This window comes from Hemiscyllium ocellatum, unplaced genomic scaffold (assembly GCF_020745735.1).
Source record: "Hemiscyllium ocellatum isolate sHemOce1 unplaced genomic scaffold, sHemOce1.pat.X.cur. scaffold_255_pat_ctg1, whole genome shotgun sequence".
NCBI lineage: Eukaryota > Metazoa > Chordata > Chondrichthyes > Orectolobiformes > Hemiscylliidae > Hemiscyllium > Hemiscyllium ocellatum.
This window is the reverse complement of record NW_026868131.1, coordinates 537,105-665,328: the sequence shown is the minus strand read 5'-3', so window position 1 is coordinate 665,328 and position 128,224 is coordinate 537,105. Positions and strand designations below refer to the sequence as shown.

General features: G+C 46.3%; 2 long non-coding RNA genes and 1 other non-coding gene across 5 annotated transcripts; 2 read left to right on the top strand and 1 right to left on the bottom strand.

Annotated features, from left to right (window-relative positions):
• The first annotated feature begins 6,870 nt into the window (after positions 1–6,870).
• On the top strand, positions 6,871–122,328 carry LOC132812049 (uncharacterized). Of its 3 annotated transcripts, XR_009643456.1 has the most exons (4): positions 6,871–6,972; positions 9,636–9,718; positions 12,803–12,889; positions 26,118–26,274. It is a non-coding gene; the product is annotated as an uncharacterized LOC132812049 (long non-coding RNA). The 3 variants fall into 3 exon arrangements; XR_009643455.1 differs by lacking the exons at positions 9,636–9,718; positions 12,803–12,889; positions 26,118–26,274 and adding an exon at positions 121,748–122,328; XR_009643457.1 differs by lacking the exons at positions 6,871–6,972; positions 9,636–9,718; positions 12,803–12,889; positions 26,118–26,274 and adding exons at positions 101,590–101,657; positions 121,748–122,328.
• LOC132812050 (uncharacterized) lies at positions 104,072–120,176 on the top strand. Its single transcript, XR_009643458.1, has 2 exons — positions 104,072–104,118; positions 119,750–120,176. It is a non-coding gene; the product is annotated as an uncharacterized LOC132812050 (long non-coding RNA).
• A 661-nt stretch (positions 122,329–122,989) lies between the features above and the next one.
• On the bottom strand, positions 122,990–123,153 carry LOC132812054 (U1 spliceosomal RNA). Its single transcript, XR_009643463.1, has one exon. It is a non-coding gene; the product is annotated as a U1 spliceosomal RNA (small nuclear RNA).
• Positions 123,154–128,224: the final 5,071 nt, after the last annotated feature.

The window sequence follows — 128,224 nt, the reverse complement described above, 5'->3', positions numbered from 1 at the left end:
GGGGGGCGCTAGAGGGTGGGGTGGGGGCGGGAGGGGAGGAGAGAGGGGGAGAGAGTGGGGGAGAGACGGAAGGAGAGTGCTGGCTATGTCATTTCATCGTCTGTGAAACACATTAAGACCGGCGAAGTCCCTCATCCTGATAACGTTCTGGTCAGGACTCCAGTCACTAACTTGCTGCCAGGTTCTGATAAATAACCAAAAACACAACAGGAGTTGCACTTGCAGAGAATAAGGGAGCCACGGTTACATCAACATCAGAACACGAGGAGGCTATTTAGCTTCGTGAGCCTATTCCACCATTCACCCAAATCATGGTCATCTTCATCATCATGACAAATCCCTGTCTTTGTCCCATAATCCTTCAGCATTTTCATTCCAAATCTACCAATCTCAAATTTAAAATTTGCAAATAATTTCCAATCAATCGCTGTTTGTGGAACTTTATCAAACTATCCATTTCTGTGTATAAAAGTGTTCCCCGTTATCACACCTCAATGTTCTGACTCGAACACTTTATCTGTTTAATCTTTCTTCTTAAGTTAAGCCTTGGAATCCAAGTATCACTTCAGTAAATCTACACTGCACTTCCCCTCAGAGGGATACTCTCCTTCAGCCATGGTGCCCAGCCCTGACAGCTTGGTCTAACTAGGTTCGGATTTGCTGAGGCATGACTTCTAATCCTTTGGTATCTCGTCTTCTGTCGAGATCAATGTCAACATTCCACCAGCCCCTTGGTCACTTTGCTGAACCTGTTTGAGACATTTTCGTGAACTATACAGCTGGATCAATCCCACGTAGTTTCTTTGGAGTCCACTCTCTCTCTATTTTCACAATCACAAAATATCCTATTTTGATCCAACCTCTCACTTGTCGACATAAACTCATCTGTCGTTTTTTTTCATTTACTGAATCTATCAAGATTGCTTTCTAATGCTGTGCTTCCATCTCCCTACACTTGGAATCGCTGTCATCTGCAGAGTGGCCCCAAATGTTGAATGTGGCTTTCCTTTCATTATGAATAGCGAATAATTAGATCTCCAACATCGATCCGTGCAGGATATCACTAAACATATCCTTCCAATTAGAATACCTCTTACTATCTGCACAAATGTCTCTTGTTCAAATCAAATTCCTCTGCAAAAATATCTTTTGCATCTTATTACCTTCAATGAACAGTAGAAAGGTGTAAATTCAGGGACATTCTTCACAGTCAAATTTGCCTTGTGTTTATCTGATTGGGGGAGCAAGGAATCCCAATAAATATTAATCGTTGTCTTCACTATATGGGAACTCGATCACAAAGATTAACAATGTCAAGTATTTATTCTCCTTCATGATTTATAAACTCTGGGCACATTGTGACCGAGTGGTACTCACTTTTTTTTTCAGAAACACAGGCCCTGCCCACCTGTTGGCTCACACTTGTTACACCATATGGTCCTCGTCCTCTCCATCTGAATCTCATGGCAAGGTACCTCGAACATAGAGAGGAGCAACTATTCCAAGCACTGAGATCCCACTAATTGGTAACACCACTCACCCTAATCCATAAGAGAAGCCGACTGGTCCCGCACTATGTCCTCATCTGAACCATCCTGCTGGCTGCGTTCCTTCCCCATATGAAAGTGGTGTTGGCTCTCTGGTGGCAGAAGGGAACGGAAGGATTTCTCTTCAATCTCATCTTTAGTCATTGGCTCGTCAAACTTATGGGAGTATTCAGTGGCAACAGAAGCAGAGGCTGGAGAGACAATAAATGATTGACATTGTTCTTTTTTTTCCATTGCTCACTGAAAGGTTTAGAACTTGAACTTGAAGTTAAGGGCTGAGCTAGAATCCTTGGATTAACTATCTGCTCAAGGAGCAGAGTGGGGTTACAATTATTGATTCAACACAACTTTGATATTGAATCATACATTGTTTAAGTTTCCTTGTGCACAACCACAGATCCAAGGGAAACACAAGGAACTTGGATTGAATAGGTTAAGCTCATGACTGAATAAAGGAATCTTGAATTAAAGCAGTGCAAGACATGTGCCTATTTGACCCACATATCCTTTGGGTAGGGAAGGAGTGCTAACGTAGCAAAAGATTTGATTGATTCAAATCATCTAACTGAAGAGACACATTTCCCTGCTTAAGTCATGAGATCATTGGAAGGACAAAACAACATTTCTGGTTAAAGAATTCACCTTTCTCACCAGGTAATGAAGGCACACTGTCTCTGCAGATTGAGTCGTTGGCCACTGTTTGAACCACCTCCTCAGTAGAGCTATTTCCCTTTTGTTCTGCTTTTCTCCAAGAATGGTAAGGGTGAGCTGTCTTGTTTACTGCTGCCGCTGCTGCTCCTATAGAAATGTCACAGAACAACACAGATGCATAGTTTCAGGACACAAAACAGGTTCTCAGTATCTGTGATTTACACAGGCTTCCTTCTCAACCTAAACCCATCAACATAGTTTTCTTTGATTTCTTGTATTCCAAGCTCCTCCTTGAATTCATCTGTTATTTGCTTCAATTATTCCTGATGAAGTAAGTTCTACATTCAAACCCCTTTTTGGTAAAGACTTTGTCGCCCTCTGCAAATTCCCCGTTAGATTTAATAGTGATTACAATTATATCCACAGATCCAGTGGATTCTGTCATTCACAAGCAGAAACATCTTTTCCATGTCTACCCGATCAAACGTAACTGGACCATGTCACTCTTTTACAATGAGACAAGACTGTCCAATCTTACTTGATGAATTCAAATTCAGTTTGAATATAATTCCAGTAACTATTCTTTATCTTCCCTACTGCCTCTACATCCATATTACAATATGAAGATCGGAACTGCTTGCAGTGCTCCAAGGGTGATCTGTCCAAGGTTCTACACATATCGAACACATTTCCATTCTGTCGTCCCAGAAATAAACCCATGATCTACTTTTCTATTTAACCTCACAAACTGGTGCCATTTGCTGCCAGTGACTCATTGCTATCTCCAGATCCCTCTGCCTTATTTAAGGACATATTTCCAAAGAGGAAGTGGTCTCTTTATTCTTTTGACCACAGTGTACTACCTCACACATGGGTGGAGGTTAATCTTCCACAGCTTTGACTGCAATATTCCCTTAACCAAATCTTCCCAACAGTAAGTCTTCCTAACAACAAAATGCCAACATATTAATGTACTTAATCTCGTCAACTATTTCTTATTTGAAAAGCACTAACTGTCGAGCTCAGTTTTGAACAAACATCCTCTGCCACAGTTATCAAAATGCCACAAGCTGAACGACAACCACTATTTACATTCATATTCATTGCAGCCTAAGAATGAGAGGTGGTATCATTGAGGGTCTATAAAATGGTCAAGGGATTGACCAAGTAGAGGCAGAGAAGATGATTCAATCTACAATGAGTCGTCCTAAGTTTACAATGAAGGGAAAGTTGGAGGAATTACTTCTCTCAGAGGATGGTGAACCTGGGGAATTCCCTATCTCAGAACACTGTGGATTCTGGGACATGAAGTAAATTTAAATAAGAGACACACAGACTTTTAATCAGTAATGGGTTGAAGAGTTAAGGAGGGCTGGCAGGAAAGTGGTGTTCAGGCCAAGAGGAGATTCACAATCAAGCTGCCTAAACTTTAAACATGAACACTTCTTAATAGTTCACTCGATCCTAACGAAATATTTTGTGCAAAACAAATCACATGATACATAGTTATTCAGAGAACAAAACAAGTTTGTTCATTGAAGAACCCAGAGGAAAAGGTGATGAAACAATGTGAGTTTGATATACCTCAATCATCATTTCAAGTGCATTCTCGGCATAAATTCTCCTTTTCCTCCTCGAAGTATTCAACTTCTTGAATAATTGAGAGAATGAAGTCACAGTTGTACAATACATAAATCAGACCCTTCAGTCCAACTTGCCCATGCTGACCAGATATCCTAAATTAATCTAGTCCCATTTGCCAGCATTTGTTCCATATCCATCTTAGACCATAAGACATAGGAGTGGAAGTAAGGCCATTCGGCCCATCGAGTCCACTCCGCCATTCAATCATGGCTGATGGGCATTTCAACTCCACTTACCAGCGTTCTCCCCGTAGCCCTTAATTCCTCGAGGCAACAAGAATCTATCAATCTTAAACCCTTTCTACTGATTATCAGTTTATTTTACTTTATCAGCACTTGAAATACTGACTTTTTTTCTCCAAACATTGGTGAAAGAAATCATAACTTCATTCATCCAAATTAATTTTGTAATCTTTCACAAGAAACAAGTGAGAACAACATATAGCTGAGTGCAAACCAAAATACTGCAGCTGCACGATATCTGGGAACACTCTAAAGGTGAGGCACTGATACTTTGGTGTAACTTGCAGTCTGGCCAAATTGCAGCAAAATGCTGTTCAATTTTATCTGCAAACTATTGAATAAAATCCTCCTTGCACAATAATGAGGCAGCATTTTGGGATGTCATTTTTAAAATATATTATTATCAAAGTTACTCACAATTAAGAGTGATCACTTGGTGCTGTCTGCATAACACAGTACGAAAAGGAATTAACAGTAAAAAACACAATAACCCAAATTCAGAGTCACAAATTCATTGATGTTGCATGGGTCCAGCATTTATAAGTAATTGATTTTCAAAAATAACTACAGATACATTTACTAACTATATTGGAGTACACTCAAGTTTCTTACTGAACAGTGACAGGATTGGACAGAGTCCGCATGGATTTAAGAGAGGGGAATCATACTTAGCAAATCTACTGAAAGAATCCACAGAGTCAAATATTAAAGTAAGAAATTGCAGGACAGTTAGAAAAGCTTATCATTAAACATGGTCGACTGGGTTTTGTGAAAGAGAAACTATATTTGACAAATTTGCGACAGTTCATTGAGGAGATAACAAGCAGGGCTGATAAAGGGCAATCCAATGATGTTCTGTATTTGGATTTTAAAAATGCATGTGATAATGTGCTACATAAAAGTTAATTGCACAATTTAGGAGCTCATGGTATCAGTGTAATGTATTAGCATGGATTGAGGATTGGTTAACCACGCTGGCTGTTGCTGAGTCCACACTTGCAGTGCTGTATACAATGTTAGCTCCCATATTTAATAAAGGATAAACCAACATTGGAGACCATTCAAAAAAGATTCACTTAGCTGCTTCGAGCATGAAAGGGTTGACCTATCAAGAATAGATAAGCAGGGGTGATCTTATGGAAACAAGATTCTGAGGAGCTTGACAGGGTGGATGTTGACTAGATCTTCTAGTGCCAGTGAAGTCTTAAACCAGGGGACATTACAGAGGGGAACATTCATTTTAGAAAAATTAAAGATTTTTTTCTCTCAGTGAATGGCAAGAATTTTCTCACACAAACAATTGTGAAAGTTAAATGTGGGAGGGGAATGGTTGGGTTACTCTTTGGAGGGTTGTTCTGGCTTGTTGGGCTGAAGGGCCTGTTTCCACACAGTAGGGAATCTATGATTCTATCTCAAATTATTTTAAAAGAGGGCAGATAGATTTTTGAAATATTGAGCAGTTGAGGGCTATGCGGATCAAGCATAAAAGAGGTGTTGAGGTCTGGGTTGGCCAGCCATGATCTGACAGAATGGGGGAACAAGCTGAAAGGGATGAATTGCCTACTCCTGCTCCGATTCCTTGAGGCTCCGTTTCATGATTTTTTGTCTCCAAAGAAGAGTGTGATACAATGTGCTAAAGATCTCAGATGTTGTGAAAATGGGGTGTTTATGTACTGATTCAGATGGCATTGATTCATCAATCACAGCTATACAGTCATGAGTAGGAAGGCAATGCCCTCCATGAATAAAGGAAATCTACTGCAGAGCTCATTCTTATCCGCAGGAACATGACCCAACATCTCAGCAAAAGCAGGACACACTGCGCATGCTCCAGCCAACAAAGGGACCCCGGGTGATTGATGTCAGCACCGGACCAATGAAAGGACAGTGGGCAGAGCTGGAGGTCGGTCCTCCAACCAATCAAAGTGAATGAAGGGCGGAGCTATTGTGAACCATGTGATCACCCTCGCGCGCGGCGCAGAGTCGCTGTAATAAATGCTCGGGAAGTTATGGAGAGGAAGAATAGGGTAAGGAAAGAAATAAACAGGGAAACTGGAGAAAAAACTGTGTTGTTATGAGCGGAGAGGTTTTACAAACAAGCTGTGCACGTCGGAAAACACAAGTTTGAACGTCCCAGTCCCGTGTTTGCTGAAAATGAGGAATGGCCTCAGCGTCAGGCCTGAGTGAGCGCCGCCATCTTTATTCGGGACGATTCACTGGACACGTGCGCGGCCGCCATCTTTGTAGGGGGCAAGGTGCAGCCAGGCGCATGTGCAGCCTGTCTCTGGTACAGAGTCATTGTGATGACAGCAGCCAATCCTGCTCTGATTCACCTCTGGGCTCCCTCAGGACCACTTTGTCAATGTCTAGCTTCCTCTGTCTCCAAATGTGTTGCTGGTCAAAGCACAGCAGGCCAGGCAGCATCTCAGGATTCCTGAGATGCTGCCTGGCCTGCTGTGCTTTGACCAGCAACACATTTGCAGCAATGTCTAGCTTCCTCAGTCTCCAACCATGGGTGTATATTTGGTCTGTTTAATACTGTATTATTACTTTTATAGACCATTTGTAAATGAGTTTTTCACTGTGGCCCAGCCCCTGACCATGTGTTGCTCTATCATTAGATTACTTTTTTCTTGAATATTTTTGACAGTCAAGAATTCCTTTTTCCAATAAGCAAGTGTATTTTCCTTCCATTTCTGACTATCAAATTCTGCACCATTTTCATTCCCTGTAACCCGTTTTGCATTCCCTGAAACATCATGTGTATTTCTCCTTCCACAGATCCCAGTGATTAATGCCAAAGCCCTGTTGCCTGTGGAGAGGGTGATGTTTGACTTTCTTGTACAGCTGCAGTTTGTGTGGTGAAGGTGCTCCCACAATGTGGTTGGGTAAGAGACATTACAGATTATTCATTACAGCAACAGTGATGATTTGAAGATAATGTCCAAATCAAGAATAGTTTGTAGTTTTATCATCATGCTTATAATTTCACAAAAATACGATTGAGAACTTTAGATATAAGGCCAGATATAGAGATATTTGGTCAGGTGTCCAAAACAATTGCCAAAAAGCAGATTTTGAGGGATGTCTTAACGGTGGGAAGCAGACCTGTGAGGTTTTGTCTGCAAATTCCAGATCATGGTGCTTTGGCAACTGTAGAATCAGCCACACAGTTGAAGTAATGAATTAACAAGTTGTTGGGAGTCTCAAAGAAAATGAGTTGTCGAGGTCTCAAAGGATGTGTGGTGCAGGGAGCTAGGGATAATCACAGCCAGGAATCAAATCAAGAATGAGAATTTTAAATTGTTGCTGCTTATGAATAGGATCCTTTTGACAGATGAACATGTTTGGGAAGAAGTGAGCACATGGGCAATAGAGTTTGCAATTTTTCCTTGAGATTACAGGAAGGTTGAATTTGGGAGGCTGGCCAGGAGTGTGTTTGGATAATTAAGTCTGGAGATAACACACAATGGATGAGAGTTTGAGTATATGAGCTGAGGTGAGGGTGGAATCAGCTAGAAATAGTGGTGTTGGAGTGGAACTGAGCTGTCACTCTCACCTCGCCTCTGGGATTCAGCTGGTTGTCAGGTTGTGAATCAGGCGGTAACATATCGGGAACTGAGTTTCCCTGGTGGAGCCTAAAATGAGAGTCACTCAGCTGGCTGTTGCTGAGCAGCTGCTGCTTGGTAGCCCTGTTGATAACATCTTCCATCACTTTACTGCTGATCGAGTGTGGACTGACAGAGGGAAATTTCCTGAGTTGGATTTGCCCTGTGTTTTTGTGTTGTACATGCCTGGGCAATGTTCCACATTGTCAGTAGATGCCAGTACTGGAGCGGTACGTGGTTTGGTGGGTGGCAAGTTCTGGAGCACAAGCTATCAGTATTATTGCCAGAATATTGGCAGGACCCACAGCCTTTACACTACTTAACCATTTCTCGGTATTATTCAAACTAAATTGAACTGGCTTAAAGCTCACATCTGTGATGTTAGGAAACACTGGAGAAGGCCGAGATGGATCATCCCACTTTGCATCTGGCTGAAAATTGCTGCAAATGCTGTCATCTTATCTTTTGCATGGATGTGTGAGACCTTTCTATCAGTAAGGGTGGGGATATCTGTGGTGCTTCCTGCAATGAGTTGTTTAATTGTCCATTACCATTCACAACTGGGTGTGGCAGAACTGCAGAGCTCTGATCTGATCCATTAGTTGTGGGATCATTTAGCTCTGTTGCTTGCTGCTGATGCTGTTTGAAATGCAGATGGTCCTGTTTGGTAGCTTCACCAGTTTGGCCCTTCATTTTTAGGTATGCCTGGTGTTGCTCATGGCATGCCCTCCTTTACTGTCTATTGTGATGGGTGATAGCCGGACTTACAAACCCATGAGATTACAAATTGTGCTGGAGTACAGTTTTGCTGCTGTTGATATCCCACAGTGCCTCAGAGAGATCCAGTTTGAGATCCTACATCTCTTCAAAGTCTGTCCCATTTAGAACGGTGATAGTGCCACTCAACACAATGGAGGTTTTTCTCAACTTTAAGGCAAGACTTTGTCTGCAAAAGGAATGTGTGATGGTCGCTCTCGCAGATACTGTCATGGACAGATGTATCTGCAGTTGATCAATTCATAACAATGAGATCTAGTATGTTTTTCCCTCTTGTTGGTTCCCTCACCACCCACTGCAGACTCAGTTGAGCAGCTATATCCTTTAGGACCTGACCAGCTCAGTCAGTAATTCTGTTGCAGAGCTAGTCTCGATTGTGGACATTGAAATCCTGTACCCAGAGTACGTTTGACACCATTTCATTGCCTCAGTGCTTCCTCCAAATGTTGTTCAACATGAAGGAGAAGTGATTCATCAGCCAAGGGAGGACGGTACGTGGTAATCAGCAGGAGCCATGAGATTTCCTGGTGTCCGGAGTCAATGCTGAGCACTCCCAGGGCAAATCCTCCCTGTCTGTGCCACCACCTCTGCCTGGTCTGTCCTGCTGGTGGGACAGGACATGTCCAGAGATTTCAGGAGAAAGTGAAGACTGCAGATGCTGGAGATCAGAGTCGAGAGTGTGGTGCTGGAAAAGCACAGCAGGTCAGGCTGATGAAGGGCTTAGGCTCGAAACATCGATTCTCCTTCTCCTCGGATGCTGCCTGACTGTTGTGCTTTTCCAGCAACACACTCTCGATATCTAGGGATGGTGATGGTGGTATCTGGTCATTGTCTGTAAGATTTGATTCCGTGAGTATGAGTATGTCAGGCTGTTCCTTGATTGGTCTGTGAGACAGCTCTGCATATTTTGGCACCAAATTCCAGATGTTAGTCTGGAGGACATTGCACCATCGAGCGGGCTGATTCTGTGGTTGTATTTTCTGGTGCCTTGTTAGATACCGAGTGGGCCACCCAGTTCCATTCCTTTGTTGAGACTTTGCAGTGATTAATACAGTGAGTAGCTGGCTGGGCAACTGTCAGGTTGGCAGGAGTTTTTTTTCACCATTGACAATGGTTCCATGGAGATCAGGAGATTCCTAATTCCAGTTATTTTTTCTTGAATTCAGATTCCAACATCTGCCAAGATGGGATTCGAACCAGGACTTCAGTCGTTTGTTTTAATATTTTGGATAAAAGTTAAATACATTAGGTTTGTTCACTCATTTTAAATATCACTAACCCTGGTTTTGTTACTTTGTAAAACACTGTCCATCATCCTGTCTCCTCCATCCTTCTCTCCAACAACAAGAGCAAGGAGCACATGGAGTTTCTCTGTCACTAAGACTGAGATAATCCGATCAGCTGCCTCTGCTGCTTCCCTCCCTCCCACTAGCCCGCCGAGCCAAACTGCCTCACATGGTGTTCCTGATTTTTGTCCTAAACTTACTTCTTTCTCCAGTCTCGGGTCAAGCCTTATCAGAGCTCAACTTGACCCTTTATCCTCATCTCGCTAAACTCACTTGCCAACTCTCTTTCCTCCGCTGCCTCCTCATCACTCCCCCTCGCCAATTCATAGATACTGTTCCTTGTTCTGTTTGTTGGACATTTTTCGTTATGTCCTTCTCTCCCATTCTGTGAAAAACTAATATTTGACCTCACCGTTATTGGAAAGTCCTGCTCCATCTCCACTCTCTCTTTCCTTTCTGAATTCCTTGCATTTGGTGTCCCTCAACGATTTATCCTTGGTCTTTCCTGTATCTCACCTACATAGTACCAGGAGGTGATTTCATCCAAAAACACTGTGTTAGGTTTGACATGGACACTGACAATGCCCAGCTCTCCCTCCCCATCATCCCTCTCCATTGCTCCACTGTTACTCAGTTATCAAACTGCTTACCACCCTCCCACTACTCGATTAGGTGCAATTTCCTCCAATGAAACATTGTCACGGTTAAACCCATTGCCTTACCTTTACCTTTCTGCTGAGCCCCTCCCTCCTACTGGGAACTCTGAGGCAGGATGACTCTCTTCACAATATTGCTGTTATATCTGACCCCAAGGTGACCTTCTGGTCAGACATCCACACAATCACAAACACCAGGAATTCCAATCTCTTAAACGTTGCTTTTCTCCACCTCACCCCAGCTCCATTGCTACTGAAACCCCTTACCCGTGTCTGTGTCGCCTTAAACTTGAATCCAAAACAGAACCCTTGATTCCGTGACTCAGAATCTGGTTTCAGACTCCCCTCCCAGTATTTACCCTCAGACACATCCTCTTAGTATTTATCCTGTCAAACCCCTTAAGAATCCCATCTGTCTCAGTGAGATCACCTCTCTTTCTCCAAAATCCAGTGAGTAGAGTCCCAACCTTTTCAGCCTTTATTTAAAAGATAATCCCTCCAAACCAGGGATCGTCTCATTGATTCTTCCCTGAAATGCCTCCAATAAAGTGACACATTTCCTTATCTAAACGGACCAAAACTGCTCTCCATACTGCAGATATGGTGGTCTCACCAGCACTTCCACACGTTACTCTCAGGAATATACTGAAAACCTTTGAAACAAAACATTCCATTCCCCTTCCTGATTCCCTGTTGTAACTGTGGTAGCTTTCTGTGTTTCCTGAACAATTACCCCTGGTCCCTTTGTGGTGCAGCGTTCTACCATTTAAATAGTACTTTGTTCTTTTATTATCTCTTACAAAATGAGCAACTTCCCATTTTCACAAGTTAATCCCCATCTGGCAACTTGTTGCCCCCTTCTCCTGTGCATCTCTCTCTTTTCATAATCCTCTTCGACCTTAACAGTTATGCCTTTTCTAGGAGATATCCCCCCTTCCCATTCTTCCAAATATTTACTGGGAGCACTGCGCAGTGGGAAGCAGACAGAGTTTCTATCTTTTTCGGGATACACTTTGGAGTGATTGAGAGGATCTTGCCCATCGTTGCCTTTCACACCCATGTCATTGATGAGGCAGAGCGGCAGCACGGAATGAAAGAAAAGAAAGTAATTCCTGTTTCCCAAATCTCACTGACGCTTGGATCATTTTCCCCAATGTGCCAAAGAACTGCTGTGTTCAGTCACATGAGATCCCAGGGCGGAATCTCCTAGAAACCCACAGATTTCCCCTTGAATTGACTGCTGATGTCCTCAAGGGGTAATATGTACAGTAATCCTGGGCCACGAGGAGGGGATGGTGTGAGTTTCTCACTTGAACTGATAGTGACAGATTTTATAAACTTGTATTGCAGGGTATTACAGGTGGACATTCAGATGGTAATCTCAGTAAATATTCTGCCAAACTCTGAATTACTCAATACGTCAGGATCTGGATATTTGCATTGTGTGTGTGTGTGAGTATTGTGTTCCAGATCAATCCCATTTGCTGCTTAGAAATTCTCCTTTGAATCATCGCATTCTCTCAAAAGGTCTCCCCAAACCTTCAATGTGTCATGTAATCCTTTTATGACGACCTGATGAGTGTAAGGTTTATTATTCGAATGTGTAATTTTTGTATAAGGATGTCTCAGAGAGGGAGCAGAATATTCTTAAAGGGGAGAATAACCATTTTGAGGGGAGGCTGTTGTTTATTGGTATCAATGACATAGGAATAGAAGAGTTCACATTGTTGGTTCATTGGAATCTCTTGTGGGGTAGAATTGACCTCCATCAGAAGGATGGATTGTACTGGCACTGGAAGGGAACAGTTGCTAGTGCTATTCAGGAGGCATTAAACCAGTGAAGGAATGTGGGTAAACCCAGAGAGAGAGAGTGAGGGAAGAGCTAAGTCTGACGTCAAACAGTCAAGGTAGACCAGGGCGAGGCACAGAATGAGCAGTTACACTGTATTTATTTCAATGCAGGAGGCCCGATAGGCCGGGCAGAGGAGCTCAGGGTATGGTTTTGAACATGGCACTGGGATATTACAGCAAATACAGAGGCATCACTTAATGATAGATAGGACCAGCAGCTTAATGTTCCAGTGTATAGATGCTATAGCAAAGATAGAAAGGGGGCAACAGAGCAGGGGGAGAGGTTTTTTTGATTAGGGATAGCTTTACAGCTGGGCTTCAAGAGAGTATTCCTGGGAATACATCCAGGCAGGTTATACAGGTGGAACTGAGGAATAAGAAAGGGATGATCTCCTTATTGGGATGGTACTATTGACCCCCCCCCCCCACTTCCCCAATAGTCAGCAGGGAGTTGAGAAGTAAATTTGCTAAGAGATCACTTATCTGTAAGAATAGTATGGTTGTGTACAAGACTTGACCTTCTTTGTTATTCATTCACAGGATGAGGGTGTCACTGACTGGGCCCAAAGGGCAGTAAAGAGTCAACCACATTGCTGTGGGTCTGGAGTCACATGTAGGCCAGACCAGGTAAGGATGGAAGATTCCTTCCCTGAAGGATATTAGCAAATCTGACGAGGTTTTTTTTACAATAATCAACAATGGATTCATGGTCTTTAATAGAATCTTAATTCCAAATTTTTATTGAATTCACATTCAACTGCCTGCTGTGACTGGATCCAAACCCTGGACCCCAGAACGTTATCTGGATTATCCATCTAGTGATAATCTCACTAGGCCATTTGGCAGGGGTGAGTGACTGAGGTATCTGTGGGGCATCACATCAGCACCAAAGATCCCATGGTCTCTGTGGCATATAAAAAGCGCTGGGGAGGGCAATACATCCCTGGTGGTGGGGTCTGACTGTAGGTAGCAGACATAGCAGAGGTTAATGGAGATTATTGGCCGGTATATTGGGTCCTAAAGACAATTCCTCCGGGGAATTCCTAGAGGCATGGCACTCATCCACTGATTCTATCAACAAACACATCGACCTGGACCCAATATACCGGCCATTGCAGCAGACAGCAACTGACATCCAGAAGCAGCAGAGACACGCCATTATAAATGCCGAAGGAAACATGACAGAAGCGCTTCACAGGAGGCTCCCAAGCACTGAGGATGTCACCTAGAAAGGGGACGAAACGTTTGCAACAAAAACTCCCAGCTCGGCGAACAGAATCACAACAACATTATATTCTTATTGTGGTTGGAGGGATGGGGGGAGGGCAGAGGTACAGGAAGTGGAGGATATACGTTGGAGTGCATTGTTGATCAAGTGGGAGGGAAATGTGGTCCTTGAAAGAGTAAACCTTTCTGGGATGTCCTGGAGTGGAATTGCTTCTCCTGGGAGCAGCTATGGCAGAGGCGGAGGAATTGGGAGTACAGGATCACGTTTTTACAGAAATGTACTCGAGGGTAATCAGGAGAGCAAAGAGAGGACTTGAAATATCTCGAGGAAATAGTTGAAGGAGAATCCAAAGAGGTTCTACAAATACATTAAGGATAAAATAAAAACCAGACAGAGAATAGGACCCCTTAAAGATCAACAAGGCCATCTATGGAACAACAGGAGGTGGGAGAAATACCATGCTATTCTATTCTAGAGAGTTTGGAGAAATAAATAGTGATAACATGAAAAGTGTCTATATTATAGAGGAGGAAGTACTGGATGTCTTAACCAGTAGCAAGGTGGATAAATCCCTGGGACCTGATCAGGTGTATCCCAGAAATTTATGGAAAGTTAGGAAGGTGATGGCAGTGCCCCTCCCTGAGGTATTTATATCATTGTTTGTGACAGGTGAGGTGCTGGAAGATGGGTGCCATTATTTAAAAAAGGTGGTAAGGAAAGGCTAGGGAACAAGAGAACAGTCAACCTAACATCAGTGGTAGGTAAGTTGTTGGAAGGGATTCTGAAGGACAGGATTTACATGTATTTGGAAAGACAAGGATTGATTAGGGATAGTTAACATGGCTTTGTGTGTGGGAAATTCTCTCTCTCTCTAACTTGATTGAGTTTTTTTGAAGATGTGACAAAGATGAGTGATGAAGGCAGACTGTGGATGTTGTCTATATGGACACTGAACGATGTTCCACAAAGCAGACTGGTTAGCAGGGTTAGATAACATGAAATGTTGGGAGAACTAGCCATTTGGAAACAAAACTGGCTTGAAGGTAGGAGGCAGAGGGTGGTGATGGAGGGTTGCTTTGTGGGCTGGAGGCCTGTGAGCAGCAGTGTGCTGCAGAAATGGTTATTGGGTCCTTAAATAATTGACTTGGATGTGAATATATGAGATATGGTCAGTGGGTTTACAGAAGACACCAAAATTGGAGGTGTAGTGGACAGTGAAGAAGGTTAGTTCAGAAGGCAACAGGATCTTGACCAGATGGGCCATTGGGGCGAGGAATGGCAGACTGGGTTCAATTTAGACAAATGTAAGCTGTTGGATTTTGGAAAGGCAAATCAGAGCAGGACTTATACACTTAATGGTAAAGTCCTTGGGAATGTTGCTGAACAAAGGGACCATGGAGAGCAGGTTCATTGTTCCTTGAAAGTACAGTCATAGATAGGCAGACTAGTGAAGGTAGTGTTTCGTATATTTATATTTATTGGTCAATGCATTGAGTACAGAAGCTGGGGCGTCAAATTGAGGCTGGACAGGACATTGATTACGCCATTTCAGGAATTATGTTTTAAGTTCAAACTTCCCTATTCTGGAAAGAATGTTGTGAATCTTGAAAGAGTTCAGACAAGATTTACAAAGACTTTGCTAGGATTGGAGGATTTGGGCTACAGGGAGAGGCTGAATAGGCCAGGGTTAATTTCCCTGGAGAGTCAAAGACTGAAAGGTGACTTCATGGAGATTTATAAAATCATGAGGGGCATGGATAAGGTGAACAGCCAGGGTCTTGCCCCCCACCCCAGGTTAGGTGGGTTCAAAACAAGATCACATGGGCTTACGTTGAGAGGGCAAAGATTTAAAACGGATCTAAGGGGCAAAGTTTTCAAGCTATGTGTGGTGTGTGTGTGGACTGAGCTGCCAGATGATGTAGTGGAGGCTGATACAATTACAACATTTGAAAGGCATCAATTGGGTACATGAATAGGAAGAGTTTCAAATGATACAGACCAAGTACTGGCAAATGGGGCTCCAGTTGTTGAGGATTCCTGGTTGGCATGGACAAATTGGACCAAAGGTCTGTTTCTGTGCTGTACATCTCTATGACACTAATAAATGAAAATAAGGTGTATTCCTCTTTTGTGGAGAGCTAGCAGAAGCACAGATAATTGTTCTTGGAGCTGAGAAAGTTAAGCAGTGATTTTGACCAACTGCAAATTTGTTTCGAGGAAATTTAATCTGCAGAGAGAGGGGAATTGTTAACAATGTCACAATTTTCGTAACTATTTTCAGGTAATTGGCAAGTAATATGTGATTATGTGAACATTATTTTATTCAGTATGTTCTGAGCATCTGGAACAGTCTGAATGGCAGCTGGACAGATTCAGCAGTTATTCATAAACAGATTTGGAATTTTACATTTTAAGGGAAGATTTGGGGGGCTATGGGCAAATGGGAAGGGAATTGTGACAGATGTAGCATCTCCAGAGGGAGAGGATACATCCCCAATGGGCTGAATAGCCCCCAGCCCCTGTGCTCTGTGATACTGCCCCATTGACTGTGAATGTTGAAGCTCATCCCAGGGCAGAGAGAGGCAGTAGCCAACCACTCACTTCACAATGGGCCCCGGATGATTGATGTCAGCGCAGCCCAATAGGGGGCAGAGGGCAGTACTGGAGGACCAGGTCGTACCAGTTTGTCCTCCAACCAATCGGAGTGAATGAGGGCATCCTCAAGGCTGGGACTAAAGAAAGGCACATATCACAGAGATTTGAGAAACTGGAGGACATGAGATAGGGAGTGTTCTGTGGCTAGAGAAGTATTATATAAATAAAGAAGAGTTTTAAAGCTGGATGAGGTGACAGTGATCGGGAGAGTTGAGGATGGAGGAATTTAGAGTTAGTGAGAATTAGAGTCATAATGTTATACAGCAAGGAAACAGGCCCTGTGGGCCAACCAGTCCATGCCGACCATAATTCCAAACTGAACTAATTGTACCTGCCTCTGCTTGGTCCACATCCATCCAAATATTTCCTATTTATGTACTTCTCTGAATGTCTTTTAAATATTGTAATTGTATTTACAGCTACCACTTCCTCTGGAAGTTCATTCCACCTGTGTAATTTTTTTAAAAATCGTTAATGTATTTTCTCAAAACTTTCTCATCACTTCCCAAAATGAATGCACACGAGGTTTGAATCCCCCCTCTCCACCGTCCATCCACACTATCTAAACTCTTTGTGATTTTATAAACCTTTCATAACCTCAACCTCCTGCACTCCAGTGAAAAAATTCCCAGCCTATCCAGCCTCTCCTTATAATTCAATCCCTCCATTCATGGCAACATGCTGGTAAATCTCTTCTGAACCCGCGCCGATTTAATAATATCTGTCCTATAACAGCACAACCAGAACTGGGCACAGTATTCCAGAAAAGAATTCCCCAACATCCTGTACAACCTCAACATAACGTCCCAATTCCTATTGTCAAAGGTCTGAGCAACGAAGGTAAGTGCTGACCACCTTCATAACCACCCTGTCTACATGTAACACAAACCTCAATGACGGGAAGCCCTCAGACTCTTTGTTCCATATCACTACTTGGGGCCCGAATTTTAATGAGTGTAAGTCCTGCCCTCGTTTGTTTTATCAAGATGTAATATTTTGCATTTATTCCAATCCAAAATATCCTTTGGAGTACAAAGGCAGTAGGAGTATAATTAAGAGGGAAATTAGGAGGCAAAAAGGGGATGTGAGATAGATTTGGAAAATAGGGTGAAGGATAAAAATCCAAAGGGCTTTTATAAATATATTAAGAACAAAAGGCTAACTAGGGAGAAAACAGAGACCCTCAAAGATCAACAAGGCAACCATTGTGTGGAGCTTCAGGCGATGGGCGGGATAGGGAAACAAATATTTTGCATCAGTGTTTACTGTGAAGAAGTACATGAGATATATAGAATGTGGGTAAATAAATGGTGACATCTTGATCATTGTCCATATTACAGAGGAGGAGGTGCTGGATGAATGGCTAAGGAGCTGAAGCAGGGGAAAAGGATTCACATTTTTGGATCATCTCCTCTTGAGTAGAGTTCACCTGCATAAGGATGGATTGTACCTGATTTGGACGGTGTCTAATATCCAGGCACGGAGATTTGTTAGTGCTACTCAGGAGGCATTAAACCAATGAGGGAGTGGGTGTGATCCCAAACAGATCGTGAGAAAAGAGGTATGTCTGAGGCTGGTACAGTTCAGAGGTCAAATAGTCAAGGCAGGCAAGGGCAAGGCACAGAACGAGGTGGGACTGAACACTTACACTACATTCATTTCAATGCAAGAGGCCTGACAGGGAAGGCAGATGAGCTGAGGGTATGGTTTTGAACATGGGATTGGGATATCATGGGTATTACAGAAAGGTGGCTCTGGGATGGGTAGGACTGGCAGCTTAATGTTCTGAGGTATAGATGCTATAGCAAGGATAGAAAGGGGGAACAAGACAGGAGGAGTGGAGTTTTTGATTAGGAGTAGCATTATGGTTGTGCTTAGGGAGGATATTCCTGGGCGTACGTCCAGTGAAGTTATTTGGGTGGAACTGGGAAATAAGAAAAGGATGATCCACCTTATTGGGGTTAACTGCGTGGGTTTCGTCCGGGTGCTCTGGTTTCCTCCCATTGTCCAAAGATGTGCAGGGTAGGTTGGATTATCCAGGCTGAATTACCCACAGTGTTCAGGGATGTGCAGGTTGGGTGGATTATCTAGGCTGAATTGCCCACAGTGTTTAGGGATGTGCAGGTTGGATGGTTCGGGGACATGCAACGTTACAGGTGAAGGTTAGGTGGTTCTGAGGGTCAGTATCAATGTGATGGGCAGAATGGTCTCATTCCACACTGTCGGGATTCTCTGATAATTCTACTCGTTTTAAAATAGTTACAGAAAATAATAGACCAGATCTAATTGTTAAGTTTCTAAATTGGACAAAGGCCAATTTTGATGGCACAAGGCAAGAACTTTCAAAATTTGTTTTTGGGATGTTATTCCCAGGGAAAGGGATGGCTGGAAAGTGGCAACATAAGAACATAAGGAAGAGAAGCAAGAGTAGGCCACCTGGCCCCTCTAGCCTGCTCTGCCATTCAATAAGATCAGGGCTGATCTTTTCATGGCCTCAGCTCCACTTTCCTGCTCTCCCACCATAACCCTGAATTCCTCTCATTTTCCCGAATCTACCTTTTGCCTTAAAGGCATTCAAGAAGATCACGTCAAATGCTGCACTCGGCAGGGAATTCCACAGATTCACAACCCTTTAGCTGAAGAAGCTCCTCCTGAACTCAGTCCTAAATCTGCTCCCCCTTATTTTGAGGTTATGCTCTGTAGTTTGACCTGCTTCTATCTTATCTACTCCCCTCATTCGTATCCAACCTCCCATTCTTCTAAATTACAATGAGTATAGAACCATTTTTCTCAATCTCTCCACATACACCAACCCTCACAACTCCCAACTCAAACTAGTGACCCTCCTCTGTTCTCCCTCCAGTGCCAGTACATCCTTGCTAATGTACACAGTACTCCAGGTGTGGCCTCCCCAGCACCCTGTACAGCTGCAGCATAACCATCCCTCTGGCAATGAAGGACAATATTCCCTTCACTGCCTTAATTACCTGCTGTACCTGCAAACCAACTTCCTGTGATTCATGCACAAGGACACCCAGCTCCCTCTGCACAGCAGTAGGGGCAGTAGGAGTATACTCGAGGGAAACCAGGAGGCATGAAATAGTTTTAGGAAATAGGTTTAAGGAGAATCCAAAGCGATTCTACAAATACACTAAGGACAAACAAGTAACCAGGCAGAGAATAGGTACCCACAAAAATCATCAAGGTTGTCTGTGGAACCGCAGGAGATGGGAGAGATTATTTTACTAAAAGAGGATGTGGCAGTGAGAGTGTTTGGAGAAATAAATAGTGGTAACCTGACAAGTGTCCATATTACAGAGGAGGTGGTACTGGATATCTTAAACGGTAGCAAGGTGGATAAATCCCTGGGACCTGCTCAGGTGTAACCCAGAACTTTGTGGGAAGCTAGGGAAGCGTTTGCTGGACCCCTCGCTGAGATATTTGTGTCATTGATAGTCACAGGTGGGGTGCTGGAAGATGGGCGCCATAATTTGAGAAAGGTGTGAAGGAAAGGCCAGAGAACAATAGACCGGTGAGCCTGAAGTCAGTGGCAGAGAAGTTGTTGGAAGGGATTCTCAGGGACATGATTTACCTGTAATTGGAAAGGCAAGAAATGATTAGGGAGAGGTAGCAAGGCTTTGTACATGGAAGTCACTAACTTGGACTTCAGGAAGACACAAGGTTCTACATAACAGACTGGTTAGCAAGTTAGACACTGTAGACTACAGGGAGAACTTGCTATTTGGATACAGAATTGTCTAGAATGTCATAGAATCATAGAGATGTATAACATGGAAACAGACCCTTCAGCCCATACCGTCCATGCCAACCACTTACCCTAACCCATCTAGTCCAACCTGCTAGCACCCAGCCCATATCCTTCCAAACCTTCCTAATCATATAGCCATCTAGATGGATTATCATTGTTACAATTGTACCAGCCTTCACCACATCTTCTGGCAGCTGATTCCATGCACACAGCACCCTCTACATGAAAACGTTGCCTCTCTGGTCTCTTTCATATCTTTCCCCTCTCACCCTAAACCTATGCCCTCTCGTTCTGGAATTCCCCCACCCAAGGGAAAGGACTTTATCTATTTGTCCTATCCACACCCCTCATGATTTTATATACGTCTATAAAGGCACCCTTCAGCCCCCAACGCTTCAGGGAAAACAGCCCCAGCCTGGTCAACCTCTCCCTATAGGTCAAATCCTCCAACTCTGGCAACATCCTTGTAAATCTTTTCTGAACCCTTTCAATTTCACAACATTTTTCCGATAGGAATGAGACCAGATTTGCACGCAATATTCCAAAAGTGGCTTTTTGGAATGTCCAATGTTCTGTCCAGTCGCAACATAACCTGCCAACTCTGTACTCATTACTCTGACCAATAAAGGAAAGCATACCAAACACCTCCTTCATTATCCTCTCTACCTACGACTTCACTTTCAAGGAGCCATGACCCTGCACTCCAAAGTGTCTTTGTGCAGCAACACTCCTCAGGACCTTACCATTAAGTGTATCAGTCCTGCTAAGATTTGCTTTCCCAAAATGCAGCACCTCACAATTACCTAAATTAAACTTCATCTGCCACTTGTCAGCCCATTGGCCCAACTGATCAAGATCCTGTCGTATTCGGAGGTAACCTTCTTTTTTGTCCACTACACTTTCAATTTTTGTGTCATCTGCAAACTTGCTGACTATACCTCCCATCTTATCCAAATCATTTATGTCAATGACAAAAGAAGTGGACCCAGCACTGATCCTTGTAGCATTCCACTGGTCACCAGGCTTCCAGTCTGTAAAACAACTCTCCACCGCCACCCTCTGTCTTCTGCCTTTCTGCCAGTTCTGTATCCAAATGACTAGTTCTCCCTGTATTCCATGAGCTCTAACCTTGCTAAGCAGCCAGGGTAGTAGTGAATGGAACAGCAGTTGGAAAAATGTTGTATATCGTGCAAATACCTGTAATCAGTTTTGACAAAGGGTCAGTTAGACTCGAAACGTCAGCTCTTTTCTCCCCTTACAGATGCTGCCAGACCTGCTGAGATTTTCCAGCATTTTCTCTTTTGGTTTCAGATTCCAGCATGGGCAGTAATTTGCTTTTATCCAGTTTTTAACCCACTGCCACCTCTCCCAGGAATGCCTACCCTGAAAAAGTATTGCTGTGTTCTCCGACAGGATTTTCATTTGTCTCTCTCCCCCCTGTCCACCTCCACTGCTTTTCTTTTCTCTCAGTGTTGGACATGTTACTTATAAGACTCGCTTCCACAGCCATATTTCCTTCCTCAGTGACTGTCTTCTCCTCTGACTTAGTCCACGTGGATTTCAGTTCAGATTCCATCCTGCATGCAGCCTCCAGGATTATAGATACTTGCACGATATACAACATTTTTCCAACTGTTGTTCTCGCAGCACCCTAAAAGCCACACTCAGGGCCATGCACCGCTCAGCTTTGACAAAGGGTCAGCTAGACTCAATGTCAGCTCTTTTCTCTCCTTACAGGTCCTGCTGGACCTGCTGAGATTTTCCAGCATTTTCTCTTTTGGTAGTAGTGGAGGGTTGCTTTTCGGACTGGAGGCCTGTGTGAGAAACATGCTGTCAGGATGGGTGCTGGGTCCACTGCTTATTGTCAATTATATCAGTGATTTCTATGTGAATATATGAGGTATGGTTAGTAAGTTTACAGTAGACACCAAAATTGGAGGTGTAATGGACAGTGAAGAAGGTTACCTCAGTACAATGGGACTTCAATCAAATGGGCTAAGGAGGGGCAGATAGATTTAATGTAGATAAATATGAGGTTCTGCATTTTGGAAAAGCAAACCAGGGCAGGACTTGTACACTTAATAGGGAGGTCCTGGGAAGTGTTGCTGAACGAAGAGACCTTGGAGTGACGGTTCACAGTTGCTTGAAAGTGGAATCTTGGGCAGGGTAGTGAAGAAGGTGTTTGGAGCACCTGCCTTTATTGGTCAGTGCATTGAGTATAGGAGTTGCGACATTTTTTTGTGGCTGTACAGGGCATTGATTCTGCTACTTCTCGAATTCTGCTTTCAGTTCTGGTTTCCTCACGATAGGGATGATGTTGTGAAATTTGAAAGGCTTCAGGAAAAGCGCACAGCGATGTTGCCATGGTTGAGAGTTTGAGATATAGGGAGAGGCTGAATTGGAAGGGGCTGTTTCCCCTGGAGCATCGGATGCTGAAAGGTGACCTCAGTGGTTGATACACTCGTGAGGGACATGGTAAGGGTGAACAGCCAGGATCTTTTCCCCACGTTAGGTGGGTCCAAAACCAGAGAGCACAGGCTTTTAAGGTGTGAGGGAATGGATTTAAAAGGGATGTGAGGGGCATTATTTTCAGGCTGAACGTGGTAGGTGTATGGAATGAGCTGCCAGAGAAAGTGTGGTGGCTGGTACAATGCAACATTTAAAAGGCATCAGATTGGATATGTGATTAGGCAAGGTTGAGAAGGATATGGCCCCTGTGCTCAGTGATACTACCCCATTCACTGTGAATGATGAAGCTCATCACAGGGCAAAGCCATAGAGATGTACAGCATGAAAACAAACCTTTTGGTTAAACTGGTCTATGCCTACCAGATATCCCAAACTAAACTAGTCCCATTTGCCAACACTTGGCACATATCCGTCTACACCCTTCCTAGTCATATACCCATCCAGAGGCCAAATGGTATAATTGTACCAACCTCCTCCACTTCCCAACAGAAGATTCCATCCAGCCACCAACCTCAGTGTGAAAGAAATTGTCCCTCGGATCCCTTTTAAATCTTTCCCCTCTCATCTTAAACCTATGCTCTCTAGTTCTGGACTCCCCCACCCCAGGGAAAAGACCTTGTCTATTTATCCCATCAATGCCCCCCATGATTTTATAAATGTCTATTTGGTCACCCCTCAGCCTCCGATGCACCTGGGAGGATCCCAACACTCATGTCACAATGGGGCCTGGCTGATTGACACAGCTTCAGACCAATTGGAGAGTTGGTGTGATCCTCCAGCCAATGGGAGTGAGTGAGGGGTGGGTCTAGTGGACCAACACATGACCATGAGCTTTGCAGGCACAGTGTCACTGTATTGGGGGGACTCAGTGAGTGTGAAGGGACTGGGAGAGAGATGCAGTTAGTATGGACTGGGAAGATTGATAAACATTGTTTCAGTCTGCTAGACCTGAAATAGATACTCCGGGTAAATTAGAGCCAAAAGAATTGCGGATGCTGTAAATCACACACAACAACCAGAAGGTACTGGAAAAGCTCAGCAGATCTGGCAGCATCTGTGAAGAGAAATCAGTTCGCATTTTGGATCTGGTGACCCTCCCTCAGGTACTGATGTTACTGCGAAAGCAATGTCGGTTTATATGCAGAAGGTAGGGGTTAGGGAGTAAATGATAGGAGGGGATAGAGTTCAAAGAGAGAGATTGGAACAGTTGGACAAAGGAGTCGATAACAAGCTAGCTGGGGGAGGGTTAAAAGCTGTTTATGAGGACTTTTAGTGGCTAAACCATAGGTCGTGTGTAATGGCAGGCTATGAAATAACAAGGCCTGGTATGTCGGATAGGGGGCAAATAAACTAAGTCGTGGGAGAGTTCAGGACCTAAAATTATTGAATTCGATGTTGAAGCCAGAGGATTTCACGGTTCCCAAGTGGGAGATGAGGTGTTGTTTTTCCAGCTTGCGTTCAACTGTGGTGCTGGAAAAGCACAGCAGGTCAGGAGAACAGGAGAATCAACATATTGGGCATATAAGCACTTGATCAGAAATGTAGGTGGTGGGGGAAGAGGGCTGAGAGATAAGTAGGGAGGGGTGTTGGGGTTGGCGGAAGGGAGCTAGGGAGGCAATAGGTGGTTGCAGATGGTGGGGTAATGGTGAAAGGGTGAAATGGATAATTGGAAAGGATGATGGACAGGTGGGACAGTTCAAAAGGGTGGTGCCGAGTTGGAGGGTTAAATCTGTAGTAAGGTGGTGGAGGGGAGATGAGGAAACGTTGATGCTTGTGTGGTTGAAAGGTCCCAAGATGGAAGATGAGGTGTTCTTCCTCTAGGCGTCGGGTGGCTCGGATTTGGGGGTGGAGGACACCCAGGACTTGTATGCCCTTGATAGCGTGGCGGCGGAGGGAGTGTTGCTGAAGTAGTCAGCCTCAGGGTGATGGGATTGGTTGGTGCATGTGTCCCAGAAATGTCCCCTGAAGTATTCCACAAGTTGGCGTCCTGACTTGTGTAGAGGAGACCACATCGAGAGCAACGGACACAATAGGTGAGGTGTTTGGGTGGGCAGGGAAATCTCTGCCGAATGTGGGAGGATCCTGTGGTCCCTTGGACAGAGGTGAGGGGAAGGTGTGGGCACAGGTTTTACACCTCTTGCAGTGGAAAGTGAAGGTGCTGGGAGGTGGAAGATGGGTTGGTGGGGAACATTGATCTAATGAGGAAGTCACAGAGGGAATGGTCTCTATGGAAGCTGAAAGGGATTCGGAGGGAAAATATATCTCTGGTGGTGGAGTCTGATTGCAGGTGCTGGAGATGGGAAAGGATGATGCGTTGTATCTGGGTGGAAAGTGAGGACTATGGCAATTCCATCCTTGTTGTAGTTGGAGGCATGGAATTCAAATGAATTGGTGTGGGAGGTGGAGGAGATACACTGGAGAGTATTATTGACCACATGGGAGGGGAAATTGCAGTACTTGAAATCGGAAGCCATTTGATATGTTCTGGAGTGTTCTGCCAGCTTGCATCAAGCTTCACTGGAACACTGCAATAAGCATGAGACAGAGGTGTTGGCCAGGGAACAGACTCGTGTGTTAAAGTAACAGGCAACTGGAAGCTCAGGGTCTGTTTTGCAGCAGAATGTAGATCATCAGCCGCCATTTCCACCCCCTCCACTGAGATGCTACCAGGTTCCAGTCTCCTCCATTAACAGTTTTCCACCCTCCCATCCGGATCGTTATGCACTCCTTTGTCTTTCCAAATGTTCCTGTCTCTCTTTGGTCCCTGTCCCCACCTCTTATTTACTCTTTAACCCCTATCTCATGTAGTCCAAAGATGTGCAGGTTGGGTGAATTGATCTAGCTACATTTCCCGTAGTGTTCAGGGATGTGCATTAGTCCGGGAAAATGGAGAGTAACAGAGAAGGGAAATGGGTCTGGTGGGATAAAATTCGGAGGGTGGGTGTGGAATTGTTGGGCCGAAGGGCCTGTTTCCACGCTGTAGGGATTCTAATGTTCCCAGTTACCGTCGGTTCTGAGGAAGGGTCATGGGACCCGGAATGGCCCTTGGTGTTTGTTGTGGTTCTGTTCGCCGAGCTGGAAGTTTTTGCTGCAAACGTTTCGTTCCCACATCAACAGACACATCGACCTGGACCCCACATTCAAACTACTGCAGCTGAAACTGACACCCGGAAGCGGCAAGAACAAACCACTAAAAATACCGGAAGAAACATCAAAGCAGCGCTTCACAGGAGGCTCCAATAGCACTGATGATGTTCCCTAGCCAGGGAACGAAACGTTTGCAGCAAAAACTTCCAGCTCAGCGAACAGAACCACAACAACGGACACCGAGCTACAAATCTTCAACCAGACTTTAAACCCTTGATGTTTGCAGAGGGAGGAAACGGGAAAGGGGAGGGCGGCAGCAGAAACCGGATGAAATGTTTCAGTGTAGACTGGGAGGGTTTACTTACACTCTGTGCAGGTCGTTAGTCTGAATTAGAAACTCTTGGTCCCACATTTGCAGCAAAAGGGAAGATGGCTTGGGCCTCGGGCAGTGAGAGGTCCTGGGTTTTGGCCGCCATCTTTATTTGGTGCTAAGGTACAGCGAGGCGCTCGGACATGTCCTCTTCCTGGGTGGGGGAGGGGTGATTTGAAGAGGAGCATTTACACATCAAACATACCAAGAGAAGTGTGTGCCTTTACTATTTATCTTGCACTGACTGTGATCTTTGTTTTGTGAATTCTTTTTATAGGATATTGAGAATAATTGAGACTGGAATCTCAAAAACCATTTTCTACAGTCAGCTGAGTCATCAGGATCTGAATACCATTGGCATTTAACTGTGGAAGGAGAAAGGTTTGTCTGTTCGGTCTGTGGGAAAATATCTCCAATATTTTTGTCAAGCAAATAGCAGGAAGATCTTCAAGTTCATGGTTGGATCACCCTTGGGGTTTGTGTTCAATTCTTGGCCCTGCAGCTGTGGAAGGAGATATTGTCTTAAGAGAGAGCACAGATTTATCCAAATTACACCTCGTCTCTTTGCAGGAACTGTCAGATTTAGTCCCAATCATCCACTCCATGATGTTAACCTGTATACTCTCTACTTCCAATTCCCTGCAAACTTCCCATTAAAATTCCTTATGGACTCAAATTCCAACAACATTTCAGATTGAACGTTCCAGATTCTGACAACTATCTGTTCATTCAGAAACTGCTGAAGTCCTTGTTGACTCTGGGGTTACAATGGGCTGAACTGAAAGATTAGATGCTGTTCCTGAGCTCCCATTGAGACGCATTGGAACAGGACAGGAGGTTGAGGGCAGTGTAGGTGTGAGCAGACAATGAAAATAACAGGGCTGCACTGTGAGGGCTGCTTGGCTCAATGAGTGTGTTTTGGAGTTAGATGAAAACAGAGTGAAGTGAGACAAGGAGAAGGTGAAACTGAAACTCAGTTTTAGTTCTGGCCGTTCAGAAACTCACCTGGTCCCAATGGGAACAGCCAGTTTGTAAGTGACACCTGCGGAGTATTTAAGTTTTTAAAGTATGATATATCAGCTTAAGTAAAGGTGTACTTTTAATTATAATGGACATGTTTGAAGTGAAATGTTCACTCATTTAAATTCTCTCAATGGGAGTAATGAGATGAATCTAGAGCGATGTTGTGACAGGAGCCCTCAGACCCGTGGTGTGCTCCTCTTGTACAATGTGGGAAATAACGGACGCTTTCAGTGTCCCTGACGGCTGTGTGTGCAGGAAGGGTTCCCATCTGCAGCTACTGGGAAACTGCTTTTCAGACCTGGAGCTGTGAGTGGACTCACTGTGGAGCATCTGTAATACTGAGCATGTTATTGACAGCATGTTTAGTGAGTTAGTCACACTGCAGGTGAGGGTTACACAGGCAGAAAGGGAATGGGTGAGCATCAGATCAAGTAAAAGGCTCAGGAAGGGAGTGCAGGAGTCCTCAGTGGTTATTCCCTTTGTCAAACAGATGCTGTATAGCACTTCGGATTCTGTTTGGGGGGACCAGGTGGGGTGGTCTCTCAGGAGAAATCAGCAACAGCTAGGTTCATGACACCACAGATAGCTATGCTGCACAGTACGGGAGGAAAGAGAGGAAACACGGCTATAGTGACTGGGGATTCAATGGTCAGGGTTAGGGTGGGCACTTCTGTGGCCAAAGACATGAATCCAGGATGGTGTGTGCAGGGTAAAGCTAGTGCTTGTAGAACACACAGATACCAACGACATCGCTAAACAAGGGATCCGAGCCTGAAAGATGGATACAGAGAGATCAGGGATACAGTAAAATGTAGTTCCTGAAATGTAATAATGCGAGACTTGCTCCCAGTACCATGTGCTAGTGAGAGAGGGAAAAAGAGGGCAGATCAGCTGGATGTGTGGCTGGGGAAATGGTGTAGCAGAGAAGGGTTTAGATTGTTCAGGGACTGGGACTGTTTCGGGTTAGGTGGGACTTATACCACCCTGACAGGTTACCCCTGGGTAGAGCTGAGACAATTCTGGTGGGGGCTTTTGCATTTCCCTTGGTGAGGTTGTAACTAGTCTGGCAGGGCAATGGGAACTAAAGTGTAGGCTTAGATGGGTCAGATTCGGGTCAGGGAACGGGAGGTAGAATATTAGTGATGTCGTCAGCAGCTCAGAAAGCCAAAGGAAAGGAGGATTAAATGAGGATTGAGTCCCTCTTCATCCATCAGTCCTGTCATCCCAGGAATCAGAGTCAATAAAATCTGTCTCCAAGTGCTTCAGCAAAATGGTGGAAATCTACAATAAAAACAAAACCTGCTGGAGATCCTCAGCAGGTCTGGCATAATCTGAAATGGTGACAGGAGCAGGAAACATTGCAGCCTTGAAGAAGTGTTGAGATGATCACACAGAACACTACAATATCGGTTACACGCTGAGTGCCAGAACGTGGGGCTAGAATAAATAGGTGCTTGATGACCAGCATGAATACGATGGGGCTGGAAAGTTTATGTTTCGGGTCAGGACTATTCATCAGGACTGACAAAGGGTCCCGACACACAACATCAACCTTCCTGCTCCTCTGATACTGCCTGACCTGCTGCACTTCCCCAGGCCCACATCGTATAGACTCTGACTTCCAGCATCTGCAGCCCTTAACTATCTCCACATCCCAGGGCTCAGTCTGGTGACCCTCCTTTACTGTCTCTCAATGACCGGGAGAGCCTTCCTTGGGAAAGGGGAACCAAGGTGTATACAATACTCCAGGTGTGGTCTCACCAGGGCCCTTCCAGAAAGGGATCCCTGCTCCTGTACTCGAATCCTCTCACTAGGAAGGTCACACATCATTTACATCCTCTACTGCTTCCCATCCTGCCTGCTTCCGAAAAGAGGGAGTCACAGAGAAATACAGAATAAAATGGGGTCAGAGTCTCTGGTATAAAACTGTTGAACACAATGCCCCCATCTTATCCATACCGGTCATCAAGCACACATGCCTGTTGTGGTCATCTAAAAGCTTCTGCAGTGTTTCCTACATCTGTCATCAATTCAAATGCTGCCTGACCTTCTGAGGATCTCCAGTACTTTTTGTTTTTATTGAAGATTTCCACCATTTTGCTGAGGCACTTAGGGTCATAGAGTTTTACAGCAAGGAAACAGACCCTTCAGTCTAACTCATCCATATCAATCAGATATTCTACACTGATCCAGTCCCATTTGGGAGAGTTGGCCTATATCACTCTGAACACTTTCTATTCATGTGCCCCTCCAGATGCCTTTTAAATGTTGTAACCCTCCATGCATTCATTACTCCTGTGGCAGCTCATTCCAGACACACAGCAACCTCCGAGTGAAATGTTTGCCCTTCAGATCCCTTTTCACTCTTTCCCCTCTCACCTTAAACCTAATGTTCTCTAGTTTTGAACTCCCTGACACTGGATGGAAACAAAGATCTTGACTGTTCATCCTGTCTGTGCTCCTTCATAAGGTAATCCCTCAGTCTCTGATGCTCCAGGGAAAAAGTCTCAGCCTATTCTGGTATGTGTATGGAATGAGCTGCCAGAGGAAGTGGTGGAGGCTGGTACAATTGCAATATTTAAGAGGCATTTGGATGGGTATATGAATAGGAAGGGTTTGGAGGGATATGGGCCGGGTGCTGGCAGGTGGGACTAGATAGGGTTTGGATATCTGGTCGGCATGGACGGGTTGGACCAAAAGGTCTGTTTCCATGCTGGACATCTCTATACTCTGACTATTCAGCCTCTCCCTTTAACTCCACAATCCGAACAATAACCTTGGAGATATTTTCTGAAACCCTTCACGTTTCGCAAAACAGAGTCATAGAGGTGTCTGGAATGGAAACAGACACAGAATGGAAGCCCACACAAATATACAGAGGGAGAATGTGCAAACACCACACAGAGTGGAATCGAACCCGGTTCCTTTTGTTGATCACTGCACTTACCAATACAGGTCAGTGTCGCAAACGCAACCTTCAGCACCTGATCTCCGTGAAACTTTACTTCCGTGGAACTATGCAATTGTTCTGAGCCCTTCAGAGGGATTAAAGGGGATGGGGAGAAAGCAGGAATGTGGTTGAGATGTAGATCTATAAAATAACTGTGTCTCCCTCCCCCCTCTGTTTTTTCTCCCCCCTACTCATCACCCCCTCCCACAACATTGAGGGGAGAAGACCTTGTCTATTTACCTTATCCCTGCCCCTCCTGATTTTATAAACCTCTTATAAGGTCACCCCTCAGCCTTTGACGCTCCAGGAAAAGAAGCCTATTCAACCTTTCCGTGTATCTCAAATCCTCCAATCCTTTTCTGACGCCTTTCAAGTTTCACAATATTGTTTTGATAGGAAGAAGACCGGAATTGCACGGAATATTCCAAAAGTGGCCTAACTAATGTCCTTTTCAGACTCAGTATGATCTCCCAATTCCTATCCTCAATGCTCTGACTATTAAAGGAAAGCATACTAAAAGCCTTCTTCACTATCTTCACCTGTGACTCCACTTTCAAGGAGCTCTGAACCTGCACTCCAAGGTCTCTTTGTTCCGCAATGCTCAGAGGACCTTACCATTAAGTGTATAAGACCTGCTAAGATTTGCGTTTCCAAAATGCAGCACCTCACATTTTTCTAAATTAAACTCCATCTGCCACTCCTCAGCCCATTTGTCCATCAGATTAAGGTCCTGGAGTACTCTGAGTTCACCTTTTTCACTCTCCAATACACCTCCAATTTTGGTGTCATGTGCAAAATTACCAATACCTCCTATGTTCACATCCCAATCGTTTATATAAGTGATGAAAAGGAGTGGACCCAGCACCGATCCTTGTGACACTCCACTGGTCAGTCTGAAAGCAACCCTCCACCACCACACTCTGCCTTCTACCTTTGAGTCAGTTCTGTCTCCAAATGGCTAGTTCTCCCTGTATTCCATGAGATCTAACCTTGCTAACTAGTCTACCATGCCGAATGTGTTCTTAAAAGTCCATGTAGATCATGTCCACCACTCTGCCCTCATCAATCTTTTTTTTTCTAAAAAACATTCTAGTCCCATAAAACAGAATAGTACAGCACCCGAATACTTGGCCCACTATGTCTGTGTGGATCACGATGCTATTCCAAACTAATTCCACCTGCTTGTACATGGTCCATATCCCTGCCAACCCTAGCCTGCTTATGTGTCTGCCCAAATGCCTCTTGCACGTTGTGATTGTTTCTGCTTTTACCATCTGCCAGGAGAGTATGTTGAAGTCACCTACCACCACCTTCACAAGAAACCTGCCTACATAATTCTTGACGTTTGCATCACAGGATGGATAAGACAGTGCTTGGCATGCCTGACTATTGCTCAGTAAATTGAGTTGAGGAATTGGGACGTCATGTTGAGATTGCACAGACATTTGTGAGGCCTGTTCTGCAATACTCTATCCAGTCCTGGTCGCCCAGTTAACAGGGAGGGTATTATTAAGCTGCAGGGCATTCAGAAGAGATTTACCAGGATATTGCTGGGTATATAAGGATTCAGTTCTGAAAAATGGCTGGATAGTCTGAGCCTTTTTTTCACTGGAGCCTGGAGTTTGAGACATTATACTATAAAGGTTTATGAAAAAAATGAGGAATATAGATCAATTTAATGGTCGTTGCCTTTTCCTCAGGATGGGGGAGTCTCAAGAGGAGGAGCCACATTTTAAGGTTAGAGGAGAGAGATGTTCAAAAAAAAGATATGGGGCTATTTGCTACACCGAGGGTGGTTTGAGTGTGGAATGAACGTCCTGAGAAAGGGTTGATGTGGGTACAATTACAACATTTAAAAGGTATTTGGATAAACAGGTGAATAGGGAAGGGTTGGAGTGATATGGGCCAGCAACAGGCAGCTGGGAAGAGTTTAGTTTCAGATGATGGTGAGTATCAGCTGAAGGGTCAGTTTCCATGCTGTATGGCTCTATGACAAGAATATGGTTTTATTCCTTTATTGAATAAAGGATCAGGGCTGGGTCCACTGATGTGCATCATCTACATAAAGGAATTGGTTGAAAATATAGGAGTGATTGTGCGAAAGTTTGTTGAAGATCAAATTAATGATGTAGTGGGCAGTAAATACGGTTATCAAAGGGGATCTTGACCAACTGGGCCAGTGGACCAAGGAATGAAAGATGGAGTTTAATTCAGATGTTGGATTTTGTTAAGACAAACCAGGGAGGACTAACACAGTTAATGGAAGGGCTCTGGCCAGGGTTGTCGAAGAAAGAAAGAGAGAGAGACCAGGGGGTGCAAGTTACATTGTTCCTCGGAAGTGGCATACCAGGTGGACAAGGTGGGGAAAGCGGCATTTGGCACACTTGTCGACATTGGCCAGCACTTTGTTACATACGTTGGAGATATTTGTATCATTGTCCTAAATATTTCCCTTGGGCAGAGGAGGCCACGGGGTGACCTAAGAATGATGAATACCCAAGGGTAGGTGAGTCCAAAACTCGAGGGTATAAACAGGAGGTGAGAGAGCAAGGATTTAAAGAGGGAGTTAACGGGGAACGTTACCCACAGAGGATGGTGCATAGACGGAACAGACTGCCTCAGGCACATTCGAGAAACAAGAACAATTACAGCATGGAACAGACATTTGGGCAGGAACATGAAGAGGATAAGGTTGGAAGAGCTAAGGGCCAAATGCAGGCAATTGAGACTCATTCAGTTTAGGAAACATAGGCAGCATTGTGGAGTTGGACCACAGGTTCTGTTTCCGTGCTATATCACTCTGTATCCAGTTAAAAAGGATTAGTGTACCAAAATAAGGCATGTTGTAGACACTGAAGCAAGTTACAGAGATAGGGATGGTAGTCTGGAATGCAGTACATTTCAAATATGTGGAGGGACTATCGGGAATGGAGCAGGTTACAGGGCCAGGGACTATTGTAGGAGTTAAAACTGACTGAAGACAATGGTGCACAAGCCATGCCACAGATACAGTTTTGCAGAGTAGTGAGTCTTAGTACAGTGTTAGAGGGAGAACACAGAACAGAAAGATCCCAGGCAGCATTCACAACATCTCGTCGGAGGCCTACTCTCCCCTCTGTTGTCCTGACGCTCACTGAGACAGCACAGGCCTGGATTGATAACTATGAACTTCCGATGCTGTCTCAGTGCAATTTCAGTTAAAGTAGATGTGGTGACTGAGCATGGGGTGTGTCTATACTGTGCTCCCCACGCAACACTGTATCTATATCATGTATCATTAGCCAATATTTGCACTGTGCTCCCTGCTCTGTGCACTGTGAGTGATCTTACCTCACTGCAGGATTTATTGAAGGCTCCAGATCTCCCTGCCCTTTGTCTCTCTGGCTGACCAACCATCTACAATAAGGTGATGGATGAGACACACAGCAGTTGGGAAGTCTATTGAGTCAGGAACTTCCTGACTACCTACAGGAGACAGAGAAATAGACAGAATGGGAAATTAGACTGATGCAGTGAGGGTTACACAAGGAGAATGGAAATGAACCCCACAGATATCTGGAAAATCCCAAGCTCCATCCCTGGCCTGTGCTGTTGCGTCTCTCTGGAGTGGAGAATTCTGTTGGCTCAGGATCTGGAGTAGCTGCAAGAGTGAGAGACACTGACAGAGGCAGCAATTAGACCCACACAGTGAGGGATACCACATGGGGAGAGACTAAGAGAGATCACCGGAGTGCTGGAAGGCTTCAGGATCACACAATCATGTTGGAAGAATGGGTTTAGCTTCATGTATCAGTGCTCAGGGATGAACAACCAGTGAGCAGGTGAAGTGATGACCCAGTAACATTATTGTTAGGGCATTTGTCCAAAACCTCAGTTAGTGCTCAGGGGAGGCAGGTTTGAATCCAATCATAAGATATGGTGGAATTTAAAATCAATAATTTTAAAAATAGCAATTAACAATCCATAAACAAATATGAAACCATTGCTGATGTACAAAAATCACAATCTCTTAGATTAGATTCCCTCCAGTGTGGAAACAGGCCTTTCGACCCAACCAGTCCACGCCATCCCTCGAAAGAGTAACCCACTCAGACCCATCTCCCTCCACCTAATACACCTAACATTATGGACAATTTAGCATGGCCAATTCGCCTGACCTGCACGGCTTTGGACTGTTGGAGGAAACCGGAGAATCCGAAGGCAATTCACGCAGACAAGGGGAGAATGTGCAAACTCTACACAGTCGCTGGTATCGAACCTGGGACCCTGGTGCTGTGAGGCAGGAGTTCTCAGCACTGAGCCAGCGTGCCGCCCACTTGTCCTTTCGACAACGAGGTCTGATCATCCTCATGTAGTCTGCATGACATGCCTACAGCAAAGTGTTTGCCTCTCAATTGCCCTCTGAAATGGCCAAGCAAGCTACTCAGCTCATGGGCAGATAGGGCTGGGCTACAAAGGCTGGTCAGCCAGAGACACCAACATCCCCTACCTGATTTATAAAAAAAATCCATGAGGATGGTCCCACTGGAACTGTGCTGGGACCAGTGTCCTGGCCAAACATGTCAGTTGATTTATGAACAGGGCTTTAAAGTGACATAGAGGATGCAGGGACAGGGTTCGGGTGAAAGGAGATTTCCAAATCCAAAGAAAAAAGGTGAAGCATCAGAACAGCATGGGGATGTGACTGAAGACAATCGGAAAGGAACAGGATGGGACAGAGTTGAACTAAAACTGTACATCAGTGAATAGGTTTGTTATAAGAAATTGTGGGAAAGAGTAAATTATGGGTTTTTTTTAAATGGACGAAGTCTTATCAATAAGGTGGATGGATTTGTGACACTGAGATAAAAGAGGCTTAGAAACCAGAGAAATGTGGTTACAGGGTGAACAAAAGGTGGACATAAATATTCAATGGATCACAACCTTGCGGAAACTCAGGCAAAGTGGGCAACACGAACAATAATGGGTAAGAAAGGCATTACAGAGAAAGCATTTGGCATCAGATCATGAAGTAGAGTCAGTATGAATGTAAATTCTGGCTACTACCTGCCAAGCTACAAGCAGCAGAACAGGTTTAGCCACCGAACAGCATTTCATGGCTCATCACTGCATTAAACAGGAACTCTTTGGAATTATTTTAATAAACATATTGTGATAATTTTGGGAAACATCAATATTCCCATAATCTGGGACAGTCACACTGACAACAGTGATATTGGAAGAGGAGTTCAGAGAATTAGTTTTCACTGTTTCTTTGAAAAACAAATTGTGCAACTGGCGAGGGACAAAACTATCTCAGAGCGACCGTAATCAAACTTCGTGAATGAGTAATGTCACCGGGAGAGATCCTCTGCGAAATTGTGATAAAGTGCAGTTTAAAGAAAGATAAAGTTTTAAAATGATTCACAGAAAGGACAAGCTACAAGTAGAAACAAAAATAACCAAGAACATGAGTTGGAGAGGAGAACTGACCAAGGTAAACAGGCTAAACAGACTGAAATATGTGCCTGTAAATGAGCAGTGGAAAACATTTGAAGGAGCAGTGTAAAACACTCAACAAAAGGACATTCCATTGAAACAGACAAATCCTCAGCAAGAAATCCCCATCGGTCCCTCACTCAAGCAAAAAGGATCATATTAGATAATCGGGCTTAGAGGATCACCAAAATGTACTTTGTCCTGAAGTGAGAGAATATTTTAGGAGTAAGTTTTAAAGGGATTGCAAAGGATCTGCTCGCAGGAGGAGATCTGATGGAAGAGGGAATAATTGTCAAGGTTTTATGTCACAACAGGAACCGGGAGAGCTGAAGATGCTGGAGGTGGTGCGAGTGTTACAGAGAGTGGTCAGGGCCTGAAGGGTGTTACAAAGCCAGTACAGATTGCTGCAGCGGGAGGGGTTTGCAGAGGTAGGGAGGGACATAGGTATTTTTATTTATTCATTCATGGGATGTGGGTGTCACTGATTGGACTAACATTCTTTGCCCCACTGCTAATTACCCAGAGTATAGCACAGAGTCAGCCATATTGCTGTGGATCTGGTGTCCCGTGCAGGCCAGACCAGGTTAGAATGTCAGATGTTCTTCTCTAAAGGATGTAAGTGAAACAGATGAGTAGTTCCTACTGGTCAACAATGCTTTTATGTACAGCCACAACATGACATCCCAACTCCCAACTCCTACTCTCAGTGCTGTGCCCAAAGAAGGTAACCACCCCAAACGCCTGCTTCACCAGCCTGTCTACCTGTGACACCACTTACAAAGAACTGTGTACCTGCATCCCTGGGTCTCTGACTGACACCGCTCCCCAGGGCCCGAACATTAACTGTACAAATCCCGCCCTGGTTTGTTTCACAACATTGGAACACTCCATCTGCTATTCTTCAGCCCACTATCCCAGCAGTACTGTTAATCTTGTTGTATCATAGACAACTTTCTTCACTGTCCACTTTACCAACAATTTCAGTGTCACTCAAAAAACTTACTTACCACACAAACCAATATTCCCATCCAAACCATTTATCCAAATGACAAATAACAGGGGACCCACTACAGCACTGGTCACATGTCTCCAGTCAGAAAAACAACATGTCTCCCATCACCCTCTGTCTCCTACCATCAAGCCCAATTTTGTATCCAATTGACTAGCTCCTCCTGAATGCTATACCTTTTTACACTGATCTGAGCTTATTACACAGTTTACCAAACAGAACATACAACACAGAACAGTACAGCACAGGACCCTTCGGCCATGAAGCCATGCCCATCTTTGACCCGACGGTAAGATCAAACTAACCTACATACCCTTCATTTTGCTACCATCCATGTGCCTATCCAAGAGTCTGTTAAAATATCTCATTCTACCCACCCACCACTCTCTGTGTGTAAAGGACCTACATCTGAAATCTCCCCTTACACATCCTCCAATCACCTTATAATTATGCCCCCTGGTACCATGTATGCCGTGGCATAAAGAGGTCTCTCACTGTTTATTCTATCTTTGCCTCACACCATCTTGTTGACTTCTATCAAATCACAGCACACTCTTCTTCATTCCTATGAGAAAAGCCTTAGCTCCCTCAACCTTTCTTCATAAGACATGCCCTCCAGTACAGGCAGCATCCTGGTAAATCTCCTCTTTACCCTCTCTAAAACTTCCACATCCTTCCTGTAATGAAGGGATCAAAACTGAACACAATATTCTAATTGGGATCTAAACAAGGCTGTATAGAGCTGCAGCATAACCGCATGGCTTTAAAACTCAATCCCCTAGCTAATGAAAGCCGATACAACATATTCTTTCTTAACAACACTCTCAGCTTGGTGGCAAATTTGATGGATCTCTGGTCATGAAACCCAAGATTGATCTGTTCCTCCACACTATCCAGTATTCTGCCTTTATCCCTGTATTCTGCATTCAAGTCTCACCTTCCAAAATACACCACTTCACACTTTTCCAGATTTGACTTCATCTGCCACTTCTCAGCCCAGCTCTACATCCTGTCAATGTCCCATTGCAATCTCCAATAGACATCCACACTATTCACCACTCCACCAACCTTCATGTCATTGAGAAACTTACTAACCCAATCTTCCACTCACACATCCAAGTCATTCATAAAATCACCAAAAGCAGACGTCCTGTAACCTCTCCGTGCAGAAAACCACTGGTCACCGAGCTCCAGGCTGAATGCATCACCCTCTGTCTTCTATGGGCCAGGAATTCTGTATCCAGACAGACAGGTTTCCATATATCCCATGCATTGTTCTTTCTCAATGAGCCATAAATGTGTTTTGTCACATTCTCAAAGGATGCAATAAGATTTGTGATCATGACCTGTCCCTTACAAATGCTGACTTTCTCTAATCAAACTATGGTTTTCCAAGGAATCATAAATCCTGTATCTCAGAGTCTCCAATAATCTGCACATCACAGACAGAAGACTGACAGGTCTGTAGTTCCCAGGATTATCTCTATTCCCTTTCTTGAATAACGCATGGCTGATTCACCTAACCTGCACATCTTTGGGCTGTGGGTGGAAACCGGAGCACCTGTTGGACACCCACACAGACATGGGGAGAATTTGCAAACTCCACACAGACAGTCGCCCGGGGCTGGAATTGTAATCGCGTCCCTGGTGCTATGAGGCAGCAGTGCTAACGACTAAGCCACCGTGCTGGCCCATGTAACTCTCTAGAGCCCTGCTTCTGATCCTTCGTTCCTCAACCTTAGGTTTAGCTTCATTCTTCATCTTGACGAGATGTGCTACATCCCTTGGAACCTTGTCAAATGCTTTGCTGAAGTCCACGTAGACAACGCTGACTGCTCTGCCTTCATCTATCTCTTGGCCACCTCCTCGAAGAGTCAATCCAGTTTGTGAAATACGGTTTCCCACTCACAACGCCATGCTGAGTATCTCGAATCAGCCCTTGCCTTTGCAAATATATGTCGCTCCTTTCTCTCCGAATCTCCTCCAACAACTTACCCAGCACTGGCTCACTGGGCTGTGATTTCCTGGCTTTTCCCTGCAGACCTAAAGTGATGGAATAGCATTAGCCACCCTCCACTCTTCCGGTAACTCATTGTGTCTGTTGATAATATAAATATCTCTGTTAGGGACACCACAATCTCTTCCCTAGCTTCCCATGAATATTCAAGGATAGACCGAATGAGCTATTGAGGATTGATCTACCTGTATTTGTTTTAAGATTCCAGAACTTTCTCTTCTCTGTTGAGGATTCTTTCCAAGACATCACTATTCATTTCCTCAAGTTCCCGAGATTCCATGTCTTTCTCCACACTAAATACTGACATCACTATTTTGTCTAATACCTCAACCACCTCAAGGTAAGGTGCCCTATTTTCTACCAAGTTACTCTTTAGCCTTTATTGAAACTTGTGTAAAGGTTTCTGAAAATTCAAATAAACCGTATCCTCGGTACAATGACCCCTACACACGTATCTACTCTGCCATTTATACTCACGCCAATAAAAATACAATCCTACAGGCTTAAAGCCGCATTCTCTTTTTATTATAAGTGTTTCTGGGGGTCCAGTTATTGTTCACTGACATATCCTTTCAAACATATTTTAGCTCCCGACCTACTGTCAGGCCAACACTGTTTGGTTTCAGACTGGCAGCAAAAAGGATTATGGGGGTTCGTGTTTAACAAACTGAAAAAGGGAGCTTACAGGTTCACCAGGTAATAGATGTTTTGGAAATAAGGAAGGTCATGGGGACTGAAGGACATTATGAAAATAGGGAGTGATGTGGGGACTGTATGAGGTTATGGAGATAGAGTGTGCAGTGGTGACTGAAGAACATCATGGAGATAGGGAGTGCTGTGGGGCCTGAAAGGGGACAAAGAGATCTGCATGGCTGTTGGGCCAGAAGGAAGTTGCACAGATCAGGAGGATCATGGGAATTGAAGGAGGTTACTCTGAATGGGAGGGTCGTCAGAAATGGATGAGATTATGGAGATTGGGAGGGTCGTAGGGCCTTTTGGAGTTTATGGAGTTAGGGAGGTTTGTGGGGAAGGATTCAGGTTACATGGATAGGAAGAGTCGTGGGGACTGAAGGAGTGTATGGAGATAGGGAGGGCTGTGGGTACTGAAGGAGGTGATATAGATAGTAAGTTTATAGAGAAGCACAGGAAAGAAGAGCATGTATCGACCATTTGAACACAGAGTCGGTCCCACCATTCAATATGATCAGGGCTGATAATCTAACCCAGTACAGTGTTCCTGCTTTCACACATACTCTGATATTATAGTGACGATGGCATTTAGTGATACAGCGGGCTGTAGTAACTGGGACGGGGGTGGTATCTTACAGAGATAGGGAGGGTTGTGGAAGTTGGGACAGGTGACAGATACAGGGCGGGTTTTAGGAATTGGAGGACTTTACAGGGATTTGGAGGAATGCAGGGATGGGACGTGGTAACAATCACAGGGAGGATTTAGGGAGCTGGATCTGAGACAGGTACGGCTGAGAACAGAAGTGAGTCAAACAGTCAGGACTGGCAGGGACTAGGTAGAGCGAATAAATTAAACTGCATTTATTTCAATGCAACGAGCCTAACAGGGAAGGCAGATGAACTCAGGACATGGTTAGGAACGTGGGACTGGGATATCATAGCAATTACAGAAACATACCTCAGGGATGGGTAGGACTGGCAGCTTAATGTTTCAGGATACAAATGCTACAGGAAGGATAGAAAGGGAGGCAAGAGAGGAGGGGGAGTGGCATTTTTGATAAGGGATAGCATTACAGCCCTGCTGAGGGAGGATATTCCCAGAAATACATCCAGGGAGGTTATTTGGGTGGAACGGAGAAATAAGAAAGGGATGATCACCTTATTAGGATTGTATTATAGACCCCCCAATAGTCAGAGGGAAATTGAGAAACAAACTTGTAAGGAGATCTCAGCTATCTGTAAGAATAATAGGGTAGTTATGGTAGGGGATTTTAACTTTCCAAACATTGACAGTGACTGCCATAGTGTTAAAGGTTTAGATGGAGATGAATTTCTTAAGTGTGTACAAGACAATTTTCTGATTCAGTATGTGGATGTACCTACTAGAGTAGGTGCAAAACCTGACCTACTCGTAGGAAATAAGGCAGGGCAGGTGACTGAGGTGTCAGTGGGGGAACACTTTGGGGCCAGCGACATAATTCTATTTGTTTTAAAATAGTGATGGAAAAGGATAGACCAGATCTAAAAGTTGATGTTCTAAATTGGAGAAAGGCCAATTTTGACGGTATTAGGCAAGAACCTTTGAAAGCTGATTGGAGGCAGATGTTCACAGCTAAAAGGACGGCTGGAAAATGGGAAGCCTTCAGAAATGAGATAACAAGAATCCAGAGAAAGTATATTCCTATCAGGGTGAAAGGGAAGGCTGGTAGGTATAGGGAATTCTGGATGGCTGAACAATTGAGCGTTTGGTTCAGAAAAAGAAGGAAGCACATGTCAGGCATAGACAGGAAAGTTCGAGGAAATCCTTAGAAGAGTAGAAAGGAAGTAGGAGTATACTTAAGAGGGAAATCAGGAGGGCAAAATGCGTACATGAGATAGATCTGACAAATAGAATTAAGGAGAATGCAAAGGGTTTTAACAAATATATTAAGGAAAAAAGGGTAACTAGGGAGAGGATAGGGCCCCACAAAGATCAGCAAGGCTACCCTTGTGTGGAGCCACAGAAAATGGCAGAGATATTAAATGAATATTTTGCATCAGTATTTACTGTAGGAAAGGATATGGAAGATATAGACTATACGGAAATCGATGGTGACATCTTTCAAAATGTCCAGTATACAGAGGAGGAAGTGCTGGATGTCTTCAAACGGTTAAAGGTGATTAAATCCCCAGGACCTGATCAGGTGTACCCGAGAAATCTGTGAGAAGCTAGAGAAGTGATTGCTGGGCCTCTTGCTGAAATATCTGTATCCTCGATAATCACAGGTGAGGTGCCGGAAGACTGGAGGTTGGCAAACGTGGTGCCACTGTTTAACAAGGGTGGTAAGGACAAGCCAGGGAACTATAGACCAGTGAGCCTGAACTCAGTGGTGGGCAAGTTGTTGGAGGGAATCCTGAGGGACAAGATGCACATGTATTTGCAAAGGCAAGGACTGATTAGGAATAGTCGACATGGCTTTGTGCGTAGGAAATCATCTAGAATCCGGAATTCCTGATGAAGGGCTTGTGCCCGAAACGTCAAATTTCCTGTTCCTTGGATGCTGCCTGACCTGCTGCGCTTTAACCAGCAACACATTTTCAGTATGGGAAATCATGTCTCATAAACTTGATTGAGTTTTTTGAAGAAGTAACAAAGAATATTGAGGAGGGCAGAGTGATAGATGTGATCTATGTGGACTTCAGAGAGGCATTCAACAAGGTTCCCTATGGGAGACTGATTAGCAAGGTTAGATCTCCTGGAATACAGGGAAAACTAGCCATTTGGATACAGAACTGGCTCGAAGGTAGAAGACAGAGAGTGGTGGTGGGGGTTGTTTTTAGGACTGGAGGCCTGTGACCAGTGGAGTGCCACAAGGGTTGGTGCTGGGTCCTCTACTTTTGTCATTTACATAAATGATTTGGATGCGAGCATAAGAGGTACAGTCAGTAAGTTTGCAAATGACACCAAAATTGGAGGTCTAGTGTTCAGCGAAGAGGGTTACAACAGGATTTGGACCAGACGGGACAATGGGCTAACTGGCAGATGGAGTTCAATTCAGATAAATGCATGTGCTGCATTTTGGGAAACAAAGTTTTAGCAGGACTTATACACGAAATGGTAGGGTCCTACGGAGTGTTGCTGACCAAAGAGACCTTGGAGTGCAGGTTCATAGCTCCTTGAAAGTAGAGTCGCAGGTAGATAGGATAGTGAAGGTGGCATTTGGTATGCTTTTCTTTATTGGTCAGAGTATTCAGTACAGGAGATGGAAGGTCATATTGCGGCTGTACAGGACATTGGTTAGGGCACTGTTGGCATATTTTATGCAATTCCAGTCTCCTTCCTATCGGAAGAATTGTTGTGAAATTTGAAAGGGTTCAGAAAAGATTTATAAGGATGTGGCCAGAGTTGGAGGATTTGAGCTACAGGGAGAGGCTGAACAGGCTGGGGTGGTTTTCCCTGGAGCATCGGAGGCTGAGGGGTGACCTTACAGAGGGTTACAAAATTATGAGGGCATGGATAGGATAGGATAAATGGACAAAGTCTTTTCCCTGGGGTCAGGGAGACAAGAACTCGAAAGCATAGGTTTAGCGTAAGAGGGCAAAGATATAAAAGAGACCTAAGGGGCAGCTTTTTCACACAGAGATATGGAACGAGCTGCCAGCGGATGTGGTGGAGGCTGGTACAATTGCAACATTTAAGAGGCATTTGGATGGGTATATGATTAGAAGGGTTTGGAGGGATATGGGCCGGGTGCTGGCAGGTGCGACTAGACTGGGTTGGGATAACTGGTCGGCATGGACTGGTTGGACCGAAGGGTCTGTTTCCATGCCGTACGTGTCTATGACTGTATCACTCATGGAGGTTATAGAAATAAACTGTATGGTTGCGTCTGGAGGAGATTAAAGGTATAAAGGTTTGTAGTTACTGAAGGAAATTACATCAATTGGGACCAGCAGAGTTTACAGAGACTGAGTGCGTTTCAGAGACAGGACGAGCTCATAGTCATCATTAGAAATGCAGAAACTAATTTATGAGAGAAGCAGGGTCACTCTGCTTTGTGCCCAGAGATAAGGAGGAGTCTAACAGCTGGAGGAGGTTACAAAGGTACAGAGCTTTTTTGTTGTCATGACGGGGAAGGTTACTGAGATCATGAAAGCAGTAGGAGTTCAAAAAAGTCACAAAGACATGGAGGTTTTTCAGGTCTGGAAAGGACTACACTGACAGGGATGGCTTAAGGAACTGAGGAGTTGTTTTTCTTCAGTTAAGGAGAGATGTGACAGAACCAAGGATTAAAGGCAAAGGCAGAAACTTGGAGAGTTTTACTGATATGAGGAGCTTACAGGGATAAGCAGGATTGTAGGGCTGATAGAGATAGGGGAAGTGGCATCAATGAAACAGACAGTGGAGAAAATGACAGACATAGGGAGGGTTCTGTGGAACAGATGAATTTACAGAGAAGGTGGTGATAATGAAGCCTGAGATTTTTCTCATGTTCCTTGCCCAGCATTGTTCCTACATCATGCCCTCAGGGACTGAATTAATGCCCATGAACCCCTCCCTGTACTGTTTACTGTGAGTGATCTTACCGGCTGCAGGATTTACTGAAGGATCCAGATCTCACTCTCCATCTCTCTCTGGCTGACCAACCGTCTTCAATGTGGTGATGGACGAGACAGGAATTGGGAATTCTGTTGAGTCAGGGACATCAGGAATACCTACAGGAGACAGAGAAGTAGACAGAATGGGAAATTAGACTAATGCAATGAAGGTTACCCATGGAGAATGTCACTGAGTCCCACAGAGATCTGGAAAATCCCAGTCTGCATCTATGGACTGTGCAGTTGCTTCCCTCTGGAGTGGAGAATGCTGTTGGCTCAGGATCTGGAGTAGCTGCAAGAGTGAGAGGCGCTGACCGAGGCAGCAATTAGACCAACACAGTGAGGGATACCACATGGAGAGAGACTGAGAGTTATCAGCAGAGTGCTGGAAGGTGTCAGGATCACACAATGGTATCATTAGAAGTGGTTCTGACCAGTGAGCACCGCTCCCAGTACTCAGGGAGGACAGAGCTACTTTATTGGGATAGGCTCCTCTGGTACCAGGATTATGCAGTGTGCTATAAACGGACACAGATGAGGAGGTGGACAGGTCTGAGGTGAATGGAAATTCCCAAGACCAAAGAGAAAGGTTGAAATATTGGAACACCATGGAGATGTGGATGAAGACCAAAAGAAAGAAACAGTAAAGGACGGAGTTTAATTAAAATACGACATTATCAAACAGATTTGTGACAGGAAATTATTGGTTTAAATAAAGTAAATGCCATTTCCGCCCCTCAGCATTCCTCATACACCACAAGTGACATCACTTCCGCCCCTCACATCATCGCTGATGTCACACACTCAATGACTTCCGCGCCCCCCCACTGCCGTGTTTGCCAACACTTCTGTCCCCACCAACACCACTCACCTGCATTCTGCTGACACCACCCCCAGGTCCCACTGTCACCATCCCTGCCCCCAGAACCCTGAGGGGAGCAACACCCCTGCTCATGACTCCATCCCCATCCCCCCTAACACAACAACCACTCCAGTTACAGGCACCGTCCCCTCCCCCAGCTCCACACCTACGCCTGGTCCCAGCTCCCAGTCCTGCTGAGTTTTCACCATCCCCCCTGACCTCCCCCTCACTGACGACGAATGATCAGTCCTCAGCAAAGGCCTCACCTTTATTCCCCTCCGTCCAAACATCAATTAATTTAATATACGCCGTGACATCGAACACTTCTCCCACCGCCTCCACCTCCGAGCTTATTTTTATAATGAAAACTCCCGCCTATTTTCTGAGAACCCCTTTTCCGGCCTCCAACACACTCCATCCACGTGGACACCCCAAGCTGGCTTATTACCTGCCTTCGATCTCTTCATTTCCAACTTCCACCGAGACATTAACCGCCTCAACCTATCTACCCCCTCCCCCACTCCAACCACTCACCCTCACAACGTGCAGCCCTCCACTCCCTCTGGTCCACTCCCGACCTCACCATCAAACCAGCAGATAAAGGGGGTGCAGTGGGAGTCTGGCGCACTGACCTCTACACCACTGAAGCCATGATGCCAACTCAAAGACACCTCCTCCGACCACCCCCTTTACCATGACCCACCTCCCATTACCAAACCGTCATCTTCCAGAGCATACAGATCCTCATCACCTCAGGAGGAGATCTCCCACCCACAGCTTCCAACCTGATTGTCCCCCACTGCCCCACTGCCCGGTTCGACCTCCTTCCCACGATCCACAAGCCTGACCACCCTGGCCGACCCATTGTCTCAGCATGCTCCTACCCGACCGAACTCATATCTACCTACCTCGACATTGTCCTATCCTCCAATCCAGGAACTGTCCACATTCGTTCGAGACACCACCCACACCCTCCACTCCTCCAAGACTTCCGTTTCCCTGGCCCCCAACGCCTCATCTTCACACTGGATATCCAATCCCTCTACATCTCCATCCACCATGACCAGGACCTCCAAAGCCCTCCGTTTCTTCATCTCCCGAAGTCCACAACAGTACCCTTCCACCGACACTCTCATTCGTTTGGCTGAACTGGTCCTCACCCTTAACAATGTTTCCTTCAAATCCTCCCACTTCCTCCAGACCAAAGAGGTAACCATGGGCACCCGCATGGGCCCCAGCTATGCCTGTCTCTTTGTTGGCTACGTAGAACAGTCCGTCTCCTGGAGTTACAATGGCACCATTTCCCACGTCTTCCTCCGCAACTTTGATGACTGCATTGGCGCCACCTCGTGCTCCCGCGAGGAGGTTGAGCAATTCATCAACTTCACCAATACATTCCACCCTGACCTTAAATTTACCTGGACCATCTCTGATACCTCCCTCCCCTTCCTGGCACTCTCCATCCCCTTATGACAATTGACTTGACACCGACATTTTTTACAAACCTACCGACTCCCACAGATGCCTAGATTACATATCTTCCCACCCCACCGCCTGCAAAATTCCCAACCCCTATTCCCAATTCCTCCATCTCCGCCGTACCTGCTCACATGTGGGCCAGTTCCACCACAGAACACACCAGATAGCCTCCTTCTTTAGAGATCGGAATTTCCCTTCCCACGTGGTAAAAGATGCCCTCCAATGCATCTCGTCCACATCCCGCACCTCCGCCTTCAAACCCCATCCCTCCAACCGTAACAAGGACAGAATGCCCCTGGTGCTCACCTTCCACCCTACCTACCTTCGCATAAACCAAATCCTCCGTCGCCATTTCCGCCACCTCCATCGGACCCCACCACCAGTGATATATTTCCCTCCCCAACCCTCTCGACTTTACGCAAAGACCATTCCCTCATTGACTACGTGGTTAGTTCCACGCCCCCAAAAACCCACCCTTCCTTCCTGGTACCTTCTCCTGCCACCGCAGGAACTGTAAAACCTGTGCCCACACTTCCTCTCTCACCTCTTTCCAAGGCCCCAAAAGGAGCCTTCCACATCCATTAAAGTTTTACCTGCACATCCACCAATATCATTTATTGTATCCGCTGCTCCTGATGCGGTCTCCTCTACATTGGGGAGACTGGACACCTCCTAGCAGAGCGCTTTAGGGAACATCTCTGGTACACCCATTCCAATCAACCCCACCGCCCTGTGGCTCAACATTTCAACTCCCCCTCCCACTCTCCGAGGACATGCAGGTCCTGTGCCTCCTTCACCGCCGCTCCCTCACCACCCAACGCCTGGAGGAAGAACGCCTCACCTTCCGCCACGGAACACTTCAACCCCAGGGCATCAATATGGACTTCACCAGTTTCCTGATTTCCCCTTCCCCATCTCACCCCACCTCCAGCCTTCCAGCTCAGCACCGCCCTCATGACCTGTCCTAATGGATTATTTCCCTTCCCACCTATCCACTCCATCCTCATCTCTGACCTATCACCCCCATCCTCACTCACATTCACCCACTGTACTCATTGCTACCTTCCCCCATCCTCCACTCTGACCTATCACCTTCTTCTGCACCCCATTCACCTATTGTAACACACTCTCATTTATCTCCCCACTCTGCAGGCACCCTGCCTCTGTTCCTGATGAAGGGCTTTTCAAATATATTTCAAATATGTGGAGGGACTATTGGGAAGGGAGGAGGTTACAGCGATAGGATCTGTTACAGGAATTAAAAATTATTGAAGACACTGGACCACAAGACATGCCATAGATACACTGTTGCAGAGTAGTGAGTTTTAATATAACAGAACTTATGTTGGGGCGGTGATTGAGCCTGGGAGTGGTGTGTGTGTGTGTGTACTGTGCTCCCCTCCAACACTGTGTCTATGTCATGTTGTGTTAACAGATGTTTGGAGCCCTCTCATTGTTCTTTGCTCTGTGCACTGTGGGTGACCTTACCTCGCTACAGGATTTATTGAAGGCTCCAGATCTCCCTGCCCTTTGTCTCTCTCTGGCAGACCAACTGCGTTCAATGTGGTGATGGACGATCCACCCCGCAGCTGGGAAGGCTATTGAGGCAGGACCTTCCTGAGTATCTACAGGAGACAGAGAAATGGACAGAATGGGAAATTAAACAGATGCAGTGAGGGTTACACATGGAGAATGGCACGAAGTCCCACAGAGATCTGGAAAATGGAGCGATATGAAGTAATAGTCCCAGATTGCTGGAAGATGCCAGGATCACACAGCCATGTTGGAAGAATGGGTTTAGCTTCATGATGCCCTTGTATCAGTGCTTAGGAATGAGCACCCAGTGAGCAGGTGAAGTGATGGCCTAGTGGTATTACTGTGAGAGAATGTATCCAAAACCTCAGCTAATGTTCAGGGGAGGCAGGATTGAATCCCACCATCTGAAAAGGAGACATTTGAAATCAATAATTTTAAAATTAATTATTAACAATCCACAATTAAGTATGAAACCATTACTGATGTATAACAAACCCAAACACTTGTCCTTTCGAGAAGGACATCTGCCCATCCTGACGTGGTCTGCACGATGTACCCACAGCAAAGTGTTTGCCTCTCACTGACCCTCTGAAATGGCCGAGCAAGTTACTCAGTTCAAGGGCTTCTAGGATTGGGCAAGAAAGGCTGGTCAGCCAGAGACTCACACATCCCATAGCTGATTTATAAAAAAAAAGCTATTAGGATGGTCCCCCTGGAACTGTGCTGGGACCTGTGTCCTGACCAGTCATATCGGTAGGTTTATGGACAGGGCATTAAACTGACAGAGAGGATGCAGGTGAAAGGAGCTTTCCAAATACAAAGGGAAAAGATGAAGTATGGGAGCAGTATAGGAATGTGGCTGAAGACAAGCAGAAAGGAACAGGATGGGACAGAGTTTTACTAAAATTGTACATCAGCAAATAGATTTGTGACAGAAAATTGTGGAAGACAGTATATCATGCTTTTTTTAATGGACAACGTTACTGCAATAAGGTCGATGGATTAGTGACACAGAGATAAAAGAGATTTAGACACCAGGGAGACATGGATAAAGGGTGAACAAAAATATTCAGTGGTTCGTAATCTCGTGAAAACTCAGGCAAAATGGGCAACGTTAACAATAATGGATAACAAAGACATTACAGAGAAAGAATTTGGCATCAGATCATGAAGTAGAGTCAGTCTGAATGTAAATTCTGGCTAATATTTGCAGAGGACACAAGCAGCAGAACAGTTTTAGCCACCAAACAGTATTTCCTTGCTCATCACTGCATTAAACAGGAAATCATTGGAATTTTTTAACAAAGGCATTGTGATCATTTTGGAAATCTTCAATATTTGTATAATCTGGGACAATCACACTGACAACATTGACATTGGAAGAGGAGTACGGTTATTTTCTTTTCAGTGTTTCTTTGAAAAACACATTGTGCAACTGTTAAGGGACATAACTATCGCAGAGCGACCATGTAATGAAACTTAGTGAATGAGTAATGTCACCTGCAGAGATCCTTCAGGAAATTGTGATAAAGTGCAGTTTAAAGAAATATAAAGTTTTAAAGTGAATCACAAAAAGGACAAGCTACAACTAGAAACAAAAATAGCCAATGACATGAGTTTGAGAGGAGAACTGACCAAGGTAAACAGGCTAAACAGACTGAAATATGTGCCTGTAAATTAACAGTGGAAAACATTTGAAGGGACAATGCAAAACACTCAACAAAAGGACATTCAATTGAAACAGTAAAAACCTCAGCAAGAAATTCCCACTGATCCCTCACTCAGGACAAAAGGGTCCAAACTAGATTATGAGGCTGAGAAGATCACCAAAAAGTACTTAAAATCCTGAAGTGAGGGAGTGTTTTAGGAGTAAATGTTAATGGATTGCAAAGGGTCTGCTCGCAGGAGGAGGGCTGTGGGAAGGGGAACATTGACACGATACGAACAGGGAGAGGTGAAGGTGCTGGAGATGGTGAGAGTGTTACAGAGAGTGGTCAGGGTGTTACAAAGCCAGTCTGAATTGCTGCAGCTGGAGGGGTTTGCAGAGATAGGGAGGGACATAGGTATTTTTATTTATTCATTCATGGAATGTGAGTGTCACTGCCTGGAACAACGTTCTTTGCCCCTCTGCTAATTACCCAGATGGTAGCTCAGAGTCAGCCATATTGCTGTGGGTCTGGAGTCCAATGTTAGCCAGACCAGGTTAGAATATTTGATGTCCTTCCCTAAAGGAGGACAGTGAATCAGATGTGTTATTCCCACTGATCAACGATGCTTTTATAGTGGCCTGACTAATGTCTTGTACAGATACAACATGACGTCCCAACTCTTACTCTTAATGCTCTGCGCAATGAAGGTAGACATCCCAAACGCCTGCTTCACCAGCCTGTCTCCCTGTGACACCACATTCAAAGAACTGTGTACCTGCATCCCTGGGTCACTGACTGACAACACCACCCAGGACCCGAACATTAACTGTACAAGTCCCACCCTGGTTTGTTACACCAAAATGGAACACTTCATATCTATCTAATTAAACTCCATCTGCTATTCTTCAGCCCACTCTCCCAGCAGTACTGTTCATCCTGTTGTATCACAGATAACCTTCTTCACTGTCCACTTTACCACCAATTTCAGTGTCATCCAAAACAATTACTTACCAGGAAACCAATATTCCCATCCAAACCATTTATCCAAATGACAAACAACAGGGGACCCACTTCCCCGCTGGTCACATGCCTCCAGTCAGAAAAACAACCTGTCTCCCATCACCCTCTGTCAACTACCATCAAGCAAATTTTGTATTCAGTTCACTAGCTCCTCCTGAATGCCATATCCTTTTACACTGATCTGATCTTATCACCCAGTTCATCAGACAGAACATAGAACACAGATCAGTTCAGCCCAAGACCCTTCGGCCATGATTTCATGCCAATATTTTATCCAACTGTAAGATCAAAGTAAGCTACATTCCCTTCATTTTACAATTATCCATGTGTCTGTCCAAGAGTCTATTAAATGTCCCATATGTGTCTAATTTTACTACCACCATTGGCAGTCCATCCAACCACCTACCATTCTCTATCCTCTTATCCATCCTCCATTCACCTTAAAATTTTGTCGCCCTGTAATTGCCATTTATTCCACCAGAGAAAAAGTCTCTGACTATTCACTCTCTCTGGGCCTCTTATCATCTTGTTCACCTCCACAAAGTCGCCCCGCCCCCTTCTTCACTCCAATGAAAAAAGTCTTAGCTCCCTCAATTTTTCTTCATAAGAAATTCCCTCCATTCCAGGCAGCATCCTGGTAAATCTCCTGTGTACGGTCTCTAAAACTTGCACAGCCTTCCTGTAAACAGGGGACCAGAACTGAACATAATATTCCAAGTGTGCTCTCACCAGGATGCTAAGGAATGTCAACACAACGTATGCCTTGTTAACAACCCTACCAACGTGCGTGGCGATTTTGAGGCATTTATGGACACGGACCCCATGATCTCTCTGTTCTTCCACACTGCCAAGTATTCTTTCACCCTGTATTCTGTATTCAAATTCCACCTTCCAGAATGAATCACTTCACACTTTTCCAGATTTAACTCCATCTGCCACTTCCAGCCCAGCTCTGTGTCCTGTCAATGTCCCATTGCAACCTACAACAGCCCTCCACATTCCCCACCACTCCACTAACCTTCATGTTATTGGCAAACTTACTAACCCACTCTCCAACATCCACATCCAAGTCATTTATAAAAATCACAGAGAGCAGAGTCCCAGAGCAGATTGTTACAGAACACCTCTGGTCACTGAGCTCCAGGCACAATACTGTCCATCTGCTGCCATACTCTGTCTTCTCTGGGCCATCCAATCCTGTATCCAGACAGACAGATTTCCCCTGTATCCCAATTTTCCTCCTTTTCTGAATGAGCCATGAACATATTCTGCATATCCTCAAAGAATTCAATAAGGTTTGTGAGGCATGACCTGCCCCACACAAACCCATACTGACTGTCTCTAATTTAACTATGGTTTTCCAAGTAGTCATAAATCCTGTCTTTCGAGTCCTCGTCAATAATCTGCACACCACAGACATTAGAGTAAATCTGTAATTCCCAGAATTCTACCTCCGTAACATAGCCCGGACTCTACAAATCTTCCCTCCTGTGCCATGTTCCCCAGAAGGGCACTGGGGGGTGGTGGGGGGTGGTGGGGGTTACAGAGGTAGGGAGGGATATCAGGACAGGAGGATTTTGCAGACATTCGGAGTGCCAAAAGGAGGATACAGTAATTGTGAGGTTACATGGTGATGAAGGTAGTTGAGGAGGGAGGGAGGATTGTAGAGGTTTCATAGTTTAGGTATTTTGTTCGGGCTGCAAGTGGTTACTGAGTTGGGGAGGGTGTAAGCACTGGTGGGTATTACAGAAACATGTGGTTTTGGTTGCAATGCAGGAAGTGGGTGCAGGAAGCTGGAGAGCATGGGGTCGGACCGAGGTTACACAAATGGGAAGAGTTGTCAGGAGTGGAGGTGTTTACAGAGACAGCAATGGTCTGATCTGGAGCAAAGGACCGGATTGGGAGGGATATGGGGACTGGAGGTGGTTTCACAGGGAGGGAGGACCATAGGCCCACAGGAGGTTAGAGAAATGTGGAGAGCTGTAGGGCTGACAGGTGTTCATGGAGTTGGGAATGTTGGGAGGGATAGAGAAGTTTACAGGGATAAGGATGATTATAGGACAGGGCTGGACTACACAAACAGGGACTGTTTTAGGTAGCTGAGCAGATTACAGAGATAAAGGGGTTTGTATCGACTGGAGTAACAAACAGAGATATGCAGGGTAGTCGTGACTGAAGATGTTTATAGACATAGGAAATCTTAGGTTCTGGGGGTTACAGAGGCTGTGGAATCTGGATTTCTTTTCAGAGACTGGGATAACAATTTTGGTCAGAAACAGATTCACAGATAAGGGAGCATAGCACAAACAAGAGGAAGGTGATGTTTAAACAGATAGTGGTGTAAGAGCAGGACACGGTTATGGAGATGGGTAGATGGTGGAGACACAGGAGGAGCTTACATTGACATGGGGATGATAGTGACAGGAGGGTGTTAAATAGATAGTGGGTTTTGTAGGGACTGGATTGGGAGAGGCACAGGCATGGAGTGAGTCCGACAGATCAGGAATACTGCAGAGACCTGAGAGGATGACACTGATAGGGATGGTGGTCGGGTCTCCACAGACTGTTGGTGTTTAGGGAATGGAAGGGAATGGAAGAGATTTGGTAGATAGGGAGGGATGTAAGAGCTGCAGGAACTTATGGAGAGTCGAAGAGTTGGAGCAATTTGCAGAGGTAGGTTTCTCAGACAGGAGTAGGTTATAGATAGTGAGGGTCGTGTGGTCTGAGTAAGTTAAAGAGAAGGGAGTTTTCGGGTCTGGAAGATATTACACTGACAGGAACAGTTGAAGAGACTGAAGCAAAAAAGCCTGGAGAAGGTTACACAGATAGGGAGGTGAGTAGGGACTGAAGGTGAATACACAAACATAGGCGGTTGTATTGTTAGATGGAGCTTAGAGGGATATGGACTGGTGTAGGGATTTACACAGATAGAGAAGGTTGTGTTTTTGGAGAAGGTTACAATGATACAGATAGTGTGAGGGAGTGTTTAATGGACTTACAGAGGAGCTCAGAGGGAATGAATTCTGGGGATTGGAGGAGATTACAGACACAGAGATGGCTGTCGGTTTGAAAAGAGCTTCTCCAGATCCTCGGTGGCGTAAAGCTGGAGGGAGGTTATAACAGTGAGTGTTGCCAAGACTGAATAACTTCACTGATATAGAGCAGGTCTCAGCATGTAACTGTCAAAGGGAAATTGCGACAGTCCAGATGAGTTTTCAGAGATACAAATGTTTTTTTGGGAGTTTCAATAGGGAGCAATGATTGGGAGTGCTGTACCAATTGGTAATAGTTATAGGGAGGGTTCTAAAAGCAGGAAGAAGTGACAGACATATCGATCTTTGTAAGGACTGGAGAAGCTTACATAGGCAAGGAGTGTTTTAGCGACTGGAGGAGATTACATTGTTAAGGAGAATATTGGGGATAAGGCAAGGTGTAAGAGACAGGGATGGTTGACAGGGCTGGACAATAACCTGAATAGAATCGCCATAGTGGGGAATCAGGCCATTCGGCCCAACCAGTCCATTCCAAATCTCTGAAGAGCATCCTACCCAGACCCACCCCTCTATCTGTCCATTAAACCCTGCATTTCTCATGGTGAACTTACTTAAACCACACATTCCTGAATCCCACAGTCAATTTATGATGGCCAGTTCACTGATGGTGCAAATATTGGACACACACAGCAAGGGAGCGACACGCAAACACACACAGGGAGGGAGATACCCGCAGGCACACAGCGAGGGAGGGACACGGACACACACAGCGAGGGGGGGAACATGCATCCGCGCACACACACATAGACAAAGCGAGGGAAGGACACTCACACATAGTGAGGGGTGGACATGCAGACACACACACACACACACACGAGTGCGGGACACGCACACAGCGAGGGAGGGACAAGCACATACAGCGAGGGAGGGACACGCACACATACAGGAGGGAGGGACATGCACATACAGCGAGGGAGGAACACGCACACATACAGGAGGGAGGGACATGCACATACAGCGAGGGAGGGACACGGGCACACACCGAGGGAGACAAACACATACACAGCGAGGGAAGGGGACACGCACAGATATGCAGCGAAGGGACACACACACACATGCACGTGAGGGACACGCACACACAGCGAGGGAGGGACACACACAACACGGGGAAGGGACACGCACACACAACATGGGGAAGGGACACGCACACACACAGCGAGGGAAGGACACGCACAGACACGCAGCGAAGGGGGACAGACACACACACACACACACACACACACACAGAGGGAGGAAGGGACACGGACACACACAGCGAAGGGGGGAACATGCATCCGCACACACACACACACAGACACAGCGAGGGAAGGACACACACACACACAGAGGGGAGGACATGCACACACACGCACACACAGCGAGGGGGGAACACGCACAAACACACACAGCGAGGGGGGGACACACACAGCGAGGGAAGGGGGACACACACACACACACACACACACACACACACACACAGCGAGGGAGGGACAAACACACAGACAGCGAGGGAAGAACACGCACAGACAGCGAGGGGGCGCGCAAACAGAAAGGGAGGGGGACATACACAGCGAGGGGGACACACACACACACAGCGAGGCACACACACACACACACACACACACACACACACACACAGCGAGGTATGGACACACGCACACAGCGAGGGGAGACACACACACACACACACAGCTGGGGGGGACACGCATACAGCGAGGGGGGACACACTCACAGCGAAGGGGACACACACTCACAGCGAGGGGGGTCACGCACACAGCGAGGGGGGTCACGCACACAGCGAGGGATGGGGGGACACACTCACAGTGAGGAAGGGACACACACACACACAGCGAGCGGGTGGGACACACACACTGATGGGGAGGGACACACACACAGCGAGGGAGGGACACACACACACACGCACGCACGGCGAGGGAGGGACACGGACATGCCCACACAGCGAGGGAGGGGTCACTCTCTCACACACACACAGCGAGGGAGGGGGACACACACACAGCGAGTGAGGGACACACACACACAGCGAGGGAGGGACATGCGCACACACACAACATGGGAGGGGACACACACCCGCACACACACAGCGAGGGATGGACACACACACACACACACACACACACACACACACACACACAGTGAGGGAGGGACACGCACACACACACAGTGATGGAGGGGGATACTCACGCACACAGCGATGGGGGGTCACGAACAGCGTGGGAGGGGACATGCGCACACACAGCAAGGGAGGGGGACACGCACACACAGCGAGGGAGGGTCACACGCACACACACAGCGAGGGAGGGGACACACGCACACACACACACACAAAACAAGTGAGGGGGATACACACAGCGAGGGGGGACAAACATCGAGGGGGTGGGACGCACACACAGCGAGGGAGGTACACGTGCACACACAGCGTGGGAGGGGGGACACACACGCAGCTGGGGGGACACGCACACAGCGAGGGGGGACACGCACACAACGAGGGAGGGGGATACTCACACACACAGCGAGGTGGGGGTCACGCACATCGAGGGAGGGGACACACGCACACACACAGCGAGGGAAGGACACGCATACAGCGAGGGAGGGACACGCACACACACAGCAAGAAAGGGGACACACACAGCGAGGGAGGGGGACACACACAGCGAGTGAGGGGGGACACACACAGCGAGGGGGGGACACACACAGCGAGGGGGGACACACACAGCGAGGGGGGGACACACACAGCGAGGGAGGGGGACACACAAAAAAACATCGAGGGAGGGGGACACACACAGTGAGGGAGGGGGTGCGCACACAGCGAGGGAGGGGGACACACACACACAACGAGGGAGGGGGACACACACACAGCGAGGGAAGGGGGCATACACACGCACACACACAGCGAGGGAGGGACAAACACACACACAGCGAGGGAAGGACACGCACAGACAGGCAGCGAAGGGGGACGGACACACACACACACACACACACAGCGAGGGAAGGACACTCACACACAGTGAGGGGAGGACATGCACACACACGCGCGCACACACACACACACACACAGTGAGGGACACACACACAGCAGGGAGGGACACACACAGCGAGGGGGGACACATACACACACACACACAGCAAAGGGGACACACACACACGCACACACACAGCGAGGGAGGCACACGCACAAACACACACAGCGGGGGGGACACACACAGCGAGGGGGCACGCAATCAGCAAGGGAGGGGACACACACAGCGAGGGAGGGGGACACACACAGCGAGGGAGGGGGACACGCACACAGTGAGGGAGGCGGACACACGCACACAAACAGTGAGGGAGGGACACGCGTGCGCACGCATACACACACACACACACAGCAAGGGAGGGACATGCGCACACACACAACAAGGAAGGGGGCACAAACCCGCACACACACTGCGAGGGATGGGGACACACACACGCACACACACACAGCGATGGAGGGGGATACTCACGCACACAGCGAGCGGGTGTCACGAACAGCGTGGGAGGGGACACGCGCACACACAGCGAGGGAGGGGGGACACGCACACACAGCGAGGGAGGGGGACACGCACACACACAGCGAGGGAGGGGACACGCGCACACACAGCGAGGGAGGGGACACACTCAGCGAGGGGGGACACACAGCGAGGGGGGGACACACACAGCGAGGGGGGGACACACACAGCGAGGGGGGGACACACACACACAACGAGGGAGGGGGACACGCACACAGCGAGGGAGGGGGACACACAAAAACACAGCGAGGGAGGGGGACACACACAGTGAGGGAGGGGGTGCGCACACAGCGAGGGAGGGGGACACACACACACACAACGAAGGAGGGGGACACACACACAGCGAGGGAAGGGGGCATACACACACACACACACAGCGAGGGAAGGACACGCACAGACAGGCAGCGAAGGGGGACAGACACACACACACACACACACACACACACACACAAAGAGCGAGGAAGGGACACGGCCAGCACAGCGAAGGGGGGAACATGCATCCGCGCGCGCGCACACACACACACACACACACACACACTGACACAGCGAGGGAAGGACACTCACACAGTGAAGGGAGGACATGCACACACACACAGACACACACACACACAGTGAGGGACACACACACAGCAGGGAGGGACACACACAGCGAGGGGGGACACATATACACACACACACACAGAGCGAGGGAGGCACACGCACAAACACACACAGCGAGGGGGAGCACACACAGCGAGGGTGCACGCAAACAGCAAGGGAGGGGACACACACAGCGAGGGAGGGGGACACACACAGCGAGGGATGGGGACACACGCACACAAACAGTGAGGGAGGGACACGCGCGCGCATGCATACACACGCACACACACGCACACACAGCAAGGGAGGGACACGCGCGCGCACGCATACACACACACACACACACAGAGCAAGGGAGGGACACACACACACACAGACACGAGGGAGGGGCACACACACACAGCGAGGGAGGGGGCACACACACACACAGCGAGGGAGGGGACACACACACACACAACAAGGTAGGGACGCGCACAGACATATACAGCGCGAGGAAGGGACACGGACACGCACAGAGAAGGGGGGAATATGCATCCACACACACACACACAGACACACAGTGTGGGGGGGAGGGACATGCACACACAGCAAGGGAGGGACACGCACACACACAACGAGGGAGGGACAAACACACGCACAGCGAGGGAAGGACACGCACAGACACGCAGCGAAGGGGGACAGACACACACAAACACACACACACACAGAGCGAGGAAGGGACATGGACACACACAGCGAAGGGGAGAAATAGCATCCGCGCACACACACACACACACACACACAGACACAGCGAGGGAAGGACACACACACAGTGAGGGGAGGACATGCGCGCACACACACACACGCACACACATTGTGGGACACACACACAGCAGGGAGGGACACACACAGCGAGGGGGGACACATACACACACACACACACAGCAAATGGGACACAGACACACACACACACACACACACACACACAGCGAGGGAGGAACACGCACAAACACACACAGCGAGGGGGGACACACACAGCGAGGGAAGGGGGCACACACACAGCGAGGGAAGGGGGCACACACACACAGTGAGGGAAGGGGGCGCACACGCACACAGCGAGGGGACACACACACACACACACACACACACACAGCGAGGGAGGAACACGCACAAACACACACAGCGAGGGGGGACACACACAGCGAGGGAAGGGGGCACACACACAGCGAGGGAAGGGGGCACACACACACAGTGAGGGAAGGGGGCGCACACACACACACGCTCACAGCGAGGGGGGACACGCACACACACACACACACGCACACAGCGAGGGGGGACACGCACACATACATGGCGAGGGAGGGACATCCCCACAGCGAGGGACAGACAAACACACACACACAATGAGGGAGGGGGACACACACACACACAGCAGGGGGGACACACACAGCGAGGGGGGACACACACAGCGAGGGAGGGGGACACGGACACAGCAAGGGAGGGGGACACGCACACAGCAAGGGAGGGACACACACACACACACATACACAGCGGTGGGGGACACGCACACAGCGAGGGGGACATGCACACAGCGATGGGGGGGACACGCACACACACACACACAGCGAGGGAGGGGGACACACACACAGCGAGGGAGGGGGACACACACACACACAGCGTGGGGGGGGAACACGTACACACCGAGGGGGACACACACACACAGCGCTGGGGGTACATGCACACAGCGAGGGGGGTACACGCACACGGAAAACGAGGGAGGGACCGGACACGCACACACAGCGAGGGAGGGTGACACACACACACAGCGAGGGGGGGACACGCACACAGCGAGGGGAGACACACACACACACAGCGAGGGATGGACACACACGCACACACAGCTGGGGTGGACACGCACACAGCGAGGGGGGGACACGCAGAAAAGCGAGGGATGGGGGGACACACTCACAGCGAGAAAGGGACACACACACACACACACACACACACACACACACACACACAGCCAGGGAGGGACACGCACACAGCGAGGGAGACACGCACACAACGAGGAGGGGACACGCAGACAGCGAGAGAGGGGGACACACACACAGCGAGGGACGGGGGCACACACACACACACACACACAGTGAGGGACGAACACGCACACATACACAGTGAGGGAGGGAAATGCACACAGCGAGGGAGGGACAAACACACACACAATGAGGGAGGGGGACACGCGACAACCGCGAGGGGGGACACACCCAGCGAGATGGGACACACACACACACACACATACACAGCGAGGGAGGGGGACACGCACACACGAGGGGGACACGCACACAGCGAGGGGACACACACACACAGCGAGGGTGGACACACACACACACAGCGAGGGAGGGGACACGCACATACCCAGCGAGGGGGGTACACGCACACAGTGAGGGAGGGGGACACGCACACACAGCGGGGGGAGGAACACGCTCACACAGCGAGGGGGGGACACGCACACCGCGAGGGGGGGGACACGCACACCGCGAGGGGGGACACGCACACAGCGAGGGGGGGGACACGCACACAGCGAGGGGGGACACACTCACAGCGAGGGATGGGGACACACTCACAGCGAGGGATGGGGGACACACTCACAGCGAGGAAGGGGGACACACACACACACACAGCGAGCGGGTGGGACACACACAGTGAGGGGGAGGGACACACACAGTGAGGGGGAGGGACACACACACAGCGAGGGAGGGACACACACACACGCACAGCGAGGGAGGGACACGGACACGCGCACGCAGCGAGGGAGGGGGCACACACACACACACACAGCGAGTGAGGGGGGACACACCCAGCGAGGGAGGGGGACACACACAGCGAGGGAGGGACATGCGCACACACACACAGCTAGGGGGCGGACACACACAGCGAGGGGGGACACACACAGCGAGGGGGGACACACACAGCGAGGGGGGACACACACAGCGTAGGGGTGGGACGCACACACAGCGAGGGAGGGACACACACACACAGTGTGGGAGGGGGGACACGTACACACCGAGGGGGGGGACACGCACACAGCGAGGGGGGGACATGCACACAGCGAGAGGGGTACACGCACACGGAAAGCGAGGGATGGACCCGGACACGCACACAGAGCGAGGAAGGGAGACACACACACACACACACACACATACACACACATACACACACATACACACACATACACACACAGACATACACAGCGAGGGATGGACACACGCACACAGGGAGGGGAGACACACACACACACATACACACACACACAGACATACACAGCGAGGGATGGACACACGCACACAGCGAGAGGGGGACACGCACACAGCGAGGGGAGACACACACACACACACAGACACACACATGCACAGCGAGGGATGGACACACACACACAGCGAGGGGGGACACGCACACACAGCGAGGGGAGACACACACACACCCACTCAGCTGGGGTGAACACGCACACAGCGAGGGCGGACACACTCACAGCGAAGGGGGGACACACTCACAGCGAGGGGGGACACACTCACAGCGAGGGGGGACACACTCACAGCGAGGGGGGGTCACGCACACAGCGAGGGGGGGTCACGCACACAGCGAGGGGGGGTCACGCACACAGCGGGGGGGGTCACGCACACAGCGAGGGATGGGGGACACACTCACAGCGAGGAAGGGACACACACACACACACAGCGAGCGGTTGGGACACACACACTGACGGGGAGGGACACACACACAGCGAGGGAGGGACACACACACACACGCACAGCAAGGGAGGGACACGGACATGCGCACACAGCGAGGGAGGGGTCACACACACACACAGCGAGTGAGGGACACACACACACAGCGAGTGAGGGACACACACACACACACACGCACAGCAAGGGAGGGACACGGACATGCGCACACAGCGAGGGAGGGGTCTCACACACACACACACACACAGCGAGGGAGGGGGACACACACACAGCGAGTGAGGGACACACACACACACACACAGCGAGGGAGGGACATGCGCACACACACAGCGAGTGGGGGGGACACACACACAGCGAGGGAGGGGGACACACAAAGCGAGGGAGGGGGACACACACACAGTGAGGGAGGGGGATGCACACACACACAGCGTGGGAAGGGGGGACACGTACACACCGAGGGGGGGACATGCACACAGCGAGGGGGGTACACGCACACGGAAAGCGAGGGAGGGACCGGACACGCACACACAGCGAGGGAGGGAGACACACACACACACACACACACACACACACACAGCGAGGGGGGGACACGCACACAGCGAGGGGAGACACACAAACACACAGTGAGGGATGGACACACACACGCACACACAGCTAGGGTGGACACGCACACAGCGAGGGGGGACACACTCACAGCGAGGGATGGGGACACACTCACAGCGAGGGATGGGGACACACTCACAGCGAGGGATGGGGACACGCACAAAAGCGAGGGATGGGGGACACACTCACAGCGAGAAATGGACACACACACACACACACACAGCGAGGGATGGGGAACACGCACACACAGTGAGGGAGGGACACGCACACACAGCGAGGGAGGGGGACACGCACACACACACAGCGAGGGAGGGGACACGCGCACACACAGCGAGGGGGGGACAAAAATCGAGGGGGTGGGACGCACACACAGCGAGGGAGGCACACGTGCACACACAGCGTGGGGGGGACACACACGCAGCGAGGGGGGACACGCACACAGCGAGGGGGGACACGCACACAGCGAGGGAGGGACACGCACACAGCGAGGGAGGGACACGCACACACACAGCGAGGAAGGGGACACACACACACACAGCGAGGAAGGGGACACACGAGCACACACACACACGGCGAGGGAGGGACACACACACACACACACACACACACACACAGCGAGGGAGGGGGACACACACACACACACAGCGAGGGAGGGGGCACACTCGCGCACACACACACAAACACACACACACAACGAGTGAGGGGGATACACACAGTGAGGGGGGTGGACACACAGCGAGGCGGGGACACACAGCGAGGGGGGACACACAGCGAGGGAGTGGGACGCACACACAGCGAGGGAGGCACACGTGCACACACACAGCGTGGGAGGGGACACACACACGCAGCGAGGGACACACACACACACACACACAGCGAGGGAGGGACATGCGCACACACACAGCGAGGGAGGAGGCACACACACACACACAGCGAGGGAGGGACAGACACACAGCGATGGAGGGGGATACTCACGCACACAGTGAGGGGGGGTGGACACGCACACACAGCGAGGAAGGGGGACACGCGCACACACAGCGAGGGAGGGGGGACCCGCACACACAGCGAGGGTGGGGTACACACACACACACAGCGAGGGAGGGGGGACACGCACACACAGCGAGGAAGGGGGACACACACACACACAGCGAGGGAGGGGAACACGCGCATACACACACACACACACAATGAGTGAGGGGGGATACACACAGCGAGGGGGGACACACACAGCGAGGGGGGACACACACAGCGAGGGGGTGGGACGCACACACAGCGAAGGAGGCACACGTACACACACACAGCGTGGTGTGGGGACACACACACACAGCGAGGGAGGGGGATACTCACACACACAGCGAGGTTGAGACACACAGACACAGCGAGGGTGGGAGATGTGCTGAGAAAGGGAGAGGGGACACACACACTCAAAGTGAGGAAGGGTGACACGCAGACATATGCACACACAAACACACACACAGTGAGGGAGGGACACGCACACACACAGTGAGGGAGGGACACGCGCGCACACAGCGAGGGAAGGGGACACACACGCATACACACACACAAGTGAGGGAAAGGGACACACACGCATACACACACACGCACAAACACAGAACAAGGGAGGGACACGTGCACACACAGTGATGTGTCCCCTCGGACGTGTAATTGTCCAGCTCTCACTCCAGTCTGCTCCCTCACAGGGTCACTGTCTCTGTGACTCCCAGGTACAACTAGGCCTCGATCCTCAGTGCTGATTTATGTTCTCCCAGGTGTGAGTCAGCCTCAAGCTCCTGCTCCAAGTTGCTCCCTCATATGGTCACTCCCTCTGTGACTCGGTGCTGATTTCGAGCCTCCTGCTCTGCTGTTTCTCCAACTCCAAGTCCCAGTCGGCCTTGACCCTCGCTGCTGATTTATATTCCCCCAGTCTGTGCTGCTCTCTCTCGGGTTCCTTCCCTTTGTGACTCCCAGGTAATGGTAGGCATCAAGCCTCAGCTGAGATTTATAACATCCCATTCCGCACTGCTCTCTTACAGGATCGCCGTTGTGCTTGGAAGACAGTGGGAAATAGGAGGATTAGACAGAGCAGAGGGTGTTACAGTGATTGAGGGAGCTGTAGGGCATGGAACAGGTTATCTGGGGAGCTAGGCAGACCTGCAGTAACTAAAGAGCGTTACTGGAAGACACAGCAAGAGTTGCAGACACTGAAGAAGGCAAAAGAAATAGAGAGATGGTGGCTTGTTCATGACGGAGCTTTGTAGAGTCTAAACGGCTTCAAAGTTTGGGAGAAGATTTGTAGCTCGGGTGCTCGTTGTTGTGTTCTGTTCGCCGAGTTGGGAATTTGTGTTGCAGACGTTTCGTCCCCTGTCTAGGTGACATCCTCAGTGCTTGGGAGCCTCCTGTGAAGCGCTTCTGTGATCTTTCCTCAAGCATTTATAGTGATTTGTCTCTGCCGCTTCCGGTTGTCAGTTGCTGTCCGCTGCATTGGTCGGTATATTGGGTCCAGGTCGATGTGTTTGTTGATTGAAACTGTGGATGAGTGCCATGCCTCTAGGAATTCCCTGGTTGTTCTCTGTTTGACGTGTCCTAGAATAGTAATGTTGTCCCAGTCGAATTCATGTTGCTTGTCATTGGAGTGTGTGGCTACTAAGGATAGCTGGCCGTGTCGTTTCGTGGCTAAATGGTGTACTTGGATGCGGATCGTTAGCTGTCTTCCTGGTTGTCCTATGTAGTGTTTTGTGCAGTCCTTGCATGGGATTTTGTACACTACGTTGGTTTTGCTCATGCTGGGTATCGGGTCCTTTGTCCTGGTGAGTTGTTGTCTGAGAGTGGCTGTTGGTTTGTGTGCTGTTATGAGTCCTAGTGGTCGCAGCAGTCTGGCTGTCATTTCAGAAATGTTGTTGATGTACGGTAGTGTGGCTAATCCTTTGGGTTGTGGCATGTCCTCGTTCCATTGTCTTTCCCTGAGGCATCTGTGGATGAAATTGCGTGGCGTTTGACCCCATCCCGCAGCTCACCAGTAGGATAAACAACACACTGAGAAACCTATATATAAAAAAGACAGATAACCAGGTTTGACCTACAGATAATGAAACCGGAAAGCAACAACACCTTCAAATTCTATGGACTACCTAAAATGCACAAACCAGACACCCCAGTCAGACCCAGAGTATCACTACCAGGGACACCATCACACAAACTGGCTAAAGAACTACAACAGAAACTGAAACACCTGATCAGCGGATCCAGACACTCTATACAGTCAACACAGGAATTCTTGGACGTCATCAGAAACATAGACAAGGAAGAAACCATGGTCTCATTCAATGTAACGGCACTGTTCACCTCTCTCGCTGTGTGTGTCCCCCAACCTGCTGGACATACAGAACAGACAACAAGACGGGGAACCTATCAACAAAGACTGCATACTCAAACTACCGATCTGTACCTCACAACACACTTCACATTCAACAACCAAATATGTGAACAAATCAACAGCACACCCATGGGCTCACCCATCTCTGGACTCATCGCAGAAGTGGTAATGCAAAGGTTAGAACAAACAGTCTTACCGCAAATTCAACCCAAACTCTGGGTAAGATATGTGGATGACACCTTTGTAATCATTAAAAACACAGAAATAGAGAACACACACCGGATCATCAACGCCACACTCACAGGAATCCGATTTAGTAGAGAGGTAGCAAAGAACAACCAACTCCCATTCCTAGACATGATGGTACAGAGAACACTGAACGGAGAATTCACTACAAAGGTGTACAGGAAAGCCACACACACAGACCAAGTCCTGAACTACGAAAGCAACCACCCCAACGCACACAAAAGAAGTTGTATCAAGACACTGTTCAAAAGGGCCACAACACACTGCAGTACACCAGAACTGCAAAAAGAGGAAGAAGAACACCTCTACAATGTATTCGCCAAAAACGGATACCTGCGCAGTTTCATTCGGGATTGTCTGTATGGATCTGCTAGACGACTGTCCTCTGATATTGATGAGGACAGTGCAGATGATTTGGTTGATATGGAGTTAATTAAGGTCTTTGACAAGGTCCCACACAGAAGGCTGGTCCAAAAAGGGAGATCCCATGGGATCCAAAGTAAGTTTGGTAAATTGGCTCCACAATTGGTGGAGGGTTGGTTTTGTGATTGAAAGCCTTTGCCCAGTGGGTGGACCACAGGGAACTGTGCAGGAGCCATTGCTGGACATTATGGACATTAATCACTCGGATGGGAAAGCAGAAGATAACATTCGTAGGTTTGTAGATAACATGAAAGGTGAGGGTGTTGTCCATAGTGAGGGGGATGGACTCAGGCTGCGGTCTGATATCGATCAGATGATGAACTGAGCAGAGTAATGGCAGACAGAGTTTACTTCTGATCACTGTGAGGGAATGCACTGTGGGAAGTCTCATAAACGAATGATATACATCATGATCGGTAGGTCCTCCTGGAGTACTGAGGAACACAGGGACCTCGGTGGGCAAGTCCCTGGATGTCTGAAGGTGTCAGCACAGGTAGACAGGGTGGGGAATACACCTGAACTGCGAGCAGGAGAGGGACCCACATCCTGGTGGGGAATGTTGCTGGAGCTGCTCGAGAGGATTTAAACTCGTCTGGCAGGGCTGTGTGCCCCAAAGAGTCGTAAGGCCAGAAGGAAATTTGAGGCTGGTACAAATGATTAAGAGAGAAATATAAATAGACAAGGCAGGCACGAACATAGCAGACAGTGAGGGAAAACTGGTGGATTAAACTGCAGTTATTTCAATGCAAAGGGCCAGACAGATAAGGCAGATGAACCCAGAACATGGATGGGAACATGGGACTGGGATGTTGTAGATATTACAGAAACACAGCTGAGGGAGCAACAGGACCAGCAGCTCAATGGTCCAGGGGACAGATGCTGCAGGAAGGACAGAACAGGAGGCAAAACAGGAGGAGAGCTGGTGGTTTTGAGTGGGGGGAAAAATCCCAGCAGTACCTTGAGGGAGTATTCATGTAGGATCGCCCACTTAAGCGATATTAGTGGAACTGAGAAATAAAAATTGGCCATTAGTTTTCTATGGTCGGACTACAGCGATAGGCAATGGGAGATGAAGGAGCAAATATGTCAGGAGATTTCAGATACTTCTTAGAATAATAGGGTTGTAATGATAGTGGATCCTAACTGTTCCAAACCTGGACTGGGATTGCTACTAAGTTAAGCATGTGGATGGAAGGAATTTGTTGAGTCTGTTCTGAAAACTCTCAGTCATTATGTCAATGGCCCAACTGGAGAATGGGGCTAAACCTGACCTCCCTTTGGGAAACAAGGTCGGGAACGGGACTGAGCTGTTAGTGGGGGAGCACTTTGGAAAGTCACCACAATTGTATTAGTTTGAAATAGCGATGGAAATGGACAGGACTGGTTCACAAGTTCAAGTTATACAATGGAGCAAGATAGTATTGGACAGGAATTTTTAAAGTAGATCTGGGGAGGCTATTTGCAGGTATGTGGATGGGTGTATGACTAGCAAAGATTTAGAGGGATATTGGCAAAATTGTGGCAAATGCGACTAGAAACGTCATGCAGGAGTTGGTCTGAAGGGCCTGTTTCCGTGCTGTACATCTCTATGACTCAACGCCTTGAAATGAGTCCACATTATAGAAAAGGAGGTGCTGGAGGGTTTAAAACACAAAGGTAGATAAATCCCCAGGACTTGATCATATGTATCTCAGGACATTGTGGGAAGCTGGTGAAGAGATTGTAGGGCCCCTAGCAGAGATATTTGTACCATAGAGAGCTATGTGTGACAGGCTGATAGACTGGAGGGTGGCGTTGTGGACAGTGAAGAAGGTTTTCTGAGATTACAAAGGGATCCTGATGAAATGCGTGAACAGCTGAAAAACTGTAGATGGAGTTCAATGTGAATAAATGTGAGGGAATGCATTTGGTACAACAAACACGGGCAGGACTTATACAATTAATGGTAGGACCTTCAGTAGTGTTGTAGAACAGAGGGACCTCGGGGTTCAGGTACATAATTCTTTGAAATTTGCAACATGGAGAGACAGGATAGTTTAAAAAAAGGTGCTTGCCTCATTTTCTTTCATTGCTCAGTCCTTTGGATATAGGAGTTGGAAGTCACAGCGAGATTATACAGGCCACTGGTGAGTCCTCTTCTGGAATGCTGTGTCCAGTTCTGGTCGACCAGTTATAGGAAGGATATTATTAAGCAGGAAAGGGTTGGGAGGAGATTTACTGGGACGTTGCTGGGTATGAAAGGCTTCAGTATAAAGAAAGGCTGGATAGGTTGGTACTTTTCACTGAAACCTGAATGTTGACAGATGACCTCATAGATGTTTATAAAATCATGAGGAGGATAGATAGAGTTAATGGGAGTTGTCTTTTCCCATGGTCAGGGGAGTTCCAAGGCAAGGCATTACATTTTTAAGTTTAGAGGAGAGACATATAAAAAAAAAGACATGAGGAGCACATTGTTACACAGAGGATGGATTGTGTGTGGAATGAACTTCCCAAGGAAGGGGTGAATGTGCGGAAAATTACAATGTTTAAAAGACATTTGGATTAGAGCAGGAATAGGAAAGGTTTGAAAGGATGTGATCCAGGAACAGGCAAGTGGGACGAGATCCGTTTTAGAGTATGGTTAGTGTGAACCGAACAGTGTGCTATGACTCTCTGACTATGATTATAATGTTGTGTCATTAATTAAGAAAGGCTGCAAGAGGAAGCCAGGGAACTACAGACTGATGAGCCAGACATCAGGGTGGGTCAGTTGTTGGAGGTCATTCTGAGAGGTAGGCCTTATTACAGACAGCCAGCATGGCTTTGTACATGGGGTAACATGTCTCACAAACTTGACTGGAGTTTCCTCAAGATGTGACCAAAAAGAGAGACGAAGGCAGAGTAACTGACGTTGTTTCTGGCTTCCGCAAACCCCTGTTCAGGGTGAAGCATGATCCATTGGTTAGTAGCGGTAGATAACAAAGGATCAGGGAGAGCTTGCCAACTGGATACAAAATGGGATGACAGTGGGAGACAGAGGGTGGTGGGAGAGGGTTGTTGTTTAAACTGGGGCCTCTGACCAGCAGTGTGCTGTAAGGATTGGTGCTGGGGCCACTGTTGTGCACCATTTACCTAAACAATCTGAGTGAAAAGAGAGCAGTCCCTGTTAGTATGTTTGTGGATACCAAGATTAGTGGAAGAATGGGCAGGGAATATTGTTATCGAAGGGGATGTTAATCAACTGGGCCAGTGGGCCAAGGAATGAAAGATGGAATTTAATTCAGGTATTGGATTTATTCAGACAAACCAGGGAGGACTAACACAGTTAATGGTTGGGCCGTGGAGAGTGTTGTAGAAAAGGGAGAGACCAAGGGGTGCAGTTACATTGTTCCTTGGACTGGCATCACGGGGGACAGGGTGTTGAAAGCGGCAATTGACACACTTGTCTTCATTGGTCAGAGCATTGAGTACATGAGTTGGAGATATTGGTAACACTGCCGTCAATATTTCTCCTGGGCAGAGGAGGCCACGGGGTGCCCTTATAAAGGTTTATGAAACAATGTAGGGCCTAAGTAAGGTGAATAGCCAAGGGTAGGTGAGTTCAAAGCTAGAGGCATAAACGTGGGGTGAGAGAGCAAGGATTTAAAGAGGGAGCTGAGGGGCAACATTTTCCACAGAGGATGGCGCTTAGACGGAATGGACTGCCAGAGGAAATGGTGAAAACAAGTACAATTACAACATGGAAAAGACACTTGGGCAGGTACATGGAGAGGAGAAGGTTTGAAGGGATATGAGCCAAACACAGGCAAATGCGACTCATTCCATTTAGGAAACCTCGGCCGAAGAATCATGCCGCACAGAAACAGACCCTACGTCTGCAGTTATTGGAGGAGGAGAAGACTACCGAGACAAGGCATGTTGTAGAGATTGAAGCAAGTTACAGCGATAAGGATGGTCATCTGGACTGGAGGTTTCAAATATGTGAAATAACTGGTGAGAGGGGAGGAGATGACAGAGATAGGAACTGTTATAGGAGTTAGAATGATTGAAGACACTGGTCCTCAATACAAGCCATAGATAGTGTTGGAGAGGGAATAGGGAACAGAAAGATCCCAGGTTGCATTACCATCCTCTCATGGGAGGCCTGCTTTCCCCTCTGTTGTCCTGATGCTCCCTAAGAAAGCACAGGACTGGACTGATAACTGGGAACTCCCGATGCTGTCTCATTACAACAAAACTTGCAGCAGGCGTGGTGATTGAGCCTGGGTTGTATCTGTACTGTGCTCCCCCTCCAGCACTTTCTCTATGTCATGTCTTGTTAGCTGATGTTAAGATCCCCCTTACTACTTTCTGCTCTGTGCACTGGAATGATCTTACCTGGAAGCAGGATTTATCGAAGACTCCGACCTCCCTGACTTTGTCTTTCTGGCTGACTAACCATCGTCCCAACCAGCAGTTGGCAAGTCTATTGAGTCAGGACTCCATAAGTACCTGTAGAAGACACAGAAATCGTCAGAATGGGAAATTAGACTGATGCTTTGAGGGTGACACATATAGAATGGCACTGAGCCCACAGACATCTGGAAAATCCCAGTCTCCATTCCTGACCTGTGCTGCCTCATCTCTCTGGAGTGGAGAATGCTGTTGGCTCATGATCTGGAGTAGCTTCAAAAGTGAGAGACGCTGACAGAGGCAGCAATTAGACCCACGCAGTGAGGGACACCACATGGAGAGGTACTGAGTCACATCACCAGAGCGCCAGGTCAAACAATTGTTCAGGAAGAAAGGGTTTTAATTCATGTTGCACTGGGATATACAAACTGTGAGTAGGCAAAGTGATGGCCTTGGAGCATTATTGTGTGAGTATTTATCCAGAAACTCAGCAAGTGTTCTCTGAATACAGGTCCAAATCCCACCATTGCAAATGATTGAATGTGAAATAAATGCTTCAAAAACGATGTAATTAAAAACCTGTGAGTATTAAACAATTGCTGATGTTAACAGAAATCCATCGGGTGCATTCCTGTCTTTAGTGAAGTAATCTAAGATGGGACTGGGATATCACAGGTATTACAGAACAACAGCTGAGGGAGGGACAGGACAGGCAGCTCAATGCCCCAGGGGACAGATGCTGCAGGAAGGACAGAAGGGGAGCTGAGAGAGGAGGAGAGCTGCTGGTTCTGATTGGGTGAAACATCACAGCAGGGACTGAGAGAGGATATTCCTGCGGGACCGCCCAGTGACGCTGTGTTCATGGAATTAATCAATACCAATGGGACTTCCCTTTCCTCTGATTGTTCTACAGACCCCGATAGCCCCGCCCTCCTGCACCTTGACCTTCTCAAAATGGCGGCCCTCAGGCCCGCGCTTCCTCTTCCCTCAAACAAATGGCGGCCGTGACCCTGGGCCGCTTCCATGATCAGAGACCGCCACCTCCTTCCCCGGGCCTGGAGGGGCTTTTTCGGGTTTTTTTTACCTCTATCCGGGACTTGTGAATTCTCTCCGCTCCTTTCTCCCAGCGAGGCTCCCACACACCGGCTCTGAGCGCCCCTCTCTGAAGCCGATCGCAGCCGCTGCCGGAGAAAGCAGCTCCATGTCTCTCTCCCTGTCCTGATCAGTGTGACACTGCGCATGCTCCACATAGGAACCAAACTGCGCGTGCGTCTGAGGTTTCCGGTGAGTTTATAGAGAATATTCATAACTGCCAAGAATCATGGGTGAAATATTTGTCATTAACAACAGTTCTGTCGACTTATAGACATAGAGTTGTTTAGTATTTGAATAGATTGTTCGGTCCAATTCAACCATACTGGCCAAGTATGTAAATTACCACTCGTTCTGAGTTTGAAAAGAAGTTTCTTACTCAATTTGTGCAAATCAATTGAAAATATGTACGTTATCAGATTTACATCACAACTATTTCTTAAAATCTCACATTGATTTATGACAGAGGTTTAGCACTCCACTATGTAGTGACAACGATCAATCCTGCAAAACAGTTTGCTTTCTGACCAATCCTGAAGCGTTCACTCCCGAGAATGCTTTGGCCCCGCTCCTCACTCACTCAGTTCCGCCCCTTCCTCCTATTTGCAAAGTTGATTCGGGCGTGACTCAGCAGCAGAAACATGAAGGGACAAGGGAAGTTAGAGTCGATGTCTTGTGATGCGGTGAAAATATCCCGAATCTTGGAGGCTGGGTTCAATTCACAGCGAGTGCAGGTGTGTCTAATAACAACTTTAAACAGGTTCATTCGGAAAAACAAGGGAAGTCAGGAACCTAGTGAAAACAATAGAAAATGCATACAATGTGGTGGGGTTCTCAATGCTCAGATGATTTTAGTCTTTACCAAGTATTTCAGGGCCCCAATGGGTCTCAGTACAGACTATTCCACTCCACCTAGTGCTCAGCCAGACACCACGATTGTGGGGCACATTGTGGTGCTGGGATACAGAGGTGCTTTCCCTCAGTTTTGGAGGTAAAAATAAGTGAGAAGAAGCAGGGTTTTGTATGGAGTTACCTGTTCCCCTCCTGTTGCAGCAACTTATTATTGCCCTGACTCGACCTCGTACATGTTTGGTAGAGATCAGTGACATTTCGTAAGCCAAGATACAAGATCTGTCACTCTGTTTAAGACAGCGGAAATCTCTTGTAGCACAATAGTCATAGAACAATACAGCGCAGAACAGGCCCTTCAGTCCTTGATGTCACGCCGACCTGTGAACTGATTCTCAGCTCGTCCCCCTACACTATCCCAAAATCATCCATGTCCTTATCCAAGGATTGTTTAAATCTTCTTGATGTGGCTGAGTTGTCTACATTAGCAGGTAGTACGTTCCACAACCTTACCCCTCTCTGAGTAAAGAACCTGCCTCTGACATCTATCTTAAATCTATCACTCCTCATTTATAGTTATGCCCCCTCATGCATACTGACATCATCATCCTAGAAAAAGACTTCCACTGTCTACCCTAACTAAGCCTCTGATCATCTTGTATGTCTCTATCAAATACCCTCTTAGCCGCCTTCTTGCCAAGGAGAACAGGTTCAAGTCTCTCAGCCTTTCCTCATAAGACCTTCCCTCCAGACTAGGCAACATCCTGGTTAATCTCCTCTGCACCTTTTCCAATTCCTCCCGTCCTTCCCGAAATATGGGCACCAGAACTGCACACAATATTTCAAGTATGGCCGCACCAGCGTTTTGTATATTTGCAGCATGATATTGCGGCTCTGGAACTCAATTACACTATGAATGAAACCTAACACACCGTATGCCGCCTTAACAGTACTATCCACCTGGGTGGCAACTTTCAGGGATCTGTGTACATGGACTCCGACATCCCTCTGCACATCCACACTACCAAGAATCTTTCCATTGACCTAGTACTCTGCCTTCCTGTTATTCTTCTCAAAGTGCATCACCTCATATTTAGCTGCATTGAACTTCATTTGCCACCTCTCAGCCCAATTCTGCAGTTTATCCAAGTCCCCCTGCAATCTGTAACACACTTCCACACTGTCCACTACTCCACCGACTTTAGAGTCATCAGCAAATTTACTAATCCATCCACCTATGCCTGAGTCTAAGTTATTTCTAAAAATGACAAACAGCAGTGGTCCCAAAACAGATTTTTGTGGCACACCACTAGTAACTGGACTCCAGTTCAATATTTTCCATCAACCAACACTCGCTGCCTTCCTTTAGAAAGCCAGTGTCTAATCCAAACTGCGAAATCACCCTCATTTTCATGCCTCTGCATTTTCTCCAACAGCCTACTATGTGGAACCTTATCAAAGGCTTTACTGAAGTCCATGTATACCACGTCAACTGCCCTACCCTCATCTACATGCTTGGTCACCTTCTCAAAAAACTCAATGAGGTTTGCGAGACATGACCTGCCCTTAACGAAACCATGTTGATTATCTGAAATCAAATTGGTGTTTGCAAGATGATTATAAATCTTATCTCTTATAATCCTTTCCAAAACCTTTCCTACAACAGAAGTCAGGCTCACTGGTGTATAATTACCTGGGTCATCTCTACTGCCCTTCTTGAACAAAGGCACAACATTTGCAATCCTCCAGTCCTCTGGTACCAAACCTGTAGACAATGATGAAAAAAATATGAAAGCCAAATGCTCTGCTATCTCCTCCCTAGCTTCCCAGAGAATCCTCGGATAAATCCCATCCAACCCAGGGGACTTGTCTAGTTTCACTCTTTCTAGAATTGATAACACCTGTTTCTAACTAATCGCGATCCTTTCTAGTGTAATATCTCATACCACACTCTTCTCCTCTACAATATTCTCCTTTCCCTGAGGGAAAACCGATGAGAAATGTTCATTAGCACCTCTCCGATCTCCACAGAGTACACACTCAACTTCCCATTCTGTCTTTGATTGGACCTATTCCTACCCTAATCATCATTTTATTCCTCACATACCTATAGAAAACTTAGGGTTCTCCGTTATTCTATTTGCTAAAGACTGCTCGTGTCCTCTCTTTGCTCTTCTTGACTCTCTCTTTAAATCCTTCCTATCTGATCTGTAACTCTCCATCTCCTCATCTGAACCATCTTGTCTCATCAACACATAAGCCTCCTTCTTCTTCTTAACAAGTGATGCAATTTCTGTAATAAACCACGGTTCCCTTACCTTATCACTTCCTTCCTGCCTGACAGGGACATACCTATCAAGGGCATGCAATATCTCTTCCTTAAAGCAGCTCCACATTTTCATTGTCTGCATCCCCTGCATTTTGCTACGCTATTCTATGCATCCTAATTTCTGCGTAATCGCATTATAATTGTCCTTGCCCCATTGATAACTCTTGCCCTGTGGCATGTACCTGTCCCTTTCCATTGCTAAACTAAACGTATCTGAATTATGGTCATTCTTTCTAAAGTGCTCACCTAAAACTAAATCAAACACCTGGTCTGGTTCATTACAAAGCACCAGATCCAATGTGGCCTCCCCTCTTGTTGGCCTTCGACATACTGTGTCAGGAAACCCTCCTGTATGTACAGGACAAAAATTGATCATCCAACGTACTAGAGTTATAGCATTCCCAGTCAATGTTGGGGAAGCTAAAGTCCCCCATAATGACCACCCTGGTACTTTTGCTCTTACTCAGAATAATTTTGCTAATCCTCTCTTCCACTTCCCTGGAACTCTGTGGAGGCCTATAAAAAGCTCCAAGCAATGTGACCTCTCCTCTCCTGTTTCTAACCTCAGCCCACACTACCTCAGTCATAGAGTCCTCATCAAAAGTACTCTCAGCCACCGTTATAATATCATTGACTAACATGACTTGCATGGACCCATTGCAGTGCTTCAAACTCCATGAGGCAGCCATACTCTCTATGACAGACAGACTCAGTCTGGAACCTCCTCTGTCCTCGAGACCTTATACACTGCCTGCACTCCTCCATTTCCCTTTTGCATGTTCCCTTTCCAACCCTCCCCACCTGCATCACTCCACAATTGGAGCTGTCAAGAGCAGAAGTCTGTCAAATAGCCTCCCTAACCTTTTCTATCCTCCTTTAAGACTTTTTAAAAAATCATTCTCCTTAATCAATGTTTTGATCATCCATGAAGCACCTTAGGAGATTTGCCATTGTGAAAGATCCAATACGATGCAAGTAGTTGTTGTTATTGCCGTACATTAGGAGAAACAGGAATGATGCATTCAAAATTCTAACAAGAAAGTCACTGATAGGCGCAGTGTATAGGCCAGCAAATAAGGACATCACATTGGGATGGGCAATAAACAAAGAAATAACTAATGCCTGTAAAAATGGTATGGTTATTACCGTGGGTGATTTTAATCTACAAATAGATTGGTCAAACCAGCTCAGTCAGGGTAGCTTTGAGGAGTTCATTAAGTGTATCTTGATATTTTACTTGAACAGTATGAATGGATCTACAAGGGAGCAAGCTATCCAAGATCTGGCCCTGTACAATGAGACAGGAATAATTAGTGACCTCAGAATTAGGGATCCTCTCGGAAGAAGTGATCACTCTATGGTTGAATTTAATACATATGGAGAGTGTGAAGATAAAAACTAATACCTGGGTCCTGTGCTTGGACATGGGGAATTACAATAGAATGAGGGAGAACATGGATAGCATAGACTGGAAACAAAGATTGTATGGTGGGACAGTTGATGAGCAGTAGAAGATTTTCAAAGACAATTTACAACGTCCTCAGCAAAGATATATTCCAGTGAAAGGGAAGGACTGTAGGAAAAGGCGTTCTCTGCAATGAGTATCTAACGAAAGTGATCAAATTGAAAGGCATACAAAGTGGCCAAAACCAGCATGAAACTAGAACTGGGAAAACTTTATAAGTCAACATAAAGCCACAGAAGAGCTACAAAGAAATGTAAGATAGAACATGAGAAAAATAAACTAGCACATACTATAAGGACAGAGAGCAAAGGTTTATATAAACATACATAATGAGAAAAGAGTGGCTAAAGTAAACGTTGGTCCTTTTGAAAATGAGAAGGAGCATTTAGTTATGGGATGTCACAGTGGATGATACTAATATCTTGCCAGTAATTAACAAAGAGACAAAAGTAGGTGAGGATTTGGAAACTATCATTATTTCAGAACAGCTAGTTTTGGACTGTTGGAGGTAATTGAGCTAATAATAGAAAATTCTCCTGGCCCTGACAGGATATATTCCAGGATACTAAAAGACATGCCAGGAGAAATAGCAAATGCACTGACAGTAATTTTCCAAACTTCACTGGACTCTGTGTCAGTCCCAGCAGATTGGAAAGCAGCAAAAGTGACACCACTATTTCAAAAAGGAGGTGGACAAAAAATGGGGGATTATACCCCAGTTAGCTTTTTCTCTGTAGTGGGAAAGATGCTTGGGTCTATTATCAAGGAAGAAATAGCAGGGACCCGATAGAAATTGTCCCATTGGACAGACACAGGGTTCATGAAGTGCAGGTCACTCTTGACAAATCTTTTGGAATGCTATGAAAGCATTTCGAGCAAGGTGGACAACGGGAACCCAGTGTATATGGTGTACCTGGATTTCCAAAAGACCTTCAACAAGGTGTTGTGAAAGAGGCTGTTGCATAATATAAGGGTGCATGGCATTAGGGGTAGAGTATTAGCATGGATAGGAGATTAGTTGGTTGACCAACAGGAAGCAAAGTGTGGGGATAAATGCGTATTATTCTGGCTGGCAATCAGTGACTAGTGGTGTGCCTCTGGGATCAGTGTTGGGACTGCGATTATTTAGAATTGATACAGATGGTTTGGAGTTGGGGACCATATGCAGGGTGTCAAAGTTTGCATATGACACAGAGTTAAGGAGCAGGACAATGTGTGCGGACAGTGAAAGGTTAGTGAGAAGATTTGTAGCTCGGGTGCTCGTTGTTGTGGTTCTGTTCGCCGAACTGGAAATTTGTGTTGCAGACATTTTGTCCCCGTCTAGGTGACATCCTCAGTGCTTGGGAGCCTCCTGTGAAGCACTTCTGTGATCTTTCCTCTGGCATTTATAGGGGTTTGAATCTGCCGCTTCCGGTTGTCAGTTCCAGCTGTCCGTTGCAGTGGTTGGTATATTGGGTTCAAATTGATGTGCTTATTGACTGAATCTGTGGATGAGTGCCATGCCTCTAGGAATTCCCTGGCTGTTCTCTGTTTGGCTTGTCCTATAATAGTAGTATTGTCCCAGTCGAATACATGTTGCTTGTCATCTGCGTGTGTGGCTACTAAGCATAGCTGGTCGTGTCGTTTTGTGGGTAGTTGGTGTTCATGGATACGGATCGTTAGCTGTCTTCCTGTTTGTCCTATGTAGTGTTTTGTGCAGTCCTTGCATGGAATTTTGTACACTACGTTGGTTTTGCTCATGTTGGGTATCGGGTCCTTCGTTCTGGTGAGTTGTTGTCTGAGAGTGGCTGTTGGGTTGTGTGCTGTTATGGGTCCCAGTGGTCACTATAGTCTGGCTGTCAGTTCAGAAATGTTCTTGATGTGTGATACTGTGGCTAGTCCTTGGGGTGGTTGCTTTTGTAGTTCAGGACTTGGTCTGTGTAAGTGGCTTTCCTGTATACCTGAATTCATTACAAAGGTATACAGGAAAGCCACTCACACAGACCAAGTCCTGAACTACGAAAGCAACCACCCCAACGCACACAAAAGAAGTTGCATCAAGACACTGTTCAAAAGGGCCACAACACACTGCAACACACCCGAACTGCAAAAAGAGGAAGAAGAACACCTCTACAACGTATTCGCCTAAAACGGATACCTGTGCAATTTCATCAACAGATGCCTAAGGGAAAGACAACGGAACGAGTCCATGCCACAACCCAAAGGACTAGCCACACTACCATATGTCAAGAGCATTTCCAAACTGACAGCCAGACTACTGCGACCACTAGGACTCATAACAGCACACAAACCAACAGCCACTCTCAGACAACAACTCACCAGAACAAAGGACCAGATACCTAGCATGAGCAAAACCATTGTCGTGTACAAAACCCCATGCGAGGACTGCACAAAACACAACATAGGACAAACAGGAAGACAGCTGAAAATGTGTTGCTGGTCAAAGCACAGCAGGCCAGGCAGCATCTCAGGAATAGAGAATTCGACGTTTCGAGCATAAGTCCTTCATCAGGAATGAGAGAGAGTAGCCAAGCAGGCTAAGATAAAAGGTAGGGAGGAGGGACTTGGGGGAGGGGCGATGGAGGTGGGATAGGTGGAAGGAGGTCAAGGTGAGGGTGATAGGCCGGAGTGGGGTGGGGGCGGAGAGGTCAGGAAGAAGATTGCAGGTTAGGAGGGCGGTGCTGAGTTGAGGGAACCGACTGAGACAAGGTGGGGTGAGGGGAAATGAGGAAACTGGAGAAATCTGAATTCATATCTTGTGGTTGGAGGGTTCCCAGGCGGAAGATGAGGCGCTCCTCCTCCAGCCGTCGTGTTGTTATGTTCTGCCGGTGGAGGAGTCCAAGGACCTGCATGTCCTCGGTGGAGTGGGAGGGAGAGTTAAAGTGTTGAGCCACGGGGTGGTTGGGTTAGTTGGTCCGGGCGTCCCTGAGGTGTTCTCTGAAGCGTTCCGCAAGTAAGCGGCCTGTCTCACCAATATCGAGGGGGCCACATCGGGTGCAGCGGATGCAATAGATGATGTGTGTGGAGGTACAGGTGAACTTGTGGCGGATATGGACCCCGCTACATCGATGACTGTATCGGCGCTGCCTCGTGCTCCCACGAGGAGGTTGAACAATTCAACCTCGAAACGTCGAATTCTCTATTCCTGAGATGCTGCCTGGCCTGCTGTGCTTTGACCAGCAACACATTTTCAGCTGTGATCTCCAGCATCTGCAGACCTCATTTTTTACTCAAACAGGAAGACAGCTAACGATCCACATCCATGAACACCAACTAGCCACGAAACGACATGACCAGCTATGCTTAGTAGCCACACACGCAGATGACAAGCAACGTGAGTTCGACTGGGACAACACTACTATTATAGGACAAGCCAAACAGAGAACAGCCAGGGAATTCCTAGAGGCATGGCACTCAACCACCGATTCAATCAATAAGCACATCGACCCGGACCCAATATACCTACCACTGCAACAGACAGCTGGAACTGACAACCGGAAGTGGCAGATTCAAACCACTACAAATACTGGAGGATAGATCACAGAAGCACTTCACAGGAGGCTCCCAAGCACTGAGGATGTCACCTAGACAGGGGACAAAATGTCTGCAACACAAATTCCCAGCTCAGCGAACAGAATCACAACAACGAGGACTGTGAAACTTTGCATAGGAACATAGATACATTGAATGAGCAATGGTCAGTCCTGTGGAATATAATGTTCATAAATGTAATGTCATACTGTTTGGTTGGAATAACATTTAAAAAGAGATTATTACTTCAATTTGAGAAAAGATGTACTGGCACTAGAGGGGGTGTAGAGGAGGTTAAAAGTTGATTCCAGAGTTGAGGGTTTTGGCTTAACAGAGACTGAGTAGATTGTGGTTATATTCATTGGAGTTCAGAAGAATGGAAACATAAAATAATGAATGAAATGAATAAAATAGAAGTAGAGAGGATGTTTCCACTGGCAGGTGAATCTAGGACAAGAGGGCATCAACTCAAGATTAGAGGCAGCAAATTTAGGACTGAATTGAGAAGGAACTTCTTAACCTCAATGGAATTCATTGCCCAGGGAAGTAATTGATGCTAGTTCAGTAAACGTTTTTAAAGCTAAGGTAGCTTTTTTTTCAAAAAAGAAATAATTAATTAAGGAATACGGTGAGAACTTGGGTAAATGGTTCTGCGTCCACGAAATGATCAGCCATGATCTTATTGAATAGCAGAGCAAGCTCAAAGGGCAGGATGGCCTTCTCCTGTTCCTAGTTCTTATGTTATACATTCCTCCCTCACTCGTGACTTGGAGGTGCTGGTGTTGGATTAGCATGGACAAAATTAAAATTCACAGAACACCAGGTTATAGTCCAACAGGTTTATTTGGAAGCACTAGCGCTGCTGCTGCTTCATCAGGTGGTTGTGTGTTTTTAAGTTTGTCCCTCACTCTTGTTTATGAACAGCAACAAAAGCCACGAAGCAGTACGCATGCTCCAGCCAACAATGGTCCCCGGATGATTGATGTCAGCGGCGGACCAATGGAAGGACAGGGGCGGAGCTGGAGGACCTGGCTGGGCAGTTGGCCATCCGACCAATCAGAGTGAATGAGAGGCGGGACTTGGCTATACCACGTGATCATCCTCACGGACAGCGCGGCTGTGCGGGCGGAGAGTTGTCGGTAAGGAAAGAAATAACCAGCCGGAAGCGGGAGGGAAATGGTGCTGGTCTGGGCTGAGAGGTTTTACAAACATTTGGTGCACATCGGAAAATACAAATTTGAAACTTAGTCTCGTTTTTTGCAGTAAATGGGAGAATGCCTCATCGTGTGATTGAATCGAGTAAGTGCCGCCATCTTTATTCGGGGCAACGATTCACTGGACACGTGCAGCCGCCATCTTTGTAGGGGGCAAAGTTCAGCGGGGAGTATGTGCAGCTGTCCCTGATAGAGAGTCATAGGGCAAGATTTACACAGAGCACATTCATACCCAGAGAAATGGATATTTTTTCTCTGGGTTTGTTTCGTCATTCATTTAAATGATTTGGATGTGAATAGAGGTGGTACAGTTAGTAAGTTTGCAGGTGACACCAAAATTGGAGGTATTGTGGACAGTGATAAAAGTTGTCTCAGAATACAATGGGATAGAGATCAGATGGACCAATGGGCTGAGGAGTGGCAGATAGGGTTTAATTTAGATAAATGTGAGGTGCTGCATTTTAGAAAAGCAAATCAGAGCAAGACTCACACACTGAATTGTCAGGTCTTAGAGAGTCTTGTTGAACAAAGAGACTTTGGAATGCAGGTTCACAGTTCCTTGAAAGTAGAGTCAATAGTAGATAGGATAGTGAAGAAGGCATTTGGTATGCTTCCCTTTACTGGTCAGAGTGTTGAGTAAAGGAGCTGGACAGGACATTGGTTAGGCCACTTTTGGAATATTGTGTGCAATTCTGGTCTCCCTCTTATCAGAAGGAGGCACTAAAACTTGAAAGGTTTGAGAATAGATTTTCAAGGATGCTGCCAGGGTTGGAGGATTTGAGTTGCAGGGAGAGGCATAATAGGCTGGGGCCATTTTCCCTGGAGTGTCATAGGCTGAGGTGTGATGTTGAAGAGGTTCATATAATCGTGAGGGGCAAGGATAGCGTAAGTAGACAAGGTGTTTAACCTGGGGTGGTGGAGCCCAGAACTAGAGGATATAGGTTTAGGGTGTGAGGGGTAAATTCAACAGGATCCTAAAGGGCAACAAAAATTGTAACATTTCAAAGGCATTTGAATAGGAAGGGTTCAGAGGGATGCCGGCAAAGTGCTGGCAAATGGGAATAGGTTAGGTTAGAATATCTGGTTGGCATAGACGGGTTGGATTGAAGAGCCTGTTTCAGTGCTAGACATCTCTGACTGTGGGATTACAAAAGTGAACACTGCTCTAATTCATCTCTGGGCTCCTTGATGTCCACTTGTTCATTATCTAGCTTCCTTTGTCTCTGACTCTATTTTTGCTCTTTTTAGTATTTTATGATTACGTTTACAGACCTTCCTGTAAATGAATTGTCCACTGCTGCCTGGTTCCTGACCATATTACAGAGGAGGGAGTACTGGATGTCTTAAATCGTAGCAAGGTGGATAAATCCATGGGACCTGTTAAGGTGTATCCCAGACATTTGTGGAAAGCCAAGAAAAGGATGACAGTTCCCCTCCCTGAGATATTTATATTGTTATTGGTGACAGGTGAGGTGCTGGAAGACACGTGCTATTATTTAAAAACGTGGTAAGGAAAGGCCAGGGAACAAAAGAACAGTGTGCCTGAAATCAGTGGCAGGCAAGTTGTTGGAAGGGATTCTGAGGGACAGGATTTACATGTATTTGTGTGTGGGAAATTCTCTCTCTTTAACTTGATTGAGTTTTTTTTAAGGTAGACTGTGGACGTTGTTTATATGGACACTGAATGATGTTCCAAAAAGCAGACTCGTTAGCAAGGTTAGATAACATGAAATGTTGGGAGAACTTGCCTTTTGGATACAAAACTGGCTTGAAGGTAGGAGGCAGAGGGTGGTGATGGAGGGTTGCTTTGTGGTCTGGAGGGCTGTGAGCACCAGTGTGCTGCAGGAATGGATATTGGATCCTTAAATAAATGACTCGGATGTGAATATATGAGATATGGTCAGTAGGTTTACAGAAGACACCAAAATTGGAGGTGTAGTGGACAATGAAGAAGGTTAGTTTAGAATGCAACAGGATCTTGACCAGATGGGCCATTGGGGCGAGGAATGGCAGACTGGGTTCAATTGAGACAAATGTAAGCTGTTGGATTTTGGAAAGGCAAGTCAGGGCAGGACTTATACATTTAATGGTAAAGTCCTTGGGAATGTTGCTGAACAGAGAGACCATGGAGTGCAGGTTCATTGTTCCTTGAAAGTCGAGTCGAAGGTAGACAGACTAATGAAGGTGATGTTTGTTATGCTTATATTTATTGCTCAATGCATTGTGTACAGAAGCTGGGACGTCAAATTGTGGCTGGACAGGACCTTGATTAAGCCATTTCAGGAATTATGTTTTAAGTTCGAAATTCCCTGTTCTGGAAAGGGTGTTGTGAATCTTGAAAGAGTCCAGACAAGATTTACTAAGACTTTGCTGGGGTTGGAGGATTTGGGCTACAGGGTGAGGCTGAATAGGCCAGGGTTAATTTCCCTGGAGAGTCAAAGACTGAGAGGTGACCCTCAAAGATCAGCAAGGCAGCCATTGTGTGGAGCTGCAGGCGATAGGCGAGATATGGAGACAAGTATTTTGCATCATGTTTACTATGAAGAAGTACATGGGAGATATAGAATGTGGGGAAATAAATGGTGACATCTTGAAAAATGTCCATATTACAGAGGAGGAGGTGGTGCTGGATGAGTGGCTAAGGAGCTGGTGCAGGGGAAAATGATTCACATTTTTGGATCATTGTGATCTCCTCTGGAGTAGAGTTGACCTGCATAAGAATGATGGATTGTACCTGAATTGGAAGGTGTCTAATATCCAGGCACAGAGATTTGTTAGTGATACTCAGGAGGTATTAAACCTGTGAGGGAGTGGGTGTAAACCCAAGAAGATAGTGAGAAAAGAGGTATGTCTGAGGCTGGTACCGTTCAGAAGTTAAATAGTCAAGGCAGGCAAGGGTCAGTATTAATATGATGGGCTGAATGAAGTCGGACTGAGCAGTTGCACTGCATTTACTTCAATGCAAGAGGCCTGACAGGGAAGGCGGATGAGCTCAGGGTATGGTTTTGAACATGGCACTGGGATATTATCGCAATTACAGAGGCATCACTCAGAGATGGATAGGACTGGCAGCTTAATGTTCCAGGGTATAGATGCTATAGGAAGAATAGAAAGCGGGACAGGAGAGGAGGGGGAGGGGCATTTTTGATTTGAGATAGCTTATGTTTTTGCTTAGGGAGGATATTCCTGGGACTACGCCCAGTGAAGTTATTTAGGTGGAACTGGGAAGTAAGAAAGGGATGGTCACCTTATTGGGGTATTCTGCATGGATCTCGTCTGGGTCCTCTGGTTTCCTCCCACAGTCCAAAGATGTGCAGGGTAGGTTGGATTATCCAGGCTGAATTGCCCACAGTGTTGAGGGATGTGCAGGTTGGGTGGATTATCCAGGCTGAATTGCCCATAATGTTCAGGGATGTGTAGGTTGGGTTGCCCTGGGAAATGCAATGTTACAGGGGGAGGTTAGGAGGCTCTAAGGGTCAGTATTAATATGATGGGCTGAATGACCTGCTTCCACACTGTTTGGAATTCTCTGCTATTTATACTAGTTTTAAAATAGTTACAGAACATAATCGACCAGATCTAAACGTTCAGGTTCTGAATTGGACAAAGTCCAATTTTGATGGCACAAGGCAAGAACTTTCAACTGGCCCCTCCAGCCTCCTCTACCATTCACTAAGATCTTTTCATGGCCTCAGCTCCAATTTCCCACTCTCTCACCATAACCCTTAATTCCTTTCCTGTTCACAAATCTACATTTTGCCTTAAAGGCATTCAAGTTGATAACGTCAAATGCTTTATTCGGCAGGGAATTCCACAGATTCACAACCCTTTAGCTGAAGAAGCTCCTCCTGAACTCAGTCCTAAATCTGCTCCCCCTTATTTTGAGGTTATGCTCTAGTTTGACCCGGCCCCAGTGGAAATAGCCTCCCTGCTTCTATCTTTCTTACCCCCTTCATAATTTTATTTGTTTGCTATCCAAATTCTTCTAAATTACAATGTCTATAGAACCAGTTTTCTCAATCTCTCCACATACACCAACCCTCTCAACTCCCAACTCAAACTAGTGACCCTCCTCTGCACCCCCTCCAGCGCCTTACATCCTGGATAACGTAAGTGGACCAATCCTGTCTACAGTACTCCAGGTGTGGCCTCCCCAGCGCCCGGTACAGCTGCAGCATAACCATCCCTCTAGCAATGAAGGACAATATTCCCTTCACTGCCTTAATTACCTGCTGTGCCTGCAAACCAACTTCCTGTGATTCATGCACAAGGACACCCAGCTCCCTCTGTACAGCAGCATGCTGCATGTTTTCACCATTTCATCATCCAGTTTGCTGTTAGTCCGACCAAAATGGATGACCTCCATCTGCTAGATCCTTACGCACTCACGTAACCTGTCTGTATCCCTGTACAGACTTACAGTGGCCTCTGCAGACAATGCTTTACTCATCTTTGTATCAAATGTGAACTCTGACGCCAACACTAATCCAAACACCCATTTATCCACGTTTTTTGTTGGTGAACAGATGCAGTATCAATGAGAAAACATTACCCATAATGCTGTGCATCTTTACCTTATACAGCAGCCCTTTGTGTGGCAACGTATCGAATACCTTCTGGAAATCCAGGTACACCACATCCACCGAGTCTGCCTTGTCCAAAGCGCTCGTCGTATCCTCAAATAATTCCAGTCAATCCATTAAATGTGACCTGCCTTTCATGAATCCATGCTGTGTCTGCGAAATGAGACAATTTCTACCCAGATTTCTCACCACTACTTCCTTGAGAGATTCAAGCATTTTCTCCACTACAGAAGTTAAGTTAACAGGTCCTTTTTGAAAAATAGTGGTACCAATTTGCAGCTTCCAGTCTGTCAAAACCATTCCAGAATCAAACAAATTTTAGTGAATTATCACAAGTTTATTTGTTATTCCCCCCCCTCCCCCGCCCCCGACCCCCCCATCTCCTTTCGTCCCTGGGATGCAATCCATCAGGGCCAGGAGACCCATCTACCTTTAGGCTGTTACCTTTCCCAGTATTGCCTCTTTACTGAGAATGATTGCTTCTCTGTCCTCATCTGCCATTGCCTCCATAGGCCTGTGACAATGGGAGTATATACACAATATGTTCCTGTTAAGGCCAAGGCAGGGAGGTGTAGGGAATGCTGCCTGACGAAAGAAATTGTGGGCCTGGTCAAGAAAATGAAGGAGGCATATGGGAGGTACAGACAGCTGCGTTTGTGAGAATCCCTAGAGGAGTAGAAGGGCAGTAGGAGTATACTCGAGGTAAACCAGGAGGGCAAAAAGGGGACATGAGATAGCTTTAGGAAATGGGTTTAAGGAGAATCCAAAGTGATTGTACAAATACACGAAGGACAAACGAGTAACCAGGCAGAGAATAGGTATTCACAAACATCAAGGCTGTCTGGAACCGCAGGAGGTGAGAGAGGTTCTGTATGAGCGGAGAGCTTTTACAAACAAAATGTGCACATCGGAAAACATACATTTTTGTAGCGTCCCAGTCTCATGTTTTCAGTAAACAGGGAATTGCCTCATGTGGCTGCAGGCATGAGTGCGCGCCACCATCTTTATTCGGGGCAAGAATTCACTGGACACGTGCGGCGCCGCCAGCTTTGTAGGGGGCAAGTTGCAGCCAGGCGCATGTGCAGCCTTTCTCTGGTACAGAGTCATTGGGTAGAATTTACACAGAGCACATTCAAACTCAGAGAAATGGATGTTTATTTCTGGATTTGTTTCATCATTCATTTAAATGATTTGATATCGTAAATGAGTTTGCAGGTCATACAAAATTGGAGGTATTGTGGATAATGAAGAAGGCTACCTCAGATTACAATGAGATTTTGATGAGATGGGGTATAATTTAGATAAATGTGAGGTGCTGCATTTTGGAAAAGCAAAACAAGGCAGGACTTATACACTGAATGGCAAGGCCCTGGAGATGTTTGTGGAACAACGAGAACTTGGACTGCAGATTCATAGTCCTTGCAAGTCAAGTTGCAGGTAGATAGGATGGTGAAGAATGTGTTCAGTATATTTTCCTTTCTTTGTTCGAGCGCCGAGTATAGGATGTGGGAGGTCATGTTGCTGTACAGGGCATTCGTTAGACCACTTTTGGAATATTGTGTGCAGTTCTGGCCTGCCTCCTATTAGAAGGGTGCTGTGAAACTTGAAAGGTTTCAAAAAAGATGTTAGGGTTTGAGATTGAGCTGCAGGTTGAGGTATAAAAGGCTGGGGCTGTTTTCCCTGGAGTGCCATAAACTGTGCGGTGATGTTATGGGGGTTTATACAATCATGAGGGGCATGAATGGAGTAAATGAACCAGGTGTTTTCCCCGGAGTTGTGGTGTCCAGAAGTAGAGGGCATTGCTTTAGGGTGGATGGATAAAATTTCAACGGGGCCGAAAGGACAACTCTTTCATGCAGTGGGTGGAATGAGCTGCCAGAGGAAGTGGTGGAGGCTAGTACAGTTAAAACTTGTTAAAGGCATCTAAATAGAAACATGATATGATTAGGAAGCGTTAACAAGGATATGGGCCAAGTGCTGGCAAATGGGAATAGATTAGGTTCCGATACCTGGTTGGCATGGATGAGTTAGACCGAAGGGTCTGTGTCGATGCTATACATCTCTATGACTGTGGGATCATAACAGCTTATACTGTTCTGCTTCTTCTCTGGGCTCCCTCATGACCAATTTGTCAATATCTAGCTTCCTCCGTCTCGAACAATAGGTGTATTTTACTATTACTTTTACAGACATTTTTGTAAGTTAATTTTTCACTGTCGCCCAGCCCCTGACCATGTGATGCTTATTAATTTTTTTTTGGAAAATCTTTGACAGTCAAGATTTCTTTTTTTCCAATGAGCAAGTGTATTTTCCTTCCATTTCTGACTATAAATTCTGCATCATTTTCGTTCCCTGTAATCTGTGTTGCACTCCCTGAAACATCAACTGTGTTCCTCCTTCCACAGATACCAGTGATTAATGCCAAAGCCCTGTTGCCTGGGGAGAGGGTGATGTTTGACTTTCTTGTACAGCTGCAGTTTGTGTGGTGAAGGGGCTCCCACAATGTGGTTGGGTAAGAGACATTACAGATTACTCATTACAGCAACAGTGATGATTTGAAGATCATGTCCAAATCAAGAACAGTTTGTAGTTTTATTATCCTGCTTATAATTTCACAAAAATATTATTGGGAACTTTAGACATAAGGGCAGAGAAGGATGATATTAGGTCAGCTGACCAAAAGCATTGCCAAATAAGCAGGTTTTGAGGAATGTCTTAAAGGAGGAAAGCAGACCTGTGAGGTTTTGGCTGTGAATTTCAGACCTTGTTGCTTTGGTAACCGTAAAAGCAGCCTCACAGGTGAGGTAATGAATTAACAGATCATTGGGAGTCTCGAACAGAATCGGTTGTCGAGGTCTCAAAGGGTGTGAGATACGGCGAGCTGGGGATGGTCACACCCAGGAATTACATCAAGGGTGAGAATTTTAAATTGAGGGATGTGGGCCGGATGCTGGCAGGTGAGACTAGATTGGGTTGGGATATCTGGTCGGCATGGACAGGTTGGATTGAAGGGTCTGTTTCCATGCTGTACATCTCTGTGGCTCTAGGTTGTTGATCATGAATAGGAGCTTTTTGATGGATCAGCAAGTTTTGGTACGAGGGAGTACTTGGGCAGCAGAGATTTAGATTTTCTTGAGATTACAGGGAGGTTGAATGTAGGAAGTTGGCCAGGAGTGTGTTTGGATAATGAAGTCTGGATATAACTCAAGGTGGATGAGAGTATATGAGCTGAGACAAGGGTAGAATCAGCTAGAATTAGTGATATTGTAGTGGGACTGGGCTGTCACTCTAACCTCACCTCTGGGATTCGGCTGGTTGTCAAGTTGTGAATCAGGGCAGTAACACAATCGGGAGCTGAGTGGCCAAGGTGGAGCCTAAAATGTGTGTCACTCAGCTGGCTGTTGCTGAGCAGCTGCTACTTGGTAGCCCTGTTAATGACATCTTCCATCACTTTCCTGCTGATCGAGTGTGGATTGATAGATGGAAATTGCCTGGGTTGGATTGCCCTGCGTTTTTGTGTTGAACATCCCTGGGCAATGTTCCACATTGTCGGTAGGTGCCAGTGCTGGAGCGGTACGTGGTTTGGTGGGTGGCAAGTTCTGGAGCACAAGCCATCAGTATTATTGCCAGAATATTGACAGTGCCGATAGCCTTTGCACTACTTAACCACTTCTTGGTGTTATTCAAACTAAATAGAACTGGCTTAAAACTCACATCTGTGATGTTAGAAACCACTGGAGAAGGCTGAGATGGATCATCCCACTTTGCACTTTTGGCTGCAGATTGCTGCAAATGCTGTTATCTTATCTGGTGCTTGTATATGTGAGGCTCCTCCATCAGTAAGGGTGGGGATATCTGTGATGCTTCCTGCAGTGAGTTGTTTCATTGTCCATCGCTGCTCACAACTGGGTGTGGCAGAACTGGAGAACTCTGATCTGATCCATTGGTTGTGGGATCACTTAGCTCTGTTGCTTGCTGCTGATGCTGTTTGACATGCAGATGGTCCTGTTTGGTAGCTTCACCAGGTTGGCGCTTCATTTTTAGGTATGCCTGGTGCTGCTCATGGCATGCCCTCCTTTTCTGTCCATTGTGATGGGTGAGAGCGGGATTTACAAACCCATGAGATTACAGATTGTGCTGGAGTACAGTTCTGCTGCTGTTGATGTCCCACAGTGCCTCAGAGATATCCAGTTTGAGATTCTACACCTCTTCAAAGTCTGTCTCATTTAGAACGGTGATCGTGTCACTCAACACGATGGAGGTTTTTCTCAACTTTAAGCCAAAACTTGTGACTCCAAAAGGAATGTGTGATGGTCGCTCTTACCGATATTGTCATGGACAGATGTATCTGCCGCTGGTCAATTCATAACAATGAGATCAAGTATGTTTTACACTCTTGTTGGTTCCCTCACCACCCACTGCAGACTCAGTTGAGCAGCTATATCCTTTAGGACCTGACCAGCTCAGTCAGTAATTCTGTTGCAGAGCTCGTCTCGATTATGGACATTGAAATCCTGTACCCAGAGTACGTTTAACACCATTTTACTTCCTCAGTACTTCCTTCAAATGTTGTTCAACATGAAAGAGAAGTGATTCATCAGCCAAGGGAGGACGGTACTTGGTAATCAGCAGGAGCCATGAGACTTCCTGGTATCCGGAGTCAACGCTGAGTACTCCGAGGGCAAATCCTCCCTGTCTGTGCCACCACCTCTGCCTGGTCTGTCCTGCTGGTGGGACAGGACATATCCAGAGATTTCAGGAGAAAGTGAAGACTGCAGATGCTGAAGATCAGAGTCGAGAGTGTGGTGCTGGAAAAGCACAGCAGGTCAGGCTGATGAAGGGCTTAGGCTCGAAACGTCGATTCTCCTGCTCCTCGGATGCTGCCTGACCTGTTGTGCTTTTCCATCATCACAATCTCAATATCTAGGGATGGTGATGGTGGTGTCTGGTCATTGTCTGTAAGAGGGCTCCTGAAGAAGGGCTCATGCCTAAAACGTTGATTTTCCTGCTCCTCGGATGCTGCCTGACCTGCTGCGCTTTTCCAGCAACACATTTTCAGCATTGTCTGTAAGGGTTGATTTCATGAGTATGATTATTTCAGGCTGTTCCTTGATTGGTCTGTGGGACAGCTCTGCACATTTTGGCACCAAACTCCAGATGTTAGTCTGGAGGACATTGCACCATCGAGAGGGCTGATTCTGTGGTTGTATTTTCTGGTGCCCTGTTAGATACCGAGTGGACCATCCAGTTTCATTCCTTTCTTGAGACTTTGCAGTGATGAATACAGTGAGTAGCTGGCTGAGCCACTGTAGGGTTGGCAGGATTTTTTTTGCCATTGACAATGGTTTCATGGAGATCAGGAGATTCCTAATTCCAGTTATTTTTTCTTGAATTCAGATTCCACCATCTGCCAAGTTGGGATTCGAACCAGGACTTCAGTCATTTGTTTTAATATTTTGGATAAAAGTTAAATATATTAGGTTTGTTCACTCACTTCAAATATCACTTACCCAGGTTTTGTTTCTTTGTGAAACACTGTCCATCCTCCTGTCTCCTCCATCAAGAAGAGTTTGGAGCACATGGAGTTTCTCTGTCACTAAGACTGAGATAATCCAATCTGCTGCTTCCCTCCCTCTCACTAGCCCACAGAGCCAAACTGCCTCACATGGTGTTCCTGGTTTTTGTCCTAAACTTACATCTTCTTCCAGTCTCTTGTCAAGCCTTATCAGAACTCATCTTGACCCTTTACCCTAAATTCACTAAACTATAGACTTTCCAACTCTCTTTCTTCCTCCTTCTCATCAGTCCCCCTCACTGATTCACCAATATTGTTCCTTGTTCTGTCTTTTCTGGTTTTATCCTTCTCTCCCAAAATCCTGCTCCATCTCCACTCTCTCCCTTTCCTTTCTGAATTCCTTGCATTTGGTGTCCTTGGCCCCTCATGTATCTCACGTACATACTGCCAGGAGGTGCCATTGTGCAAAAGCACCATGTTGGGTTTCACATGTACACTGACGATGCCCAGCTCTCCCTCACCATCATCCCTCTCCATTACTCCACTGTTACTCAGTTATCAAACTGCTTACCACATTCCCACTACTCGATTAGGTGCAGTTTCCTCCAATGAAACATTGTAATGGTTAAACCCATTGTCTGACAAATTCCTTTCCCTTACTGCTGAGCCTCTCCCTTTCACTGGGAACGATGCAGCAGAACTACACTCTTCACAATATTACAGTTATATCTGATGTGAAGCTGACCTTCTGATCAGACATCTACACAATCCCAAACACCAGGAATTCCAATCTCTTAAATGTTGCTTGTCTCCTCCTCACTCCAGCTCCATTGCTACTGAAACCCCTTACCGTGTTCCCTTAAACTTGATGAATCCGAAACAGAACCCTTGATTCTGTGACTGACTCAGAATCTGGTTTCAAACTCCCCCCTCTGTATTTATCCTCAGACACATCAGTATTTATTCTGTCAAACCCCTTAAGAATCTGGTGGTGCGGTCTGATTGTAGCTTGTGGAAACGGCAGAGGATGATGTGTTGTATCTGGGTGGAAGTTAAGGACTTGGCGGGGGGAGGGGGGTGGTCTATCCTTGTTGCAGTTGGAGGTGTGGGTTTCAAAGGCAGAGGTGCAGGAAGTGGAGGAGATATAGTGGATGGTATTGGCCACATGGGAGGGGAAATTGCAGTCCTTGAAATACGGGCCATTTGGTATGTTCTGGCCTCACTGGAACACTGCAGTAAGCATGAGACAGAGACGTTGGCCAGGGAACAGGCTCGTGTGTTATACTGACAGGCAGCTGGAAGCTCGGGTCTGTTTTTGCAGCAAAACGTAGATCATCAGTCGCCATTTCCGCCACCTCCACTGAGATGCTGCCAGACCCAGATTCCTGTCCCCTCCATTAACAGCTATGCACCCTCCCAGCCAGATCGTAATCCACTCCTTTGTCTTTCCAAATGTTCCTGTCTCTCTTTGGGTTCTGTACCTGCCTATTATTTACTCTTTAAACCCTATCTCCTGCACTACAAAGATCTGCAGATTAGTTGAATTGGCCAAGCTAAATTTCCCATAATGCTCAGGGATGTGTAGGTGAGGTGCATTATTCAGGAGAAATATACAGTAATAGGGTAGGGGAATGGGTCTGGATGGGATACTCTTCGGAGATACGCTGTGGACTTTTAGGGCCGAATGGCCTGTTTCCACACTGTCAGGATTCTAATTTTCCCAGCTCTCATCGGTCCTGAGGAAGGGCCACTGGACAGATTTCTGTTCCCAGATGCTGCCAGACCTGCTGAGCTTTCCCAGCACCTCCTGCTTGTTGTTCCTGATTGACACCATTCATCCACCTTCCGGGTTTGATTCAGGCAGGGGGAGGATCCCACCACTGACCTCACAATGGGGTCCAGCTGATTGATGGCAGCTTCGGACCAATAGGAAAAGGGGGTGGGACTGGTGGACCAAGTGGAACCAGCTGGTCATCCAAACAATGGGAGTGAATGAGGGGCGTGGCCAGTGGGATGACACGTCACCAGTAACTCTCCCTGTGCAGTGCCACGTGACTCGGCCGTTGGTGAATGTGGGACACACAAACAGGGAAGGAGAATGGCCTCGGTGACAGGGAGATAATGAGGCACTTTAGACTGGGAAGTCTTAATTACACTCTGTGCGGATCGTTAGTCTGAATTAGAAACTCTTTCCCACCTTTGCAGCAGATGGGAAAATGGCTGCGGCCCTCAGGCGGTGAAAGGTCCTGGGATATGGCCGCCATCTTTATTGGGGTCAAGGTACAGTGAGGGGCATGGACACGTCCCATTCCTAGGATGGGGAGGGGGCGGAGGTGGGGGGTCATTGCACATATCACTCGTCTGGCAGGAATAGCGTGTGATTTTAGGAGAGGCATTTACACATCAAGCACATACCAAGAGAAAAATATGTCTTTATATTCTTCCTGTACTGACTGAATTTTGTTTTGTGAATTCATTTCATAGGATATTAAATCAGAATAATTGAGGGTGGGATCTCAAAAGCAAGTTTTTACAGTCAGTGGAGTCATCAGGATCTGAATATCATTGGCATTTAACTGTGGAAGGAGAAAGTTTTGTCTGTTCTGTTTGTGGGAAAATATCTCCAATATTTTTGTTAAGCAGAAAGATGTACAAATTTGTGGTTGGATCACCCTTTGGGTGTGTGCTCTGTTCTGGGCCCTGCAGCTGAGGAAGGAGATATTGCCCTGAGAGGGAGCACAGATTTATCCAAATTACACCTCGTCTCTTTGTAAGAACCCTCAGATTTAGACCCAGACACCCACTTCATGATGTTAACCCGTAAACTTCATATTTTCAATTACCTGCAAACTTCCCATTAAATGTCCTTTTGGATTCAAATTCCAGTACCTTTTCAGGTGGAATGTTCCAGCTTCTGACAACTGACTGTTCATTCAGAAACTGCTAAGGTCCATGTTGACTCTGGGGTTACAAAGGGCTGAATTGAAAGATGAGATGCTGTCCCTGAGCTCCCATTGAGATGCATTGGAACAGTACAGGAGGCTGAGGGCAGTGTAGGTGTGAGCAGACAATGAAAATGACAGGGCTGTACTGTGGGTGCTACTTGGCTCAATGAGAGTGTTTTGGAGTTAGATGAAAACAGAGCGAGGGGAGACAGGGAGAAGGTGAAACTGAAATTCATTTTTAGTTCAGGCCGTTCAGAAATTCACGTGGTCCCAATGGGAACAGCCAGTTTTTAAGTGATACCTGCGGAGTATTTGTTAACAGTTTTTAAAGTAGTTTTCCTGAGGGCAGTTGAGAGTTAACTACATTGCTGTGGGTCTGGAGTCACATGTTGGCCAGACCAGGTGACGATGACCGTTTCCATCCCTGTAGGACATGAGAGAACCAGATCGGTTTTCTAACAATCGACAATAGTTTCATGGTCATCACTCGCCTTTTCATTCTAGATTGTATTGAATTCCGATGCCGCCATCAGCCATGTTGGGATTCTAACCCTAATCCTCGGAACATTGCACATACCACTCATCTGGCAGGAATAGCATTAAGCCATTGCCTCCCTTTTTAGCAATGTTTAAAAGAAAGTTCCATCATTCTACGCATACAATGTGAGATAAAGTACTGCAACCTCCATGTGTCAGCCTCTCCAAAAGGTCAATCAACAGAAATTTGTTTGGGGGTGAAATATTTCACTTTTTTTGTGGGGGGCGGGTGGGTGGTGTTTATTAAACAAAAATGAATCCAAATAAAAATCTGATGCCACAGACGTGTAATTTCTGAAGCCGGAGGGGGATTACAGAGACAGGGAGAGTTGTGGGGCTGGAGGGGGATTACAGAGACAGGGAGAGATGTGGGGCTGGAGGGGGATTACAGAGACAGGGAGGGTGTGAAGCCGGAGGGGGATTACAGAGACAGGGAGGGTTGTGGGGCCAGAGGGGGACTGTTGTCCAAACATCACTGTGGTGTACATGGACTGCAGCATTTCAGGGAGGCGGTTAACCACCACTTTCTCCAAGACAAGGAAAGGTGGCCAATAAATACTGGTCTGGGCAGCAAAGGCAACTCCCAGTGAATAAAACCAAGCAGTGACCTCTCTGAGCTGACTTGCTGTGAAGTTAAAAACCTCTGGAAATGGAGTGGGCAGAGAAGAGAAACAGTGACATTTCACAGCTGCCCTCAGAGAGACCTCACCCTTGGAAGTACTCAGAGCCGGGGATCAGCTCAGTGAGTTTCAGGCTCTTCAAACATCAATCTTAATCGGTTTTATTTTATTAAATCTACAATAGTGAGTAAAGTGAGGATTTCTTTTTAATGTCTTACGGTCTCTTGATTAAATGTTTAAGATATAAAACATAAGTTATTCTCGGGCAGTATTTATCGAGCAGTAAGACTGTGCCTTTGCCTTGGTCTGTAGATTATTAAGGCAGAGTGATGGCCTGTTGTAGAGTGGCGTGCTGTTCCTGTCGGATGTGGGAAATTAGGGAGAGTTTCAATGATCCTGATGATTATGTCTGCAGGAAGTGTGATTACAAATTCAATTGGATCGCATGGATTGGTGGAGGAGTGATTAAAGGCAGTGAGGAATTGACAGGAGCCGGGGAGTGTGATAGGTGCAGTCTCAGGATTGCAGGATACTGCAGATACAGTCAGGTAGTTGGGTTACCTCCAGGAAAGCTAGGAGGGGTAGGTAGGTACTGCAGGAGTCTTCTGTGGCTATCCCCATCTCAGACAAGTGTACTGTTTTGGAAAATGTAGGTGGTAATAGACTTTCAGGGGAAAGTAGCACTGACAGCCAAGTTACTGGGACTGAGACTGGCTTCTAACATAATGTGAGGTATATCCAGTTCCACACGATCGATGGTGATAGGGGACTCTCTAGTCAGGGGCACAGTCTGCCATTTCTGCACCTGACAGTGAGGCATCAGAATGGGGTGGTGCCGCCCTGGTGCCAGTGGCAAGGATGTCTCACAGAGGGAGCAGAACATTCTCAAAGGGGAAAATAACCAGTGGGAGGACATTGTACATTGGTACCAATGGCATAGGAAGGGAAAGGCATGGGGTCCTGACGAGCAGGGAGATTTGCTAGTGCCACTCGGGAGACGTTAAACCAGTGAGGGAGTCGGGGTAATCCTAAAGAGATAGTGAGAAAAGAGGTGAGTCTGAGGCTGGTACTGTTCACCGGTCAGACTGTCAAGGCAGGCAAAAGCAAGTCACAGAATGAGGTGCGACGGAGCAGTTGCACTGCATTTATTTCAGTGCATGAGACCTGACAGGTCAGGCAGGTGGGCTCAGGGTATGGTTTTGAACATGGTACTGGGATATTACAGCAATTACAGAGGCAGTACTCAGGGATGGGTAGGACTAGCAGCTTAATGTTCCAGGGTATAGATGCTATAGCAAGGATAGAAAGGGGACAACAGCAGGGAGAGAGGTGTTTTTGATTAGGGATAACATTATGGCTGGGCTTCGGGAGGATATTTCTGCGAATACCTCCAGGCAAGTTACTTGTGTAGTACTGAGAAATAAGAAAGGGATGACCATCTTACTGGGATTGTATTATAGACTCTCTCCCAATAGTCAGCGGGGAATTGAGACAGAATTTTACCAGGAGACCTCAGTTATCTGTAAGAATAATATGGATACAATGATAAGTGGTTTTAACTTAGCCTCGGAGTGATGTAGTGTTAAGGGCTTGGATGAAAAGGTATTTGTTCAGTGTGTACGAGAACATTTCAGATTCAGTTTGTAGGATGTACCTACTAGAGAAGGAACAAAACCTGACCTGTTTCCTTTATTCATTCACAGGATGAGGCTGTCACTGGCTCGGCCAGCATTTATTGCTGCGTTTACCCAGTGGGCAGTTAAGAGTCAACCGCGTTGCTATTGGTCTGGAGTCCCATGCAGACCAGACCAGGTAAGGATGGCATTTTCCTTCCCTAAAGGTCATGAGTGAACCACATGGGTTTTTCCAACAATTGACAATGGATTCCTTGTCGTCACTAGATTATTTTTTCAGGATATTTATTGAATTCACGTTCCCAATCTGCCGTGATGGGATTCAAACCCGGGTCCCCAGAACGTTATCAGGGTCTCTGGATTAACTATCTAGCAATAATTTCACTCTGTCATCGCTGCCTCTTAGGAAATGAGGCAGGGTGAGTGACTAAGGTATCAGTGGGGCAGCGCATCAGCACCAAAGATCCCACAGTATTGTGGCTCAGTGGTTAGTGCTGCTTCCTCAGCACCAGGGACCTGGTTTTGATTCCAGTCTCGGGCGACTGTATATGTTGGCACATTCTCCCCAGTGTCTGTAAGGGTTTCCTTCGGGTGTTCCAGTTTGGTCCCACAATCCAAAGATGTGGAGGTTAGCTGGATGAACCATGTTAAATTTCCCATAGTGTCCAGATGCAGTATATGAGGTTTTGGGATGTGCAGGCAAATCTCTGCCTGATGTGAAAAGATCCTTTTGAGGTCTTGGACAGAGGTCAGAGGGAGGTGTGGCCGCACGTTTTACATTTCCCATGGCGGCAAGGGAAGGTCAACGGTGTGGAGCGTGGGTTGGTGAGAGGGTGTGGACCGAACAAGGCAGGTGCAGAGGGAATGGTCTCTGCGGGATGCAGGTGGTGAGGGAAATATGTCTCTGGTGGTGGGGTCTGACTTTAGGTAGCAGAAATGAGACGTTAATGTGCTGTATCTGGAGATTATTGAGGTGGACGGTAAAGACCGCAGGCTTATATTCTTTGTGGCTGGAGGAGTGGGGGAAAGGCAGAGGTGCAGAAGTGGAGGGTATGTGTTGGAGGGCATTGTTGATCAAGTTGGAGAAAAATTATAGTCCTTGAAGTCGGCCTTTCTGGGATGTCCTGGCGTAGAATCCAAAGATATGAAACAAATATATCATAGACGAACGATTAACTGGACCAAAGAATAGGGCCCCTTAAAGGTCAACAAGGCTGTCGATGGAACCACAGGGGATGCAAATATTTCACGTCATTTTTACTGGAGAAGTATATCGAAGCTTGAGAGTTTGGAGCAATAAACAGTGATAACTTGAAAATTGTCCATGTTACAGAGGAGGTGGGACTGGATGTCTTAAATCGCATCACGGTGGATAAAGCTCTGGAACCTGATCAGGTATATCCTGAACTTTCTGGAAATCTAGGGAGTTGATTGTTGGGCCTCTCGTGAGGTAGTTGTATCGTTGATATCGACAAGTGAGGTGCCATTATTTAAAAAGTTGGTAATGAGAGGCCATGGAACAAGAAAACAGTGAGCCTGAAGTCAGTGGCAGGCAAGTTGTTGGAAGGGATTCTGAGGGACTGGATATCCATCTATTTGGAAAGGTAAGGAATGATTAGGGAGGGTCAATGTGGCTTTGTACGTGCACAATTGTGCTTCACTAACTTGAGTGAGTGTTTTGAAGTGACAAAGAAAATTGATGAAGCCAGACTGTGAACATTGTTTATATGGACATTCAACAAGGTTCCACAAAGCAGACTGGTTAGCAGGGTTACCTAACATGGAATGCAGGGAGAGCAAGCCATTACAAAACTGCCTTGAAGGTCGGAGACAGAGGATGATGATGATGATGCAGTGTTGCTTTGTGGACTGGAGGCCTGTGAGCAGCAGTGTGCTGCAAGGATGGATATTAGGCCCTTAAATAAATGACTTGGATGTGAATATGTGAGGTATGGTCAGTAGGTTTACAGAAGACATCAAAATGTAGTGGACAGTGAAGAAGGTTAGTTCAGAACACAACAGGATCTTGATCAGATGGGCCATTGGGGTGAGGAATGGCAGATGGAGTTCAATTTAGATAAATGTGAGCTGTTGTATTTTGGAAAGGCAGATCAGGGCCATTATACACTTGTAAAGTCGTGGGGAGCGTTGCTGAACAATGGACCTTGGAGTGCAGGTTTGTAATTCCTTGAAAGTAGAGTCACAAGGAGGCGGGATAGTGAATGCAGTATTTGGTACGCTCCCTGTTATTGGTCAATGCATTGAATGCAGCTGTTGTGATGACATATTGTAGCTGGACAGGGCACTGATTAAGGCGCTTCTGGGATTCTGTTTTCAGCTCCTATCTCCCTGTTCTTGGATTAATGTTTAGAAACTTGAAAGGGTTCAGAAAACATTTGCAAGGACTTTGCCAGGGTTGGACGGTTTGAGCTATTGGGAAAGGCTGAATAGGTTGGGACTATTTTCCCTGGAGATTTGGAGACTGAGAGGTGATCTTATAAAATCATGAAGGACCAGTATAAGGTGAGTAGTCAGGGACTTCTTCCCAAGTTCGGTGAGTCCAGAACTAGAGGGTTCAGGCTTAAGGTGAGAGGGAAAAGATTTAAAAGGGATCCAAGGGGCATCTTTTTCATGTTGAGTGCATTGCAATTATGGAATGAACTGCCAGAGGAAGTTACAGCATTTAAAAGGCATCTGATTGGGTGCATGAAGAGGGAGGATTTAGAGGGATAAGGGTGAACCGCTGGCAAATGGGACTCCATTGACGCTCTCCGTTATTGGTCAATGCATTGAATACAGAAGCTGGGATGTCATATTGTAGCTGGACAGGATGTTGATTAAGCCATTTTTGGAGTTCTGTTTTCAGTTTGAATTTCCCTGTTCTGGGAAGGATGTTGTGAAACTTGAAAAGGTTTGGACAAGATTTACTAAAACGTTACCAGGATTGGAGGATTTGGGCTACAGGGAGAGGCTGAATAGGCTGGGGCTATTTTCTCAGGAGAGTGAAAGACTGAGAGGTGACTTCATGGATATTTATAAAATCTCGAGGGGCGTGGATAAGGTGAGCAGTTGGGATCCTATTTGCTCAGGTTAGGTGGGTCCAAAACTAGAGCACATGGGTTTAAGTTGAGAGGGCAAAGATTTAAAAGGGATCTAACTGGCAACGTTTTCAAGCTGAGTGTGGTGTGTGTATGGGAAGGGCTATCAGATGAAGTAATGGAGGCTGAAAAAAATCACAACATTTAAAAGGCTTCCAATTGGGTACATGAATAGGAAGGGTTTTGATGGATACAGGCCAATAGATGGTAAATGGGAATCCATTAGTTTAGGATTCCTCGTTGGCACGGACGAATTGGACCGAAGGTCTCTGTCTTTGATCTTAATAAATTAAGATGCATTCCTCTATTTTGTGGAGAGCTACCTGAAGCGCAGATAACTATCCTTGGAACTGAGAAGGTGAAGCAGTGATTTCGACCTGGTGCAGATTTGGTTCCAGGGTCTTGAATTTGCAGAGAGAGAGAGGAATTGTTAACACTGTCACAATTTTTAGTAACTACTTTCAAGTAATTGGCAAATAATACAAGGTGAAAATGTGAACACTAGTTTCCTCAGTAAGTTCTGAGCATCTGGAACAGTCTGAACGACACAGATTCAGCAGGTATTCTGAAACTGACTTGGAATTTTACTTTTTAAGGTAAGATTTGGGGGGCTGTGGGCTCATAGGAGGGGACTTGGGACAGATTTGCAGCATCTCCAGGGGGAGAGAGTACAGCCCTAATGGGCTGAATAGCCCCCAGCCCCTGTGCTGGGTGATACTGCCCCATTCACTGTGAATGATGAAGCTCATCCCAAGGCAGAGAGAGGCAGGAGCTAACCACTCACCCCTCACTCGGCGCTGGCTTGATTAACCGCAGCTCCAGACCAATAGGAGGAGAGCCTGTGTGGTCCTGCAGCCAATGGGAGTGAATGAGGGGTGTGGCCAGCAAGACAACACCTGTCCATGAGCTGTGCAGGTGCAGTGTCACTGGGTGGGGGTGGGAGAGACAGCAGAGACTGGGACAGAGGCTGTTGGACCTGAATTACAAACTCCCAGTAAATTCAAACCAAAAGAACTGCAGATGCTGTAACTCAGAAACAACAACCAGGAGGTTCTGGAGAAGCTCAGCAGGTCTGACAGTATCTGTGATGAAAAATCAGAGTTAAAGTTTCGGACCCAGTGTCCCTTCCTCAGGACAGATGTTACTGAGGAAAAAAAAGTCAGGTTATGTGCAGAAGTTAGTGTGGGGGGAAGATAAAAGGAGTAAGGGATAGGTGGGAGAGTGAGAAGAACGGTTGGATAAAGGAGTGGATAACGATCTGGCTGGGGGAAGGTGACTAGCTGTTAATGGAGACTGTTAGTGGCTAACCATAGGTAGTGTGTAATGACAGGCTGTGAGAACAAGGCCTGGTGTGTGGAGTAGGGGGCTACGACATGAGGTTGTTAACCTATAGTTAGCCACTAACAGTCTCCATTGTAAGCTGTTGCCCACCTATATCACTCCACGATTGGAGCTGCTGAGGACACAAACTTTTGGAATATCCTCCCTAACCCCCTCTGTCCGCCTTAAAGATGTGGCTAAAAATTGTTCTCTTTAATCAACATTTCCATCATTCGTGAAGCATTTTAGGAGATTTGTCAACGTGAAAGGCTGCATACAATGCAGGTAGTTGTTGTCTGACATCAGGAGAAACAGGGATGAGACCTCTCTCTCCCTTATACCTGATGAACAGCAGCAAAAGCAGAAAGAGCTGAGCACGCTGCAGCCCACAATGTGCCTCAGATTATTGATGGCAGCGCAGGACAAATAAGAGTGGGGGAACGAGGGGGGATGAGGCTGGAGGACCAGGAATTGCCAGTTGGTCCTTCAACCAATCGGAGTGAATGAGGGGCGGGACTATACTCAACCACGTGATAAACTTCACTGGCAGCACAGTGTTGTTGTGGCCAAGGCATTGGAGATGTGTGAAGGTGCAGGGCAGGGGAAAGGAAAGACATGTTGACCAGGAAGAGGAGGAAATTTTCATGGTGTGGAATGAGAGGTTTTACAGAACTTAGTGCACATTGGAAAACACAAATTTGAAAATCCCAAATTCTGCCCCATTTTCCCTCCCTATAATGCATTTTGCACTCCCTGAAATATCAACTGTGTGTTTCTCCCTCCACAGATACCAGTGATCAGTGCCAAAGTCCCATTGCCTGTGGAGAAGGTGATGTTTGAATTCCTTGTACTCCTGCAATTCGTGTGTTTAAGGTGCTCCCACAATGTGGTTGGGTAAGTGCTGTTATAGATTATTCACTCAGTAACATTGAAGAGTTGACAATGTATGTGCAAATCATGTTTATAATTCAACAGAAATACTATGAAAAATTCTGACGTAAGGCCATAGATTGAGATACTAGGTCAGGTGATCAAAAGCATTGCCAGATAAGCAGGTTTTTGGAAACACCTTAGAAGAGGAAAGCAGGTCTGACAGGGTTAGGGTAGGAATTCCAGACAGTGTTGCCTTGGCAACAGTAGAAACAGCCAGACAGGTGAAGCAATGAATAAACATAAATGAGTTGTCGAGGTCTAACAGGTTGTGTGGTGCAGGGAGACAGGGATGTTTACAGCCATGAATTACATCAAGGATGAGAATTTTAAATTGTTGCATGTAAATAGGAGCCTTTCGATGGATCAACTAGTTTTGGTACAAGTGAGCACTTGGGCGGGAGCATTTAAGATACTCTTGAGATTACATGTAAGTTGAATGAGGAAGGTTGGCCAGGAGTGTTTGGATAATTAAGTCTGAAGATAACACAGGGATAGACGAGTATTTCAGTAAATGAGCTGAGACTAGGGTGGAGTTGGATGATGTCACTAATGTAGAAAGTGTTTTTGGAGTTGGGCTCCTCCTCCTCATCACTCCCCCTCACCAATTCACAGTTATTGTTCCTTGTTCTGTCTCTCTCTGTCTTTTCTGGTATGTCCTTCTCTCCCATTCTGCTACAAAGTAATATTTGACCTCACCATTGTTGGAAAAACATACTCCATCCCCACTCTCCCTTTCCTTTCTAAATTTCTTGTATGTGGTGTCCCTCAAGGATCTTTCCTTGGTCCCTCCTGTATCTCACCTACATACTGCCAGGAGGTGACATCGTCCAAAAGCACCGTGTTAGGTTTCACATGTACACTGACAATGTCTAGCTCTCCCTCCCCATCATCCCTCTCCATTACTCAGTTATCAAACTGCTCATCATGCTCACACTACGCGATTGGCTGCAATTTCCTGCAATGGTTAAACCCATTGCCTTCAGTTGCTATTACAAATTCCTTTCCCTTACTGCTGAGCCCCTCACTCTCCCTGGGAACTGTCTGAGGCAGAACTACACTCTTCACAATGTTGCTCTCATATCTGTAACCCCAAAGTGACCTTCTGATCAGGCATCTACACAATCGCAAACACCAGGAATTCCATTCTCTAAAACATTACTTCTCCGCCCCCTTCACCCCAGCTCCATTGCTACTGAAACCCCTGACCCGTGTTGATGTTGCCTTAAACTTGACGAATCTAAAACAGAACCCTTGATTCCGTGACTATCCGAGTATCTGATTCCAGACTCCCTCATGATGGGAAACATCCTCTCAGTATTTACCCTGTCAAACTCCTTGAGAATCCTGCATGTTCCAATGAAATCACCTCTCATTCTTCCCAAATCCAGTGAATAGAGTCCCAACATTTTCAGCCTTTTCTTAAAAGATAATCCCTGCAAGCCAGGGATCATCCCAGTTAATCTTCTCTGAAATGCCTCGGATGAAATTATGTATTCCCTTAAATAAAGGGACCAAAACTTCTTTCATTACTCCAGATGTGGTCTCACTCGCACTTTATAAAGTTACTCTCAGGTATATACTCCAAACTCTTACAGTGAAAACTCCTTGCAATAAGAAATAACGTTCCATTCCCGATCCTGATTCCTTGTTGTAAGTGTGTTTCCTACACAATTACCCTTGATCCCTTTGTGCTTTCGACAGTTTCCACCATTTACATAGTACTCTGTTCTTTTATTATCTCCTCCAAAATGAGCAACTTCACAATTTTTTACTCCATTTGCCAACTTGTTGCCCACTTCTCCAATGAATCCCTCTCTGTAAACTGTTTATAATCCTTTTGGAACTTTACCGTTCTCCCTTTTCTAGGAGATTTCCCCGCTCATTCTTCTAAACATTTCCTGGGAGCACCGGGCAGTGGGAAGCAGTTGTTACCTTTTCAGAGAGACTCTTTGGAATGACTGGGAGGAGCTTGCTGCTCATTGGTCAGAATGGAGACAACTTGCCCATCGAGCTGCATGAGCCTTTCACCCCCCCTGTCTAATTGATGAGGCACAGCGGCAGCATGGAAGGAAAGAAAAGGAAGCACATCCTGCTCTCCACATCTCACTCTTGAAACATTGTGTCCCATGTGTCAAAGATCTGCCCTGTTCAGTCACATGAAGTCCCAGTGTGGAAACTCACAGAAACCCACATAGATTTCCCCCTGAATTGCATGCTGCCCTCCACAAGGGGTAATGTGTCCAGTAATCCTGGGCCAGGAGGAGGGGGTGGTGAGAGTTTCTTAAATGAACTGACAGTGACAGTTTTGTAAGCATGTACAAAATGTAAACAGGTGGACATTCAGATGGTAATCTCAGTAACTGTAATGTCAAACCCTGACAAAATTACTCAATTCATCAGGAGCTGGATATTCACATTGTGTGTGAGTATTGTGTTTCAACTCAATCCCATTTGCTTCATAAAAGTTCTCTTTTGAATCACGCTACACTCTCAGCAGATCTCCCCCAAGTCTTCAATATGTGTCCTGTAATCCTTTTCTGATGAGCTCATGTGTAAGGTTAATTATTCTAATGTATAATTTCTGTGAACCCTTCTGTCACAGGGCAGCCACAATTTCCTCTGTTACAAGGAGAACAATCTCAGTTTCTCCAAACCCCTGATTCTCCAATGCCTGTTTGCTCTCTCTAAGGCCCACATCAGGATTGTGTTGGAACATTCTCCACTTGCCTGCATCAGTGCAGCCCCCCCCAACAATATTGAAGAAAGTGAGCATCTTCCAGTACAAGGCACTGTGCCTGAGTGGTGTCCTATCCCCCACCTTCAGCATTCCCCCTCCCCACCCCCGTGGTACAGTGGCATCACTGTGTAAAAGGTAAAGGCAGCATTGTCCGAACAGACCATAGAGCTGCGCTCTCGTTAGGGCGAGATGTCTGGTGGTGGTTTAACCTGAAGGTTATTACATTCCAGGCAAGGGGAGAGTCCATCTATTGTAGATGGATATTCTTGATGTGTATTAGCAACTCACATGTCACCTGAAAAATTAATGAGATAAAACTGTAATCATGCAGCAAAAATCCCCCATTCCTTGTACCATCCTGGTAAATCTCCTGTGCCCCCTCTCAGGGACCCTGCCATCCTTCCCAATGTGTGGGGGATCTCTGGCTTGCACAGACCCAGCTGCTCTGTGTTCCTGTGGGTGATGTCGTCATAGAGAAACAGTTGCACTAAACCTCACTGTCTGTAAGAGTAGGAGACACAGAAATCCCGACAATATTTAAGATGTATTTAGTATGCACTTGCGATGTCATGATAGATAACACTTTTCCACAATTATTGAAAAATAGATGAGGACAGTTAGGAGGTAATTTTCTTTGTCACAGACCCGATGTACTACCAGAGCCTTTTTCTGTTCTGTAGACCGCTGAGATGTTTATTATAGGAATATGACAGGCTCCATTGGACATCAGGTCAGAAAAGGTGATACTAGAGTAGATGACAGATGATTGGTCGATGTTTTTGGGAGGAAAGGGAGATTGAGAGGTTTAAGAGAAAATTCAGAAGCTCAGTACAGGAATCTGAAAGGGCCATCATCAAGTGAGTAATAAACATTGGGAATCCTGAAGGCTGGAAATAAAGAAAGGCACATATAGCAGAGCTTTGAGAGATCGGAGGGGATTACAGATAGGGAGGATAATGAAGCTGGAGGAGATGAAAGTTGGAAAGGATTCTGAGGATAGAGGATGTGACAGAGATAGAGATATTGGTAATAGAGGTTTTTGGGTTTTGAGGCTGGAGAGGAATTATCGAGATAAGGAAGAGTTGTAAAGCTGAATGAGATGGCATTGACAGGGAGAGTTCCGAGCATAGAGGAATTTACAGAGATTGCGAGCGTTAGAACCATGACGTTATACAGCACTGACACAGACCCTGTGTTCCAACCAGTCCGTTTCGACCATAAATTCGAACTGAACTAATCGCATCTGCCTCAACTTGGTCCAAATCCATCTTCGCATTCCTTATCGATATACGAGTCCAAATGTTTTTTCCTCTTAGAATCCCATTCCCCTACCCTTTTACTCTACATTTACCCCTTACTAATTCACTAAACCTAATCATCCCTGAACACTATGGGCAATTGAGCACGGCCAGTTCACCTACCCTGTATATCTGTGGCTTGTAGGAGGAAACGGGAGCACCTGGAGGAACACAGGCTGACATGGGGAGGAATATCCAAACTCCACATGGACAGCCACCCAATGCAGGAATTGAACCTGTGTCCCTGGCAGCAGTGCTAACCATTGAGCCATTGTGTCACCCATAAATTGTAATTGTATTCACAACTACAACGTCCTCTGCAAGTTTATTCCACATGTGAGTCACTCTCTGTACAAAAACAAAAAAACAAAATTCGGAACATCTTTTTAAAGCCTTCCTTCTCGCACCTTAAAAGGTATATACCCACACTTGAATCGCGTCCCCTCCTGGAAAGGGCACCTGCTGTTCACATTACCTATACTCTTCAGGATTTTATAAACCTCCAATAAGGTTGGAGATTTTATCAACCTCAGCCTCCTACACTCCAGTGAAAGAAGTCCCAGCCTACCCAGCCTCTCCTTATAACCGAAAGCATCCATTCCCATCAACATCCTGGTAAATCTCTTCTGAACACGCTCCGACTTAATAATATCTGTCCTATAACAGCACAACCAGAACTGAGCACAGTATTCCAGAAGAGACCTCACCAACATCCTGTACAGCCTCAACGTAATGTCCCAACGTAAAGGTGTGAGAAATGAAGGCAAGTGTGCTGTACACCTTCTGAACAACCCTGTCTACATATGACATAACTGCAAAGATCTGAACCCCGAGGTCTCTTTGTTCAAATCACTATGCAAGGCCTGACTTTTAATCAGTCTAAGTCCTGCCCTTTTATCAAGATGCAATATTTGGCATTTATTCCAATCCAGAACATCCTTCTAGTATAAAGGCAATAGAAGTATATTTAAGAGGAAAATCAGTAAGGCAAAAAGGGGACAGGACACAGTTTTGGCGAATAGGGTAAGGACAATCCAAAGGGTTTTTATAAATACATTAAGAGCAAATGGGTTACGAGAGACAGAATAGGGCTCCACAAGGATCAGCAAGGCAGCCTGTGTGTGGATCTGCAGGCGATGGGGTGGGGAGAGGATACTAAACAAGTATTTTGCATCAGCATTTACTGTGGAGAAGGATATGGAAGATATAAAATGCGGGGAAATCGATGGTGACACCTTGAAAAACGTCCATATTACAGCGAAGGTGGTACTGGATGTCTTGAAACGCAGAAAGGTGGATAAATGCCCAGGATCTGATCAGGCATATCCTAAACTCCTGTAGGAAGCTAGGGAGGTGATTGCTGGGCCCCTTGCTGAGATTTTTGTATCAGCGATAGTCACAGCTGAGGTGCCCGAAGACTGCGGGATTGGTTAATATGATGATACTGTTTAATGAAGGCGGTTTGGACAAGCCCGGGAACTACAGACCCGTGAGCCTGATGTTGGTGCCAGACAAGTTGTTGGAGGGAACCCTGAGGGACAGGATTTGCATGTATTTGGAAAAGCAAGGACTGATTAGGGATAGTCAGCATGGCTTTGTGTGTGCGGGAAATCATGTCACTAACTTGACTGAGCTGTTTTTTGAAGAAGTAACAAAGAGGATTTTTGAGAGCAGAGCGGTAGATGTGCTCTATATGGACTTCAGTAAGGCGTTCGACAAGATTCGCCATGGGAGACTGGTTAGCAAGGTTAGATCTCACAGAATACCAGGGGAACTAGCCATTTGGATATAAAACTGGCTCAAAGGTAGAAGACATGGTGGTGGTGGTGGGTTGTTTTTCGGACTTGAGGCCTGTGACCACTGGAGTGCCATAAGGATCGGATCTGGGTCCACTACTTCTCATCATTTATATAAATGATTTGGATGTGAACATAGGAGGTATTGTTAGTAAGTTGCCAGATGACACCAAAATTGGAGGTGTAGTGGGCAGTGAAGAAGGGTACCTCAGGTTTCAATGGAATCTTGATCAGATGAGAAAATGGGCTGAGGAGTGGCAGATTGAGTTTAATTGAGATAAATGTGAGGTGCTGCATTTTGGAAAAGCAAAGCTTAGCAGAACTGATAGACTTAATGGTCAGGTCCTAGGGTGTGTTGCTGAACAAAGAGACCTTACAGTGCAGGTTCATAATTCCTTGAAAGTAGAGTCGCAGGTGGATAGGATAGTGAAGGTGATTGGTATGATTTACATTATTGGTCAGAGCAGTGAGTACAGGAGTTGGGATGTCATGTTGCAGCTGTTCAGGACATTGGTTTGGCCACTCTTGCAATATTGTGTTCAATTCTGTTCTCCACCTATCAGAAGGAGGTTATGTAACTTGAAAGGTTCAGAAACGATTTACAAGGTTGTTGCCCTGGTTGGAGGGTTTGAGCTGTCGGGAGAGGCTGTATAGGCTGGGGCTGTTTTTCCCTGGAGTGTCGGAGTCTGAGGGGAGACCTCAGAGGTTTATAAAACCATTAGGGGCATGGATCAGATAGATAGATAGACAAGGTATTTTCACTGGAGTGGGGGAGTCTAGAACTAGAGGGTGTAGGTTTAGCGTGAGAGTTGAAAGGTATAAAAGGCACCTAAGAGGCAACTTTTTTACACGGCGGTGGTGTGTTTATGGAATGAGCTGCCAGAGGAAGTTGTGAAGGCTGGTAGAATTACAACATTTATTAGGCATCTGGATGTGTGTATGATTAGGAAGGGTTTAGAGGGATATCGACCAAGTGCTGGCAAATGGGACGAGATTAGGTTCGGATATCTGATAGGTATTGTCGAGTTTGACCAAACGGTCTGTTTCTGTGCTGTATGTCTGTGACTCTCAGCCGGGGATCAACTCACCGGGTTTCAGTCTCTTAAAAGGTAAATGTTGGTGTGTTTTATTTTTAAAAATCTGCAATATTCAGTAGGGTGAGGGTTTGTTAGTTTAAATACCTGTCTTATAATGTTTTGGTTGAATGTTTTAGAGAGTAGTTTTTTGTAAAGCTGTAAGACTCTACTTTTTTCTGGGTCTACAGATTAAGGTGCAGAGATAGCCATTTGTACAGATGTGCACTTCCTGGAGGAGAGCAGAGAGAGTTTGAATGATCCTGATGATAACCTGCAGGAAGTGATGATGCAAATCCTCTTGGATCACATGGATCAGATGGAGCGGTGCTTAATGGTAATGAAGAATTTACAAGAGTCAGGGTGTGTGATAGGTGGCGGTTTCAGGCCAGAAAACTGCAGATACGGTCAGGTAGATGGGTTACCTCTCGGAAAGGTAGGAGAGGGAGGGAGGTAGTGCAGGAGTCTCCTGTGGCTATCCCCATCTCAAACAAGTACACTGTTTTGGAAAATGTTGGTGGTAAAAGACACTAAGGGCAATGTTGCACTGACAGCCAAGTTGCTGGTTCTGAGGCTGGCTCTACTGTAATGTGAGGTATATCAGGTTCTAGGTGATCAGTGATGATAAGGGACTCTCTAAACGGGCACAGACCACAGTTTCTGCAGCTGACAACAGAATGGGGTGGTGCCTCCCTGGTGCCAGGGTCAAGGATGCCTGAGAGGTGGCAGAATATTCTTTAAAGGGTAGAATAACCAGTGGGAGGTTGTTGGACATTGGTACCAATGACACAGGAAGAGGAAAAGATAAGGTCCTGATGAGAGAATATAGCAAATTAGCCTGAATACAAAAAAGTAGGTCCTCGGTCGTAATATCTGAATTACTCCCAATGCTATGTGCTAGTGAGAGTAGGAATAGCAGGATGGAGGAGATGAATGATTGGCTAAGGATCTGGTGTAGGGCAAAACGATTCTCATCTTTTGGTCATTGAATTCTCCTCTGGAGTAGAAGTGACTTGAATAAGAAGGATGGATTGTCCCTGAATTGGAAGGTGACTAATATCCGGGCAGGGAGATTTGCTAGTACTACTCGGGAGGCATTAAACCAGTGAGGGAGTGGGGGTAAACCTAAAGAGATAGTGAGAAAAGAGGTAAGTCTGAGTCTGGTACAGTTCATAAGTCAAACAGTCAAGGCAGGCAAGGGCAAGACGCAGAACGCGGTAGAACCGAGCAGTTAAGCTGCATTTACTTCAATGCAAGTGGCCTGACAGGGAAGGCAGATGCGATCAGGTTATGGTTTGTACGTGGGACTGGGATATCATGGGTATTATAGAAACATGACTCGGGGATGGATGTGACTGGCAGCTGTATGTTCCAGGGTATAGATGCTATAGGAAGGATAGAAAGGGGGACAAGAGAGGAGGCTGAGTGGTGTTTTTGATTAGGGATAACATTAGAGTTGTGCTTATGGAGGATATTCATGAGAGTACGTTCAGTGAAGTTATTTGGATGGAACTGGGAAATAAGAAAGGATTGATCACCTTATTGTTAATATCTGTGTGGGTTTCGTCTGTTTGCTCTGGTTTCCTCCCACTATCTAAAGATGTGCAGGTGGGGTGGATTATCCAGGCTGAATTGCCCATAGTGTTCAGGGATATGCAGGCTCGGTGGAGTATCCATGGGAAATGCAGCATTATATGGATAGGGTGGGAGTCTCTGAGGGTCGGTGTGGATGCGATGGGCTGAATGGCCTACTTCCCCAATGTCTGGATTCTCTGATAATTCTAATAGTTTTAAAATAATTCCAAAAAAGAATAGACCAGATCTAAAAGTTGCTGTTCTAAATTGGATAAAGGTGAATTGTGATTGAACAAGGCGAAGTCTTTCAATGTTTCTTTGCTATTCCCAGGTAGAGGGACGGATGGAAAGTGGGAACATAACATAAGGAATGGGAGCAGGAGTAATCCATCTGGCCCCTCAAGCCTGCTCTGCCATTCAATAAGATCAGGGCTGATCTCAGCTCCACTTTACTGCTCTCTCCCATAACCTTTAATTCCTTTCCTGTTCGTAAATCTACATTTTGACCTAAAGACATTCAAGATGAAAGTCTCAACTGTTTCAATCAGCTGGGAATTCCACAGATTCACAACCCTTTAGCTGAAGAAGTTTCTCCTGAACTCAGTCCGAAATCTGATACCCCTTATTTTGTCGCTCTGCACCCTAGTTTGTCCAGTCCACAGTGGAAACAACCTCCCTACTTCTATCTTATCTACTCCCTTCATAATTTTAAATTTTTCCTATACAACCTCCCATTATTCGAAATTCCAATGAGGATCGTGCCAGTTTTGTCAATCTCTCCTCATAAGGCAACCCTCTCAACTTCAGACTCAAACAAGTGACCCTCCTCTGCACCCCCTCAAGTGTAAGTACATCCTTCCTGAAGTAAGGGGACTAAACCTGTACACAGTACTCCAGGTATGGCCTCACCAGCACCCTGTACAGCTGCAGCATAACCATCCCTCTGGCAATGAATACATTTGGGTGGCACGGTGGCACGGTGGCACAGTGGTTAGCACTGCTGCCTCACAGCGCTAGGGACCTGGGTTCAATTCCCACCTCAGCGACTGACTGTGTGGAGTTTGCACGTTCTCCCCGTGTCTGCGTGGGTTTCCTCCGGGTGCTCCGTTTCCTCCCACAGTCCAAAGATGTGCGGGTTAGGTGAATTGGCCATGCTAAATTGCCCGTAGTGTTAGGAAAGGGGTATATGTAGGGGTATGGGTGGGTTGCGCTTCGGCGGGTCGGTGTGGACTTGTTGGGCCGAAGGGCCTGTTTCCACACTGTAAGTAATCTAATCTAACGAAGGACAATATTCCCTTCACTGCCTTAATTACCTGATGTACCTGCAAACCAGCTTCCTGTGATTCATACACAATGACACCCAGCTCCCTCTGCACAGCAGCCTGCTGCATGTTTTCACCATTTCATCATCCAGTTTGCTGTTAGTCCGACCAAAATGGATGACCTCACATATCCCAACATTGATCTCCATCTGCCAGACCCTTAACCACTGAATTAATCTATCTGTATCCCTGTGCAGACTGACAGTGGCCTCTGCACACATTGCTCTACCACTCATCTTGGTGTCGTCCACTTTTCATGAATCCATGCTGTGTCTGCTCGATGAGACAATTTCTATCCACAGAGCTCACTATTTCTTTCGTGAGAGATCAGACATTTCCCCCACTACAGAAGGTATGCTAATACGTCCATTTTAAAATATTGGCATCACATTTGCAGCTTTCCAATCTGTTAGAACCGTCCCAGAGTCAGCAAATTTTAGTGAATTATCACAAGTGTATTTGCTATTTACCCACTGCCATTCCTTACAGTCCCCGGGGATGCATTCCATCACGGCCAGGAGACCCATCTCCCTTTCGGCTGGTATCTTTCCCAGCACTGCCTCTTTACCGAGAATGATTGATTGTTTCTCTGTCTTCATCTGCTGTTGCCCCCATAGGCCTGAGACAATGAGTATATAGACTGTATGTTCCTGTTAAGGCTAAGACTGGGAGGTGTAAGGAATGCTGCCTGTCAAGAGGAATTGTGGCTCTGGTCAAGAAAATGAAGGAGGGATATGGCAGGTACAGACAGCTGGGTTTGGGTGAATACCTGGAGGAGTATAGGGGCGGTAGGAGTATACTCGAGGGAAACTAAGAGGGCAAAAAAGGGAACGAGAACTTTGTGAAATGAGTTTGGGGAAAATCCAAAGAGATTCTAGAAATACACTAAGGACAAAAGAGTAACCAGGCAGAGAATAGGGACCCTGAAAGATCAACAAGGCGGTCTATGGATCTGCAGGAGGCAGGAGAGATACTATCTCTGCGTATTTCATGTCCGCTTTTACTGAAGGAGGATATGGAAGTGAGAGTTTGGAGAAATAAATAGGGATAACTTTACAAGTGTCCATATTCGTTCAGAGTCTCTGGAACTTGTATAATGCATCAAGATTGATAAATCCCTGATACATGATCAGGTGAATCCCAGAACTTTGTGGGAAGCTAGGGAACTGATAGTTGGGCCCCTCACTCAGATATTTGTATCACCGAGGTGCTGGAAGACTGGCGCCATTATTTGAGAAAGGTGATGAGGAAAGGCCAGGGAACAATACACTGGTGAGCCTGGAGTCAGGCAAGTTGTTGGAAGGGCTTCTCCGGGATAGGATTTAGATGTAATTGGAAAGGTAAGAAATGATTAGGGACAGTCAGCATGGCTTTGTGCATGGAAATCACTAACTTGGACTTCAGAAAGACATTCAAGGTGGAAGGACTAGCTATTTGGATATAAAATTGGCTGTAAGGTTGGAGACAGAGGATAGTGGTGAAGGGTTGCCTTCGGACTGGAGGCCTGTGATGAGCAATATGGTGTAAGGATCGGTGCAGGGTTCACTGCTTTTCATCATTTATATCAATGATGACTATGTGAAAATAGGAGCTATGGTCAGTGACTTTACACGGGCACCAAATTGGATCGGGAAGAAGGTTACCTCAGAGTACAATGGGACTTCAATCAAATGGGCTGGGGAGTGGAAGGTGGAGTGAATTCAGATAAATGTGAGGTGCTGCATTTTGGAAAAACAAATCAGGGCAGGACTTATACATTTAATGGGAAGGTCCTGGGGAGTGTTGTTGAACAAAGAGACTTGAAGTACAGGTTCATAGTTCTTTGAAAGTGGAATCTTGGATAGGCAGGATAGTGAAGGAGGCGTTTGGTGTACTTGGTCAGTGCATTGAGTATTGGAGTTGGGACATTGTTTTGCAGCTCTACAGGACATTGATTCAACCCCATTCACTGTGAGTGATGAAGCTCATCCCAGGGCAGAGCCACAGACATACACAGCACGGAAACAGACCCTTCAGTCAAACTCCTCTGTGCCGACCAGATATCCTATCCTCATCTATCTATTTACCCCATCAATGCCTCCCATGATTTTATAAACCTCTGAGGTTACCCCTCAGCCTCCCACACTCCTGCGAGGGTCCCACCACTCATGTCACAATGGGGCCTGGCTGATTGACGGCAGCTTCAGACCATTAGGAGACTAGGTGTAATCCTCCAGCCAATGGGAGTGAATGAGGGGTGTCGCCAACAGGCCAGCATGTGACCATGAGCTGTGCACGTGCAGTGTCACTGGGCAGGGGTTGGGAAGAGACCCAGTGAGTGTGAAGGGAGTGGGAGAGAAATGGAGTTAGTGTGGACTGGGAGGGTTTATAAACTCATGATGTAGGCTGCTAGACCTGAATTAGAAACTCCCAGTAAATGAAAATCAAAAGAACTGTGGATGCTTAAATCAGAAACAACAGCTAGAAGATACTGGAATAGCTCAGCAGGTCTGGCAGCATCTGTGAAGAGAAATCAGAGTTAATATTTTGGATCCGCTGACCCTTCCTGAGAACTGATGTGACTGAGAAAAAATGTCAGTTTATATGCAGAAGGTAGGGGTTAAGGAGTAAATGTGATAGGTGGTGATATAGTCCAAAATGAGATACAGGAGCAATTGGACAAAGGAATGGATAATGATCTGGCTGGGGGAGGGTGAATAGATGTTAATGGAGATTGTTAGTGACTAACCATAGGTAATGTGTAATGGCAGGCGATGTAATAACAAGGCCTGGTGTGTGGGGTGGGGGACTATGGTGCGAGGACATGGGAGACTTAGGACCTAAAATTAATGAGTTCCATTTTAAGGTCAGAGGCCTGAAGGGTCCCCAAGTACAAAATGAGGTGTTGTTCTTCCAGCTTATGTTAAAGTTTGGCGCAGGAGAAGCACAGCAGGTCAGACAGTATCCAAGGAGCAGGAGAATTGACATATTGGGCCTAAGCCCTTCAGCAGGGATGTGAGAGTGGGGAAGAGGACTGACAGATAATAGCATTTGTGTGGGGCTGGCGGGAAGGTAGCTGGGAAGGCGATAGGAAGATGCTGGTGGAGGGTAATGTTGAGAGGGTGGAGTGGATAATTGCGAAAGAAGATGGACAGGTGGGACTGTTCAAGAGGGTGGTGCTGAGTTGGAGGGCTGGATCTGGGATAAGGTGGGGGAGAGGAAATGACGAAACATTGATTCAGTGGTTAAAGGGTCCCAAGATAGAAGATGAGGTTTTCTTCCTCCAGGAGTCATGTAGCAAGGATTTTGTGGTGGAGGTGGCCCAGGACATGCATGTTCTTGGCAGATTGGGAGGGGGAGTTGAAATGGTTAGCCACAGGACAGTGGGGTTGGTTGGTGTATGTCTCCCAGAAAAGTTCCCTGAAACATTCTGCAAGTTAGCGTCCTGTCTCCCCGTTGTAGAAAGCAATGAAAACAATAGATGAGGTTATTCAATGTACAGGACAATCTCTGCTGGATGTGGAAGGGACCTCTGGTGTCTTGGATGGAGGTGAGGGGAAGGTGTGGGCACAGGTTTTACACCTCTTGCAATGGCAGGCAAAGGTGTTGGAAGTGGAGGGTGGGTTGGTGGGGAGCATGGATCTAACGTGAAGTCACGGGAATGGTCTCGAGGAATGCTGAAAGGGGTGTGGAGGGAAAGATATCTGTTGGTGGGATCTGATTGTCGGTGGTGGAAATGGCAGAGGATGATGTGTTGTATCTGATTGAAAATTGAGGACTTGGGGGTTCTATCCTTGCTGCTGTTGGAGAGGTGGGGTTCAAGGGCAGAGGTGCAGGAAGTGGTGGAGATACACTGAAGGGTATTGTTGACCACATGGGAGGGGAAATTGCCGTCCTTGAAATACAGGGCCATTTGGTGTGTTCTGGAGTGTTCGGCATCAAGCTTCCCTGGAACACTGCATTAAGAATGAGACAGATGTTGGCCAGGGAACAGGCTCGTGTGTTAAAGTGGCAGGCAACTGGAAGCTCAGGGTCTGCTTTGGTCTGAGAGGGAGCACAGATTTGTCCAGATTGCACTTTGTCTCTTTGTAGGGACTGTCAGATTTAGTCCCAATCACCCACTTCATGATGCTCACCTGTAAACTCCTTATTTTCAATTCCCTGCAACTCTTTATGAAGTCAAATTCCAGTACCTTTTTAGGTGGAATGTTCCAGATTCAAACTGTCTGTTCACCCAGAAACTGGTGAGGTCCATGTTGACTCTGGGGTTACAAAGGATTGAATTGAAAGATGAGGTGCTGTCCCTGAGCTCCCATTGAGATGTATTGGAACAGTACAGGAGGCTGAGGGCAGTGTAGGGGTGAGCAGACAATGACAATGACAGGGCTGCACTGTGAGGGCTGCTTGGCTCAATGAGAGTGTTTTGGAGTTGGGTGTAAACAGAGCGAGGTGGGACAGGGAGAAGGTGAAGCTGAAACTCCGTTTTGTTTCAGCCCATTCAGAAATTCACATGATCCCAAAGGGAACAGCCAGTTTGTAAGCGATACCTGTGGAGATTTTGTAACCGTTTTTAAGGTATAACATATCAGCTTAAGTAAAGAATACAGGATTTTTATTACAATGTTTGAAGGGGAGGAAGATTGCTTGGTCATATAAATTCTCTAAATGGGAGTAACTAGCTGAATCTAGAGAGCCTGTGTGACAGGAGACCTCAGACCCATGGTGTGCTCCTCTTGTACAATGTGGGAAAATTAGGGATGTTTCCAGTGTCCCTGACGGCTGTGTGTGCAGGAAATGTGCCCATCAGCAGCTACTGGGAAACTGCTTTTCAGACCTGGAGCTGTGCGTGGACTCGCTGTGGAGCATCTGCAATACTGAGAATGGTGAGGGTTACACAGGCAGAAAGGGAATGGGGGACCATCAGATCAAGTAAAAGGCTCAGGAAGGAAGTGCAGGAGTTCCCAGTGGTTATTCCCTTCCCAAACAGATAATGTATACTGCTTGGGATTCGTGTGTGTGTGTGTGTCGGTCTCAGGGGAAATCAGCAACAACCAGGTTCATGACACTGTCGATAGCTCTGCTGCCCAGAACGGGAAGAAAGAGAGTGACAGGGGATTCAACAGTCAGGGTTACAGACAGGCACTTCTATGGCCACAGCCATGAATCCAGGATGGTATGTTATCTCCCTGGTGATAGGATCCGCGATATCATGGTGCAGCTACAGGATATTCTGGAGCTGGAGGGTAAACAGCCTGTGGTTGTACAACACCCTGATACCAATGACATAATGAAATAAAGGGATGAGTGGTTGAAAGCTGGATATTGGGAGAGCAGGGACACATTATAATGCAGCTCCTGAAATGTAATGATGTCAGACTTGCTCCCAGTGCCATATGCTAGTGAGAGCAGGAATAAGAGGGTAGATCAGCTGGATGTGTGGCTGGAGAAATGGTGTACCATGGAAGGGCTTAGATTCTTAAGGAATTGGGACCTGTACCAGCCTGACTGGTTACCCCTGTGCAGAGCTGGGTCAAATCTCCTGGAGGGTGGGGATGGGGGGAGCGCTATTGCCAGTTCCATTGGTGAGGTATTATCTAGTCTGGCAGGGGGATGGGATCTGAAGTGTCGGGTTAGATGGGTCAGATTCAGGTCAGGGAGTGGGACGTAGAATATTAGTGATGTAGTCAGCGACTCCGAAAACCAAAGGAAAGGAGGATTAAACGAGGATTGAGTCCCTCGTCATCCATCAGTCCTGCAGAGTCAACAAAATCTGGAGCTGTACAGCTCTCTGTCTCCATGTGCTTCAGCAAAATGCTGGAAATCTGCAACAAAACCAAGAAGTGCTGGAGATCCCCAGCAGGACGGGCAGCATCTGAAATGGTGACACCTGCAGGAAACATTGCAGCCTTGGTCATCTTTTTCACTGTCCACTAAACCTCCAGTTTTGGCGTCATCTGCAGAATTACTAATACCTCCTATGTTTACATCCAAATCATTGATATAAATGATGAAAAATAGTGGATACAGAACCAATCCTTGAGACACTCCACAGGCCTCCAGTCGGAAAAGCATCCCTCCGCCACCACTCTCTATCTTCTACTTTTGAGCCTGGTCTGTACTCAAATAGCTGGTTTCCGCTTTATTCCATGAGATCTAACCTTGCTAACCAGTCTCCCATGAGAAAGCTTGCTGAACGCCTTACTAAAGTCCACGTTGATCATGTCGACCAGGCTGCTCTCATCAATCATTTTTGTTACTTCTTCAAAAACCATTCTATCCCCTGGAAAACATAACAGTTACAGCACCAGAGTAATCAGCCCACCGTGTCTGCGTAGATCATGATGCCATTCCAAACTAATTCCATCTGCCTGTAACATGATCCATATCCCTGACAACCTATGCCTGCTTATGTGTCTGTCCAAATGCCTCTTAAACTGTGATTGTTTCTGCTTTTCCCATCTCCCAGGAGAATACATTATAGTCATTTATCGACATCTGCACAAGACACTTGTCAGACACAACTCCCTTTAAACTTGCTCAGATGTTGTTGGAAACGCTGAGCAGGTCATACAGCATCTGTGAAGAAAAATCAGTTAAAGTTTCCGGTCTGGGCACCCTTCCTCAGAAATGTTAACTCTAATTTCTTTTCACAGATGCTGCTAGACCTGCTGAGCTTTTCTAGAAACTTCTGATTCTCTTCCTGGTTTACAGCATCTGCAGTTGTTTTGGTTTTCATATCCTTTAAACTTTGCCCCTCTCCTCTAGAATTTGTCATTTCCACCTTGGGGAAAAAAACTTCACATTATTCGTTTGGACTCCCCTGCCCTGGGAAAAAATAAACCATGACTATTCACCCGATCACTGCTCCTCATAATTTTATAAAGTTCGATAAAGCCACCTAAAGTGTCCAGTGATTCAGGGAAATAGCCTCAGCCTATTCAGCCTCTCCCTATGGTTCAAATGTTCCAATACTGGCAACACCCTGGTAAAACCTTACTGAACTCTTGCCAATTTCCCAACATCTTTCCTATAGCAGGGAGACTGGAATTCAAAGCAGTGGACATTCCAAAAGTGGCCGAGCCAATAAACTGTGCAACCGAAACATAATCTCCCAACTCCTATACTCAATGCACTGCCCAATAACAGCTAGCATACCGCACACCACCTTCACCGACCTGTCTACCTTCAACCACACCTTTCAAGAAACTATCAACCTACACTGCACGGTCTGTTTGTTTGTTAACACTTCCCAAGAACTTGCCATTAAGAGGTTGAGTCCTATTCTGGTAACATCTTTCTGAAATCAGGGAGACTGCAATTGAATGCAGTATTCTAACAGTGGCCTGACCAGTGCCCTACTCAGCCACAACGTGACCTCCTAACCCCTATACTCAGTGACAGAATCCCTACAGTGTGGTAGCAGGCCTTTCGGCCCATACCAACCATCGGAACAGCATTCCACCCTAACTCTGTAACCTAACATTACCCAAAGCTAATCCAGCTAACCTGCACGTCTTTGGATTTGTGGGAGGAAATTAAGAGCACCCAGAGGAAGCCCACGCAGACACACAGGGAGAATGTGCAAACACCACACAGACAGTGGAGTCGAACCAGAGTCCATTTATTGATCAGCATGTTACAAATGCCATGTTCAGCACCTGATCTCCCTGAAACTCTACAGAAACTATGCAGTTGTTCTGTGACCTTCAGATGGAATTAAGCTGAGGAGGAGAAAACAGGAAAAGGGTTGAGTTGTAGATCTAAAAAATAACTCTCCATCTTCCCCCTCTGTGTTCCTCCGTCTCCTCCCACTCTGTCTGTTCCCCCCTCTCTATTGGTCAGCCCTTTGTTGGTCACCGCCATCCCTGTCGCCCCTCTCTCCCCACCCCCGATCATTCTGTCCCCCTATCTGTCAGTCTGTCGCGCCCTCAGTCTTTCCCCCTCTCTGTCAGTCGCTCCCCCGTCGGTTGCACACCCATCTTTTCCCTCCCCTCCCTCCGTCGGTTGCACCCCGCTTGGTCTGTTCCCCCTCTCTGTTGGTCGCCCCCCCAACCGTCAGTCACCCCCTCTGTTCCCCCCATCTGTTCCCCTCCCCTCTCAGCCCACTTTCTGTCCTCACCCATTTCTGTCCCACCACTCTCGATCCACCCACCCTCTCTGTCCCTCCGCCCACCCCCTCCCAGTCCCCGAGTTTCGTACTCCCCCACTGCAGGGAAAATATCTTCTCTATTTATCCTATCCATGCCCGGCCTGATTTTAAAAATCTCTTTCAGGTCACCGTTCAGCCTCTGATGCTCCAAGGAAAGCAGCCTATCCAAACCTGGCAACATCCTATAATTATTTTCTGACCCCTTTCAAGTTTGAGAACATCCATCTGATCGGAAGGAGACCAGAATTGCATGGAATATTACAAAAGTTGCCGAATCAATGTCCTGTACAGCCTCAGTATGACCTCTCAATGCTGTGACCAATAAAGGCAAGCAGACAAACTGCCGCCCTTCACTATTCTATCTACTTGCTACTCTACTTTCAAGGAACTATGAACCTGCACTCCAAGGACTCTTTGTTTAGCAGCACTCCCTAGGAACTTACTATTAACTGTATAAGTCCTGCTAAAGTATGTTTCGTGATGTTTAACTTCTCAAATTGGACTGGAGTTTAATATTCTGGAGAAATGTCAAATAAATCGCATTTATCCCATTCTGCAGAACTTAGTCCATCGCCCTGCACGTTCCAACATTTCAGTTCCATCCACGTACTTTTATTCAAATGTAATGCTGGTAACTGCCTCTGTCACCCCATCAGTGAGATCCTGCTCTCCACCATTTCTGTGGGAAATACATTCTCCTTTCCCCTTTTTTTCTGAGAATTATCTTCAATCTAAAACTTCTAGTTCCTGATGGCTCTGTTAATGAATAGCTGCTTCCTATCCATTCTACCTGGATTCCTCAGCATTTTATCACATCAATTTAATCTCAGTTCATCTTCCTTGGAAACCCCCCACCCCCCAACCTATCCAATCTTTCCTCAGAGCAGAAATTCTCCAATCAGAGAAACATTCTGATCAATCTTCTCTGTCCCCTCTCTGGTGTGATCACATCAATCCTGGAATGTGGGGACAATGAGTGAGTGCAGTACTTTCGCCTTGGTCAAACTAGTGTTCCAGTGTCACTTCTGTGTTCTTGTGGTTGTTGCTGATACAAGAAGTGTCCTGGTTTTCCCACATGGAACTGGATGTGCACTCCATGGGACTGGGATTCCCTACCGTGTGTGTATTTGTTAACTAATCCTAAATTAACTTCACATTAAAACAGAATTATCAGATACCCACCAATAAATTTCTTCCATTATACTCAAATCACCTTACTTTTAATATCTCTTTAAAATTATTACTAACACAACAGGCTTTAATTTGCTGAATAAGTATTCAGGTATCTTCACTGTTACAATCACTTGAAGATTATCTTTACCTTCAGCTACACGTAGTGAATTGAACACTGATTGTAAACATATTAATATCAAATGAACTTCAGTTTTATGATGATTAATCCAGTCTGACATTCTTGTTGATTAATATCTTGGAGAGAACTGTCTTCAGCACTCCAGCTGTCCTTTGTCTTCAATCACAACTGGTTGTGGCTGGACTACAGATCTTAGATCTGTTCCGTTGTTTACTGGATTGCTTCGCTCTGTCTATCACTTGCTGCTTATGCTGTTTGGTAGCTTCATCAGGTGAACACCCCATTTTTAGGTATTCATGCTGCTGTTACTGACATGCCCTCCTGAATTCTCTCAGTTGAATGAGGGCTGATCATCTGGTTTGATGGAAGGAGGGAAGTTGGGGAATATGCAGGGCCGTGATTCTGTAAGCTTTGTTGGAGTACGACTCTACTGTTGTTGGAAGGCAAGAGCTAAACTCTTGCACTGTAAACCCGATGTACAAGAAGCTACATGCAGTATCATGAACACTGACAGTCCAAGACATGAAATACGAGCAACACTGTACAATGATGCAGGATCACAACTGTAGCAAGGGGAGTTTAAGATCCAACTTGACATAGGAGTAGGGAAAGAAGCAGCTGATCAGATTGTCTCATTCATAGTTCACAAAGAAACTCTGTGAGATTATTGTACTGTTGGGTGTGAGGATGGAGGAGGTTGGGGAGATGAGGAGCTCTTCAAAGGAAACTAATCTGCCTGAGAGTTAGGGATCGACTTTATTGCTAGGTATTTAACAGAAAGCTAATTGAAACTGTTTTTATCCCCAAAAGATAACAAGACCGATGCTGTTTCCAATCATGATCAGAAACAAACCTCAGAATACACATGGTTCATAGATGGATGTCAATAGCCCATCAACATCCAACTCCTGCAATTATTCAGCAAATGTATGTGTGATTAACCAGTCCTGATGTCAGTCCTGATGTACCAGAAAATCGCTGTTTACTCTGTGCAGATGGGCAGTGATGTGGGGAAGTATTGGCCGAGTGATATTGTCGCTGGACAGTTAGTCCAAAGCCCCAGATAAACTTCTGGAGACCTGAGTTCAAAGCCTACTGCTGCAGATGGGTGAATTTGAATTAAATTTTTAAAAACTCGGGAATTTAAGAGTCTCATGATGACCATTAATCGATTTTCCGAAAAACCCATCTGGATCACTAATGCCCTTTCAGGAAGGAAGCTGCCATCCTTACCTGGTCTGGCCTACATTGTGACTTCAGACCCACAACAATGTGGTCGACTCTTACCTGCCCCCTGGGCAATTAGGGATGGGCAGGAAATGCTGCCGGGCCAGCGACACCCTCATCTTGTGAATGAATAAAGGAAAATAAAAGTCTCTACCCAGTGTGAATCTGCATGTTCAATGATGTTGTGAACATTTCCAAAGCTAAGTTCTCGATATGCAAAACTTTATGAACTGCCAAAACCGTTGTTCATTACTTGGTGTGAAAAAGAGAAAAAAAATCAACCAATATATTTAGCTTGTTTACTTCAAAGAAAATAGCAATTTCTTCAAATCAATTCAGTGACTGCATTTTCTTCATCAGTGAACCATTCCAGTAAGTCTGTACTCCACACTCTGAAGATCACTCATATCCTTCATTGTTGATGCCTATTTTGTTCCACAAATCCTAAAGACACAAGTAGCTTTATTATTGGGCAGCAGGCGAGAGTTTCAAAGCGTTTCTAAGGTGCCCCAGTGTCGACTTTAAATTAGATTACTTACAGTGTGGAAACAGGCCCTCCGGCCCAACACGTCCACACCGACCCGCCAAAGTGCAACCCACCCATACCCCTACATTTACCCCTTACCTAGCACTACGGGCAATTTAGCACAGCCAATTCACCTGACCCGCACATCTTTGGACTGTGGGAGGAGACCGGAGCAAACCCACACAGACACGGGGAGAACATGCAAACTCCACGCAGTCAGTCGCCTGATTCGGGATTGAACCTGGGTCTCAGGCGCTGTGAGGCAGCAGTGCTAACCACTGTGCCACCGTGCCGCCCACAAGGGGAGAGCGCGAACGCAGACCCCCACTACCACAAATTTTGCTGTTGAGTATCCCGCATTTGGTGACATCGCAGGCGTCAGCACACCCGAAGTGCAATGGGATAGCCTCGTCCTGGGAGCGCCACCGCAATGATCATGGTATCTCCCCTGCCAGGTTAGTATAGAGACTTGTAGAGACTCTTCTTCACGAATCTCTGCCTTACCCACAGAGACAGTATATTTAATAGGAATTAGACAAAGACATATCAGTCACATGGGCGATTGTCATTACATAGTTTAAAGCTGGTAATTATGACCTTACAAAGCTTGATGAATGGCGATGTCCTGCGTTAACGTATGAATGGATTACAGAAACTGATTATCGTATTGTTCATGATTATGTGTTGATGGGAAGAGATTAAGGCTGGAGGGTTCTTCCTTCAGTAAATGGGGGATTCACTTACCTATGCTAATATGGAGGGGAGGTAAGACAATGGGAGCGGGAGGCAGTTTAACAGGGTTGTGCCCAGGGCTCTCAGTCTTGTCTGGAAAGGGCAAATTCCTCTGTCTGGGGTTACGGGGGAATCCACATGTGTGGCTGCAAGAGGTTCTATTTTGAGATATTGTCAGCCTCCCCCCTTCTGAGGTGTTCTGTCTGTATTGAAAGAGTACAGGCATTCAGTTAATGAAATATGGCCTTTGGCAAGGGAATGTTTAACCCTTGAGACCCCACAGTGTCCTGAAAGAGAAACAAAAGGTATGGAACAGGCCCCTCTATGGTATTTTAACTTGCTCGTTCTGACCAGGAATCTGTTGACCAGAATTGGATGCAATGATTGACTGTGACCTAACTAGAGCTTTGTCAATGGTCAGCATCTTTTCCATGAGTTTGTTATCATTCCCCCATTAATGAAGCCCAGCATCCCATTTGTTTTACTCAAAACACTTTATGTTTTCTCTCCTTTAATAAGTGGTGCACATTGTCCCCCATTCCTGCTGTCCTGCACGTTGTGTCTGTGCCATTCAAATATATATTGACTTTCTACATTGCTTCTCTCAAAATGAATGAACTTATTGTGTGTTCTCATGAAGAGACATATTCCACTCAAATTATTAACTCTCCTCCACACATTCTACCGCCTGGAAAACAGAAGAGTGTAGCACCGGAATAATCGGCCCACCATGTCTGTGTGGATCATGAAGCTATTCCAAACTAATTCCATCTGCCTGTACATGATCCATATCTCTGCCAACCCATGTCTGCTTATGTGTCTGCCCAAATGCCTCTTAAACGTTGTGATTGTTTCTGCTTTTCCCAACTCTCAGGCAAGTACATTCCAGTCACTGACCCACCTTCTGCACAAGAAAATTGCCAACACAACTGCCTTTAAACTTGCACATGTTATTGGAAATGCTCAGCAGATCATGCAGCATCTGTGAAGAAAAATCAGTTCATGTTTCGGGTCTGGTCACCCTTCCTCAGAAACGTTAACTTTAATTTATCTTCATAGAAGCTGCTCGACCTGCTGAACATTTCCCGAAAATGTTTTTGTTTCTGGTTTACAGCATCTGCAGTTGTTTCAGTTGTTTCAGTTTTCATTTCCTTTAAACTTGCCCCTACTCCCCTTAAATCTATGGCCTCTAGAATTTGCCATTTTCACCGTGGAAAAGGATTCAGATTATTCACTCTGAGCCTTTCAGATCACCCGCAGCCACTGACTTTCACAAGACAAAAATCCAAGTCTTTCCAACCTCTCCCAATCCAGGCAACATCCTTGTAAACCTTTACTCTCACTGCACTAAGCCTCCACATCCTCCTTTTTATATGGTGATCAAAACAGCACACAATACCCCAAAGGTGGCCTAATGACAGTTTTATAATCACTCCCCTGACAGAAGAAGGCAAGCCTGCCATCCACCTCCTTCACCACTTTCAGGGAGCTGTGAACTTGCCCCTGAAGATCCCTGTGTACATCAATGCTGCTGAGAGGCCTTCGGTTTAGTGAATACATTCCTCTTGCAATGAGCCTCCCAAAATACATCACCTCACACTTGTCTGGATTAAAATCTATCTCCGTATGGGTTTACCAACGGATCTCTTTCTTGCTGTATCCATTGACACCATTTTTCACGATTCACAACTTCATCAATTTGTACCATCTAGAAACTTGCTAATTAAATCATTTACATTTCCATGCTAATCATTGGTATATGTTACAGACAATAGATTATCCAATTCTGATCCTTGTGTAATAACACTGACCACAGAACTCCAGCCAGCAACATGCTGTGGAAGGAACATATTTCATTTAGTCAGTCAGTTAGAAAGCATTCCAGGCATTGGTGTGGCATTAGATGTTCCAAGATATTCACAGTCCTAGTTAAAACACCCTAGAGCAGATTTTCAGTTCTGTGTACACTACGTAGGGACTCCTCCAGAACCCAGTATAAAACAGTAAACATTATCTCCTGCTGTGGAAGGACAACCTGTGTTGGTCTGAGCATGAACACAGAGTAGATTTACCTTGATGATAATCTAACCCCTGAAGACAAACAACCGGAACAAGTTAAGCAAGTACAAAAAAAAACATGTTATGGCACAGAAAGGGGCCCATCAAATCCAAGCTGGCTCTCTGTAGCAGAATCCATTATTCTCATTCTCCAGCTGTTCCCAAAACCCTGAAAGTTTATTTCTCTCATATCTGATATAATTGTATTCATTAATCATGGATCACCTCTACTTGCACCACCATAATAGGCAGCATGTTCTGCATATTTCCAGCCAGTGGAACACTTGCTCATCTCCCACTTTCTCAAAACGTTATACCTAATCTTAAATTTTGAGCCATCACCTATCAAGTGCAATTTATTTTATTGTCTGCTCTATCTAGATGTGTTATAATCATATCCATTTTATTCTATCATGATTTTTTCAACTTGATTTCTTCAAAGAAAATAGCATTTTTTCCAAATCAATCCAGTGACTGCATTTTCTTCATCAGTGCACCACACCAATATGTCTGTACTCCACACCCTGAAGATCAGGAATCTGTTGACCTGAATTGGACACAATGATTGACTGTGACCTAACTAGTCAATGAAATTGTTTAATGAAACCCAGGATCCCATATGTTTTGATCAAAACACTTTGATTATGTCCTCTCTCCTTTAAAGAATTGTACACCTTGCCCCCCTTCCCTCAGTCTCTACTCTTTGTGTCTGTGCCATGCAAATATATATTTCTTTTCTACATTGCTTCTCTCAAAATGTATCAACTCACTGTATGTTCTAAAAAAAACATTAACTCTCGCTCCACACATTGTGCCCCTTGGAAAACAGAACATTACAGCACCGGAATAATTGGCCCATCATGTCTGTGCAGACCATGATGCCGTACCAAACTAATTCCACCTGCCTGCACATGATCCATATCCCTGCCTACCCCTTGCCTGCTTATGTGCCTGCCCAAATGCCTCTTAAGCATTGTGATTGTTTCTGCTTTTATCACCTCCCAGGGGAGTACATTCTACTCAACTATCAACTTTTGTATTAAAACTTGCCTGACATAACTCTCTTGAAACTTTCACATGCTGTTGGAAATGCTCAGCAGGTCTTGCAGCATCTGAGAAAATAAAAATCCATTAATGTTTCGGGTCCTTCATCAGAAACGTGAACTCTGATTTCTCTTCACAGGTGCTTCCAGACTTGTCGAACATTTCCAGAAACTTTTGTTTTTGTTTCTGATCAACCGCATCTTCCGTTCTTTCGGTTTTTATTTTCTTTAAATTTCCCCATCCCCTGAAATCTATGTCCTCTAGAATTTGTCATTTCTACCGTGGAAAAAGATTCAGATTATAGAACATAGAACAATAAAGCGCAGAACAGGCCCTTCAGCCCTCAAAGTTGCATCGACCTGTGGAATTTTCTCAACTCGTCCCCCTACACTATCCCAAAATCATCTGTGAGCTTATCTAAGGATTAATTAAAACTCCCTAATGGAGCTGAGTTGACCACCTGAGCTGGTAGGGCATTCCACACACTTACCACTCTCTCTGTAAAGAATTTGCCTCTGACATCTGTCTTAAATCTATCACCCCTCAATTTATAGTTGTTCTCTCTCGTACAAGCTGTCGTCCTCATCCTAGGAAAAAGGCTTTCCCTGTCTACCCTATCTAATCCTCTGACTATCTTGTATGTCTCTATTAAATCCTCCCTTAGCCGCCTTCTTTCCAATGAGAAAAGACCCAGGTTTCTCAGCTTTTCTCATAAGACCTTCCCTCCAGACCAGGCACCATCCTGATAAATCTCCTCTGCACCTTTTCCAAAGCTTCCACATCGTATTTGTAACGGGGCGACCACAGCTGTAAACAATATTTCAACTGTGGCCGCACCATCATTTTGTAGCGTTGCAGTATGATATTGTGGTTCCAGAATTGAATCCCTCTCCCAATGAAACCTAACACACCGTATGCCCCCTTAACAGCACTATCCACCTGGGTGGCAACTTTCAAGGATCTATGGACACGGACTCCAAGATCCCTCTGCACATCCACACTACCAAAATCTTTCCATTGACCCAGTATTCTGCCTTCCTGTTATTCTTCCCAAAGTGCATCACCTCACATTTAGGTGCATTGAACTCCACTTGCACCTCTCGCCAGAAGTGAGAGAAATCAGACATGATATAAAGATCCAACAGAGTCACTAAATACATTTGGCCATAAAGGGACATGATTATCTTGTATGTCAGTGAGCAAAGGTTTCAAACAACATTGTGTGTGGTCAAGCACCAACACAGACACATACACACACATACACACACACACACACACACACACACACACACATACACACACATACACACACACATACACACACAGACACATACACACACACACATACACACACACACAGACAGACACATACACACACACACACATACACACACACACAGACAGACACACACACACACACATACACACACACATACACACACACACACATACACACACACACACACACACACAGACACACATACACACACACATACACACACACACACATACACACACACACACATAAGTGTATGAGTGTTCCAGTGAACTGACTGCAGAAATTATTTAACATTATCCAGTTCACAATCTAAAAACACTCACAGACAGAGAAGCCATAAATATGTTGTGTTTATGGGAAAGGATTCACCAGATCATCCAACTTGGAGATATGCGAGGAGATCAGCACCATGGAAATATCT